This window comes from Lepidochelys kempii, chromosome 16 (genome assembly GCF_965140285.1).
Source record: "Lepidochelys kempii isolate rLepKem1 chromosome 16, rLepKem1.hap1, whole genome shotgun sequence".
NCBI lineage: Eukaryota > Metazoa > Chordata > Testudines > Cheloniidae > Lepidochelys > Lepidochelys kempii.
Window position 1 is genome coordinate 19,854,877 of NC_136395.1, and position 140,499 is coordinate 19,995,375.

The window sequence follows — 140,499 nt, forward strand, 5'->3', positions numbered from 1 at the left end:
GGGAAGGGGCAGAGAAGTGGGGGGCCCAGGGGCGGGCGGTGAGAGGCGGGGCAGGGGGGGAAGGGGCAGAGAAGTGGGGGGCCCAGGGGCGGGCGGTGAGAGGCGGGGCAGGGGGGGAAGGGGCAGAGAGGTGGGGGGGCCCAGGGGCGGGGGGCAGGAAAAGGGGGAGCGAGGAGCAGGGCCCGGGGCCCCAGCTGGAGGCCGCGTGCGGGCTGGCGGAGGGGGAGGCCCCGCTGCACCCGCCCAGGTGGGAGCCGTTTCTGGTCCCCGTCTCCCGGGGCAGCGGGACCGGGCGGCAGCGATCTCGGCCGCGGCCCCAGCCATGGAGAGCTACACGGTGAGGGCCGGCGGCTGCCCCGCCCCTGGGCGCGCTGGGGGCCGGTCTCGGGCCGGAGGGGAGGGGTCCCGTCGCCCGTGGGGCGGGGAGAGCCGGGGGGTGCCCGTCGCCCATGGGGCGGGGAGAGAGGTGGGGTGCCCGTCGCCCGTGGGGCAGGGAGAGCCGGGGGGTGCCCGTCGCCCATGGGGCGGGGAGAGAGGTGGGGTGCCCGTCGCCCATGGGGCAGGGAGAGAGGTGGGGTGCCCGTCGCCCATGGGGCAGGGAGAGCCGGGGGGTGCCCGTCGCCCATGGGGCAGGGAGAGCCGGGGGGTGCCCGTCGCCCATGGGGCAGGGAGAGCCGGGGGGTGCCCATCGCCCATGGGGCAGAGGGCGCCGGGGGGTGCCCGTCGCCCATGGGGCGGGGAGAGCTGGGGGGTGCCCGTCGCCCGTGGGGCAGGGAGAGCCGGGGGGTGCCCGTCGCCCATGGGGCGGGGAGAGAGGTGGGGTGCCCGTCGCCCATGGGGCAGGGAGAGAGGTGGGGTGCCCGTCGCCCATGGGGCAGGGAGAGCCGGGGGGTGCCCGTCGCCCATGGGGCGGGGAGAGAGGTGGGGTGCCTGTTGCCCATGGGGCGGGGAGAGAGGTGGGGTGCCCGTCGCCCATGGGGCAGGGAGAGGCGGGGGGTGCCCGTCGCCCATGGGGCAGGGAGAGGCGGGGGGTGCCCATCGCCCATGGGGCAGAGGGCGCCGGGGGGTGCCCGTCGCCCATGGGGCGGGGAGAGCTGGGGGGTGCCCGTCGCCCATGGGGCAGGGAGAGCCGGGGGGTGCCCGTTGCCCATGGGGCGGGGACAGCCGGGGGGTGCCCGTCGCCCATGGGGCAGAGGGCACTGAGGGTGCCTGTTGCCCAGGGGAGCTGGGGGTTGCACAGTGAGGCAGCTCTGAGGTGTTTTTGTGCCCAGGTTCCCCCCTGTTTATCAATGCCTGTTTCCCCCACGTAGGTGCTGGAGCAGCTGGAGCCCGGGGCTCTGGGCACAATGCTGGTGGTGGAGTTAAAAACGGTGAAAGAAGGTGCTGGGAGGAAATATGTGCTGAAGCAGGTGAGAACTTGGTTGCCATGACAGCGAGATGCAGCTCTCTAGTGCATCTCCCTAGGCCCTTCGCCTGAGAGCAACGTAGCCCAGCACACCAGCCGTCACAGACACTGGGTCTGATTTGGCTTATACTTTGAATGATGACACTGTCTTGAACTGCAGTTCAAGCACCCAGCAGATCCAAGCACCCAGCAGTAGATGTTAGGGTTGCAGTGTATCGTTACTGATGATATTTACAAATTGGGTGTAAATCTCATTCTCCTGGTGGGGTTACTTACCTGATGCTCGGTGTCATAAAGCTTGGCCACCTCTGTATTATATTCTCATCCATGTCTTTTGTTATATTGTTATCTTTGTCTTTTGTTTGTTTGGTACAGGTTGAATGCATTGATGAACAACAAGCAAATAATGCCCTGAAGGAGGTAGTGACGCAGTCTTTTTTTACTAGTCTTGTTCAGAAGGAGCAGGGTCTTCTCTTAAACAGTAAAAAATCCTTTATCAGCAATAATTTGAAACTATAAATAGCCCTACCTGATTTGGGCCTTGACTTACCCATAAACTGAACTGTCCTGTCCTCTCTCCTTGTGGGGTCCCAAAGCCTGGGCTCCAGCCTGAGCCTGAATCTACACAACTGCTTTATAGTCCAGCAGCCTAAGCCCCAGGAGCCTGAGTAGCTGACATGGGCCAGGCGTGGGTATTTTATTGTAGTGTAAATACAACAACTCAGTTCAGCCTATGAATTCTTATTAACAATCCTTAGGCTTGAACAAAGAAGAGGAGGACTTGTGGCACCGTAGAGACTAACAAATTTATTAGAGCATAAGCTTTCGTGGGCTACAACCCACTTCATCGGATGCACAGAATGGAACATATAGTAAGAAGATCTCTCTCTCTATATATACATACAGAGGAGGTGGACTTGAATGTTTGGGTTCAAGTGGCCAGCTGTTCTCAATGGATGGCCCTCACTTCAGAGCCTGTATTTGTTTACCTTTAGGGCACAGTGCAAAGCCCATCTGTTTGTTTGGTCATTAGGTGGAAGGATGGAGAGTGGTCTGTTGATAGTCCTGTTTACATTAATGACTCAATTTCTACATAGTACATGTTATTTTAATGTTGTGTTGATTTTTGTGCCCATGGATCTAGAAATTTCTTGATGGGAATGTCTTCACTGGCCTTTTCCTTCTATGGTAACCTGTGTTGTGCATACTTCCTTCAGTATTTAATAAATAAGACATAATAATAAGTCAGCAATATTGCTAATATCATAATTACTGTTCCACCAGAACACAAATATTCACAACAGAATGTGTCTAGTGTCTCTGCTGGTGTTCATTGCACCTAGCACCTGCTGTTCGCAATGAGTGGGAACGTTTAAAACCAATTGATATGTAGTTGTGGTCAGAAAGTAATTAAAATTGCCTATTCTATATCAGTCCCCTGTGTGTATTCAGAATTAGATCTGCTGACTTTACTGACCAAAGTTTGAGCCAAATTGTCTGTTGGTGTAGTTCTATTAAAGTAAAAGAAGTTATGCTAGCTGGGAATTTGGCCCTTTGTTTTTACTCCTTTTTACTCCAGTTAGCTCTGTAGTGCCATGAGCACAGCTCTGGGAGAGTGAGCTGAATTCTGTTCCAGCTCATACATCAACAACAGAATTTTTAAGCAAGTTCCAATTTTAGGATCTTTACCTTGAGACTTTACCTCGTGGCTAGGTTTAGAGAGGAGGACACTTTGTGCATTTTAGTTACACCTGCAATTCACAGTTGACTCAGCGTTACTGCAGATGATGGGTGTACGAGAAATAACTCACCTTGACTTTCAAATTCCAGGGTGAGTTTGCAAGGCTGGCTGTTAGGAAACAATCTTTTTACTTGTGAACTGATCCTTTGCGAGATGACAAATGTTGAACCCCACTATGCTATTTGTACAGAGTTATATTTAGAGTAGAGCTTCACTTAAGTACCATATTTCACTTCTCTTGGCACTCCTTCGATTGCAAATGTGAAATAGAACTGAAAAAGAACTGGACCTGGCTACTTTAACAGGGACATGGCATGCATGACAGTCAGATATCTGCCCTTTGTGTTCTGTGTTTTGAAGACATTTTCTTAATCCAGGAGAAAGAAGCATGTGGATTGTTGTAGCTCACTCCGAGTAAACCCTTTGGGTTTCATTTGCTGTCTTTCCAACAGGCAATGGATCTGCTGAAACTTCAGCATTCAAACATCTGCATTTACAAAGAATTGTTTATCACCTGGGATAATAAGGTGAGAATGAAGTGCTGTCTGTTAGAGAGGGGTGCACAAACTGGCATGTCAAAGTTTCTGTAGCTAGGTAAGGGGACACTTAAGGTTTCTGGGCCTGTGACTGAGCCACCTTCTGTGAAGGCAGCTCTGAATTACACTACCATTGGGGAGCACAATATAGCTGTGTTGCAGCCCAGGATCTGTATGCAGTGTCTTCCCCTTTGCTTCCATACCCAACAGATATACAGTTTTTAAGCTGCTACAGTTCCTTGCATGTCTGAATAAAGCACTTTAAAAACTGGCCCATAAAGAAGCCAGGAGGCCAGAGCTATTTCTTTGTGGACACGATCTTGCACTCTACTTGGGCCTAAATCCCATTGAATTCAGTAGCATTTACTGTTTGCTCATATGTTTTCAAAGGTACTTGTTCCTGTTAGAAGCAGATGTTTTATGTTTAAGTAGACAAAAGTAAATATTGACTCTTTTGTGGGAGACAAATAATCCCATCTCATACTTCCATGGTGTGCACCAAATCTCTTTGCAAGGACCAATGGCCCAGCTGCTAATTTGTATCTTTGTTGCTGCATATGTCATTATCTATAAGTGACTGAATAATGTTGACCTAATCTCTGTTGCAGATTTCATCTCTATTTCTTTGTCTGGTGATGCAGCACTCAAGCCAAGGAGACCTTTCATCTCTGATTAAGGCAAAAAGGAAGAAGCGAGAGAAAGTAGAAGATATGGTAAAAAATGACAGAAAAGGCATCTTACTGAAATGCAAAGGAATCTCACTGCCTTAACTTTTTTCACCACCTTCTGTCCTTTCCCAGCTGCTCCCCAGAGACATCAAAGTATAGTATTTATTGCTTAAAGCAGGAGACCAGGACTTAAAACTTCTGAATTCTCTTCCCAGCTCTGCCACTGAGTCATTGTACAATCACATTAATAATACTTAGCACTTATATAATTTTGTACTCCCGGGCAACTTAGCCTTTCTGTGCCTTAGTTTACACTTCTGAAAAATGGAGCTAATAATAATGCCTAATTCACAGGGGTGATGTGCAGGTTAATTGATCTGCAGAAAGTGAAAGGAGTATAGTATTCCCACTTGGACTGGAGCCTGTATCAAACTAAGCAGCCTTCGTGTTCTTAGACATGGCTTATTTCACCATGTAGTTATTCTTCATGTACTACATTTTCATGTATATTTCTGTCCATAGGTAATTCAGAAGTTCCTGGGGCAGATGGTGGATGCTTTGTTTTATATACACAAACAAAATGTTTTTCACAGGTAAATAGAAATTCCAGCCTCTTTGACTGCTCGACCTTTGCTGGTTTGCAGCTGAATTATTACTTCAGCGCAACTATTCACTTGAGAAGCAAGACATTGTACATTTTGATGGCAGGGTGGGGAGTTTCAGAGATAAGATGGAGTGTCAAAATGAGTTTACAGCAGAGAGAGATGATTAGTAGATCTACTGTATGAGTGTTAATCAGTGCTCTTCTCCTTCCTCCACCATTTTTCCCCCTCAGTGGTGTTTGACTTCAGAGACAGTAGTCTGAGTGTGAATTTATTGATTAAAGCAGGGGAGTGGAAGTTATACTTCTGGATTATATTTCTGCATCTGATTGTTGTGTGACTTTAGGCAAGTCATTTAATTCATATGTTCTCCCCGGATTTATCCATCCACAAAATGAGTATAACTTAACTCTTGAATGTTTACAAAGTGTTCACGATCCTATAGTTAATGAAGTACTGGAATATTGACTCTTCATTCACATTCATATTACAGTCTATAATCCTGCATAAAACTTGGCAAATGAGCTGTGCCTAAGAGAATGAACAAACTTAACAGGAATAAGAGAGGAAAAAAGACTAGTTCATGCTCAGTATTCAGATAAAGTTGAGGCTTCCAGTGTCAATTTTTAAATCTTTTTGCCTTATTCACAGTAAAAAAGGAAAATAAATGTATTTTATTTCATTATCATTTGTAACTTAAAAACAAAGCCCATCTTCTTTGTGTAAAAGGTCTCAGAGATAAGGAGCCTGTAGCTATACAAGATTACGCTCTGATTTAACATGTTGATAAAAACCATTTCTCTGTATTGCAGAAACCTCAAACCGTCTAACATCCTTTTAACTGATGAAGTATCCTTCATGCTTTGCGATTTTGGTGTAGAAACTCTTATGACTGATGAAATGAAATGGAAGATAAGAGTGGAAGAAGGTAGCTATTTAATTTTAATATTTTAGTATTTTTTTTAAAGAGATTCAATCTGTGTTTTTTAACAGTTTAATTCTATTACAAAATAAAGAAGGAAAACACCTTTTTTTGGCCTATTACATTTTATTTCTTCTAAGCAGCAAGCAAGATCATTGTAAAAGATCAAGAATTAAATAGATTGATTGTGATATGAAAACTTTCACACTTACTGTACATAATTGGTCTGAATCTTGCTCAGCAGTGATAAAAAATAATCGTTACCATCTGATGGCAGTTTTGTGGTACATTTAAAATGAGTTTGGAGGTTGTCTGTCCAGTTCCAAGTGGACAGATGCTCACATCAAACAAACCACTGCACAGTTGGAAAAATAGATCTTTTGATATTTTGAGAGTCATGAGATGACTCTAAGCTAAACTGGATTTGTAAGACTATTTGCAATAATATATAGGAAGTTAGATCTTGGAGAATTGTCATTAATTGTAGTGCGGTTCTTCTTAGAATCTTCTATGGAATATCACCAGTAAAAATCTGACTCACTGTAGAATCTTTCTGACTGAATTGTACTTTGATGTGAAACTGCTATCTGCAGGTCACACCCATACAAGCAAAGCAAAACATTACACAGTGTCAAAACCATTACTGATCTGACATTTATTTCAACAGATCCTGACTCTAAATCCTGCATGTCCCCTGAAGCACTCTGCTTTTCCTTTAGTGAGAAGTCTGACATCTGGTCTTTAGGATGTATTCTACTAGACATGATGACCTGCTTCTTTCTGAATGTATGTACTATTGAGAGTGCCACGAACATTTCACTGGGAATATAATGTGTCAAAAAACCCCAAGAGATCCACAAAGTGAATACATACAGATTCTACCAATATTCTGCTGTTTACAGGTGAAAGAGACAAATTCATTACTGCGGAATATTAGAAAGGACACCAGTAGTCTTGAGAGAGTTCTGACGTTAATGCAGAAAAGGAATAAAGATACTCAGCCTTTGTCTCCAATTTTACTTATGATGTTACAGATTCAGCCCAGTATGAGACCCTCAGCAAAGTGAGTTCTGGACATTTTCCCCTGCTCTGTTCTGTTTTTTGCTTTTCCCCCCCATCTGCTGTAAGAGGGAGTGTTCTTCAGTGTTTAGATTAGGGGACTGAGCCAGGGCTCCTAGGTTCTATCCCTGTCTCTGCAACTGGCTCGCTGTGCTATCTTGCTGTAAAAAAGTCACTTCACCTATCAGTGCTTTGGTTTCCCCATCTTTGAAATGAGTGTTCCAGTGTACACTGACCAGAGATTCTGTGATCAGAGAGGATAGTTGGTTTTGTTGGGGAATTATGTTATAAAACAATGTTATAAAAAGTTATAGACAATCTTTTGGATGCTGGGCTGTAGTCTGTATACAGTTTGCATTCTCAGAAAATATCCGCATTGCCTAAGGTTTTATTTTTATATGAGAATCTCAAAGCTCTTTACAAATATTAATTAATTAAGCCTCAGAGCACATCATGAGATTGGTTAGTGTTATGTCCACTTTCCAGGTAGGTAAAATGAGGCACAAGGGTTAACTGACTTGCCCACAGTCACAAAATCAGTGAAAGAGTCAAGATCAGAATTTAGTAGTCCTGACAACCAGAACCCTATTTTACTCACTAATTAACACTTCCACTTCCAACCAAACACACCAAAATCAACAGGAAAACTTTGTTGACTTTCTTTCTCTCTCCTTTTCTAGGGATCTGGTTGATATTCCACGTGTTATGGAATGTTTGGCTCTTGCTGGTTCCTCTTTATCAAAACAGGAAAAAACCTTGCCTTCAGCAATTGTAGATGTGCTCCTTGAAGGGGGAATTGGAAGTGTTTTAGGTAATCAGGAAAATAAGTTGCCTTTGAGATACTGACATTTGTTTCCTATTGAAATGCTGTGTGTGTTCCATTTAGGATGTATTATACTACAGAAATGAATGAGTGGATGGCTACCCATTGTACCTGAAATGAAATGCATCACTGTTTTGGACAAGAATCTCTGTGTCACCAGTCTTATAACTTCATAAGAGTAGTAGCTCTTATCTAATGTTCTGTCTGAATAGGGTGAGAGAGTGTTATTAAAAGAATTTTTGTCAGACTGTTCTGAAGTTCCTGGGAGCTCCCCACTCTGATTGCATTCTAGTTTACGGCAGTTAAACCTATTAAGATATTCCGTTAGAATGCATTATTGGCTAAAGAGAAAAAGCTGCTCCTTTAAAGCATTTTCTTTACTTATATATCTTTACATTTTATTATTAACATGATTTCATATTGGAGTGTTTTTAAAGAATATAAATTATATTTAAGCTACAAACTCTCAAAGAATTTTATGAGACAACAACATGATAAGGTTTGTGGTGGCTCCTAAATATATCCAGCAAGATAGATCTTATGCACATTTTCTTCTTAAAAAATCCAAACAAAATGTAACTTGTAGAGGGTTGCCATATTCAATAATAAATATTTCTAGTTTCTAAAGCTTAGCAGCTCCATAAACCTGCTAGAGCCGTAGTTTTTTCCCTCCTGAGATTTTCAGCATCACAGAGAAGACTGACTGAAGAAAATGTTACATATATATGAGATCAGATTCACAGTTGGTGGAATCAGCATAGCTCCATTGGCTTTAAAAATGGCCTCTACCAATTGACGTTATCTGGGGATCTGGCCCTTAGCTTGGGTTAAGGGTGGGGATGGAATTAGCTTTAGTTGTGAAAAATCTGCTCTGCACAAGATAAAAAGTGTGTGTAAAACCACTAAAGCCTTTTTAGTTCAGTCTACAATTCCCCCAAACAGGAAGTGCCATGTGCGTAGGTGGGGAAAAAATCTGACTATTTTTTGTTCATATATCAACACACCTACTATTTTGAGTGAGATTTGCAATTTTAAAATGTTTTACACTTTCTTTCAGTTCCTTTGTTAACTGAGTCTCAAGCTGAATTTCTTTCAATTATGTGAATTCACAGGCTAGGCACAGAATAGGAAAACAATAACATTATGAACGTATCCTGTAAATATTTGTGTAAAATGACTTAGCAGAAACTTCTGATGTCTTGTTTTATGCAGAATTTATGGAGACTTACTGGGACATAGAGCAGGCTCAAGCAAAAGCCATAAAGCGCCTTGCCAGCTTACTAGATGAAAATGGTATGGATCAGTATTTCAGCATTTTGTTTTACAATGTTCTTGCTCACTGCTTTTACTCTGAAAATAGTGGGAAAACATATTGCATAATAGTACATTAGCCTGTTGGAAAACTGGGTTCAAATTCTGCCATTGGCTACAAGTGAAAATGAGGTTGATTGCTCCCAACTTATTTTCCACTAGTGCACATGTGGAAAAAACCCACAAACTGGCACAATTAGTGATCTCACTCTGTTTGGGAAAAGCTTGGTTTGAAATAGTTGGACAGGATTGGAGTGCACTGGCAGAGCTGTTTGGAGCAGGACCAAAGATGCTGTACGTCAGGGCTGGTGTGTGTGTTGTCAGACACCTGTGGGGTCCCAGGACTGTAATAACAGGGAGTGGTGCAGGTTGGCATTTTAGTGCTTTGGCAGAGCTGTGTGTTGGAAGGTTACATAGCTTCTCCCTTCATTATGCCTAGCTCTCTGCGGTGCTATTAGACTAATGCTTTTATGAACTCTAAATTCACTCTGTTAAACAAATTCCATTAATAGTACTCTTATTTCAAACTATTATCACTTTTAATACTGGCATTGATCTTTAATATTAAAAAATAGAGATGTTTAAGATCTGGGTAGATATTAATGTATAGTGATTTAATGCTCTAAGAATGTAAGCAATAAGAGGAAAGAACATGGTGTTTTCCTGTCATCTGCCAATATCTGTGAAGCATTTAAAGTGAAAAGTGACTTTTCCCATTGAAATAATGTGACTCAGTGATAAATAACAGTTTGAATTAGGCATGAATAGAACCTTGCTAGCAGTGATATAAGCAGAATTTGTTACAATAGATAATTACATCTCTGAGCAGGGCTGTCCCTAGGCGGGTGCAGGGTCCAGGTCATAGGCGCCGAGTTTCTAATCTGCTGGAGGGGTGCTCCCCCACAGCTCCGCCCAGGCCATGCCCCCATTCCACCCCTTCCCCCAAGGCCCCGCCTCTTCCTGCTCTGCCTCTCCCCTGCCGAGTTCCTTCCCCTCCTCTGAGCGCGCTGCGCCCTTGCTCCTCTCCCTTCCCCTTGTGCGCCTCCTGATGCTGCAAAACATCTGATCCGCAGCAGGTGGTAGGTGCAAAGAGGGAGGGGGAGGCGCTGATCGGCAGGGCTCACCAGTGAGCAGCAGGCGCTGGGGGAAGGGGGAGGTTCTCATAGGGGGGCTCCTCCTTGCTCGCCTGCCGGCCTGCTTCCTGCTCGCCTCCTCACCCCGCTCGCCCGCCCGCATCACCCCCCTGCCCACCTCCTCCTGAAGAGCAGGGTCCCCCACAGTGCAGGGCCTGGGGCGGTCGCCCCGATTTGCTGTACCCAAGGGATGGCTCTGTCTCTGAGAATGCTTAGAATGGGTTCCAAGAGGACATCTAAGTTCCCTTGGACAATTTTCCCTTTTACCACCGTGTTTTGTGGGTTTGTTGCTCCCCTTTGGAATAGCTAATGCTGCTCAAAGACTTGCTAGGACTGAGAAATCTAGTGAAGTAATCTCCCCCCAGAGTCTGAAAAGCATACTATCTCAGTACTGCCACACCAGAATACTAGCCCATATCACTTAGAACAGCGGCTCTCAACCTTTCCAGACTACTGTATCCCTTTCAGGAATCTGATTTGTCTTGTGTACCCCCAAGTTTCACCTCACTTAAAAACTACTTGCTTACACAATCAGGCGTAAAAATACGAAAGTGTCACAACACACTATTACTGAAACAGTGCTTACTTTCTCATTTTTACAATATAATTATAAAATCAATTGGAATAAAAATATTTTACTTACATTTCAGTGTATAGGATATAGAGTAGTATATAATTCTCTGTATGGAATTTTAGTTTGTAGTGACTTCGCTAGTGCCTTTTATGTAGCCGATTGTAAAACTAGGCAAATATCTTGATGAACTGATGTACCCCTTGGAAGACCTCTGCGTGCCCCCAGGGGTTTGTGTATTCCTGGTTGAGAACCACAGACTTAGAATGTAGCCAGCCAAGAACTGCAATACTATTTCCTAGGAAGAAGATGGCTACAACTAACTTGAACAAAATGGAAGATTGTGGCGGCTTTTGTTTTTAATACAGAGAAGGTGCCCACGAGACTACTGGTATCAGTGTGTAATGCTCCATCTTGATATGCACAGCTTTTCTTTCAGATCAAGAACATTGTTTAACCATCTCTGCCTTACCATGTCATGCAACCTGTCCTAAAGCTAGGAACTCCATGTTGTATTGAAGGTGGGAAGCATATAAACCAGCTATGTTGTTCATAGTGTTATTAAATGTTGACTTTAACAATTCTTTTCTTCATAGCTTTTATGTATTTGCTAGAACTTCTGGATCCTGTCACTTGTGCAATGAGGACTCATATAGATTCTCTAGAGCTACAATTAGGTGGCTGCAGATTACTGCTTGACATTATTGGCCAAGGTACAGTAATGAGGTTCCATACTAAACACTGAGTAACTTGTTACATGTAGTAAACAAGATTTGAAATAGATTTGGTGACAATTAATATTCATACTAAGTTATTAAGGGGTAAATTTATAGTTACATGGGAATTTAGCCACCTTTAATGGGAGTCCAGATTCTCTAGCGTGGGTGGTTTAATTTAAGTCAGAGTGATGTAAATCAGCAAGCAAGAAACCTTGATTTAATCTTGTTTTGCATTTGTATTTTTAGTAGTTTTTCTAAAGGAAGGATGATTCTCATTAGCTAGTATCATTAAAACTTCTTTATTTGCAGCTAAATACAGCCTTTCTATTAAATTTGGTATTTCCGTTTGCTCACCAGGAGGATACCCTATATCTATACATATTTATTTAAACAGACGTTTATTCAGATTCTTGCTTTTTATTTTTTTATGATAGAAAATAATGAATGATACATTTCCCATTTACTAGATTATTTTGTTTACTCATTATATGTGTCAAGCTGCATTTGGATGGAAATTAGAATGCAGTTAAAATGAACAAAAACAGCATTTTAAATTTGTTTTTTATTAGTTAAATAAAACTACGTTAACGGTGCTGCATATGTAAGAAAAAAAGAAAGTTTCTCAAAACATGTTTTGCATTTAAAACTAACTGATATATTAAATAGAGGAAGTATTAGCTGTAGCTAGTGAATTGATGGAGTGTTTTTGATCACCACGGGCTAGATTTTGAAATCCCTGTGAATTAGGCACCTAACCTGTTCAGGCACTTTTGGAAAACCCACAAGGTGCCTATCTGTACTTCTGTGTGCCTAAAGGCCTTTGAAAATCTGGCCCTACGTCCTTCAAGTTTTTAGAATTAGTAGATCTCATCCTCTCCCACCTGTTGGAAGAGGAAATGAGATTTCTTGCTTTTTCATCTCCCAGTTGGTCTCAATTTTAAATAAACTAGTCCAAATGCAGAAAATATTCCCCTGGCACCTGCTTGGTAAACTGAAACCACCATTTGGAAAAATGTAAATACCAGCATTTGCAGCAGTGTAAAGACTGCAAATAATAGAGATTCTTAATGCAGCACATGACATTGTAACATATTTATAAAGCTTGTGTTGAGACCACAAAAGTTAAAGCCCCCCCCCAATTCTGTATCTAATTAAAAAAGCAGCACCCCTTTAACTTGTTTACATTTGAGGAGGCCTTATTGATGAAGCAAATTACTTCTTATTTATTTTAATAAATGTTGACTTTTAAAGAACGAAAGCTTTTGTAAAAAATTTTTCCCAAGTCCTGCATGCAGATTTTTACTAAAGTTTATAAACAAGTGATGTGGTTCAGTGCTATGGTTAAATTCTCAGAATATGCTTGCAAAACATGCTACTGAATGGGCAAAATGGGTAATTGCTCATGTTCGCAGTTTGCAATCTGTTAATGATCAGTTTCCAATTGTGCTTTCTGCATATGATTTAGGGGCATATTTTTGACAATATAGCCCTGGTATCTAACACAATTTCTATATAAGATGCAGTATGATTAACTCCAGGAGCAGCCCATAGGTTTAAAGTTGCCTCTGAATAAAAACAAATGTTCTGTGCAAAAATAATGTAATTAACTAGACTGTATCTCCTTTTCGTTCTTCTTTTACCTGTCCTCATTTTTGTGAAATAATTTCCCACAGGAACATGAAAATTGCAGAAAATGAGACAAAAAGAGCAGCTTGATTTCAGGAAGAGAGGGGGAAAAATAACAGTATAGTCTATGCTAAGTCAACAAGTGATGCTTGCTTCATGGTATACCTATGCTGAGAGCAGAAAGATCAGACTTTAATGAAAGCTGCTGAAGCCTCCTCATGCTGTTCCATGTTTTGCTTTTGACAGCCCTACAACAGAATGTGGAGGTGGAGATGCTAGTTGGTGAGGAAGGAATCAATTCTCTGTTAAAGACAATGAGGACATATTCTGAAAATGAAGAACTGCTCTCAATGATCTGCACTTTACTAATGATGATTTCAGCCAGTGGTGGGTCCTCTGATCCTTTCATATGGACATATTCTTGTTGTTTATCCATCTTTATCTGTTGGATTAGATACATAATGGAGAACTCCGTGACTTAGCCTAGCTATGTTGCTGTACATAGGGTATTTTTCCATCTCGAAAGCATTAGTCAGCCAGTTCTATTTGCAAGTCAGCTGGGAGCATAAGGTACATTATATTCGCACTAAGTGGTTTGAGACTGGATGTATTAAAGAGGTGGTGCGCTCAGGCTTGGTTGGTTAACAAGTGATTCTTATTACTTTACACAGATAGTAACACTGGGGAAAGCTAGGGCATGAAACCTGGGTTCCATTGCTGCCCCACCAGCACCTAAGATTAAGTTAGGGGTATTTTTAGTAAAAGTCACAGTCAGGTCACTGGCCGTGACTTTTTGGTTATTGCCTGTGACCTGTCCGAGACTTTTACTAAAAATACCCATGACTAAATCATAGCCTTAATTATGATGGTATTCGGTTGATTTTTGTGAAGGATTAGGGGAAGGATTCATCAATGCAAAATGAACATGTCCAAAAAAGATTTGAAACTGACCAAAAATATTTTACATTATTGTATGCAGTGTAGTCGTAGCAGTGTTGGTCCGAGGAAATTAGAGAGACAAGGTAGGTGAGATAATATTTATTGGACCAGCTTCTGTTGGTGAGAGAGACAAGCTTTCGAGCCACGTGGAGCTCTTCTTCAGATCAGAGAAGAGGCCTGAGAGACCCAAAGAAGAGTGATGTGTGGTTCAAAAGCTTGTCTCTCTCACCAACAGAAGTTGGTCCAATAAAAGATATTACCTCACCTCACTTGTCTCAAAAATATTTTAAGTATTTTATTTCAACTTATAAAAAATATAAAAAGGCAGCTATCTAAGATTTTTGGCACCTTTGACCTAAATTACCTAAGTTATGGTTCAAAATGAATTCTTAACTCTGGAGTTGGCTAGGTTGGTTGGATTGCTAGACTGACTTGAATGGCAGTGATTGGTGCCCTCTCAATAACTTTTTTTTTTCTTCCATGAAACTCAAAACTATAATAGGAAGAGAAGCTCAAATTGAAAAGGTTCTGGAAAGGCCAGTCACCACAAGTATAGTCTGTGTGCATGTGGTTCTCATTAAGAATCCAGTACATTTCTTTTGCTCATTTTCATATTGCCCTTTATCATATTATGTTGCTCCCTTGTTTCATGACTCCTTCTGATTTAAATTTGTTGTTAGTGGTGGCAGTGGCAATATAATTATAATATGTCCTTTTCTGTGCTTATTAGAAATGGCTGCAGAAGCCCTGAGGAAAGCTGGGGTCATCACAGATGTTCTGTCAATTATAAGCAATTTTCCTCAGAACAGACAGATCTGCCTCTCTTGCTCTGGTATTCTTTGGAGCTTGGCTGTGAATGGTAAGTAGAACACAGCAGATACTGTGCTTAGCTGGGTTCAGAGATTCTTGTAGCTTGGGGATGAATCTTTTTACTGACTTCTCCCAACTTTGGGTACAGTGGGGTGTTAGAGAAAAGAATGTGGGTGAGAGCTTTGCTTGAATAGCATTAGGAGATCCATCGTTGAATGAGCTATGGGGCAACACAGACTGAAGATCAGTGCAAACGTCTCAATATCCCTAGTGGTGATAAGGACCCAATTTATAAATGTTTCTGTGGAAGGCTGAGGTGCGTGCTGTTTATAAACATTCAGAAATGAAAAGTGGGTTATGTGGCTACGGGTTCCATCACATAATGTGGTGTGTTGTGATAAGAAGAGGAAATGGAGCATAATCAGCATATTGGATTGATTTAAGAAACAAGCCTAGCAAGTGCAGGTGAATTAGATGATAGATTGGTAGAGAGGGGGAATTGTCTTTGAAATAACCCCACAACACACCCTAGCTGCCTCAGGAAGAGATTTGTGTAAAAAACCTCCAGCCTTGCATTTCTATCCTACAGTCCTGTCAGAAACAGGATCAGGCTCACTCTTGAATAGAAACCCCCAAGGAACACCAGCAGGTGGCATTCCTTCTGAGTCAGTGCTGAATTTATGCCACAGCATTGCATTACGCTGCTGCTGGAAGATCCCCTTTTGCACTAGACCTAAATCTGAGGCCCTGACCATGGGTGGTGATTAGATTCCATGACGCTTCTTGAAAGAGCAGGGATGTGTTATTCTCATTGTCAAGGTCAAAAAAACAAAACAAATGTGCGCAATTGTATTCTGCACGTATAATTTCCCACTGCAGGTTCAACTTGATATTTTTCTCTGTGTGGTCTGTTAGGTATCATTCCTGAGTGCCATGTTCTACCCACAGATGGCTGCATTTTAGGTTTGGGTGAAGCAATTCCTGTATATAGTCTGCATGTTAGATTAAGCTTGTAAAACTTTTGCAGATGAAAACAGCTGGAATCATGCAAGTGTCAAAGTCAGATTCAGGACTCACATAATTTGTCAGACCACTCTGTTTATCAGCAAAGCGCTTTGCTAATGCACCCAGATGTGAGCCCCTCTCTGAGGTTCAAGATAACTTATTTATACAGCTAAGCCAAAGCCAATTTAACATAAGAGACAAAAGAAAGCAGAAACTGACTAATATACATACATATCTTATTTGCATACTAACGTTTACCAATCTCCTAGCTCAGTAGGAGCTCTAAGTTAATTAGTTTGAGGACCCATTGTCTCACACTCCTTAATGTTTCTCTTCCTGACAACTATATTTCAACAAACCCTTCAAGTAGCATTTCTTTAATGAATTATAATTTCAATATAATTCATTCTACTTTCACAATCCCTCCTTTTGGTCAAGCTACGCAATGACCAACAATGCCTGGGTTCCACATATCAGTCGTTCTTTATCTCTTTGTTCATCAGTGATATTTAAAATAATCAAATTAGCACTCTGGTTTGGGGCAGCTATCTGTGTAGCATGCCTGACACAATTTTGGATACAACAGGAAAGTAACTGAAAACATACAAAAATTATTAGGATTCCAAACAGGAGAGTTAGGGCTCCCTGAAACAACCAGTTTCCTATGCCAGAGAAATTGAAAAGGTTACCTAGCCACTTCCATAAAGAACTTGGCTCTTCGTGGGGAAGATATGTGATTTGTTCTAAGTGGCTAGCACGATCTATTACCTCATTGGTGTTGTCTGGTATATACACACAGCAGTCTTTTCCAGTGAGAGCACAAGTCCCTCCTTTTGCTGCCAGCACTATGTCCAATGCCTGACGGTTTTGGAGGGCCATCTGTCGGATTGCCCCTGTTTCTTTGGCCAGGGCTCTTAAACTTTCTCCAGTTTCATTTGCCATTATTTCAATTACTGCTTGTAACCTTAGGAGCCGTTTTGCATGGTGTATTACTCTCCCTAATGGTATTAAGGAACCGCCAATGGCTGCTTCCCAGGTTAAGGGGCTTATGTTATTTACATACCATTGGGCATCTGTTAAGTCCCTTCTTTTTCGCCTGAAATTGCGGAGGCGTTCTCGAGGGAAGGTTCCTAGCACTCAGAATTGTGAGAAGAGTCGGGCGGGATAACAGTTTCCTGACCAATTAGCTGGTAGTGCGGTATAAGCTCTGGTCCCACACACCCAGTGATGGCCTGTTAAGGCCAGGAAGGTTCGGTTGCACCCATTTGTCATATAGGTATTTGCAAAAGAGGAGTAGTATCCCCCAAAGGGTACAGGGTAAGTCTCCTTAGGAGGAGTAGTGTTATTTGCATGACATTGAAAGTTTGTATTATTTTCACTAAGGTTACTGTAGGGAGAACATGAGATTGATTTCTCTGTTTGATCCCAGGTTGAGAAAAAATTCATATCTCCATACCCGGCCCGCCACTTTTTAGTTTTGTTTGAATAATCCCATACACCATTGGCCACAATATGCTGAAGGCAACGGCTTTTCCCCAGATCCAGCCCTGTCCCATTACACACCCAACACCAATGACCATTTCCCTCCACCACACTTATCCATTTAGATGTGTTTATTCCCACCGCTTCCCAAGTGTCATTGCTGTTCCATATTTTGTTAAACAGACGAGGCCCTCCAGTGAGGTCTGGGGACTTGAGTGGGATAGCCAGATACCAGTTTGAGAGTGGGCTGGGATGTGGCTGCGGACTCAGCAATTAGAAATATTAAGGGTCTGAGCTATCCACACCTGCTGCTGGATAAAAGAATTTTCATCGTTGTCTCCCCTGACCGTAAGATACCAGCAGCCAAGGAACAGGCAGAGGCGCATGTTGGAGGCAAGGCTTTTCTGGTTCTGACAACCTCAACTGAGGGAACTGCAGTCACGGTTTTACGCCTGCTAGGCTCACTACTGCCTTTTTTTTGTGTGTGTTTGTCGTCTGCTTCTGGCAACCCTTACAAGAGCGTAGATTGTAAGATATTGCAGACTGTTCCTCTACATCTTCTTCTGGAGTCAAAATTGACTCTGCGTTGTCCTGAGGTGGTGATTGGTTCTCTGGGGATGGCGCCTTCTTACACTGTGAAGCATGTATCCATGCTGCGATGCCAGATAGTTTAACAGCCATCTGTGTAGTAAGCAGTACCTGATGAGGACCCTTCCACCAGGGCTCCAAGGTGTGCTTTCGATGATGGCACCGTACGTAGACCCAATCACCTGACTCAAGGTTGTGGCAAGCGTCGGAGGTGGGTTCCATGGGCCAGGCGACTCGAACCTGTGAATGGAAGTGACTTACAGCTTGCATTAGTCCCTTGCAATACTGAAGGAGTGCACTGTGAGTCAAGTTCAAATCTGGAACGGGAGTAATGGTAGTCATAGCTCGCATAGGGCGTCCCATAACAATTTCAAAGGGACTTAATTTATGCCTTTGGGATGGAGTGGATCTCATGTCCATAAGGGCTAATGGTAAGGCTACTGGCCAGCTTAGTCCTGTAGAGTCACAAATTTTAGCAAGCTTATTCTTAAGGACACCATTTCGTCTTTCAACTGCACCTGCGCCCTGTGGGTGGTAGGGACAGTGCAACATGTGTTTGATGTGCAATATACAGTCCAGGTGTTGAACAAGTTGTCCAGTAAAATGTGTACCCCGATCACTGGACAGAGTAGCAGGAATTCCCTTGGCAGGCATAATATGATTTAACAAACATTTGGCAACAGACAATGAGTCAGCCTTGCGACAAGGAACAGCTTCACTCCAACCGGAGAATAAACATACCATAACCCATATCAATTCATAGTGTTGACACTTAGGCATTTGTGCAAGAACGGTGCTTGAGGCAGGCCCCAGAACCCCTGGGCCGCTTTTACAGGTTTACCAATATTATGGCTTTGGCAAATGGTACAGGCTGCACAGTGGCGGGCTGCAAAAAAACTAAAATGGGGGGGCCACCATCCTGTCTTTGTTACAGCAGAGACCATCCCCTCCTTTCCGACATGCGAAACACCATGTAGCAGGGCGGCCAGAGATGGGTAGAGTGAAAAGGGGGCTACAAAGGCGCCAGTAGGCGAGCGCCAAAAGGAATCAGGATGTAGAGAGCAACCTTGGGCAACCCAGGATTCTCTCTCGGTTTCTGGGGCAGAGTCTTGGAGCAGGGTGAGGTCAGTGAGGGACCAGGAGGGTAAGAGGAGAGCGGAGAACAAGGGAATCAGACATTTCGACTAGGCACGCTGCAGCAGCCACAGCACGCAGGCAGGGGGGTAAGCCTTGGGCAACAGGGTCTAAAGTGGCAGAGAAATAAGCCACTGGGCGGTTCTTTTCTCCGTGCATCTGAGTGAGAACTCCAAGTGCACACCCAGATTGTTCATGGCAGAAAAGGGTAAAAGGCTTAGAATAGTCAGACAGCCCTAAGGCAGGGGCAGAAGCCAAACCCTGTTTGAGGGAAACAAAGGCAGAATTGGCCTCAGGGGGCCATGGCATGGGGTCAGGCACAGAGAATCAAGTGAGTTCCTGGAGAGGTTTTGCAAGGGAAGCATATCGGGGAATCCATTGTCTGCAAAATCCAGCCATGCCGAAAAACTTCTGGACCTGGAGTGGGGAGCGAGGTCGGGGAAAGCTAAGGATAGTTTGGACGCGGGTGGGAGAAAGTGCACGGGAATCCTAGGAGAGGAGAAAGCCAAGGTATGTGTCATAAATATAAAGGGAAGGGTAAACCCCTTTGAAATCCCTCCTGGCCAGGGGAAAGCTCCTCTCACCTGTAAAGGGTTAAGAAGCTAAAGGTAACCTCGCTGGCACCTGACCAAAATGACCAATGAGGAGACAAGATACTTTCAAAAGCTGGGAGGAGGGAGAGAAACAAAGGGTCTGTGTCTGTCTGTAGTCGTCTTGGCCGGGGACAGAACAGGAATGGAGTCTTAGAACTTTTAGTAAGTAATCTAGCTAGGTATGTGTTAGATTATGATTTCTTTAAATGGCTGAGAAAAGAATTGTGCTGAATAGAATAACTATTTCTGTCTGTGTATCTTTTTTGTAACTTAAGGTTTTGCCTAGAGGGGTTCTCTATGTTTTTGAATCTAATTACCCTGTAAGATATCTACCATCCTGATTTTACAGGGGGGATTCCTTTATTTCTATTTACTTCTATTTTTTATTAAAAGTCTTCTTGTAAAACACTGAATGCTTTTTCATTGTTCTCAGATCCAAGGGTTTGGGTCTGTGGTCACCTATGCAAATTGGTGAGGCTTTTTATCCAACATTTCCCAGGAAAGCGGGGGGTGCAAGTGTTGGGAGGATTGTTCATTGTTCTTAAGATCCAAGGGTCTGGATCTGTAGTCACCTAAGCAAATTGGTGAGGCTTTTTACCAAACCTTGTCCAGGAAGTGGGGTGCAAGGTTTTGGGAAGTATTTTGGGGGGAAGGACGCGTCCAAACAGCTCTTCCCCAGTAACCAGTATTAGTCTGGTGGTGGTAGCGGCCAGTCCAAGGTGTAATATTTTGTACCTTGGGGAAGTTTTGACCTAAGCTGGTAAAGATAAGCTTAGGAGGTTTTTCATGCAGGTCCCCACATCTGTACCCTAGAGTTCAGAGTGGGGGAGGAACCGTGACAGTATGTGACAGAAACTTGACAGAGTAGTAGTTTAGAGTGAGAAGCTTTGTGACCCTTATTTGCTAGGGCAGTAAGGAGCACTAAAGAGTCAGTTTCAGAGGCAGACAATGAAGGGGAACAGAGGAGTAGATCATCTACATATTGGACTAGTGTGGACCTGGACGGGAAAACAAGGTCAGCAAGGTCTCGAGCTAATGCTTGGGAAAAATATGACGGGCTTTCAGTATACCCCTGGGGCAGTGTGGTCCATGTGTACTGTTGCCCCTTGTAAGAAAGGGCAAACAGGAACTGGAAGTCAGGGTGAACCGGGACAGAAAAGAAAGCAGAGCACAAATCAACAACAGTAAAATGAGTTGCATCTGGTGGGATAGAAGCCAGAATCTTTGAGAGAGGCAAGTTTTGATTCTGTCCACCTATCATTTGCCTCGTCCCACCACTGCATGAAACAATCAACCTCTCCTTTTGCCAATTTAGTTTTAGGTTGGCCGAGTTTGTCTTTTAAGACGTCTACTCGGTCTTTGTCCTGAGATCCTAACAGTGGCCACTGAATTTTGGGATTCTCCTGAATTAGCCCTTTGCATTCCCATACACATCTTTCTCCCCCCGCCAAAGGTCAGCCTTTTGAAGCCATCCCCCACCTATGTCATGAGGTTTTCTGTTCATTAAAACACAACAATGCTAGCAACAAGACCAACACCACAGACAAACAACACAAAACATAGATCCATGGTATTCTGAGTTATTCTTCCGCTGGCGCCAGCTTGCTTGTAGAGTCTAAAAACAAAAGAAACAATTTCCACCCCCCTGGTGGGGCAGATTATTGCTTAATAATAATACCACTTTCTTGTACAAATTTCCTTGCTAATTGCAGGAAAAACAGAAGAATTACCTCCAGGCTGTACTTATTTTGTTCTATAGTCAGGCTAGTGAATTACCCCACTCACTGGTCATTTATGAAATTCATGAGGTGGTGTACCTCAGTTTCCCCTCTTGTGCAACAGACCATGTTTGCAATAGTTTCTCTTCTGTACCAAGCTTTAAGTTTATTCTCAGGTAATAGCTGAGACACAGCTTCAGATTTTAGCACTATATACACACAGAAAATTCTCTTTTGCCTAACATCCCTTGCACTGTGATTACTCTTTTACACAACTGTACCCCAATTACACTTCCATCTTGTACAACTAGACACAACCAGGAGCAGCCAAGTTAAGTTCCAATAAAAACCCCTTACATCCTTTAGTGATTTTGATTACATTACCCAATAGTCAAATAATTTTGATCAGATTCTCTCTCTGCCTGCTGCCTACAGCAGTCCCTTATAGACCATTTCTGTGGGGAAAGGGCCCATTTTCCCTCAGAATAGCTGTAAAGGCTTCTGGGGACAGAAGCGTAGTCGTGGTAGTAGCCACTCTACCTAACCCCCTTAGCCTAGACCATTTTTCCAGAAATTTACAGGAGTCCGGACTCTTCCTAAAATACATAAACTGAGCCGGCATTCCTTTAGGGAACAGTCCCAACTTAGACGTCTGGTTACGCATACAGGAGGACTTTACATGCCAATCACACAAGAAGGAAAGTCGGGTTCGTCAGAGCCATGCCCGGTGCAACACACAAAAGGAGCCCACAGGCTACTGCCTCAATCGCCCTTGCTTTCACACCAAGGGTTTTACCCATGGTGCGGTGCGGCTGCGATTGTGCAGATTTCACTCACTCAGACCGTGGGGACAGGAACCCTTTGGTCAGCCGATCCCCGGACGGAGACGGCGCCCAGACTCAAACACACCACAGGGAGGACGGATAGACACAGAGACAAGACAGTCCTCAGTCCGGACAAAACACAGAAATAATAACCTGACCAGATTCCTGATGTCAGATCCCGGGATCCCTACCAGAACAGAGTGGGAACCAACAGGTTCGATGGCGTAGACTTCACTGTGGTCATGCACCCTTCCGTTCTGGTGGAGGACCGCTCGGGCCAAATGCCCAGGTGCCAGCTTGCCACGGCCGTCCTAAGAACAGTCAGGAGTCACACAGCCCCAGAGAAGACGGTTGCCAACTCGGTGGAACCTCAAAATTGTCAAAGTCAGATTCAGGACTCACATAATTTGTCAGACCACTCTGTTTATCAGCAAAGAGCTTTGCTAATGCACCCAGATGTGAGCCCCTTTCTGAGGTTCAAGATAACTTATTTATACAGCTAAGCCAAAGCCAATTTAACATAAGAGACAAAAGAAAGCAGAAACTGACTAATATACATACATATCTTATTTGCATACTAACGTTTACCAATCTCCTAGCTCAGTAGGAGCTCTAAGTTAATTAGTTTGAGGACCCATTGTCTCACACTCCTTAATGTTTCTCTTCCTGACAACTATATTTCAACAAACCCTTCAAGTAGCATTTCTTTAATGAATTATAATTTCAATATAATTCATTCTACTTTTACACAAGATTATTTTACTAACATAAAGAAGAGCTGATGGAAGTAATCTAGAGCATGATCAAATAAGTAATCAATAGTGTGTTTTTATACAGAAAACATAACTTCTGTGATACCTTTGTGCAGTAAGATGATGTTTGCCTGCAGTTTAATCTGCTCACTGCGTTAATGTTTGAGTTAACAAACTCTGCTTGCTATATTGGCATTTGGCTTTTCTTCCTAATTCAGAAAGTAACATGGGACAAGCATCACTAAAAAATGCTGTCCAGATTATCACTGGAGTCCTCCAAGAACACCGTGAGAATGGAGAGGTGGTTGAGTCGGCTTGCTCTGCCCTCTGGGTTCTGACACTTCAGGGTGAGTTTTCGTACTTGCTATGCCTTATGCACAGCAGGGGTTAGTCTGACCAAATCACGCACAGCAGTTATTTAAGTAGTAATTAAAATGAATGTTGAAGAAGTGAATCCTCTATAAGTTACCTTGGTGCAATACAACCTGCTGTACTTTAGCTGGCAACATAGTTACCCTCCTAACTGAACCAGCACCCCCTAGTTCATCTCTTTCTGACAACCTCAGACGAAGTTTAATTTTGTAATAACTCTTAGCTAGGTTAAGTAAATACTGCTATCAGATACTACAGTGATGAGCACGGTTTAAGAACCTCTGTAGAATAGATTGTCACCTCTTAGTTGTCTTCTCTCACAACTAAAGAATCTCAGGTTTGTTACTCTCTTTCCAACGTAAAACCACCCAGCACAGTATTAGTGCTGTGGAGAGTATTACAAGGAAAGGTGTTTAACATGAATGTTGTCAGTGCCCTGGGAAGAACACAAGTTAAAAATAGAAGCATTATCTATGTATCACTATTCCTGTACATTAAAAGGAACATCTTTGCAGTATGAGTCCGATACTAGTGCTCCTTCGGAATCACCTTATAGATGAAAACATCCTTGCAGCATTTTCATGCTACCCTTTCTCCTTTTTCACCTCTACCATTCAATCCCCTTATTATGGCCACCATCTTTCTAGCCACTGCATTCTTTCCTCTCCAACCCCTACTAGTAAAGGATGTTGTTTTTGCAGCATTCCTACCCTCTGCTGATCTGGGGTGTAAAAGGCTGTAACCAGGAATTGAACCTGGAGCTTCACCTAGCAGATGGCTCATAACTGTCTCTGAGCCCCTGGACCAACTCACAATGCTCAGATATTCTATTAGTCTGTATTATAGTAAAATAGGCCTAACAGGGCTTACGTTTTAGTTTTGGTGCATGGTAAAGGAATCCTTGTAGAAGCTTGAGGCAGAAGCTGAAAGCACTGATGGATATTTCACTGGTTATTTTTGCAGGCTGCTTAACTGAAAACCAGTATGAACCAACAACTCTGCTTCTGTTGGATGCTCTCAGGATGAACCCAGAAAGACCAGTGCTGGTGAAGAATACGTGCTTGGCATTGGCAAGCCTCCTAAGGATATCTGGTAACAGTCCAGAAAGGTGTTTTTAACAATGGCAAGTGGGCATCAGAGGCAAACAACACTGTAAAGACCAAAGGTTCCCAGTGGGGTTGGGAGGGGCATCTGCCCTCCTGTATCAGTTCTCTCCTTTTGTCGGAGAAAAACATACAACCTGTCAGAGAAAAACATTCACACAAGAAAACTGGATTAACCCCTCCTGCCCAAGAACAGAAGCATGAATGTCAGAGGGAACTGGTGGATCAGCAGAGGGAGTGGGACCCTGTTGTAAGCTCTCTGTGTTTAAAATACTTCCTTGTGTTGAGGTTGTTCTAGTGTGTAAAACTGATACAGCTCAAGGACGGTTAATGAAAAATGAACAAAGGGTATGTGGGACATAAAGAGAAGTTTTGTCCTGCAGGAAAGTGTCAGCTGCTTACACAGTCCTACACATTATCTGAAGGTGCTTCAGAATAGTCTTCCAAGACAGGAAATCTGCCGCGGCCTAGTAGAACTTGTGTCCTTCTCTTTCAGAGTTATCTGCTTTCAGACTTATAGTAACAGATACAAAGGGCAGCGGAATAAGCCTGATCAAAGACTCCTATCACTTTCACTGTGATGATCCAGAAGTGGTGGAGAACATCTGTATGCTGATTAATGAGATGGTTCAGTATGGTAAGGTCTTGTTCTTTCGTGTCTTTGCACAGTCCTTTTTGTTCAGACAATGCATAAAATCATAACAGCAACCAAGAATAATTCTACACTGTCAATGAGCACAGTAACTGGAAATTACTGCTTGCAGTCCCCAGCAAGACTACAATACTGTACAATAAGGTATCGCTCAGCTTCTGTGGTATGAAACCTGAAATATGTTTTCAGATTCAGGTTAGGAGCTGTTATGAAACTAGTAACTGCACGTCTGCGGTTGCTTCTCCCCAGATCGTTCACCATGGAAGTGTAAATAGTAAAGCAGGAAAGGCAATACATTGCAGTTTGAATAAGAACATCTAGATCAGCATAGAGCCTTGTTTGTCTTATGAAAGACAGGAGAGAGGAAGGAAACAAAATTTCAGGTGTGGCCTGCCTCAGAAATAATGCACTGGGCTCATTTTTCTCCCACAAGAGTTAACATCTGACCCTTCCATTGAAACTGCTCTTGCCTACTAGTATTGCTTTGTGTGTGTACAGTAAGTTCCTCAGGGCAGAGACGTTCTCATGATGTGTTTAAACAGTACCCAGTGCAATGGGGCCCCAATCTTTGTCACAGCCTGTACACTCTACTGCAGTGCGAGTAATTAATACACAGAGGCAGAGCTCCAGGCCTCTCAGTTTCTGTGCTTGCATATCAATTGTATTAACATGAATGCTCATTAGCAACTTATAGATGCTGAAGGAATTTTTCAATTGTCCCTTACTTGATTTACTTTAATTTCCATCTAACCGTATCCCACTCTTCCTCGTGGCAGTAATACTTTAATCATGCACCTGAGGTTACAATAAACTCAATGTTTGTTTCAAACTTCTTTAGGTCAGTCTTGTTTCCTAACATAAGGGCCTTTCCCTCCCCTAGCTCCTTTGGCCATTGTCAGGTGAGAGCTATGGAAGGTGAAATACTATTCCAAGCGTTATTACAGTAACTAAGATAGATTCCCCTGTTCCTTTTCATCAGATGGCATAGTGCTAGAGATGATCTCCCAGAACATGAAGGAGCTGCTGACTGAAATGAGAGTCAAGTTTACATCCAGTATGGTAGGTGGCGGTCACTGTGGTAACAAAGAGCATGCTCCGTCTATTTGTACAAATGGTTTTATTTCTTGGCTATGGCTTGCACAAACATCAACCATCTGGAGTAGTTTGTGGCATCCATCTTACCCAGAGGAAGATACAGTGCAGGAACTTGTTGGGGTCGGGGCTTCGTGTGGACTCAGTGTGCAGGGTATTTCGGAGGCATGGGGACTCAGAATATTTCTAAGTGTACTAAAAAAATAAGCAGGGGGAGCATAGTTTATCAAACTTCATGCTGAAAATCCTCTTAAATCGATTAAATATAAGTTTGACATTATTCCCACTTCATCCAGCATTAGCCTGCATATATTTTTTATTACATTTTTATACCAGAAATACAGGTTAAAGTATATAGGAACAAGACAGCTATATTACAAAGCAGAGAGGAATTTATTGATCTATTAAATAACCCTAAAAACCCAAGCCACTTAATTGTGTGGGCTTGCCCTCTCAGAGAATTATATTAAATTCATTAAACAGCAAAATAATTCCCACCTTTGTTTTTCCAACACTAGAGTGACCTACACTCTTAAACCACCAAGTTATTAACCTAGAGTACTTTGCCATCAAGCATGCAGCAGTTATTTAAAAAAAAAACCCAACCAAAACAGACAGTCAGAGCCTCCAACCTTACTCTTCTGTTAGTCATGAATTTAATTTGCTCACATTTCTCTTCCTCCAGAATGTTTGCCTCATAGGCCATAGTACAAAGTAATTACTTTCCACAATGTTTCTCTTGCTATCATTACCCTTTCCATTTCAAAACAAAACAAAACATTCCATATGTGAAATACCACTGAAAAAACAATAATGATTTTATTACAAACCCTAAGAGAGATCCTTCCCTCTCCCTTTTTCTCTTCCTCTTATCAAGGCTTTTTACATGCTAGATATTGCTCCATGTACTTATATACATTGTGTAACATGACAATTATTGCTAAATATTTAGAGCAGATTCCTGATTACCTTTTAGCTTTTCTTTAGTTTTAGACAGTTTATGTAAATTTTATAGTCTTACGAGCCAATTCTGCAATCTTTGCTCACCACTGTAGTACAAAGGAATTAAGGGTGAGAGTAAAGTTTCTGAATTCGGCCACACATTTGCTAAAAGTAAGTTATTGTAGACCCAAAAATGCAAATGAGATATACCGCCTGAACTCCTATAAAAGGACATTAAATACAGAATAGATTTTTGTACCATAGTTATTAATTGTATCTTTACACTGTAAAGTAAAAACCAGGATAAACTTGTATTTAACAGTTTTCACATTTCTCCCCAGGAGATAATTACCCTTGTGGATTCAGCACTTTTGAAACTGCAGAAGTAAGGTAAAAGTGAAGCTTTGAGTCCCATTTTGTGGGTATGTGTTAACATACACTGTGTATGAAATTAGCGCTTTACTATTTGGCAAATTCAAAGCACCTTTTAGTTAAAGTAAGCATTTTATTTGTATTATCCCAGCTCTGTTTTGTTTAAAAAGAAGCAGTGGGATGCAGGGAACAAAATACCAGACTACACTCGGGCAGCACGTATGGCCCAGTTAATAAGGCATTTGCAGCGATACCAGCTATCAGCTGGTATCTGCCCCTGGGAAGTGACCCATACTTCAGGAACAACACGTTCTAATTTCTGCCTGAAGGACCATACTAGGGAAATAGTCTAAAGAGTTCCTATCCTTACTAACACTCATTTAGATCTATGAGAGTTACTAACTTTGGGAGCTTTGCTGGAAGTTGAACCAGCCCCCCGACCCCTCCACGATCAGGAGGCTACAAAGATGTCCATCAGCTGCCTTTGTCCTCGACCAAGAATGGCTCAGCCAAATGAGAGTATGAGCCTGGACCTGTCATAAACTTCCTGTCAGGGTGGTTAAGCACTGGAATAAACTGTCTAGGGAGGTCATGGAATCTCCATCATTGGAGATTTTTAAGAGCAGGTTAGACAAACACCTGTCAGGAATGGTTTAGATCAGTGCTACTCAAAGTGGTGGGGTCCGCGAGCCGTTGGCTGCCGGTCTGCGCGCACATTGGGGGAAAAAATTGCCGGTCCCCCACATAAGAGAGCTTGAGTAGCACTGGTCTAGAGAATACTTAGTACTGCCATGAGTGCAGGGGGCTGGACTAGATGACCTCTCGAGGTCCCTTCCGGTCCTATGAGTCTATAACAAAAGCTGTTCTATATATACAAGACTTGAAGTCTTCTGATTCAGGTAGAAATGCCTGATTCCTTCAGAAGTATTTTAAAAAGATTTTTCTCCCCAGAAGGAGATACTGCCTGTATTATACAGACATCATCTGCTTGAACATATTCCATTGTATTCTTTACAACAAACCGCTTTGACTACTGACTATGGAGAGTCTGACAGCAGTGTTATTTTGGGAACTTGCCTTTCTTTGTGGATTTTTAAACTACATTTAATCTCTAACATACTCTCCTAAAAGATGAATAAAAATCATACTAAGGACTACAGTCTTGGAGTTAAGTGAGCTTTATGTATTTAATGAGCTTTTGGTCCATGGATTATTCATTCGGAGCATAACAGCTTCTTCTCAGGATTAGCTCTACCTCAGCAGTTCATGAACAGACATATGATTCCTTGTAAAGAAATAGGAGTTTATTATGCATGTGTTTCACATGTCTGGGTGAATGAAACTTTTTACAAGACTCTCAGTAAAGTTTACTGCACTTTGACTGCTTTCTTTCCCTTGCAGTTCCAACATGTATATAGGTCCACTATCAGATTAGCTTAGGTGTTCTAGTCTATCTTTCACTTGCAATAGTCTCCTTTTCAACACGTACTCTTAGGTACTGCCAGTTTGTTCATAAAATCTTACGCTGCTCTGGGCAATCTGGCGTGCCACAGCTGCTCCTGTGTCAAACGGGATCATTCCCCTGTAATCGGAATAAATGCAGGAGCGGGGCAACAGGCTTCGCACACTTTGGTTCAATATTTCTAGCTGGTCACTTTCCAGTTTTTGGGACACTACTAGTCTTTTGCTGTTAAATATCCTAATATTAACAGATGTGACATCAAAGGTATTTAGAGCCCAGTATCATCTCCTTCTTGTTATAAACCTAAATACATGGAGCTAGGAAGTGAGGCTCTAATTTATCTTCTCTTGACAAAGCTGAGGGCACACAGTCTTTCAGCTGGGGCATCAACTTCTTTCATAGCACATGAAGTGTTTACAGAGCTCAGCTGGCTGAAAAATGTGGGTGCAACACTATCTACAGGAGGAGGGATGGAAAGCAGCAAAACATGCTGCCTCTAAGCAGCAGGATCCAGAGAGACAGAAGGTGTGTCAACACAAGACCAAGTGAGAAGAGATAATAACATACACTGTACTGGCAGAGAAAGGGAGCAGCATACAGAATATTTACCACACTAGTAACCTTTGCCCATGCTAGAAATGGATGTAGAGGTTGTTAAAACTCTTGCCCTCTAGAGCAGGGGACTATTTATGCAGCATCCCCTTCCAAAAATAGCCATGAGCAAGGATACGAAGCAACTTCTTTTAAAGTACCCACGGTCAGTTTTTGATTGATTTTTCTCTGACTGATTCAAGGATAATACACTTGGCAAGAGGAGAAAGCCATCATACAACTTCATAGGAATCTAGTCACCATTGGAATCTGCACAGTAAATGCTGCACGGCAGAAAATGACAGGATTGAATCGTTGACGTTTTAGAATTTATTTTTCTACAGTTTAGGTTTGGCTTTGATAGCTGCTTCCCACTGCTTTTTCACTAGTGTGTATAGTCTCATAGCTGCCTGCGCATCCTGAATCTGGAAAACAATGAAACAAGCAGCAGGTTAAAGAAAAAGCAGAAGTTGCTGTAGGATCATTGTTAATGGTAGTCACATCCTCTCACCCATTTTACTCCCCAAATAAAAGTAAACCTTTTTAATTTCACTTGCTGTTTCTCTTGATACTGAAATCATGTAAGAGAACACTTAATGTAGGTGATGGGCAATTTCCATAGGGTTAGTGTTCATGAAAATAGGTGATTAACGCTATTGGTATGAAGCAGGTAAGGACGGTACAAGCTTTCCTCAGACTGGTATTGGACATTGATATGCTGAGTAAAGATTACCAAATCTCTTGGGTACAGAGATGACAATGAGGGTATACTTCTACTAGGGTTCCAGAGCCTAAAGCCCAAGGCACTGTTGATCCACCCATAAATACATTTCCCCCACGGGTTTACATACTGAACAGTGCTCCGATGTCTGCACTTTCACATTCAGCAGTTTCTCACAAAGCAGTTTCAGAGATGGACGTCCACTCTAGAGGCAAAAACAAGAGAATCACATGTTTGTTCTGCCAACAGCTAAATTGAATATCATCTACTCCGTTGCATGAAGGACACAATTACTCAAGCTAAATCCTGCAGTAATTTAAAAAAAAAAAAAAAGTTAGGATGGAAGGTTTTAGTTTAAGAATACCCATTAAACCACAGTGTGTCTAAGTTTCTACAAATGAATTGGTGAGACAGATGCCGTTTATCAGATCACTGAAGGATCTATTCAAACCTCCACTTTTGTAAATCCCTTCAGCATTGTAAGAATGACATACACAGTGATATCACTTACAGCAGCTCATCTGACTATAGCCTCATCAACCATGGCTTTTTAAAGCTTTTAGCGATAGGGAGAAAGGAAAAAATTAGGTGTCTTGTTTTGAAATTTAAAATATGACCTGTCACTTCAAAGGTAAACCTTTGGATCTTGCTTGACAGATATTTCCAGGCAAAAACGTGACTTTTATATTACTTATGAAGCTGCTCCTATTAACAATATCACAAAATAGAAGAACCCACCATTTTCTATATATAGATCAATATTGTCCTATTTGACTGCCCAGAAAGATGATAGAAAGACCCACTTCCCTGTTTTGGGTTTCAGGAAATGGGAAAGCCACTGAATTTGCTGTGCATGGTAATCTTGATTGGCAGTAAGTTCCTTAGTACTTTAGATATTCCAAACACTGTATAATAGGCTTAGCAGAATTCAATTAAAAAAAAATTTAACAATAAAAATCAATGTTTATTTTAAGCTTTTTAAAAATTTGTATAAATTTAAATGTTCACAGTTGCAGGAAATTATGGCAGATCAGACAATTATTTAATAACCGTAGATGTTGAGATTCAAAAAAGTTAAAGCTTTATAACCATTAAAACACAAATTGTCAACATCACATGTCAAAATATACAAAGTAAATATCCTTAAATCAAACTCAAGTTCTTAAACAGCATTTTTCTTCCTTTGCTTATCTGTACATTTCAATTATTGATGGAAATATTTCTTCAGTTTGTCTGTACAGTGAAATCGAAGTTTACCGCTATTTACTGAAAAAAATCTATCCTTCCAAGTCTATGTCAAAATACATTAAACTAGCTACTCTTCATAAATGGCAGTGCGTCAGATACCCTCATTTTACATAAAGACAATTCAAGCAGAGAGGGGAAAGGGCTTGCCTAAGCTCGTACAAAGAGTCAGTGGCAGAACAAGGACTGGAGATTGAATGTGCAGTGGGGAATCATTCCTCTAGATTAGTAGTTCTCAAACTTTTGTACAGGTGACCTCTTTCACATAGCAAGCTCCTGAGTGTGAAACCTCCCTTATAAATTAAAAATTTTAATATATTTAATACCATTATAAATACTGGAGGCAAAGCAGGGTTTGGGGTGGAGGCTGACAGCTTGTGACCCCCATGTAATAACCTCGCGACCCCCTTAGGGGTCCCCTGCTGTAGATCTTGTTGCCTTGCACTAGCACTAAATGTTAGTGAATCAAGATACTATTTTCTGCAAGTTTCTTACTTTGACTTCCTTTCTGAAAGGTTTGTATCTTTGTGTGTCCCGAATTTTCTTTTTAGGATGATCAAGAAACAGGATCTGAAAGAAAAATATTTCCACTGTAAAGAATGCAGTAGCAGGATACTGTATACAGCTGAGTGCACCACTCCCATCGATTCAAAGGACAGTTCACAACATGAACAAGTAAGATTGCCGGTGTTTGGACATCCTCAGTATCCAAGAATGAGAGCCCCAACCAATTTGCATAACGTGGCTCAGATGGGAGCCATCTTCGGGAGGTGCTGCCTGTGGAGCTTGTATGCCCCAGCACAGAATACTCCAATCTGATGCAAGTGGCCGTGTGTCTCTGTATTAATGAGGCCACGGGCCTCACCGTAGAACTTCATAGACTGTGCTTTGGCCTTCCCTGAATATGCAAACAACTTGATCAACGTGCTGATTCCTAGACTAGAAGGCAATGTTAAAACTACATAAAATGTGCCATGAGAGCTTTAATGTCCCTAAAGAGCAGATAAAAACAGACAATCCTAAGGTTTCATCTGAAAGACTCAGTCATTGTATAGTTGAATAATGCTGTACTTTAACCTACTCTGGAATTACAAAGACCGAATGGACCCAGCTACAATCTGAACCTATGGTTCCAGAGAGCGGAGGTGTTTTAACCTAATGCTTCAGCTAACATTCTGGGGTGACAAGTCAGTCACTGAAGACAATGGCTTCAAAGCAGTAAATATCTAACTACATACCTTTAAGTCATTGTGGACAGCATGCCCAACTAAAATCCTTCCTCTCAAGATGTCAGCCACCTCCTTCTGAACACTTTTAAACTCTGCTCCTAAAAATTCAACACATTTTCAGTAAGAGACAAAACAAAGCACAAGTTGTGAGACAGCATTAGGAAGTGAAGTATTTTATGTGGTAGTCACTTCCTTGGGACCCAGGGTACTGGAGAATGCAGAATTCTTGTACACAGTAACCCCCAGCTTGCTCATAACTACAGACTTGAAGATGGCAGAACAGGCACACACATGAACAGAAGTAGCAATCAACTGAGAAACAGACTTCTACTTATTGGCCTAAGACCACCCTTGCATTTTTGTAGGCAATGGTTACAGAAGTTACACTCTACTGGGGCAATAATGATCACTCTGCAAGAAAGTGTCTCCACAGAATGTATTTTATTCATGATCTATTGTAGAGTTACCTTTCATTTAGATATTTTAGGGTGTGCTGAGATTGCGATTGTTTTATTTTTATTAATAGAACTAAACAGGCCCCAAAATAGCTTAGCACTAACTCAGTCAGGGATGTTTCTGTGGTGCTCAACTGGATCTCTCTCTCTTAAGGAATGTGCTAGGAAAGATCTCTTACCTTTCTTTATGTCCTTGGGCCGTATGCCGCTAACAGCTGTCCTGTAATCGGTCACTTTTTCTGTAGGCTTGACATATTTGTCATAAATACACTTTCCAAACTGGTTCACAATGGATACACGAGCCAGTATGCTGTCTTCACCCTGGGGCCCCACTCCCACCATCTCACAGTCCATGGCTACAGCTTTTGTCAGCCTAGAAGAGGATACCAGAGTTAGAAAGCCTTTGCTGTGATCATATACTTTTAACTTCTAGATGTACAAGTTAGCCACCAGTTAAAACAAATGGGGCACTTAACATCTCAGAGTAGTTTCAGTCTGTTTACAGACTCAGGAAGACATCAGTTTACGCTCTATTATGTTTGGAAGCCACAATGGTAAGAAAGAGAAAATATTTGACACTTCTATATATATATATACAGTATATAGAAATTTTACGTTAGAAATAAAACCTACCCCGCAAAAGCCTTTTCTTTAACCAGCACCTGTTCCACAGACAGCTCTGATTTGCCTTCTTCAATTCCCATATTTCTTCTAGCAACTTTTGCTGCTTCAGGTCCTATTGCTGCTTCAATATCCTCTGGATCTACACCATCAAACCAGATGTCAACCCTGCCAGGCAAAGACAAAATTACACTGTAACACTGTTAAAAAATGTACTGTCTAAAAGGCCGTTTTATCTTTGAAAGTTTGGCTAAGCCTGATGTTTATAAAAGCAAGGACTCAACTAATTAGTCTAAATCAGTGCCAACTAGTGCAACAGTCAGATGCTGTAGACCATGTAGTTTTACTCAAATATCAGAGGACTTGGGTTAGTCTGTCCCATATGGCTAGCCTGGAGAGTGTGGAATTATTTTTACTGTAATCTTATACTGTGTTCTTCAGGATACACGTTATAAGCTTAGAAGTATCTCTGTCTGAACTTCTGTCCAGCCACACACCCAATCTATTCCCCTGTCCATTCTGCCCCTTCAGGTACCAGAGATTCCTTAGTTCCCAGGTCTAAATCTGTTAGTCACCAGGTGCTCTTCCACCCGTCTTTTGCTCTCCTTCAGCATTTCAGTGGAGCTCTTTCAAGATTGCAGGTTTTCTTTTTTCATTCGTGTCCAGGGCCGAGATTTTTGTGGATTTCTTTTCCCTAAACCTTTTAATTTATAATAGCTTGGGATGTTTGTATGAAAAGGCACCTCCAAAACAGGGTTATGGTACAGAAATCTGTCCGTTCTGGTGGGAAGGGAAGAGAAACATCATATACTGTAATAGATGAGATGCAGGTTTCATTTTCAACCCATGTCTCTTATTCCCTGGGTGGCTAAAGTAGGAAGTGCTATTAAGGGAAAGCGCAAAATATCTTGCATTGCCAAATAACTGCCTCCTCTGGCCATTAAGCAATGGTCCTAACACCCTTCCAGGCAGTGGCCCCCAAACTTTCTACCTCATGCCCCCACCCTATGTCCGTGCCCCTGCCCCAGAGCTGGGGCTCTGGCTCCGGGAGGGGTGGGAATGCAGACAGGGGCAACAGGGCTGAGGCCACAGTTGAGCGCAGGGCAGGAGCAGAGCTGGGTGGCGTTCCCTCCCTGTTCCCCATGGGGGCTGGCCCGGGCTGCAGTTGTGGACCCCAATATGGTGTGTGTGCGCCCCACAGTTTGAGAAGCTCTATTCTAAGGGGAACCATGTAGAGTCCATGAAGATAGCAGCAGTAACTTACAGCCTGTACAGTAGGGAAGAGGTGAAATTTTAAGGGGAGGTGGTATAAGGAACAAAGGAGTCCTCCTTTGACAAAAAGCACAGCGTTGCATCACTGTCTAATGTTAATCAACTGCAATTAGAATAGTTACAGCCACCTACATATGTAAACATTAGGCCTGAAATACTCACTCTGCTCGTGGCTGCTCTGTGTGCTCTTCAGCTTTCCTCCTCTTATGTTTTATGTCACCTTGTTCCTTCTCAATATTGCCATTTTTTCTTTTCTTGTGTTTCTTTCTGTTTCCCTTGCCATCACTCAAATTCTTGTCAGGTGCAGTTCTCTCCGATTTTGGGGTAGCCAAAGGAACACAAACTTTGGCAGGATCACTGTCCATCTTGTTCACAGATTTGAATTTTCCCATATTCCCACCTCCATTTAGGGCTGGAATTCCTTTGACATTTCCCTTTTTGGTTGTGTGCTTCTTGGAATATGTTTGGGATACAGGAAGGGACTTATCCAAACTGGCAGCCTTTTGTTTCAGCAGCTAATGTGACCCAAAGAAACCCCACACAATTTACTGTAGCATTAAACTTTGAAGTTTCCCAACCCAACCCACCAACACATTTACTTTCTTGCTTGTGAATTTAGTACTCAATTTCTGTGCATTTCCAACCCTGGAGTTGCAAGTTCTACATATACCTACAATACAGGTACACATGTAGGCAACAGCAATGCAAGATTCCCCCATACTGAGCCCCACCATTTCAAGGGGTGAAAGAATAGTTCATTCTCCATGGTCCATTAAGTCATTGATCTCTCTGCTGAGATTAGTGAGAAATGGGCCAATAAATGCCAACAATTTTAGCGATGAGGACACCTATCTATTAAGAACTGAACAAGTTTTTCTTGTACAATGAAAACTGCAGTTTTCAGTCAATTTCACAGTGAATCTTTAAGTCTCCTTACACACTCCTTTTCCTCAATCGTACCTACAATAGTTTAATACCGAGAACCATACTATTATAATTCTCAAATCAGGCCAGAAGGAAAGAGGTTGTGAAATTTACTAGTTTCCTATGGACCAAGGGATACTTATTTCCACTTCTGGATAATTCCCTAATTTGACTACTGAACCCGCAAAGCATTTCTTGTTTCAAGAGTTCACAGCAAACTTTATTTGCATAAAACATGCTGTGACCTTAGCCAAAACACCCCCTGGACATGTCATGTCTTTATGTACAGTACCTAAGTCTGCACTTCAAAAGAAAGAGGATACACTGAACTAACACCTGTGGGGATCTCAAACACTTAATCCCCCTTGCAGATTTTCACTAGAATTTAACTGTTTATGGGTTACCCCACTGGGGCCTGGTACTAAACTCTTGGATGTCACTGACCTCTTGCAGAGTCTTCCAGTTAGAGGAGAACTCCTGAGGAACTTTTGGGGGTAGCACCCCCAGAACTTTGGTGTCCTTTTGTTTTTTCTTTCCCACCTGCTTGACTTTGTTTTTCCACAATATTTTTTTCTTGTTCTTCCTGTGCTGTTGTTTTAGATTCTCAGGGTTAGCGGTGGGGAGGCTTATTGAAGCTTTTGACTCTTTGGTCTTTATTTTAGCCATTCTGTCATCAGAAAACAATCACACTTTGAAAGCAACATCCATTTCTGTCAACAAGATGCATAAATCCTACGTTATAGGAATATATATCCATTCATTTATTTGCCACACCGGCTAATGCTTACAAAAGGTATTGGTGAGCTAAGCCTGGATGCAGACACTCTCTGGTTATCCACAGAAGAGACATAGCATGGGCTTCGCACTCAGCCTGCAGGGAAGCGTTTACAGAACTACACAGCAAGTGACAGTTTGCTTTGCATCCCCCTAGACAGCAAAACCTGGATAACCACCCTCTGGATTTCCAGTATGGTTGATGTGGGATCACTTCCCTGTGGTTTCCATACAGATAAGCCTTCTATTAAACTTCTCCCTCTCCCCCACCCCATAGCCAGGGCTTGCCAGGCCCTGAGGACCAGGCCAACCCCATCCACAGACCCCTGTCACCCCCCACCCCAAGGAGCGCCCATCCCCCGCCCGCGCAGAGCCGCCTGCCAGCGCAGGGGTGGGCGCGACCCACTCACCGCCCGCTTGCGCTGCAGCGCCGGGAGCCCGGCACACGTGCGCGGTCAGCGCCCCTCGGCTCCCAGCGCCGCCCGGAAACCGCTGCGAACGGCCGCCGGCGGGAAACACGCACCGCGCCGCCTCGGGCCCCCCGCGGGACGGGGACACGGGGCTGCAGAGCGCACTGGGGAATGGTACTGGCGGTGTGGGGGTTGGGGGCATCACCGTTGGGGTGCGCCGAGTTTGGGGACTGTTAATGGGGGTGCACTGGGGGATGCGGGGATCGCCGTTGGGGTGCGCCGGGCTTGGGGACTGTTAATGGGGGTGCACTGGGGATGCGCTGGGGTTTGGGGACTGTTAATGGGGGTGCACTGGGGGTTGGGGGCATCACCGTTGGGGTGCGCCGGGTTTGGGGACTGTTAATGGGGGTGCACTGAGGGATGCGGGGATCACTGTTGGGGAGCGCCGGGTTTGGGGACTGTTAATGGGGGTGCACTGAGGGATGCGGGGATCACTGTTGGGGTGCGCCGGGTTTGGGGACTATTAATGGGGGTGCACTGGGGGATGCGGGGATCGCCGTTGGGGTGCGCCGGGTTTGGGGACTGTTAATGGGGGTGCACTGGGGATGCGCCGGGGTTTGGGGACTGTTAATGGGGGTGCACTGAGGGATGCGGGGATCACTGTTGGGGAGCGCCGGGTTTGGGGACTGTTAATGGGGGTGCACTGGGGGATGCGGGGATCGCCGTTGGGGTGCGCCGGGTTTGGGGACTGTTAATGGGGGTTCACTGGGGGATGTGGGGATCACCGTTGGGGAGCGCCGGGTTTGGGGACTGTTAATGGGGGTGCACTGGGGATGCGCCGGGGTTTGGGGACTGTTAATGGGGGTGCACTGGGGGATGCGGGGATCACTGTTGGGGAGCGCTGGGGTTGAGGACTGTTAATGGGGGTTCACTGGGGGATGTGGGGATCACCGTTGGGGAGCGCCGGGTTTGGGGACTGTTAATGGGGGTGCACTGGGGATGCGCCGGGGTTTGGGGACTGTTAATGGGGGTGCACTGGGGGATGTGGGGATCACCGTTGGGGTGTGCCGGGTTTGGGGACTGTTAATGGGGGTGCACTGGGGGATGCGGGGATCACCGTTGGGGTGTGCCGGGTTTGGGGACTGTTAATGGGGGTGCACTGGGGGATGTGGGGATCACCATTGGGGTGCGCCGGGGTTTGGGGACTGTTAATGGGGGTGCACTGGGGGTTGGGGGGATCGCCGTTGTGGTGCGCCGGGTTTGGGGACTGTTAATGGGGGTGCACTGGGGGATGTGGGGATCACTGTTGGGGAGTGCTGGGGTTTGGGGACTGTTAATGGGGGTGTTTGAGGGGTCATCTGGTGTGTGTGTGTGTGGGGTGCACTTGAGAGGGAGCACAGCAGGGTGAATATGGGGTGCACAGAAGAGGGAAGACTAGCTGGGGGTTCAACCCAAGAGGGGTGTGGCATTAGGGATACAGCACTGGTGCCCCTGTAATATAATTGGCAGATAGCACAGACCCATTTTGTAGTGTTACTGCTCTAGAGAGTGTTTTGGGTCGGACACACTTGGGAGTCCTGGTGTTTATGTGGCAATGCAACATGCTACCATTTTGGAAAAACATTATCACGTAGCATCGAAATACCATTGGCCTGCAAAACCATATGTTAGTGTAATGATGTTTCACAAATATCTCCCACCCCAACATGACTTGGTGACTTGTAAGCAGGGTCTTGCAAGCACCCGTGAAAACAATTGTTAAGCATACAAGTAGTCAGAATCACCCTGTGAAAATTGATATTTCCTCAGAAGTGTGTGTGTGCGTTTGGGCAACCCAACAAAGACTATAGGGCATACTTACAGGATGGGGAACTCTGTCCTGGAAACAGTGACTCTGAAAAAGATTTAGGGGTTGTGGTGGATAATCACTGAACATGAGCTCTAAGTGCAACATTATGGCCAAAGATGCTAATGTGATCCTTGGATCCATAAAATGGAATCTTGAGTAGGAATAGAGAGGTTATTTTACCTCTGTATTTGGCACTGGTGCAACCATTGCTGATATTACCATATCCAGTTCCAGTGTCCACAGTTCAAGAAAGATATTGATAAATTGGAGGGGTTTCAAAGAAGAGCCATGAGAATGATTAAAGGATTAGAAAACCTGCCTTATAGTGATAGACTCCAGGAGCTCAATCTAGTTTAACAAAGAGAATGGTAAGGGTGACTTGATCACAGTGTATGAGTACCTACATGGGGAACAGATATTTAATAATGGGCTCTTCAATCTAGCAGACAAAGATAGAACACAATCTAATACCTGAAAGTTGAAACTAGACAAATTCAGACAGGCAATAAGGAATTTTTAACATAATAAGAATAATTAACCATTGGAACAATTTACCAAGGGTCATGGTGGATTCTCCATCACTGACAATTTTTAAATCAAGATTGAATGTTTTTCTAAAAGATCTGCTCTAGGTATTATTTTGCGGGAAGTCCTATGGCCTGTGTTATACAGGAGTTCAGACTAGATCACAATGGTCTCTTGTGGCCTTGGAATGTATGAATCTATATTATTTCACTCAGAGGTTCCCAAACTGTGGTCCATGGAACACTTCCTGGTGGTTGGCACAGAGCTGGCTGCTCACACAGTGCTGAATCTCCTGTCTGTTTCTAATTCCGACATTGTATTAAAGATCACTGAAAATGCAATAAACAAATTCCTAATGTTATTTTTCTGTGTAGGCAATTGCTATAGTTGCTTCAAGGCTGTTGTGTGAGTATGGATGGGAGGGGAGGTGGTCTGATTGATTGTGAACACTGGAGGAACATAATCTTTTGAATTTAGTTTCTGGAAGTGTACATGAACATAAACCTCAAGGAGGGGAAAAGCCAGTGTGAGGCCCCAGGTTTTTTTTTTTAATAATGTCTATTTCATATTTAGGATAATGAGGATGCCTGTAGCAAGCTGTATTCTCTGTGCCTTTGTGACTCTCCAAAGTGAGATACCAGCCAAAATCACCACATCTTGTGAAAACTAGTGCCAGTATTCACTGCTATTGCCCTATACTTGAACCCATGGACTAGGGCTGTAATTTTATAGCTTCATACAACAGAACGTCACCCCCCACCATCCCATCCCTGGCAGGCCATACTCGCCATGGACGGGGCTGGAGAGCAGTGCTGTGCAGAGGCACTCCAAAACTGAAGTGTCAATAAGTATAACTTATTAAAAGCATTTATGGGAATATGGGAAGGGAGTTTTGACATATTTCTTTCCTTTTCCATTGTGATCCAGTGGTGCATATGTCTATTTTTATCAGCAGCTTCTGGCAGTGTAGCCTTGAAGGATGCCCCCTCCACACCCACAGAATGCCTGGCACTGATGAGGAGGAGGACTGAGAAGGACATGTTTTTGCGAAATCCTGCAAGCCAGTGCTGCATCGGATCATGAACAAAGGGCTTGGAGAGTCAGTGTGACCGACAGCCTGGAGAAAGACAGCGAGGACAGGAAAAAGGCCCTGGAGTCCCAGTGGGTCAAGGAGCAGGAAATGCACCGGACATAATGGGTCTTTTTAGGCACCAAACCCAAATGCTGCAGATCCTGGTTGACCGACAGGTCCAAAAATCCTGGATTTCCCACTATTTGCAGTCCTTGGAGAGCTCCATGGTCACTGCTTCTTACACCCCCAATATTCCATGTGGCATCATGGGATGCAGTCGGACCCCCTAGCCCACCACGCTGGGGGACAGCAAGGAAAACCACAGCTTCACCTATACTGACCTGTGAGAACCACGACTGGTGTACGTGTAATCGCAACGGACTACATTTGTTTACTGAAATGGATATACATTTTTACCTCCTTTTTAATTTTAATTTTCACCCCATTAAGTTTTGTTAACATTTTGTACAGTATTGTACAAGGTTTTTTTGTTTTTTATACATAGTTTTTCTGGACTTTTGTTTCACTCAAAGTTCTAGTTTTGGAGAATCAAATGATCTTTATTAGTTCACAGCAAATACTGCAGAATGCATAACAGTACTTAAAGCACATAGTACTTGTAAATGTACACCAAGCACCACTGAATTCATAGCTTCAGGAAAACACGCAGCCATATTTATAAATGGGCAGCAAGCGTACACAGTTCTTAGCAGCACCCAAAGCTCCGGGCTCAACAGAATAGATACCAGTCGGCAAAGACCCACCAATGCGTAATGTAGATGACACAAGACAGATTCAAGTCCCTAAAAGCAGCCTAGAACACTACTGTAACTGCCTTAAAGTGCTCTTTCAAAGCCCCTCCCACCACATAGCGCTGTGCTGGGCTCTTGGAATAGCCCTGATGGCTGTCTGTTCAAAGTCAGCGGAGAGCTGCTCTATCTCCGCTCTCCACCTTGGCGGCAGCTTTCCCCCCTTTGCCTCACAGATACCATGCAGAACACAACAGGCTGTTGGGGTATTTTTCTCACTGAGATCCGTTCTAGTGGGTAAACACCGCAAGCGTTCCTTCAGTTTACCAAAAGCACATTCAATAGTCCTTCTGCACCTGCAGCTGGTAGCTGAATCTTTCCTTGGTGCTGTTGAGGGGGAGGTGTATGGCTTCACGAGCAAGGGTGTGGGCTGGATCCCTATTAGCATTTCAATGTTGCCAATGGTAATCTGCCCATCAGGAAAGAACATCCCTGGTTGCAGCTTTTTTAAAAGTCCGGTGTTTTTAAAGATGCGAGTGTCATGCACCTTCCCTGACCAGCCCACACTGATGATGGTAACGCATCCCCAGTGATCCACCAACACTTGCATAACCATAGAAAAGTAGTCGTTTCTGTTGATGTATTCCATGGCAAGGTGAGCTGGTGCCAAAATAAGGATATGCATGCTGTCTATTGCCCCACCGCAGTTTGGGAACCCCATTGCTTCAATACATCCACTATGTCCTGCGCATTGCTGGGAGTCCTAGTGCTGCATAGAAGGGTACAATTAATGGCCCTGCATACTTGCCTGAGAATCCCCCACTGTGGATTTTCCACTTCCAAAGTGATTTCCCACTGGTTGCAGTTCAGCATTGCAAGCTTCCAGTGAATGCTGCTCCCTTCTCCACCGTCAATGCAGCTCTCCTTCTGGTGTCCCTGTACTGGAGGGCTGGGGAGAGCTGTGCACACATGTGCAGGAATGTGGGTGGCCTTTTGCATGTGAAAGTTCTGCAGCCACTGCTTGTTGTCTCTCTGCGGCTGCTTGGTTGCACCAGCAACCCTTAAATTGTTTTTCACTATGTCCATCAGCAAACTGTCCTTGAAGATATCCTCATATCCTCAGTTACAGTAGTTACGGTGGGTCTGCAAATACAGGTGAACCGTAGGTCCTGTATTTACAACATTCGTGACAATAGTGCAGAGCTTTGCAGGCTCTATGCTTCTGTCAGAGATGGAAGAGACTGCAAAGCACCACATGGGTTTGTGGGGTTTTTAAAAAACAGCATGAAAAATTATGGGATATGGATGGTATTATTGGATGGAAAAAGTTGCATGCTGGGAACTGGACCCCATAGCGCTCAAAGAGCCTTGGGCAAGTCATTCCTATATCACAAAACGTTGCAAAAATGTCGCAAAAGTCATTTCATTGGTTGGTGATGCATGGCACCTTGGGATACCTACCTGCGGTGCACCACGCTTTGCATCGATGCAAGCAGCCAAGTATGCACGTGCTCGAGCTACACACAAATTATGGTGGCTGTATGCCAATGTAACTTGTGTAGACGTGGCTTGAACCTGTCCTCTGAGATTTAATACAGCTCACTCTTGTGTCTCAGTGGAGTTAACGTCTCATTCTCCCCCTAGAACTGGAGCGAGTGGGAGTTTTGCCTGGATAGGCACTGCCAGATTGGTCCCTCAGGAGCTGGGAAATCATCTTGTTTCTTAGCTTTGACACTTTAGACCCGTTTCTCCTCCCCCAAATAGCTTCTTTACTTATTGTTTACTTGGCTGTTAAAACTGGCCCAAAGTTTCTATTCTTGCAGTGCTCTTTGGCTGTAACAAAATTTGCAAATGTTGCGCAAAAACTTTCTCTCTAATGCTGTTCTTGTAAAAACTCCTGCAGCAACTGATTTCCCCCTCAGCTGCCCCTCTCTGCAGTGGATCAACTCTTCTATTTGTTTAAACTATGTATTCTTCACTTCCGCTCCATGTGATGCCTTGGGCTAAACATTTTAATCACCCCGGGCCAGCCTTTGCTGTTGAGTGTCAATTGCAGTTCGTTCAACATGACCGTCAATTCAATTTTCCTAGCTTTTGTGATGATCCCTCTGGCATTCTGCGGGCCAGCAGCTTTCCAAGAGGTAAGTCTGACCTCCAGAGAGAACAGATTGCAAGAATGCTTTCCCCCCCCTCTCTGTGGAAATAGGACAATGTGCATTCAAATCAAAATGGATTAAGCCCCGCTAATCAAGAAAGTACAGTCATCTCCTCTGGGTGATCATTCTGTACCATACATTTAATGCAAAAGAAAGACATCAACATTAAAATGAATAAATGAAGTTCTGCGCAGGATAGGTGGTGCTGAATAAAGTTTTATTTCCATTTGTTTTTGCTTTGAAAATGTAAAACTGCTATTTTACTTTTTGCAGAAATTTCTTGAGGCATTGGATCCAGAAGACGTTTTTTCTTATTTTGGCACCAATGCAGTCCTTGATGGTATGTAAGCCTTCTTCCTTCTGAATTTTGTAATGTGTCATGTTTGTAAATTTGTTTCTGATACAGTATATTTGATATCAGTAAGCACGCACTATTACTGACATTAGCCCTGATCTGACCTGCAAACACTTATGCTTGTGAGTGACTTTACTCAAACAAGTAGTTTGGTTCAAGTGTGTAAGTGTTTGCAGAATTGGGTATGTGATTTGGAAATCAGATGCAGTAATTCTTTTAGCACTTTTCTGTTTCACTTCTCCTTCTGCATATTGCTATTGTTTTAGTGCACAATTCATAGAATGAAAGGTTCTAAATAACCCTGGAACAGATCCAGATCAGCTGGGTATAAGACTATAGATTATAATGATGATTTTATGTAAGTGTTTTTTTAAAAACATTTCAAGAAAATATAATAATACTTTTAGATTGATAATTCAGGATTAAGATACTGTTTAGATTTAGGCAATATTCTCAGGGCAGGGACGCTGTACTTACATGTTTGTATAGTGCCTAGCAATAATAATTTTCACTTCTATAATGCTTTACATCTGATGAACTCAAAATACCTTACCTTTTTGTCAGGTAAATTGTTATCCTCATATACAAGTGGGGAAATGGGGGCACAGAGAGGTTACAAGTCTTGACCAAGTTCACACAGCAAGTCAGTTTCAGTGCTAATAGGAGAACCTGGATCTCCTGATCACCGGTTCTGTGCTTTAGCTGCAAGGCTATCCTCAGTTTCGGGATTGATAAAAACACAGTGGACCAGAGTTATTGACATAATTAAAGGGAAAAGGCTCTTTGGAGAGTATTGTTTTTCATGGAAGCAGATAGTTATATTTATTTTCCCACGCATCATTATTATTACAGTTAATTATGTGTATAATCCTAGTAATTTGTGGTATTTCTTCCAGTACCGGAATTTGTTATTGCTCAGCCAGCTTGTCCCTGTGAAGAGGACCAAGTTGAACCAAAATCTTGTAAAGGTCAACGCTGCTCCCTTAGGGCCTGGGGAGAACTCTACACCTTTGAATTCCTGGAGGAGCACATCTTTCTTTCCTCTTCCTTCGTGAGCGATCGAAAGCTGAACTCCTCCGTTAGTTTACTAAAGCAATTCCCAGGCACCTGCTTTGCCAGTGGACAACTACTGCACCCTCCAGGGGCTGAATGTAGAGTCACTTACTGCGAAGGGCAGCTGGTGAGTATGCAGCATAGACTTTGAAATCAAAACATTGGCTGCATTTACAACCACTAATGACCAACGATGTTTTGCCATATGCACTTGGCCAGGTGTCTCAGAGTGAAGACCCAGGTGCCTAGAAAGCAAAGTGTCAGATCAGAAATAAGGGGTTAGAGCGAAATTCATTCCTGTGCAGAGGACCAGTGCGAGGACTATGCACTACATAAAAGTTCAACTTTGACCCAGAAAGCGGTGTGAAGAATGCGTGGGGTGGAAGTGGCATTTATGCGGCGCATTGGCCTGGTGCTGGCCCCTCTGCCTAGGGATGAATTTCACCCTGAGCTTGGAATGGAAGAAAAATTCCTGCCCTGTCGAAAACATAAGGGGATTTACTTTTTATTTATTGATGACTAATTGGTGGTGCTGGGTCCAAAGCCCAAAAGTTTGTGTCCAAACTTCCTTCAAGGTCTAAGGGGATTCAGATCTGATGTTCAGGTTCAGATCAGTTTCGAAGAAGTGAGGTTGAGCTGAGAAGTTCAAATCCAAATTTCCCCCAGAGTCTGAACGGTTTCTGATCCAATGCTGTGGCTTGGGACCATCTCTCCTATCTAGACAGCACTGTGAAGGCATTTCAGAGAGTCCATAAAAGTCAGAGTCATTGCTCTGAAGAGTCTGCAGTTCAGTACAGTATATGGGGGGTCACAATTCTGCCATGAGAAAATGTGGAAACAGGCAAAGAAATAAATAAGCCGCTCCCCCCTCTCCCCCACTCAAAGGGAGGAAGGTCTCGAAACACTCAATTTTGGTCACCCCAATGCTGCCTCACTGAGCCTCCAGTAGCTTTATTTTTCAGAGCTTTTGGTAACCTGGCAGTTTGGTGTTCATCCAAATCCTTCTGATAACAGGAGATCCCGATGATGTGTGAGGTACTCCATGGCAATGATAATAATTAGCATTGATTTAGTATCCTTTCCTATGAGGATCTGAAAGTGCTTTATAACATTAATGAAGCACTGCCCTGAGGCAGGTAATAGTAACCCCATTTTATAGACGAGAAAGCTGACAGGATAACGATTCACCCAGTATTACACAGCAAGTTGGTGGTGAAGTCAGGAACAGAATATAAGGAGCCTAACACCTAGTCCCTCATTCTAACCACTAGACTATACTCCCTCCTAGATCCTAGTAGTATCCTACAGATCACAAATGAACAGGAAGCCTTTGGTTTTGCATCCTCATGCCCCAAACATATTCAGTCTTGCCTGGGTGCAGCACCCATTTGGGAAATCTTGGCGGTAAATCTTGGCAGGAGAGGTGGTCTGTGACTTTCTCTTGGTGGTGAATGCCTCTGGAATAACGTAGGGGTGGGATTTTGCTTTCTTTAGCAAGGGGCCGTCATCGTGAACAAAGAAAAGATTCACATCAGACCTGTGAGAAGCAAACACCTGAATGTGCTGGAAGACCCCAGCCTCCCCACACCCCACATCATCTTCAGAGCTGCAGGGAGAGGGACAAGGACGAAAGGAGGTATTGGATGTCTCGGGGCCGAGAGAGGAACTACTGGCCCAATTCTGCCCCCTCTTTTTACCTGCAGTCAGTGGGGCTGCATGAGTGACAGTGAGGGCAGGACTTGTTGCCGTCACAATGTGTAAATGAGGCTCTCATTGGGGCCTATGTAGTCCAGGAGCACTGTCTGTGGCTTGGAGAAGAGGCCGAGCTGCATCCTATCACTCTCCTGTCTGCTTTCACCCTTGCTAAAACAACATATAGCCTCAGTAGGGACTCAGGATTTATCTTGGGCGGATAGGCATGGCCTTGTCACTCACCAGTTACTGCCAAACACAAGAGCAAAAAGATATGAACTTCAGCTGAGGATGGGTCAGGACTCAGGGTATGTAGGTGGGATATTTTGTCCATGATCAATTACCAAGGGCGGCAGCAGCAGCTAATAGAAATCAGTGCAGACGGGAATTAGCTCAGTGTCGGGAGGAAGCAATCTTGCGATGTATTGCTCATAAGTGTTCAAAAGGCTGGGATGGACCCACAGGGCTTCCAGGCCTCCTTCCATCCTAACCTCCCTTGTATTCCCTCGTGGTGTTGTAGAACGAAAGTCTCCTCCTCGTCTCTGGAAAAGGGCAGAGGGGAGCATCATGCACCTGGAGCTGCTGGTGGTAGTGGGCCCTGATGTTTATCAGTTCCACACAGAGGACACCGAGAGGTACATCCTTACCAACCTGAACATCGTGAGTGGCTTTCTGTTTGATTTCAGTGCCACGTTTACTGAGCCTATGGTGGCTTGTGTTGGAAGGGACCTCTGGTGGGGGCGTCTGGCTAAGCCCATAGCCAAATGTTCTGGAAATGCCTCCACAGAAGTGAGTGGGAGCACCCCTCCCTCGGGTATGTACAGAATACTGGACTGGGGTGCAAAGCACACTTCAGTGTGCAGCCACCTCCTTTGCATGGGCCATTGTACCCTCATCCAGGAAGCTGCAGGCATAAGGGAGGGCATTCACGAACGCTGGGAGTGCAGCTTTAAAGCCCCATTTGGAAAATGTGTCCCTTAATTTCCTTAGTAACTGGTTGGGTGCTGGCTCCAGCATTAGGAGTTTATCCTTCAGTGCCCATTGATTTCCGCGGCCGTATTTGAGTTGATCTATCATTTCACTGTGTGGGTTTTAACATTCTATTATTAATTTCCTCAGCGCTACCCACCTTGCTCCAGTCAGGAATGTATCACTGTGTTTTCATGTGGATAGCAGGGGCTGGGACACTTTGAAGGGTCTTGACATTAATTTTCACACTCTGTGAAATCCCTTGTTCTCGCTCTGCTGGAGGCTTTTAATCCTATTAGTTAAATCTAGTGCACACTGGTGGACAGACTTGTGGCTTACACTGAGTTTAGTTCTCAGATGAATCCTGGTTCTGTTTGTAATGGGCAAATTTCATGCAACTGCCTGTTTCTTTCCCTGGTGACTTGCAGATTTTATAATTGTCCATTATAATTACCCGATGTGTCACCTTGGAAGTACATCTGGCTGGTTTGGTGGAAGATCTTATGTGTAGGGAAGCCTTAGTGTCAATGCAGGGCACAGACAGGAGTCACACCGGCATCTTCATTATGAAACTCCATCTGGATCCTGTTTTTCCTTTTACAGGGTGCAGAGCTGCTGAGAGATGCCTCACTGGGAGCTCAGCTCAGGGTTCACCTGATGAGAATGATGGTCCTGACAGAACCAGAGGTAGAAAATGGAGATTTGTTCACAATCCTTGGAAGGGTCCGTCACAGGTGAGGCTGAGCCCAGCTCCCCTCAGAGGGCTAGCCAGCCTGTGACAGGGCCACTAAAGGGGAAGCATATGAAGATGTGCCTTCTCTTTAGGTGGGTATAAACATCACCACGAACATCAGCTCCTCGCTGGTCAGTGTCTGTGAGTGGAGCAAGAAGGTCAATCCCCAGAATGATTCAGATCCCCAGCATGCCGACCTTGTCCTGTATGTGACCAGGTAACAGAACGCCCCTGAGGGGGATTAGACTGAGGGGAGATTAGAGACGTCAGGTCAGGCCGGCAGGGTCAGGCAAACTGCAGCACCTGCTGGACGCGCTCAGATGGGGTAGTAGTAAAATGTGCACCCTTTGGAGAGGGGCCTTACAATTCTTCCGTGAGTGGCTTGCTGTGGTGTAGGAAGCCCTCATGCCACTTTGCTCCCCTGGTCTGGAGGGGGGAGGTATTCTGCATGTCTGCACACACCAGCTCCCAGAGCACAGACTGGGCTGAGCGCTCAACAATTCCACTTCCTCAGCTTCAGTGTTAACTGGAATATCCCTCGGGAAGTGGCCAGCCTGGCTGTGGCGAACTCGGCACAATTCCAGCGGCGGCCTGCGTCCCCAAGCAATGTTTGCATGATCACGGGAGGCTCATGTGAGGGCAGAAAAGTCTGGAAGAGGCAGAAACCCAGTGGTTGTTATAGAGAAATTCCCCAGCTTCCGAGATTTCCTCTGACTCACGCATTCCTACAGGCCGCTTGACTCCCAGGCTCACATTATTCTCAACTGACTGTAACTAATGACACCCGCCAAGCTCCCGTTGAATGTAATGGCCTTGTTTAGTTGCTCATCTCTGCACAGAGGGGATTCTGGTATCTCTCTCTCCTGCAGACAGGGTTATATCTGATCAACATGTGCTGGGTAGGGTGGTTCTAGGTACTCAGTGTAAACCTTCATTGAGCATCTCATCCCTGGGGAGATTCATGAATCAAAGTGAAAGGGGGTGGTAAATACCTGGTCAGGTTGAGCTGGGAGAGGCTAAAGACGTTTTTAGTTGACAATGTTCACTGCTAGGGTTTTTAATCCTAATGGATCTGCTCTCATGTTTTCTCCCTGCCTGTCTCACCCTTCCCTAGGTTTGACCTGGAGTTACCCGATGGAAACAAGCAACTGCGCGGAGTCACCCAGCTGGGGGGAGCCTGCTCCTCCTCCTGGAGCTGCGTTATCACCGAGGACACTGGCTTCGACTTGGGAGTCACCATAGCCCACGAGATCGGGCACAGGTCAGAGGGCAAGACCCAAAGAGTTGCCAAGTGTCAGCCCATTCACTCAGAGAAAATTGGCCATTGTTTGCAAGCTGAGTTCAGGGAGTGAGCGAGTCACCTCGGGCGGTGCTGGGATTCCCTTAGGTTCAGGACCATCCTTAGGATTTATGGGGCCCTACGCAGTATTATTAAACTGGTGCCCCTATGCCCCACTCGGGGTACAGCCACCACCCCCACCTGTGAACCCCCAGAAGACACACCCCCCCCCATTGCTGACACACACCGAGCTTCGTACACAGCAGACGCTGCGGCAGCCCGGGCTGTGAGGCATCGAGGCAGCCAAGGATACTGAGCCGCCCGGCCCGCCTCACAGCGGCAGAGAGTCCCAGTTCCCCACAGAGACCCCCGTACCGTCTCCCTCACGCAGAATGCGCCGCACTGGCAAATTCGGCTCTGTGAATACGGCCCCTGCCTAAGGAGACTGCAGTGCACGCTGGGTGTGCGGGAGCCGACCCGCTCTTACCTGCTGTCCTGGTGGTGCCCCAAATTTTCAGGTGCCCCACACAGCCGCATATGCTGCGTATGCCTATGGTCAGCCCTGTTCAGGTTGCTTGAAACGCAACTCCGGAGAGACGGAATGGGAACGAGGGGCCCAATCCTGCAAGGTTCTGCGCTCCCTTAACTCCCATCATCTTCAGTGGGAGCTGCGGGCACTCATCATCTCAGGAGGTACTCTGCACAGAGCCGACCCTCTTCTGCACGGACGTCCTCCGGGCACGGCTCAGTGTGCCACCAGCTGGATTCCAGCCCCTCAGAGGGCTCAGGTCACTCTTGTAATCGGTGTGGCGGCGTCTTGGCCCAGAGAATGGTGGTGACTCCCGGTAGCATGGCAGGGCGGGTGACGAGAACAGTGTGCAGTGAGTTACCTATGGGCAGGGGGGGGAATAACAAAGGGAAGACTGGCGACGTAGAAAACCACAACAAAACAGAGGCCGAGATTTATAATCCCTGGTCCAAATTCTCGGCTGCTGTAAATTTGTGCAGCTCTGGTGACATCAGTGGGGCTGCGCTCGTTTAGAATTTGGCCTGTTGTTTTTCTTGAGCCGTGTCATTCACACCCAAAGGTTTCCATCAGCCTCAGGTATAATGGAGCCGCTTCATCCCCCTTTCCCCAATCCTTTGTCCCTCTGACCTTCTTAACCTGTGTAAACTCTGCAGCCCAGAGACTGTCTTTTCCTAGGTGTGTGGACAGTGCCAAGTGCAAGGGGGTCCTGATCCTGACTGGGGCCTTGAGGCACTAACGTAATGTCAATAAGACCCAGTAAGCACTAGTGCGCGTCAGGAGAAAGCACGCTGTGCTGTGGGGAAAGGGAGGGCCGAGGGAGATGGAATTAGAACAAAATGCAGTGGAAACTTCAATATTAATTAACACTTTGCACTTCCCTCCCATTGCATCTCTCCACATTGGTCTGAGGGTCTGAGAGCACTTTATAAACAATGAATTATGCCTCACAACACTGCCACATAGCAGGGAAATACTATTGACCCCCTTTTACTAATGGAGAAACTAAGGCACAGAGCAGGGAAGTGACTTAGCCAAGATCACTCATACACTCCCGGAATAGAATGCAGGAGTGGTGACTCCCAGCCCGGGGTTGGAACTGTGTTCTGCTCCTGCAATTTAACACCAGGAGATCAGCTGGATAATATCGGTAACGCCCCCACCCCCTTTTATCTCTTGCGGCAGTTTTGGAATCCATCACGACGGTGAAGGAAACCGGTGCAGTGGGAGTGGCAACATCATGGGTTCCGAGGGCAGCCACAACAGCGTGGACCTGGTCTGGTCGGAGTGCAGCAGAGAGCAGTTCCTTGCCTTTCTCAGGTAGGAGGAACCAGCTGCTCTCCATGCTCATCTGCACGTCTGCGTTGGGGAGAGGAGAAAGGCAAGGAACAAGGTGGGGGACTCTTGGAGAGCGAGGTGCTGTTACTCCTCGGGGGTTTGTTGATTTTAGGAATGAACAAGTGGTGAAGAGAGCAGACTTCTCTAAGCCTAGGACAATGCTCACGTTTCCTGGGACACCAATAATGAACTCCCAAGGCCTGTGTTAGCATGTGTGCGTGTCCTTGCTGGCTGTGTGCTGGAAAGCGATGTCTCTTGTGGCTTTCCCAGGACAGGCCAAGCAAGCTGCTTGAACGACCTGCCGGACCTGGAGGGCAGCATCCCCGGGTGGAAGCCTGGCTTGTATTACGGCGCAGACGAGCAGTGTAAAATAGCCTTTGGGAGCGCAGCCACGGCGTGCACCTTTGCCAGGAATGACATTGTAGGTAGAACACTTTCTACCCGCTTGTGCTTCTGGCTGGTAACGGCCACCCCTGAAGTACTGCAGCTGGGACGGGCATGGTGGCGCAGCAGGGCGGTGGGCTGGCATGGAGCGGGGGACAGTATTCATCTGCTGGGGGGCTCTTGGCAGAGAGCAGGCTTATAAAGAATTTGGATCACTTGCCCCTTTTTCAGCCCCTCCTCTCTCTCCTCCACTCAAGTCTCCTCTTCATTATTATTTAACATTTGCATTGCAATAGTGTCCACGGATCCTGGCCTGGTCAGGGCCATGCTGCGCTAGGTACCGTACAAACACAAAGGGAGAGAGACTCCATGTGGTGAGGAGTTCTCCATTGTCCCTCTCTTGTTCTACTCCATCTCTTTGCTCTCCAGATCCCCTTTGTCCCCTCCCTTGTACAAGACTGCGTGGCTCTAACACACGGACAGTATTGTTAATGCATCTCATTAACAAGAAAACACTAATCCGGCTGCAAACCTCAGCTGCCGTCACCGACCCTCATCCTGTGCCATAACGATTGGTAGTGCCAGTCACTGGAAGCGCCTATAATGCCTGCCACCTGCAGCATGGGCCTCACCTCATTCCACTCAAAATGGAGATGCTCAGGAAATTGCCTAAGCCCTTGGGATTTGGAGGGAGAGAGCAGGTGCTGGCTTCCTGCTAGCAGGAAGCAGGTGGGTGGGTATGGGTAAGGCATGCTTGTCTTCCTGCTGTTCCCCGGTATCTGGTGAGTGCAGAGCACACACAGAGCCATGGCACGGCCTAGGGAAGCCATCTAGCCGTGGTCTGCAGTGTTCCGGCTGGGAGGCGTGAGGGTCCTATGTTGGTGGGACAGGGGTGGGAGCTCAGGCTGAGTAACTGGCACAGCAGCCTCGGGCACGCACTGAACAGCCTGGTTTCCCTGCCCTCCCAGGACATGTGCAGAGTTCTTTCTTGCCACACCCATCGGGCCGACCAGACCAGCTGTACTCGCCTTCTTGTTCCCCTTCTGGATGGGACCGAGTGTGGGATCAACAAGGTAAAGAGTCTCCGGGCGCGGTGAAGATTGGAGGGGGGAGTGGGTGGCTACCAGACACATGGGGTGGCAGGGCGGTGCAGTGAGTGATTGTAGAGCGCATTGGATGGTTGGATGGCGGAGTGGCTGGCTACAGGGCATAGCGGATGGCTGGTACAGTGGGACGAATGAGCTTTCCCATGTAGAGAGCTAAGTTGGAAGAGTGATGGAGAATCCACCACCACTCTTGGTAAATTGCTCCAAGGGTTAATTAACCTCACTGGTAAAAATGAGCACCTTATTTCCTGTCTGAATTTGTCTGGTGTCCTCTTCCAGCTATTGGACTGGGTTATCTCTTTGTCTGCTGGACTGAAGAGCCCGTTATCAAATATGCTGTTGGCACAGGGTATTTTCACTGTTTGTCCCGCATGGGAGGTAGAGTTGGAGGAGAAGATGCCTCGCTCAGCTCCTCCCCTCGCGATTTGGGGTCCAATTTCCTTCACCTCCCCTCCCAGGCAGGGGAGTGACTGAGGCACAAGATACTGTCCCCTTCCAGTTGCATTTCTCCCAGCTGAAGGGGCAGAGCGCCTCCCCCCACCTCCCTGCAGTCTTAGTTGCAGCATGGCTGTTGCTGATCTCTGGTGTTCTGGGTTCCAGTGGTGCTCCAAGGGACGCTGTAGCTCTCTGGAAGAGCTGAACCCCGGGGCAGCGGTGCATGGGCAGTGGTCCAGCTGGAGCCCCCTCACCGCTTGCTCCCGCAGCTGCGGAGGAGGAGTTATAACGAGAAGACGACTCTGTAACAACCCCAGGTAAAGACCTTCTTCTTTCCCGGCAGCACCATTGGACGTGCTCGTGGGGCCCTCTGGCTGTTTGCAGGCCCAAAGTATCCGTGCTTCCACTCGTTTACCATGGATGAAAGCTTGTTGATGTTCGAGTTCATTTAAACATGGGCTGGCGTCCTGCGCTGAACCCAGCTTAGGATGTGCTGCGTGTTTTGCCAGTGTAACAAGTTCCTTGTCTCTCTACTGACCATGTGTATCATTCTCAGATCTCGTTGCCTTTTCACTGCCCAGGTGTGTCGTTGTCCGGATGAGTCTTTTCAGTGCCTTGATCCCTGTGTCACTCCATTCTTCCTCTTAGCATATGCACAATGTGCCTCAGGTGTCACGTGACCAGGATTCGTCACTGAACTTGGTCTGCTGGTTGGGTCATTAGCTCCCCCGGCTTGGGCCAGACACTGACAGGGAGCGCGACGTGAACGCTGATCCATGCCCCCCATCGTTCCATTGATTGGCTGCATCATCGACCCGTGTATTTGTCGTTTCGTTAGCCGGCTCGGTGTGGCTGTCCATGAGCCAGATCTTGGTGCTGCTGCTAGGCACTGCCAGATCCTGTGTATTTGGACGATCAGGATCCTCGGTCTCCTTACTGTGGGGCAGCTCTTCCAGCCTCTCACCTGGCTGCCTGTGGACTCACATGTCTGTTGTTTTCAGGCCTGCTTTCGGGGGTCAGGAGTGCAGGGGAGCAGACCTCCAGGCTGAGATGTGCAATACGCAGGTAGGCTGCCTTCTCTCGCTCTGCAGGCATCACACACATGGCCAAACAATGCACTGTCAGTTATATGCCATTTTTAACCCTTTAAGAACTCTACCATTCAGGGCCACAGCTTTCAGAGTCAAAACAATTGATTTCCCTGGGAAGGAAACCAAGTATTGGGTATGCAGTCTCCATCTGTGTGACAAGACAGGTATTTGTTCCACTGTCACTGAGGCCAATTACCGACTAATAACTGACCAGCCCCAGCAAGGTGTAATAAAGCATCTTATCTGGGACCCCTAGAGAGCCGCCAGGCACTCCAAGGGAGGGGTAATTCCCAGCTCAGGTAGATGGACAGCCGCTAGCTTTGGTTGAGCTAGCATGCAAATAGCCATGATGGTGTGGGCAATGGAATGCGCTAGCCGCTTGAGTACTGACCTAGGGTCTTGGACGAGATTGCACTTGGGCAGCCAGCTGTCCCATTGCCTGTCTCCCCATGGCAACACTGCAGCTATTAGCGTGACAGCTCAATCAAATGTAGTGTGAGTCTGTCTACCCGAGTTGAAGATTACCCCTCTAGCTGCAACGTACATGCCCTGAGTCCTTTCAGTGCAGGACTGCGCTCAACAAGGGCCATGCTTGTATTGCTCACATTTCCCCCAGCATTTATTTTGGATAAGTAGGAAAGATAACATCATCTGCAAACCGTCTGTCTCCCATTCCTAACCCATCTCCTCCTCCCCAAATTCTCCTGCAACTTCACTTTAATGGGATAGTCTTCTTCATTTGCTGTTATTCTATTTGTCAGCTGCTGCTTTTCACCCCAGAGGTGGTTGCACTTAGGTAGTGGGTGAAGTGGTTCCTGGGATTCTGCTCTTATTGTATTCCATTTCACTTTCTTTGCATAATAATCTTCCTCTTCCATAGGCCTGTTTGAGCTCCCAGTTGGAGTTTATGGCTGAACAGTGCGCAGCGACAAATGTAAAGCCGCTGTATCTCATTCCAGAAGTCCCATCTTTTTATAAGTGGACGTCGGCTACTGGTTATGCCAAAGGTAAAGGGGGGAGGGAGAGAGAGAGAGACAGCAGTTCCTTTGGGAAAGAGACCCCGTAGTGTGACCTTGAGTCCTGACCTTAATGGCAAATCAAATGGCAGCTTTACTGGTGGTTACAGCCTTTCCTGACAATTCCTTTTACCTTCTTCCCATAATGTACTTGACTCTCTTGTGCCTTTTTGCTTGAGTAACTCTGCCTTTCTCCCCATGTCTGTCTCCCCCAGGGGATACCCTGTGCAAACACATGTGCAAGGCAGAGGAGAAGAATTTCATGGTGAGCCGCGGGGTCAGTTTCACAGATGGAACCAGGTGTGAGCAGAGCAACCGCAGAGCCAAAGGGGCTTTCGATCTGTGCGTGATGGGCAGCTGCAGGGTAAGGATTTTCCTCTCTGCAAGTGGATGGTGTATCCAGGCCAAACTTCAGACATGGGATCTAAATGGTCTCAAAGGAGCCACCTCCTTGAGGGTAGGAACAAGCAAACTGTGACCCAAACTTTTGAGGCTGGCTCTTCTATAAGAACAGGATTTGTTAGGACTGTTTAGACTTTTGGACTAACTAACTGGGCATCCCGCTTGTGCATCCAATACCAACCCTCCCCAGCTAGTCCATCCTGCCGATTATACAGTACGGTACATGTGTGTGTAATTCCTTCCTGAACAGTGCAGCAATCAGTTTATACCTTGAAGCATGAGAGTGAAACAACCTTGTCATCAATTGAGCTTGCATAGCTGTATATGTTGTTAGGGTAAGTGGGCAGACCTGGACAGACCTAACTCTCCTCCAGGAGAGATTTGCTCAGAGTCAGACAGTGGGTCAGTGGCAAAATGAGGACTAGAATTTAAGAATCCTGACTCTAAATGCCATGCTGTAACCACCATCCGTGCTTGCTTCCTCTGCCCATGAGTGTCCATGCCCACGTGGGTTCCTCTGCCCATGAGTGTTCGTGCCCACGTGGGTTACAAAGAGAAAAGGTAGCTTAAAGAGTGTAACACAGGAAATGCCACTTTGATCACTTCAGGTTCTTCCTAGAATAAGCCGGTCTTGTGGCTCTGCTGTTTGCTCAGGTGTTCGGCTGTGACGGCAGGATGGACTCTGGGATGGTGATGGACTCCTGCATGGTGTGCGGGGGAGACAACGCCACGTGCACCAGAGTGAGCGGCTCTTACACTGAAGGAAAAGCCAAAGGTCTGCAAGCCTCAGCCCTGCTCTCCACATCAGGGTCTATCTCGGATGCCAGATGCCCCCAAAACAGATGCAGAGCTCTGTACTGTCCCTATGCAGCTTCTTGGGTGTGGTTTTGCTTGTTTCGGTTTTGTGTGGAATCTGCTGGTGGAGACCGTCAGAGATGGAAACGGATGAGATTAATGCTCAGTGCAGCCCGAGAGCTAGTTGCAGCCTGGATTCCCTGCCAAGCCATTCGCAATGTGGCTTCCCTGTTTGCCACGGGCAGGGATCCTGAACTCTGGCCTGGGGGGAAGAGCTCAGCCTAGCTGAGTTCTGTAAAACAGGGGGGCTGCGAGCTTTGTCAAATTCTGCCTGAGCAGTAAAATGTTGATCTGCCCGAGCTTGCCCCTGCCGTCACTCTCACGTAGATTTCTCTGGAGGGTATTTTAAAAAATTGAAAGTGAGCGGAGGGCTTTGGTAGCTAGAGCGGAGGATGCTGAGGCCATGTTCCCAGGTCTGCCACTGATTCAGTTAAGTTCTCTTGGCCATATTCGTCCCGGGGTGACTCTGAAGTCAGTGGAGTGACACTGGGGGGAATTTAGTTCTCTGGGCCTCCGCCTGTCCTTCCATAGCATGGCGATATAATACCTACCGTGTAGGGGAGTTTAGAGGGTTAATTACTGTCTGTAAAGTCTTTTGAGATCCTCGGAAGGTGTACTGTGAGGGCAAGGACTGTAATAACAAATCCCCCACTCCTTAGAGAAGGTGCTAAAGTGAAAGTGACCACATCTTCTCTGTGTTCGTTCCCCAGAGTATGTTACGTTTCTAGCCCTGCCTCACAAGGCCACCCTTGTCTACGTTACCAATCGCAAACCTCTCTTCACACATTTGGGTGAGTATAATGGAAAGGCTCCTGGGCTGGTTTGGTTTCTGTGCCCCCAAACACCCAGGCAGTCTCGAGAAAAGGCAGACTGGGGGGGAAGCGTCCTGGCAGTGGGGTACTCTCTGTAGAGAAGGAGGGGAAGCTCTATTGCTTGGGATGTTTAAAATAGACTGGACAAGTCACTAGTGGATACATAGAAGGAAGCCATTGTCTCTAGCTGATTCTGTGAACACATAGTACCCCTCTGCCCTGACTACCATTGTTGCTTCTCTAGCTGTGAAGGTCCAAGGTCGGTATGTGGTGGCTGGGAAGGAAAGAATCTCCTTGAACATCACCTATCCATCAGTAATAGAGGACAGCCAGATCAAATACAGGGTGTTACTTACTGAGGACAACCTGCCAAGCCTGGAGGAAGTCCATGTCGATGGACCAACCCAAGAGGACATTGAGATTCAGGTAGCTTGGTAGGGCTGGAAAGGGGATAGCCAGAACTGGCTTGGGGCTGCGTGGCTCAGGGCTAAGACCTGCAAGGCAGAGTCTGGTGGTGATTGAGGCTCTACTGATTCCCCCCATGGCAGCAGAAATTGAGCTCCGTGCTGGTGATGGTCTCCTTATCCTTGGAAACGGTTGAGCACATGTTCCCTGTGGGTTTTCTGTAGACTTATGTGAAGGTTGGATGCGGGGGGAAAAAGGAGAAAACAGCGGAATCCTGACAGCAAATCTCTCTTGTGATACAAGAGATCGGTTCCCTTCCCAGAAACAAACCTGGTGGAAGTACAAGGCTGTTTCTCCAATTAAGCAGTTCCCATCGTTCATTACCGAAGTTGGTGCTCTAGTGGCAGATACACACATGCTAAGGCAAAGCCATCCAGGCGAGGGATGTCCCTATCAGGACGTGAATTCAGCTCTGGGTTTTGGTTCTTATGGCAGACTTAATCTGAGTGTGAATGATTGGAAGTGATAAACAGACCCAGTGTTAACTTGAACTGTTTACAAAGAGCATTGGCGTTAGTCTCTAGTCAGTGCCCAGCGGATGGGTGTTTTTTAAAAGAACTTTTATTGGGGAATACTAATCAACCCTCCGGCATGCTGATTGGCTGACAGAAATTCCACGGACACTGGTACAACCAGGTGTTTGTTAGAGGTGGGTATGACCCCAGCTAGTGGAGTGTTTGGGATCCACATCCAGATCTCGCACCGTGGTTCCATCTTTGCTATCCATGTGCTCAGACCCATTCCTCTGACTTGATCTGCATATGCAACACCATACTGACCTGGGCTAAGCTCTAGATTTATAACTCTTCTCCTTCCCCAGGTTTATAGGAAGTATGAGAAGGAATATGGAGATGTCACCAACCCAGACATCACCTTCAGGTACTTTATACCAAAGGAGAAACAGACACATGTGTGGATTCCTCAGTTCAGGACCTGCTCGGTGAGCTGTGGGGAAGGTGAGGCAGATGTGAGAACCAATGGTTAATTGGGGGAAGCTGCTCAGGCTTGTAGGTTGACTGGCTGCTATCCACCTAAGTCCTCAAACCTTCTGGACTCACTTTGCTTATTGAAAGAAATACGGCTTGGTATCAGTCTCATAAATTTTATTAAAACTTACTAAACAAACTGAAATTTTAAAAAGTGACCAAATCTAAGCTGTTATTACTAATATTAAATTAAGCTAAGAATAAAGCAGTACAGCTATCAAATCATGATCAACATCAACAAGCTAGACGCAACAATGAATTGGAATTAAATCCTCAGGTTAATACTCAACATAACCAATCCTTATACACTCCAAAGAGGATTCTCAGAAGGGGGATGTGCATTTGGTTATAAACCCTAGCTAAAGAATTTGGTCAAAGTCAATCAAGTCTATGATTTAGAGCTAGTTAAGTGCAAATACTGAAACCGAATTATTACCTAATGACTGATCTAGAGCTGGATGAATTTTTTTGCCCAAAACGTATTTTCTTTCTGTTTTGGAACTGGGCTAACAGTTGAACAGCTGATCTTTTAGAACCTTCATCTTGCTTGAGAAAAAGTTACTTTAAAATCTTTCAAGATGAAACCCATGTAAGAAATACAGTTTTTTAAAGTTTATATAAGGGCTGTATTCCCATATTTGTTCTTTCTGTGACACATCTGGGGATTCACTTCTGTCTTGTTGGACAGAGGGAGCTCATAGTTTCTTCCTGTAAGAGCAAAGACCAGCCCGTAAGACAGCCTAGAATTTCCTTTCCCTTTTTCAGCTGAGAACCTCTGCAATGGCAGTTCTAATATTTTACTGAACTTTCGTTCCCAGGGGTGCTACTGGTCAATCACTCCTGCTTTGATCAGACCAGGAATGAAATAACAGATGATCAGCAGTGCTCGGAGACTCCACAGCCCCCTTCAAGGCAGGAGCCCTGTGCAATGGCGCCATGCCCAGGCAGGTGAGTATTCCTGAATGGCCTTTTCCACCACTAAGCTAAAGTCTCTTATCACTAGAGATGGGCATAGCTGGCTCTTGTCCTTTCACAGTTGGGTGGCAGGGGACTTCGGCCCCTGCAGTGCCACATGTGGGGGTGGAACGATGGAGCGGCTGGTTCGCTGTATGAAGAGAGAAGGGGGCTTGATCCTGACTCTTCCTGATTCCAAATGCATGGATGCTCCCAAACCTGCCTCCACCGAGGCATGTAGCACTGAGCCGTGTCCCATAAGGTAATTCAGAGGCTCCCTAAATATGTGGGGGGGGGAATAAATAATTGACTCTTTCTCCCCTTGTTTTGTGTGACAGTCCCGTAGTCAGGGGGGTTATTGCATGTTCTTCATTCTTGAGGGCACCTTGTTCGTGCCCGGGCTATGTAACCATTTCTGTTACTGTGCCCTTCACGGTGACTTCTGCTGGGGCCACAATTCTTCAAGCTGGGAGTGTGCGGACTCAGCCATGAGGAGATCTTTGTCTCTCCTTTCCAATCACGGAGACCAAGTGTTCTCCCCAGAGGCCCAGCTCTTAATCGGGAGAAGGTCTAAGTATTGTCTAGGCTGGAGTAGGGGACTGGGAGCCAGAACGCCTGGGTTCTTTATCAGCTCAGCCATGACTTGCTGTTTGACCTCTTGAACATATCACGTCACCCGTCTGTGACTCATATGTGGAATGGGAGTAGTAATCCCTACCTACTGAAGGTGGTGTGAGGGTCAGCTGATTAAGGTTTATAAAGTGCTTTGAGATCCTTGGGTGGTGCTGTTATTTCCCATGTAGATGGAAGGAATCTGAGCTGGGCAAATGCTCTGCCATCTGTGGGGCTGGAGTCACCCAGCAGAACGTGACCTGTGTACAGATTCTTGATGGACTGGAGTCCACAGTAGACGACAGCCTGTGCTTGGCGGAAGAGAAACCTCTAGCTTTTGTGCCATGTGTGGTTAATATCTGTCCTCTAGGCTGGAACACAGTGAGTACACTGGCTTGGCTAATGGGGAACCTCACACACTGGCCCGTGGGGGATCCCAGGCTGGAGGTTGAGAGGGTGTTATGCACATAGGACAGCTTATTAGTCCAGAGTCCCTTGTAGTCACTGCAGGAAGCCTTGCTCACCTTAGATAATGCTGCCAGGTTCATCAGAGTTTGGTGGGGGTGATTTAATTCTGGCAGGGGCCAGCTAAACCACCTTGGGCATCATCCCACCCACTTTCCTTCCCATGCAGCTATATTGCTCCAAGCAAAGCATAGGCCGAAATGCTTTAGCATTTATCACAGAGAGCCATCGCCTCATGAAATCACCTCCCATAAAGAAACCTGCAGTGCTGTCTGTCAGAGGGACCCTGGCATTCGCAAACAGACTGCAGGATGAAACTGGAAAATGGAGGGGGAATTGACTGGCTCTGGGGATTGTTAATGGGGTGTAGAGACTGTCCCCTGCAGGCCACTGGTTCTAAGCCAGCCCAGATCAGGTGTGACTGAAAGTCATGACTATCTAAGGTAGGCCAATGGTCTGGAGACAATGTGTCCATGTCAGAGAACCACCCCCACAGTGCCCAAGAGGTGCCCATCCAGGCAATCTCAGCCAAGGGGCCAGAAGTCAGAAGGGGCTCTCTCCACAGGGCTCAGCCTTATTGGTGGGGCCCTGTGAGGGAAACTTCCCTTGAGTGTGCTGTGCTGCTACAACTGTGTGGGGTAAACGCAGGGTTCGGCCTCCAGGGCTTTCGGGGGCCTTTTGTCAGCACTAAAGTCTACAGGCCAGTGTCCCACTAAAACAGGTAAAAGGAAATTCTCAAATCTGTCCCCTTTCAGTCAAAGACATAGGTGCCAATGCTCTGACTCCACCCCTGCCCCGTCCCCATTCCAATCCCTTCCCCAAAGTCCCCGCCCCCTCCCTGCCCCATTGGACTCCTTCACCAAAGCCCCGCCCCGGCCCTGTCTCCTCCCTTGAGTGTGCTGCGTTTCCACTCCTCCCCCTCCCTCCCATAGCTTGTTAAGCCACAAAACAGCTGTTTTGCGGCAGCAAGCGCTGGGAGGAGAAGAGGAGACGCGGCGCGCTCAGGGGAGAAGGCAGAGGCAGAGGGGAGGTGAGCTGGGGCGGGGAGCTTGGTTGCTGGTGGGTGCAATTTTCCAGCCCTGGAGCATCCACAGAGTCGGCACCTATGGTCACAGAGGGAGATTCTTGTGGGGGCTCAGATGCACAGCTTGCATCACTGAAGGGGAGTCCTGGGGGTATACCAGTTTGGAATCTGTCAGAGAGCCCTGTGACACGACTGAAAAGACTCCCTTGGTTCCAGTGGGCTTGGCTCAGGCCCTGGGCGAGCAGCAGCTGCCAATCACTTGTTGTTTTTTGCTGCTGTGTTGGAAGCAGGACAATTCGCCCTCACGGGAAGAGCTGGTGCCATTTGGGAGTCTCCAGAAGGAAAATCGCTTGGTGCATGTCTGGAGCCCTCTCCTTGGCGAATGCACCGTGACCTGTGGTGGAGGTGAGATGCTTGTGACGCTGCACGGAAACGTTCTTTGTTCTGGGGATGAACTCGGCAGCCTCGTGCATTCGTGCAATTAATCTTTCACCGCTGAGGAGCGGGGTGCATGTGTAGTTGTGGTCACAAGTACACAGAGTCTGGAAGAGTTAGGGGGCTTGGAACAAGGATGCAGAGCCTTCCTCTGTAACGTTCCTGGTTTGAATCCAGAGTAGGCTGGTACTAATACAAGGTTCCAGGAGCTTGGGCGGAGCTTGCTTGATCGATAAACAGCACTGAGCTCCAGCATAAGGCTGCTGCTCTCATAAATGATCTTGTTTCAACAGCTGCGTCCATGCCATGCTATCAGACTGTCTCCCCTTCCCTTCTAGGTGTGGCCCAGCTTCGCTATGTGTGTGTGGCTTTCAAGACCAAAGAAGAAACCCAAGAGAAACATTGTAATCAAGTGCCAAAGCCAGCGAGCAGGCTGGAAAGCTGCAATCCCATGCTGTGCCCGCCAAGGTACGAGACAGGTCTCTTTTCACTGTCAGCCTCCAGTGACGGGGTGGTGTGATGGGATCAGTTGTTTCCCGCAGGGGAAATGTTGTGTGGGTCCTGGTACAGATGTTCTCTCCATTCTTGTCCCCCCCAGTTGGGAGGTGAAGGAGCTGGCTGCATGCCCAGTGAGCTGTGGAGGAGGGAGAATACCACTCTCTCTTCGCTGTGTAAGACAAGAAGGAAATACAACCCGTCCTCTTCCTCATTCCAAATGTGGTAGGATGCCCAGGCCAGCCAGCACCAAGGAGTGTGGCACTGATCTGTGCCCAGCAAGGTAACTGCTTGTCGCTTTAGGGCCTGGGTATAACTGAGTGAAGCCCTTGAATGCTTATGTGCCATGGGAAATCTTAGCCCAATACCCCTGATACCTCACTACCTCAGAGTGGGGTAGGAGCCCCGTTTTAACAAATCTGGGTTGCAAACGTGGACACCACAATTACCACCTAAATTGTGCTTAGACGTTCCAGTACCCCAGGTGTCTACCATGTGAACTAAAGGACAATCAGCTGTACTTCTTAAATAGGGCTGATAGTCTCTGCAGGCAAATCTCTCAAATAAGCCCGGTAAGAAAAGCTTTGGATCTTGTGCTTTGGAGGTTGGACCCAAACTCCACCTTAGTTCACTGATGGCCGGGGAATGGCTTGCTGAGGGTTGGAGTCACTCATTGATGGCTGTGTTGTTCCCAGGTGGCATTACAAAATGGACTCGTGCAGCGTAAGCTGCGGAGGAGGTGTGGTGCGCAGGGTCCTGTACTGTGCGAGGGAGACAGGGGACAAGGTGGAAGAGATTGTATCAGACGCACAGTGTCATGGTTTGCCTCGCCCAGAGGAGCAGGAGCTGTGTAATCTGGAGCCGTGCCCACCAAGGTCATTATAATCACATTCACCAAGACCGCATGTGCCTGCGGAGAGTGTGTGTCTTTAAAAGTTCCATGGACTCAAACCCAGGTGGTTGGGGAACCAGGTTACAGAGGGGACCTCTGGATTGTCACTCTCCAGAAGCTGGAGACAAAGTGCTTTGTGTTCTAGAGGAAGGGTGAAGGGTGCTCACTGCCCAGTCACTTCTGACCTTGTAACTTCAGGATGGAGATGCATGGCAAGGTGGTAGCGGAAGCATGCTCAGGACAGGCTGGCTAGGAGGGTGTGTGGCTTCGTTTTTGATGTTTCCGGAGGCTGTTTACTGGGCTGAAATAACACAAGAGTTGGTCTGTTCAGGATATGTCAGTTCCAGGGGGGTGGAAATATCACGAGAAGACCAGATCTTGACTCATTTCAGCCCGTACATGTCTCCCCGAGGGCGGGGAGGGGGGCGCGGGGGAAAGGGCTTGTGATGCATGTACTGTGAACCCCCATGCAAACATTGAGCTCATGGGGTTTCAGCAAAACCCAAAGATGCTGCTCTACAGCTTTCAGAGGACCCACTTCTACACCAGCCTCAGATACTCTAACCTCGCCACAGGGACTGACTCTGTTCCAGATATGGATTGGAGCCACAGTAAGTTGGGATGATCCCATGCTGCAGTGTGCGTGTTGCTCAGGAAGGGAGTCTACAGATGGCTGGGGAAGTGGGAAGATGAGGAAGTCTCAGTATGTGCTTTTTAGCAGGGGCTGGTGAGAGGAGAGGTATCAGTCCTCACTGAATTTTCTCCTTCCCCTCGGATCAGATGGAAAGTAGCAGCAACTGGTTCGTGTTCCTCCTCTTGTGGGCTTGGCATAGCCACGCAATTGATCACCTGTGTCCAGCTCCGCCAAGGCCTAGAGACCGAGCTGGAAGAGAGTTTGTGTCCGGAGGCAGAGAAACCCCTCTCCAGCATCCCCTGTATCGTCAGAATGTGCTCCTATGAGTGGGGTTTCAGTGAATGGACAGAGGTACCTGCTACCCTTCTAACACAGCGCTAGGTGCAGAAGCTGTGTAGCCCACTGGCTTCATAGCAAATCCCAGGACTATAGGAGAAATAACTCCTCTCTTGCACACTGCATGGTGTTAGCATCCATCAAAATGCCAACCTGTTCCTAGGGATGTCATTCATCTTTCCTTCCGCTCTCCGTCCCTGAGCAGGGTATCTGTGCAGCCCCCAAGTTGCTAGACTTCTGCTCTTTGGCTGCTGTTTAAAAATTGCCTTTGCATGTTTTGGGGTGATGTGCTCCATGCAAGTCTTTTCTGAACTTTGCTCAAACCTTCCCCTGTCAGATCAGACACCCACATAATCACTATTGTGCATGCATATTGGTACATCTGTGGGTCTCAGGGTTCTTCGGTAAGGTGGCTCAGCTCTATAATCTCCATTTCACAGCTGGGGAAACTCAAGGGCATAGAGGTTAAATGCGTTGGCCAATATCAGTGGAACGGCTGAGACTATAACCCAGGTCTTCCTACTCCCTGACCTGCACTTTAGCCATTGAACCTCCTTCCCCCTGCATAGAACCCTGACTGTGGATTTATAAAGGCCTCTGGGTTTCTTCCACTGCAGTGCTCGGCGTCGTGTGGGAACGGCATTCAGATGCGGCAGGATTTCTGCCTCAATCCGAAAACCCATGAGCATGTGAACCCCGTCTTCTGCATGCGCTCCCCCAAGCCCATCACGGTGCGTGGCTGCTCTGCCGGCCCCTGTCCTGAGCAGCCTGTGGTGGATGGATCCTCGGTATCAGAACACCAGATACCAACTTCAGCTACGAACCCGATAACGACAGCAGCCACCACTTATTCTGAGAGGCCAGAATACAAAGCCCTGGATCGTCCTCCAACCAGGGTGCTGGCTCCTTCACCCAAACGCCCCGAGGAGCTTTCAGCGGGGGAGGAGGACACTGCTGAAGAGTACAGTTAGGTGGTGATTACATAGGGTGATGTCCTTCGCCAATACTCCGGCCAGGAGTCTGAGAGTCCTCCCGCACTTATGACAGGTTTCAGAGTAACAGCCGTGTTAGTCTGTATTCGCAAAAAGAAAAGAGTACTTGTGGCACCTTAGAGACTAACCAATTTATTTGAGCATAAGCTTTCGTGAGCTACAGCTCACTTCATCGGATGCATACTTTGGAAAGTGTAGAAGATCTTATTATATACACACAAAGCATGAAAAAATGTGGGTGGGAGGAGGTATTTTTTCATGCTTTGTGTGTATATAATAAGATCTTCTACACTTTCCACAGGATGCATCCGATGAAGTGAGCTGTAGCTCACGAAAACTTATGCTCAAATAAATTGGTTAGTCTCTAAGGTGCCACAAGTACTCCTTTTCTCCCGCACTTAGGCAGTACTCCGGCAGGGAGCATGGAAGCACTCCAGTAGGAAATTTGTCTGGGTCAAGACTTCGGATTCCAGGCTCATGATCATTTAAAATCAAATGAAATTCATTGCAGAGCCTAATTCCGGCCCACAGCAAGTTCAGATCCAGGGCAGCTCCCTTCCAGCTCAGGAGGGTGAAAGCCCCAAGCGGGTACAGCACATTGGTATGGCTAGGCAAGCTCCGCTCAGAGTTCCCCTGCTCTGCTTTGCTGTGAAGAGCATCTCGCTTGGAGCTGTGTGGAACATTCATAGCACAGGCCAGAAGCCCCCAGCACGCACGATTCAGGTTTGCTGCAGACTCAGAAGTTGGAGCGGATTCACTGAAAATCTTGCTGTGGGTCACGCCTTCCAGGTGTGTCATGGGCTACCCATCAGAAGAGAAAAGGAGGACTTGTGGCACCTTAGAGACTAACCAATTTATTAGAGCATAAGCTTTCGTGAGCTACAGCTCACTTCTTCAGATGCATATCGTGGAAACTGCAGCAGGCTTTACAATTCTCTTCCCAGGGCCTCCTGCATTCTTTGGATTGCAAGCACCTCAGGCCAACAACTGTCTTACTGTGTGTCTTGTACAGAGGTCAAGCACGCTGTTGACACATGTTCAGGAGCAGTGATCACAGTCTGTGCTCCAAGGAGCTTGCAGACAGGACGGCGCACATGCCGCGATGTAGAGGGAGTGGTTTCAGTGGGCGTACGTTCCTTCTGCTGCCCTTATTTATCCACGATGTCTGTGCTTTTCGTTTTATTGTGCAGGTGTCTGTGGGAGGCTCTTCCTCAACTCCACCGGGGTCATCAACATGACTGGCCTGCAAGTCAGTGACTGCACGGTTTCCATTGGACGCCCCTTGGGGGAAGTGGTAACAGTCCAGGTGCTGGAGAGCTCCCTAAACTGCAGTGCAGGTATGTTCCAGAGCCTGCAGAGCTCATCCATGGCAGGGGACTTTCAGAAACCTGCGCCTGCCTCCTCCTTGTTACTTCTGTGTAAACTTTTGCTGGTAGTCCACAATTCTAATCTTGCTCCTTAAAATATCCTTGTGGTTTCATTTAGATACCCGATTATTCTTCGCTTCTTTTCTTGAACTGTTATGTAGCACTGTTGTGTGCTGTTAAACAGCTGCTGTGTTCCATGCCAGAGGTGCTGCATTTTATTGATGGGTGACGTGGTCGGAAAGCGATTTCTTAGATCTGTGAAGTAGATGCCTATCTGTTGTATCCGACTGTGATGTCACGACAGAGTGTGTGTTCTCATGTAGTTGTATAGTTTAATAATCCATGAGGTGCAAGCTTGCAAACAGATGTCACATGGGAATATGCAGGCTCCTGCTGAGGCCTTGGCGTGACTCTTGGCCCTTTTCCAGTCAGTTTTTTGCATCTGTCTTCCTCAAAGGGTTTACATCTTTGATTGACAGTTGCTGTCCATTAAGGTCTGTCCTTGGCTGTGTCTTCAGAGTTATCACTAGTTATGCCCCAGAAGGTCAGACTCTGATTAAGGGAGTCTTTGAAGTGTTTTCATTGACCATCCCTCCTGCACTTTCTGAATTTCAGCTCACCATAGAAAACTTTTTTTCGGGAGTCTATCATTGCCCACTCTGACAGCATGACCTCTCTTTCTAAGCTTTGTTTTGGCGATCATTGCCTCAACGCTAGTTGGTTTTCCTTTTTTCATGGATGTTAACCTTTGAGACTTTCCTTGTAAAAATACTTTGTGGTAAAAGGGTCCTTTATCACTATTTAATTTTATTACAGGGGATATAGTGCTGTTTTCTGGACGGAGGATGTGGTGGACAGGCTGTAAGAAGCTGACGGTGTCATCCGTAAACTCCAGGACCAACACATTGATGGTGAGGCAGCGCCTCCTGCTGCCAGGGAATGGTGTAGTTCTTCAGTACAACAGCAAAGCAGCGGCAAAAAAATATCACCAAGGTACTTTGCTGAACTCTTCACTGGGGCTTTTGGGCAGGGGCAGGGAAAGCAAGGCCCACTGAGTTTCACTGTGCAGTTCATGGCTGCCCATGGAGACCCAAGGGCCCAGAGATGTTGCTCCTTCACCAGGGGCCCATAAGGCCTCTCAGTCGTCTCCATTGGCTGTCCTTCCATATTGAAGATGGGTCCCTGCAAGATGCTTGCACATGCTTTGAGATCCCCGTCTGGAGTGCACTGGGGAAATTTGCTGGACACATGCTTTATTTTGTATGGACGTACCCAACACAGTTTGCTTTCTCTCCTACCCCACTTCCCCATCCCAGACTGTGATGTGCAGCTGTTTGGACCCTGGGGTGAAATAGTGAATCCCGGACAGTTGCCAGACCCAAAACAACGAGTGGCATGTCGGACCTTTATCAACGTGGCTCCACGGTATCGCATAGCCATCCATGCCCTCTACATGGACCTGGGGACTGAAAACAATCAAACACACTCCAATTACATCTCGGTGAGACATCAGCCTGGGGCGGGGCACCTGTAGGGCACGCTTTTCCCCTCATAGGCCCTGAGAAGTTTGCTTCTACATTCGAGGTTCAAAGCACCCTGGAAATCATATAGGGCCAGATTCTGATCTCAGTTACACCAGTGTAGATCTGGAGTGACCCCACTGAAGTCACTGGGACTCTGCCCCCAACTTTTGTGACTTCCCATTCTGTGAGTACCAGGTCCCCTGAACTATTGATGCGCTTCCCTGATGGGTCCTGGCATAGCAACAACAGTGCTCTTGTTTGAAAGAGGCAGACTGCTATGCGATTGTGATTCATTCCTTTCTTTGTTCAGATACGCGATGTGAGTGCCATGAAGACAACAGTGTTTCATGGGAAACAGATGTTCTTCTGGGAATCGACGGGTAGCCGGGCTGAAATTGAATTTCATGAAGGCTTTACAGAAGATCGTGTCAGTTTCCGAGCAGTGTACTGGGTCAGAGAGCCCAGATAAATGGAAACAAGGGGCACCGCAACCAGGGAGGCAGTGGATCAATTAGAGTCAGGACACCCAGCTCTGCCACTGATTCACTGTTTGACTTTGGGCAAGTCATTTAACCTCTCTGCCGCAGTTTCCCCATCTGTTTAATTGGAATAACAATACCTGTCTCCTTCACAGGGCTGATCAGTTAATATTTGTAAAGCACGTGGAGATGCTCAAGTGAAAGGCATTATATAGATGTCAAATATTATAATTCTCTTAAAAGCTTTTTCCTGTCTCTCCCAACTAGCACTGAGACTACTTAGCTGCCTGAAACGAATGACTTGGAGACTGAAGCCCAAGTCATGACTGTGATTTAATGTCATCTTGTTAGAAGGGTCTCGTCTGCCACAGGGCCTCAGCATCCACTGATGAAGATGTAGATTAGAGTAGTTAGTAAAAGTCAGCAGCTTAACCCTTTAGCATTTTCCCTTTTGGCCAATGATACGAATGTGTGTCGCAGGCGGAGAAGCCATTCGGAATTGATGGACCTGTTACTCCTTTACACTCTGGCAGTGTACAAGGACCCTAACGTTTACAGCCACTTTACTGTCCGAATGGTGGAAAGGGGCCTTATGCATAAATGAGAACAGGGCACTACATGTCCTCTAGCAATAATAGTATTTCCCAATAATTAGGTAGAGAACTTGTCCTGCTAATGATGAATTTGGTGCACAATATACTCTGGCCAAGAGTTCCACAGGGTAACTGTGCGTTGTGTGAAGAAATTCTTCCTTTTGTTTTAAACCTGCTGCCTGTTAATTACCTTTGGTGACCCCTGGTTTTTGTGTTATGAGAAGTAGTAAACAACACTTCCTTATTTACTTTCTCCACACCAGTCATGATTTTATAGACCTCTGTCATATCCCCCATATAATTGTCTCTTTTCCAAACTGAAAAGTCCCAGTCTTATTAACCTCTCCTCATATGGAAGCTGTTCCATACCCCTGATCATTTTTGTTGCTCTTTTCTATATCTTTTTCAAAATCATGAGTCAGGCCTCAAAAATCAAGATGTTGGCTCAAAAATCATGAGCTTTTAAAAAAACCCAAAATGGATGTTGGGTTCTTTTTCATTGCTTTCTGGTTTCTGAACCTTTAGGTGGCAGTTGGTTCATATTTTCAAGCTTTTCTCTGCAGCCATGAGAGCCAGAAACTTTTGTAAAAAAACAGAGCTGAGATTCTAATGCACTCCCTTGATTCCAGGAGCAGGGGCCTTAAGAAAAACTCCAAATATTGTGAGATGCCTGATAGAATCGTGAGAGTTGTCAACGCCACATTTAAAAGGTGCTTTCCTCCTGTCTCAAATGTGAATGGGAAGATTTCCAGGAAGACAAGAGATTTGGAAAGCCTTGTTGAAACACACAGCAAAATCCCTTTTCACCAGAGGGGGAAACACTTTAAGAACTGCCCCATAAACTTAAATCCTAACTGAGGGACTCTCTTTCCAAATGACTGAGATTTGGCAGCTCTGGAAATCACTGAACACTAACTGCCAGAGAGAAGAGAGGTGGGGTGAAGGGTGGAGTGGGAGTTTCCCTGAATCCCTGCCAACCCAATCCCTTCTAATCAGCCTTAGCTCAGTACGTTTTTTGTTTGCATATACAGACCTCCGTCATGTCTCCTACCTATTCACTTGGTCTGACAGACCTGGATCCTGCCCTCGCACACTGGCCACCTTGGCAGCATGTCCTAGTAGTTAGCGCAGGGCACTAGGAGTCAGGATTCCTGGTCCTGCTTCTGGCTTTACCACTGACATATTCTATGTAACCTTAGGCAAGTCCGTTCACCTCTCTGATGAAGCAAAAGTGCAGAGACATGCACAAGAATGAAACACGCGAGTGGAGAAGACCGAGTTCGCCAGAGTTGTTGAACCCACATGGAAGTAGGAGCTCATGCCCGTGGGAGAGGTGTGCGGTTGGGGGGTCTGAACACAGGACGTCAAGGAACGCCTGTGTTCCCATAGTGGCTATTAGAAACGAGCCCTCTGTGGTTCAGGGCGAGCTGAAAGACGCTTTTTAAACGCAAGGTAGCAGCCCGTCTGCACCCAGGCGCACACAGGCAGCCTCACAGGCATGCTTTGGCACGTGCACTCGCCGAGGTGCCTACACGTACACACACCAGTGTGCACACACGCACCCCTATGGCCACCCCTGCTCACTGTGCCTCGCTGGGGCCAGGCAGGGCCCTGCCCACTGTAGCTGTGTCATGAGAGGGTGACATCAGCGTCCTCCCTCTCGGAAGGGAGGGGACCCATCATGCAGCACGCAGGGAGCTGGGGAAACTGCTGCTGCTGGGGACAGAGGCTCTCCATTGTCAGCAAGAACAGAGCAGCTGTCAGGGGCCAGGCCGGCTCCATGGGGCGGTGGTGAGGGGCCCCGCCGCAGGACGGGTGTCAGGAGCTGTCACTGACTCTTCTGGGTGTTTGTGTGTGGGGGGGGGGAGGAAGGGGGGTCCCCTTCTGCTGTGGCTCAGGTGCAAAGGGGGGGCTGCCCCTAGCCCCTGAGGAGGGGCCACACAATGAGCTCCCAGGAGGATCAGTTCCAACAAGCAACCCCTGCCCCGGCTGCCTCCTCGGCGGACGATGACATGACCTGGTGGTACAAGTGGCTGTGCAGGATCGCCGGTGTCATCGGGGGCGTGTGTAAGTAGCCCTAAGGTCCTGCTTGCCGGTGCCCCTGGAATAACCTCCAGGGATGGGCCGTCCTGGGTCAGCTGTGCTGGCCTGTGCCCGCCTGCCAGTGACTGGCGATGAAGGTCCGAGCAGCAATTATCTGTCTGTCTGTCTGATCACAGCCAGGCAAAGATCCAGAAGCACATTGTCTAGGTGTGGGAATCAGAGTGATTTTAACCGGAGCCTACGTTGTGCACGCTTTCATTGTTTAACCCGCCTGGGCCTCACTGTGAAGCACTTTGGGATCCTGGTGGAGGAACGTCATTCTCCGTATAAATTATTACGCTTGTGCCAAATTGTGACGTTTCCCCTTCAGGTGGAATGCCCTGGGAGGCAATGGAAACAGGGTGTGAGGCCCCGATCCTGCAATGTGTAGCAGGCAGATGGATGGCACTTGGACTTGAATGGGGATCTGCATGGGCAAAGCAATCCGCGTGCAGTTTGCAGACTCAGGGGTTGGTTCATTGTTGTTATTGACCATTCGTTGCTTATATATATCCACTTTTTCTTTTCCTTGCTGATCTGCTGGTTTCACAGTGGTTTTGTGTACCTGTGTTTGCTTCTGTTATTACTAACCCCTGAATAGAGACCCCAAAAGGATAATATTGGGCCTTTTTTTTTTTTTTTTTAATAAGGGATTTTATCTTTGAAACAAACAGAAGGGAGATGGAACAAAGCAGGAGAACTGTGCTGGCTTGTTAAATACTTGCCCCTGAAATTAACAATCTCCCATGGAAAGAGTCAAGGCATCATTGGGTCATACTGGGTTGTGCTGCTCCATGGTTTGACAAGATGAATAGATCTTAAAGCCAGAAGGGACGGTTACGATCACCGTGTCTGGCCTCCTGCCTAGCGCAGGCCGGAGAATTCCACCGGCTGCCTGTTCCTGCATCAAGCCCATCACTTCTGGGGAAGTGAGAGCGTGTCTCTGAGAAAGCACCCACTTTTGATTTGTTCAGTGTGTGCTGGAACATTTCATCCATTCCCTTTCTCTGTCTCCGCCTCCTCGGTTGGCTCTTGTTCTGGTGTCGGCACGGGTGGCAAGGTTTGCTTCAGTTCCTTTTGTTCGCCTGTGTAGAACGTGTTTGTTAACCTGAGGGTGTGCCGGGCTGGGGCTTCAGAACATGCTGCACAGCTGAGGCACGTTGGCACCTGCATTCCTGGTGTGGTGAAAGGATGTAACAGAGTTGCTCCTACTGGGTGAAATTCACCTGAGTGCACAGCGCTTCTTGCAAGGCCCTCCGTATCTTGCATACAGTCAGGAAATGTGCTGAAGAGTCTCCCCAGGGCTGGGAGGAGGAATCTACCTCACAGGTTGTGAGTGCTGCGAGAGCTACCTGGAGACTTCCACTCCAGCCTCTGTAGTTTCAGTGCAGCATACAGTCCTTGGCGAGCTGGGGTTTTTAGCAAGGGATGGTTGGGGGCCACAGAAATGCTCTGGGCTGAGGGTGCAGAGCTGAAGGGGACAGCTGGTATGTGCCACGGACAGCATTGCCAACTTCAAGCTTTAAAAAATCACCAGTGTGCTTTAAAAGTCATGAAATTGGGGAAAAAAAGACATTTGGGTTCTTCTGGCTTCTGAGCATTTAGGGCACACTCGGGTCACATTTCCAGCTTTTCTCTGCAACCAGGAGCACTCGAAATGTACTTGGTTTAAAAACATGAAAGCTGAGAGTCTCACCTATTCACATGATTCCAGGTGCTGGGGCTGTCCAACAAACGTCAGATTTGGCAAGAGTTGTGGTCAGCCTCTTGTGATCAGTAACAGTATTGCAAACAAACCAGGAAGGCTGGAAAATCCATGTATACACCTGGTAGTTTCTTCTCCTTGTGATTTTGCCAAGCAGGGAAAAAATATGCCGAGCGACTCTTGGGCAAGTAGGGTTAATGATAGGTAACCGAAGGGACAATTCTCTGAATCCCAAAGTTCTCTGAATCCCAATGCCAAAGTTAATGGCAGGTAACAGAAGGGACAATTCTCTGAATCTCCCATACTAACAACAATGTCTTTTCAAAGAGCTTCATATCAGGGAAGCAAAATAACAGAAGGCAGTTTTCCAGAGTGCAGGGAGACAACACAATTTGCTACAAGATTCTAGCCTTTGTGGGTCACTAAGAAATGGAACCAATTTATTCGTATTTTAGTTGATTGTATCCAGGCTGCTAAAAGGAGAGTTTGTTCATACAATGCCAGATTCATTCAAATGCAAAAGGGGTTTGTATTGTAATGGTTTCAAATGCTAGCATAAGGAGATTCAGCCCCAGCGAAGCTGTGACTGCTGATACCTGAACTTGGCCCAAAATGTATTAAAGACAGAACTGTCTGTTGGTAGGAGCAGGTGACTGGGGCTCAGGAAAGATGTGGACAAATTGGAGAGAGTCCAGAGAAAAGCAACAAAAATGATGAAAGGTCTAGAAAACATGACCTATGAGAGAAGATTGGAAATATGGGGTTTGTTTAGTTTGGAGAAGAGAAGACTGAGAGGGGACGTAATGATAGTTTTCAAGCCCATAAAAGGTTGTTACAAGGAAGAGGGAGAAAATTGTTCTCCGTAACCTCTGAGGATAGGACAAGAAGCAATGGGCTTAAATTGCAGCAAGGGTAGTTTAGGTTGGACATTAGGAAAAGGTTCCTAACTGTCAGGATGGTTAGGCACTGGAATAATTGCCTAAGGAGGTTGTGGAATCTCCATCATTGGAGATTTTTAAGAGCAGGTTGGACAAACACCTGTCAGGGATGGTCTAGATAATACTTAGTTCTGCCATGAGTGCAGGGAACTGGACTAGATGACCTTTCGAGGACCCTTCCAGTCCTATGATTCTATGAATTATAGAGGAGTGAATTCTTCTGCTAAGAGTTCATTTTAGCTCCACGTTCTCTGGATGCTCCTTTGCCATTCAGCAAATTAGTTAATTGACTAAGCACCAGACCTGTCCGTCTTCCACACCACAAATCCCAGCAGACGTTTTCATAATTGAAAAGCTCTCCGTGGCCTAGAACTGGAAAAGAAATCTCAGCTGACAGCTCTTTGTTCCCCCTTGGCATCAACAAGAGTGAAAGAACAGTTTGGTCATGGGTGCTGGTACACTGAGGGCTAAAACAACCTCTTGCTTAGCTGAGAGTTGTACAGAGGCATTCTGCAGTCAGGTTTGTTTTGGGGGTGGGTCCTCATAACAAAGAACTCCCAAACCATAATTGTTTTTAAATGTATTCCAAGAATTTATTAGCCCTGATATCTAGTCCAAATTTGTGCTCGGATTATAGCATTCTGCCCTCTAAATTCTCTCTGTGCTTTCAGCTGAATGTGGGAGCTTTCTAAATTTCCTGTCCTACACTGTTGTGTAGTGTTGCTGTGAGTGGTGAATATCAGCTGCTGTGTTCCACTCCAGAGGAAGCTGTGTTTCTGTGGTGGGTGAAGTGATCCCTGTATATAACTGGTCTATCGGTTTGAAAGTGCTTTCGGATGACAGATGCTATGTGGCTGTTAAGTGGTTCCTACTTATGATAATCATGCACTTTCTTGTGGGCAGCGTGAGTGCCTGAAGCTCTGGGTTTAACTGCCCACCTCCCCTGCTCACAATCTGGTGCTTTTATCTGCTAAGATGTATCAAGGACAAGCAGTAGAGCTGTCTATGCCCTGTCCTTGTGCCAGCAGCTGGTTCCACTAGCCCTGCCTGGAGCTCTGGTTGCAGTGGGAGCGCACACATGTCTCATCAGCAGATAGTTTAGGAAGATTAGAATAAGTCATCTCCTGAACCCTGAGGGCTGTTTCCATTTCCTCTGAGTGCATGTATCCTTAGGGGATAGGGCACTGGACTGAGCCTCAGAAGACCCTGGTGCTGGACCGGGCTCTGCCACTGGTTTGTTGAGTGACCTTGGGGAAGTCACGCCACTGCTTTGTGCCTCAGTTTCCCCATCTGTGAAATGAGGATAATGATACCTCCATTGTAAAGCAGCACTAGATAAGAGTTGTTATTATTTCTCCTTTGACTTTTCTTCTCCCCGGCTGACCTCTCACACTGAGTCTTCATTATCTTTGGAATGTGTTAGTCTCCTTGAAATACCCCTAACAGACCCTTTTAGAAAATCGTACTGCTTAGTGTTTCCCAAAGGGTGGGCTCCAACGGCAGAGCACAGGAAGTCCTGAGTTCTCAGTGTGATACTGACTCACTGGGTGAATTTGGGCAAGTCAATTTGCCATCCTGTGCCTCAGTTTCCCCATATGTGGAAGGTGCTAATTATAGTGGGTTGTGAGGGTTCATTAATGATTGCTTTAAAAACTCCCCCACATTGCTCTCTGTTTTCTAAGATGAGGTACAACCACACGAGACACACCACAGGCAGGGCAATGACCCCTGTGGACTCTCACCTATGGAAATCCTTAACGCTGAGTAGGTCACAGCTTTCAAATACAGAGAGACGCCAAAAGAAAAGGAGGACTTGTGGCACCTCAGAGACTAACCAATTTATCTGAGCGTAAGCTTTCGTGAGCCACAGCTCACTTCATCGGATGCATAAAGTGGAAAATACAGTGAGGAGATTTATATACACACAGACCATGAAAAAATGTGTGTTTATCATATACATTGTAAGGAGATTGATCACTTAAGATGAGCTATTACCAGCAGGAGAGTGGGGTGGGGGGAGAGAAAACCTTTTGAAGTGATAATCAAGGTGGGCCGTTTCCAGCACATTAGGAGTTAACAAGAACGTCTGAGGAACAGTTGGTGGGGGGTGGGGGGGAGGGAGGAATAAACAAGGGGAAATAGTTTTACTTTGTATAATGACTCAACCACTCCCAGTCTCTATTCAAGCCTAAGTTAATTGTATCCAATTTGCAAATTAATTCCAATTCAGCAGTCTCTCCTTGGACTCTGTTTTTGAAGTTTGTTGTTGAAGAATAGTCACTTTTAGGTCAGAAATCGAGTGACCAGAGAGATTGAAGTGTTCTCCGACTGGTTTTTGAATGTTATAATTCTTGACATCTGATTTGTGTCCATTTATTCTTTTACGTAGATACTGTCCAGTTTGACCAGTGTACATGGCAGAGGGGCATTGCTGGCACATGATGGCATATATCACATTGGTTAAATGTGCAGGTGAACGAGCCCCTGATAGTGTGGCTGATGTGATTAGGCCCTGTGATGGTGTCCCCTGAATAGATATGTGGGCACAGTTGGCACCGGGCTTTGTTGCAAGGATAGGTTCCTGGGTTAGTGGTTCTGTTGTGTGGTGTGTGGTTGCTGTGAGAGACACCAGTCATTTGCATTGCATGGGCTACAAAAACCAGCACCCTCTATACTAACCTTTAGAGACCCTATTTTAGCTGGAGTTTTGTTTAGTGTCATTATTTCTTATTGAGCCAGCCGCTGATTCTGTCCTACACTCAGGCCATGCAGCCCCTCCTCCACACCTGGGCTCTGGTTACCCTGGGCATAAAGGTAGCCTCTTATTGTTAATTGAGGAGACTGACTGTATCAAATGCAGGTGACATTTTGCAAGTTTAATGAGCTGCTAGGTAAATGCATGCACTGCGGGCTCACAAACTGCCTGCTGGCTCCTCTTCTTGCATTACATACTCAAGGCCTCGTGGGTTATTTTGAGGCTTGTTTTGTCAAACAACTGCTTCCATATCTTCAGAAAGAGGGCCAGGTTCTGCTCTGGGTTCCACTCATGTCTGTCCAGAGTATCTCTGGATAAGTCCCTATGACTCCAGAGGAATCACTCTGAATTTACAGCGCTGTAGATGAGAGAGGAATTTGGCCCATTTGTTAGTTCTTGTTTCTGCCTTCAGTTTGTTGCAGACTGCAGCTATTTTTTCATTTCAAAGTAGCTTGTTGTTTACCTCGGGGCCAGTTACACATGACTCGAGATTCTTCAGCAAATAAAAACAGAGGCTCCCTTAAAATGACTTAATTTAAAAGCAAACACACTGGGGTTCTGTGTAACCCTGAACGTCCATAGAAACACAAGCCTGAAGGACGAGTGTCCTAAGCCAAAGGCACCCCGTGTTCTTGTCTTAGCCAAATTGGGAGCCGAGCCTATCTCCTACATCCCAATCATTCTGGCCATTATCTCTCCCCTTCAGTGTGGATTGGTATACGTAGTTGTTATTCATATCATAGTAGAGGCTACAGGTGGCAATTGAAATCAGGGCCCTATTGTGCTAGATGTTGTACATACAAGTAATGGGAGATAATCCCTGACCTAGGGAGTTTAATACAGACTGAAGAGGGAAAGCACAGGTGCAGAGACTTGCCCAAGGTCACGCAGCAGGTCAGTGACCGAACCAGGATTCGAACCCAGATCTCCTACCTGCTAGGTTAGTGTTCTGTCCACTAGATCACACTGCCACCTCTGTGTGCTTCATGGTTTATTTTTCACATGAATTAAAATCAATCTCTTTGCTTTTAAGCTTGTGCACTTGCCGGCCTTTGGAACTGCGTGACCATCAACCCCCTGAACATAGCGGCTGGGGTGTGGATGATGTAAGTACGCTTGTTCTTCCCTCTTTGCCCCAGCGCTGCTGGTCTCCACTTTTGAATCACCATTTAGCAGTGGCAGGCGGTAGAGCTGCGTTTTGTGGGCAAATAACTCTGCACTTGCATTTTGTAATGGCTGCCTACCGCTGCAAGAGATCACTGTCTGTCTCATGGGACGTGAGGGTCTCGCCCTCACTGATGTGTGAGGCAGCTGGGGTTAGCCTAGTGTACTGATCTTCCCCGGTCTTGCCGTCTGCCACTATCCGGAGACTCTTTTCCAGAATAAAACGGGCATCCTGCATGCAAATAAGCGGGGTCCCTTCCTGAAGCGCCATCGGTTGCAGATGTCGTACAGGCTTCTATGTCTGCCGCCACAAAGCTTGTGCGCAAACCCTGGTGATCACCAGCAAGGCTTCGGGCCAGATACGGCTTGAAGTAGCTGCCCTGGTGACCTAAACTGCCCAAGTGACACGTGGGGAGTAGGCAGTAAAGCAGTGTAACCTGCCACTCATGGAGGGGATGTGCAGCAGGAGATTAACAGGAGAGTGTAAGGTCAAGTGTGTGCGGATTGGGCCTTTTCACCCAGTTTGGACCAACCTGTAACTTACGCCCCCATTTACATGGCTGCTGAGCTAGGCTTTCAGGGCATGAGTCTCGGTTGTGCTAGAGTTTCATGCTCCATGCAACTGAGGGGTGGCGCTGTCTCTAACTTACCCTGCCTAGCTTGTTCGCCAGGGTCATCCCCCTTCCTCAGGATTGCTGGAGCGCACTACACTGGCTCCATGCCACCCGGGGGGTCCCTGTCTGAAAGGGGGAGTCCCACGTGGCCACTGGAGCAGAGGAGGAGGCAGAATCTGGCCCCAGGTAATAAAATCTCTCTGACTGTTAAGAATCGGAGCTGTTCGGCTCATTGACAGATGTGTGAATGGGACCCCGACCGGGAGACTCGAGTTCCCTCTCCGGAGCATGCTGATGGCTTAACCCTCTTTTGCTTTGTTTTGAAGGTTAAATGCCTTTATCCTGTTCCTGTGCGAAGCTCCATTCTGTTGCCAGTTTATCGAATTTGCAAACGCGGTGTCTGCGCGGGCGGATAAACTGCGGCCCTGGCAAAAAGCTGCCTTCTACTGTGGGTAAGGACTGATGGCTGGCTCCAGCTGTGGGCCGGAGAGGGGGCAGGCAAAAACGAGGCTGGCAGAGGGGTTGGACGGGTGGTTTAGTGGGCTTTGGCCCTGATTGGTGGGTTTGGTGGCCTGTGATATACGGACGAGAGGATCTGGTGGTCCCTTTCGGCCTTGAACGCTAGGGATACGTCTACACTGCCCCTGGAAGCAGCCTCCCGGCCCAGGCAGACAGACTTGCGCTAGCTTCTCTCGAACTACCATGCTAAGAAGAGCAGTGTAGAGGTTGCAGCCCTGCCAGCGGCTCAGGCTAGCCACCTGAGTTTGGACCCAGGGGGTCACACAGGCTTGGACTTGGGTGGCTAGCCAGAGCCATTGTCCCTATTGTGCTGGGTGTTGGACAGAACCAGGAAAAAGAAAAGGAGGACTTGTGGCACCTTAGAGACTAACCAATTTATTTGAGCATAAGCTTTCGTGAGCTACAGCTCACTTCATCGGATGTGAACCAGGAAATAGACCATCCCTGCCCTGGAGGATTTGAAATTACACCAGTCTCAGGGAGGTCATAATCAGGTCCTTGAGCTTTTCAGTCTGTGAACCTCAGGCACATTAAGGGCAAAGCCCTGAGGAAGGGGCTCCGCATAGCCGCGCCAGCCCAGGGAAGGGACTGTGCTCACAATTTCGGCCCTGCTTTCCCCTTGCTTTCAGAGGGAAATAGTCTGAGTAGCAGCTGATCACTGCCCACCCTGTGCCAGCCCAGCTGCACTGGCTGGCCTGTGGGTGGAGGAGCCACGGTTCAGCCCAACCCTGTGAGGAGGGTGCTGTGCTGGATTCAGCAGGAATCAAGGCAGAATCTGGCCCTTAGCGGAGAGGTCAGTCCAGGCGTCACAGAGAGCACGTGCATTGCTTCCAGGGAATGGAAGAGTGCAGCCACTCCCAGCTGGTAGAAACTGGGGCCTGCATTGGGTAGGGGTCTACTGAAATCGTGGAGAAATCACAGTTTTCATGGGTTGGCCATGGCATAAATAGCAAATTTCACGGATATGGTACTCAAAAAAAGTGTGATTTCTTCGCAGCGTTTCTCAAACTAGGGGCCCGGACCCAAAACGGGGGTCACAAGCCTGTTGGGCGTTGCGGTATTGCCACCCTCACTTTTCCACTGCTCCTGGTGGGTGGCATTGACTTCAGAGCTGGGCACCGGGCAGCAGCCGCCACTTGCTGCTCTGCCTTCCCAGCTGAGCGGCTGGAGACCAGATTTCACGGGGGGAGACCAGATTTCACGGTCCATGACATGATTTTCATGGCTGTGAATTTAGTAGACCCCTGATTATGGGACCGAGTTTGAATCTTCGCGTGAGCCATAGGCTTAAAGCGTGAATAAGAGAATAAAATTGAAAGAAGACTTGTCTGGGTTAAAGGTGTAGTGACCCTGGAAATATCAGCTCTATCTTATGTAAGGCTTAGGAACTAGAGAAAGCATGATTCATTGGACATCATGTACAGGGTTCAGAGGAACAGCCGTGTTAGTCTGTATTCGCAAAAAGAAAAGGAGTACTTGTGGCACCTTAGAGACTAACCAATTTATTTGAGCATGAGCTTTCGTGAGCTACAGCTCACTTCATCAGAAGTGTACAGGGTGTAGCCCTTAGCCTGCCTTTTCTGTCTTTGGTGAAGGTCCAGTAACCGGCAGTACTTAACTTGTTTGCTGTAGTGTAGAAGAAGTTAGGCTTTCAGAAGTTTGTTTGTCAGAGCTTTTTCCTTAGCCCTTTGGAGTTACACCATGACAGGCAGGAGCCTCCTGGGCCTGGATCTGATGTGAGTATTTTGGGCGGTACTCGTAGCTGTGTTGCTGTTGGGATATAGAAGACAAGTGTGCACTGACGTTGTGGGTGAAGTTAACACTAAGCGGCCTTTGAACTAATAAAAAAATATGTGTGTGTGCTAACTGAGTCATGGGAACTCTGAGTAAACTTCCAAGGGAAGTAATTTCCAACAGGGGCATACAGGGGAGCCCCATGGGGATTGTTTCGTGGCTGACGTTGTTTCTCTCCCCCAGGATGGCCGTGTTTCCAGTCATTCTCAGTCTGACGCTGACCACGTTACTGGGAAATGCTATTGCTTTTGCAACAGGAGTGCTGTATGGCTTGTCGGCGCTTGGCAAAAAGTAAGGAAGAAAGTGCTTTGTTTCACATGCAGTACAGCGGTGAGGCTGGCCCTGCGACCCTGGCTCTCTGCAGCAGAGCCATTTGGTCTTCAGCGGGGCTGGTGGGAGGCTGGGCAGTCAGTGTGGTGAGACTGGGGCCTGCGTGGGTGGTATTTAAATATACCTACAGCAGTCGAGGTTCGTGCAAACAGTTTGTGTGGCAGGATTTGGGGGCTAAGAGTGTTTCATGGAGAGCATATCTTTAGAAAGTGAACATCTTTCTGAGCACACTAGGAGAGCCAGGGTCAGAGCATCCTTGTAATGGGGTGCATTCACTGCTGGGGTGCCTCTTTGGGGCTGGGGATTAGTTCTCGCTGCATCTGGTGCCATTTTCCATAGGTTTCTCGCACTGTTGCCTCTCTCTCTCTCTCTCTCTCTCTCTCTCTCTCTGCGACTTGGAGTGCTCCCTCTTCGTGACTCAGCCCTCTGGTCGGATCATGATTTAGTCCTCCCCTTCCAGGGGGTCAAAGTCCCACTGGACAGGCTGTCTGTGTGCCATGTCAGGCAGTCTTCCAGTCCAAGCCCAGGCCCAGTGGCTCGTAGGGGAACTGCCTGCTACTTTTGAGTTCCAGCCCAGGGACTCTGTTTTTTGCAACCATGGTCTGATCAAACTCAGACGGTTCCTGTTTCCCTGAGCTCCTTCCTCCCTCACTTCTCTGTCTCTGGGCCCACCTCTGGGTTTGCCAGCTTGAGCTTCCTACACTCCCTGTGGCTCCTTGCCAGTCTCTGTAGTCCAGTGTGGGATTCCAGGGCTTACTTTCCCCCCACGACGCCTCCTTGTCCCTAGACAACTCCCATTCTCTGTAGGGAGTGACTGCACAGCTGCTCCCTGCAGCCTCCTCTTGCGCTCAACTTCCTGGCTTTGTAAAAGCCTAGCCGGGCTTCATCTTCAGCTAGGCTTTATCCAGCCCTGGCACTCCTCCTGGTGCAGCTTACAATGTTAATTGGCCCTTTTTAACCTTCTCAGGCCTTGTGTGGGGTGGACACCCCTGTCACAGCCCTAAATTCACAGGTGGGAGCTTTCAATATACCAATAAAGAATTTTCCCAGCATGTAAAGGGACCTTTTCAGGTTTGGAATCTTGTGGGTGTGTTTAAAAATCTCCTTGCCTCACCATGCTTTATATTATTAAAGCAGAATTTTGCCCCTCTGATTTTCTTTTATGCTGTTCGTTTGCTTTCTGCAACCCAAAGGAAATTCCCATTAGCTTCACTTTAACATTTCTGGTTAGTTTCATTTTCTAGTGCTAAGCCGGCATTTGGGCTGCAAACGCTGCTGCAGAACGTTTACAACCCCATGTGAAAACACGTTTTCACTGGCATTAAATGAAAATCACAGCTGAGAGCAGTTCTCAGTGACCCAGGCTCTATAAATCTTTGCCTTTTGTTGTTTACAAAACTTCAGTTGTGGAGTTAAATTGCCCTGGCTGAGATGACGGCAAATCCCAGCCCAAAAGCCAGATCTATTCAGATGGGGTTAGATTCTGCAACTGATCAGGTCAATAGTAAAACCCCACCCACTGATTCCAGTGGGAGCAGACCCAAACGCCTAAGGAGCCAGTAACGGGCTGTTCCTTTCATTCCCAGTCCTCCTCACCTGCCTGTCGTACCTTGTTGACTGTTGAGTTTTTCACTGTAGTTATTATTTACTCTTTGGACTCCGGTAGCACCAAGAGGTCCCACTCTGGATCAGGGCTGCCTTGTGCTAGGCACTGCACACACACAGAGGACAGTCTTGCCTCCAAATAGCTTATCTTCTAATGCTGTCCCTTCTCTCTGCAGAGGGGATGCCATTTCCTATGCAAGAATCCAGCAACAGCAGAAGCAAGCGGATGAGGAGAAGCTAACGGGGACTCTGGAGGGGCAGGTGCTGTAGAATTCCCTCCTGGGTAAACCTCCTGTGGAGCCACTTCCTGCTGACACTGAGACTTTAAAAACACCGTGGAAATCCCTTCTGACATGAATCTGATCACTCTTCTATCAATTCCTTGGTGAACATTCCAAACACTGCAGCAACTAGAATTCCAAGGGGCAGGAGGTGGCACCTTGCCTTCCAAAATAATCTGGAAAGAGCCTCAGATGGAGGCGTCTCAGTCTGTGAATATTGCACATTGCAACTGGAAGACGCAGGTTTCACTGGGAAGAAGCCTCCTGTGTGATTAGCTGCCCTGCCCAGCCCAGGTTATACCCAGCACCAAAGATCTGAAAATCCCTTTTTGCCACCAGGTGCGTGTGACTTAAATCTCAGCTGACTCTTCAAGTGCTGCTCGACAAAGCCGATAGCATGTACCCATTCCTCAGCAAGGTGCCTGGTTCACCATGGGGGATCGTGATGTACAGTGGGGTTTTTGCTGGAGAACATGTAGCGGGCCACGATTTCACTTGGGGGCTAGTCTGGGAATTGCCTGAGAAGAGATGGAAGATGTACCAATCACGGAAGCTCAGGAGCCCTGCAATATGGATACCTGGCTTCTGAAAGATGAATTAGGAACACTGGGCAAGCTCTTACCCTCCCAACTGAGATGCTTTCCCCCCTTTCCAGAGTGCACTATGGGGCCAGTTCCTGGTCCCACTGAAGTGATTGGGAGGTTGCCCATTGGCTCCGACAGGGTTAAAGTCTGGCTTTTTGTGCATTACAAGTCTTTAGTGGTGCTCTGTGGTACAGATTTTTAAGGGTGTACTATGCTAATCTAGGGTTTAACGATATACAACAATGCAGATGCCTGAATGGATTGTGTTAGGAACTAATTGATCCTTGGTGTTGCTTTATTTTAGGATTTTAGATTAGGGGCAGTTAGGTCAGGAATTACTGCTGTTTAGCAAAACACCTTTGAGAGCACAAAAGTAACTTAAGACAATAACAGACCTGCCGGAGACCTGATCGAAAGCCCACAGAAGTTAATGGAGACACTCTCGCAATCTTGAATGGATTTTGGATCAGGTCTTAATGCGTGTAAAGCACAACCTCCACATCCCTCTGAGTATAGCTGCAGGCAGCAGCTGCATTGTACAGAGGTCTTGAACCAGATCAGCTCCTCAGTTTGTCTCCGTAGGGATTTTTTTTTCTCCTGTTACCACTCACCCTTTCACTGGAGGAAAAGGGGAGTAAGAATTTCTTTCCCTCATCAGAAATGAGGGTAACATTCCTTGAGCTGAGCAGGATTTTGCTAGTCCTGCCCATTTAAACTGTGACTTACGTTAACTGGTATGAAGGAAGGTCCCTTGCTCAGGTGCCCAGATTCTGATTTGGAATCTTAAACCTCCTTAGGTGCTCTTGCTCCTACTGCCTCTCCACGCAGAGTCGGTACCTATGGATGTGGGACATATTCTTTTTTTCTGTCCCGCAACAATATTAGCATTTAGGCTCATGCCAAAAAGCAGGTGGCTTTCAGCCACCCATATTGTTGCTGTGTGGGCAGGTGGCATGCTTTTCCCTGCAACGTTGAGACGCCTCAGATCTGGGAAGCGTTCGACGCTGCATCCTCCTGGTAAAGTTTGCTTAGGATTCTCAAAGATGAACCAACTCACTTTATACCGTGGAATTTGTGGCCTGCTCTCCTAATGTTCTAACACACACGCACACACACATACACCCCTGTCCTATCATCATGTGTCACTGGGGGGGTACCCTGGCAGGCTGTAGTGTTTTTGCACAGTGAGGTGCATTCATTGCATGCAGCAGCATGGACACTGACAGCCCACTCCAGCTCGTATTGTTCTCCCCTAGTTAACTTTTCTATCCTAAGTTGCTGCTACTTTAAAGAGGCAGTGCTTGTAAATGGACCCTCTGACTAGTCCAGCTAGACACTACATACTGTTTGCAGCTGTTGCCTCCAACAGCATGCTTTGTGACCGTTTGATTTCCTTTTAAACTGGGAAAGTAAAGGCCTCATCCTGTCCTGGAGCCACTAGACAAAGCGCAGAGAAAAAGAACATTACTTCTAACCTGGTGCCTTGGAACTCTAGCCCGGATTCTGCGCTCTGAGTAATCCAGATTAGTTCCACTGAGCTCAGCGGATGACTCTGGAGTTACACTGGTTTAGCTGAGAGCAAAATGTGGCTCTTAGCTCGCAGAAGAAAAAGGCAACATAATAGCTTTGGGGTTTTAATAAGCTATAACTGTACACGGCACTTGAGAAGTCTTTACACATCCTACAGATGTAACCAAATGAATTCAATTGTTTGTCACTTCCTGTTTTACCCTTTTGCTGTGCACTGTTAAACTGCTGCCGGGTGCTACCCCAGAGGTGGCTACATTTTAGAGCAGGGCTTGAGGATTCTCGGTGGTGCAGTTTTGGGATCTTCCTGACAGGAAAAAAAAGAAAAGGCTCTTTAGTAATTAACATACATCATACCCACTTTCTACTTGGGCACACAGGCTCTGATCCTGCTCCCATTCAGCTCAGTGGTGAAACTCCCATTGACATCTGTGGTGCAGGATCAAATCCACATTCACCACTTTTGTACTGGGTGGACTACACAATGCACTTCTTCCATACAACAGGCTACATAAACGGTGCCCTAATCGCATTCTCCGTTTGATTCTCTTCTGGAGGGTATGGATCATTCTCAAAGTCCAGTTCCCTCTATTCTCAACCCTGACCCCTACACTCTGTTCTGATCATAGGTTTACATTGAATTTATTGTTTTGTTTTACTCTGTTGCTTTTTGTTCTGGTTGGGAACAGGAAGAATAATTTATTTTGGGGTATTTAAGTACTTCTGCTGGGACTGTTCTCATGGGACATAGAAGGAAACACTATTTCACAGAGGACAGTGTTTCGCCATAGTTCAAGGGCCTGTTTTGTTTAATTTCAGGTCTCTCTCTGGGCAAAGAGCGGAGCCCTAGCTACTGTAAGAAAATGCTCTGAACTACTATTTCAGCCTTTAGAGTGAGGGGCTGTTTATTACACACTCAGGAAAGGGATTCACCGACCAGATGACCTGTCGCCTTCCAGCTGCAGTCAGCGTGTGACATGATCTTTTTAAGTTGTGTTCACAGGATGGCTGAACAATCCAGTTCAGATACCGTTGTGGCTAGCACAGACCCTATAGTCACTGAGGTCAATGGCAAAACTTCCACTGACCTCAGTGGGATCAGGGTTGGGCCCTGGCTTGTGGGAAAATCAGACTGCCGGTTTTATTTTGCTGGAAGGCATGAGTGTGTGTATTGTAGGGTGAGCTGACGGTGCCTCCTAAGGTTATCGGGGCCAAAGCCTCAGCGGGTGCAAATTGGTGTCACTCCATTAAAGTCAAAGGAGCTTTGCAGATTTACACCAGCCGAGAATCTAGCACAGGGTTTATTGCACAGTCAGACAGACAGACTCGCAGACACGCATGCGTCCCTGCAGCTCAGTCTTCAGCAGCTATTTTCTTGTCCCCTCTCCCTAGGCTCTTAGTGCCTCCATCACTTTACATCACGCTCTGTGACTTGTCAACCCAGATGCCACTGAGTTTAATAAAGGGTCCGATCCCATGTTTGAGCCACCAGCTCTGTGTTCGAGGTGCGTTACCGTACATGGACCTTCCTGCACATGGAGCATTGACTTTCCGGGGTGTTTGTGTTACTAGGTAGCACGGCACCCTGGATAACTTGTACCACTAATGTCAGTGGGCCCTTCATGGCATGGATACCATACAGTGATTCTGTGTTTAAAGGATACCTCAGAATAAAACTGTGATGGAGCCTGTCATGTGACAGCAGCCCTGTCCTTTGAGCAGTCTGGACAGTGTCCCTATGCAAAATCTTTACTAGATTTAAAAAAAAAAAGTGTAATGTCCCACTGAGTAAATGGGACACTTGCACCGTTGATTTCAATGGGGTTTGGTGAAGTTAGAGTCGCATTCAGTAGAAGGATATCGCAGAGTAAAGCACATAGTTGCTGGCATAAATTAGTGGTGATTGCTTTGTTCTGTGAGTAGTAGCCTTAATAAAAGGAAATTAAAAGCAACGCAGATGCGATAGAATAACACTGAGTCTAATCTACACCCACAGAAGTAAGCCAGTGAAGGGACAAGGTCCTTCATTCACCATGCTGTGCCTAGACTCCTGTCAGTACGGGGTTTTCAGAAGGCCCCTGTTACAAAAACGTCCGAGCGCCTTTTGACCTTTACAGTATTTACTAAGATTGGCCAGCTTGCATGGTCTGATCTTGCTTCCATTGGTGTCAAAGGCAAAACTACCCCAGACCTCGGTAGGAAGTCTCATGAGATCATCCTGTGCTCTGAGCCCCAGTGTCTGGGGTCAGGCCCCAATTCAGCAAAGCACTTAGGCATGTGCTTAGGTCCCACTGACTTCAATGAGCCTTAAGAACAGGCTCCGAGTTAAGCACATGAATTGGAGCCATAAGGAGGTTTCTGTAAGGATGGAGTACAAGTCTTTGGCCAGAGTTTTCAAGTGTCCACTAAATTTGGGTGTCTCGAGACACCTAGGACCTGATTTCCAGAGCTGCTGAGCACCCACAGATCTCACTGACTTCAAGACCAGCCTGGGGCACCCAAAATTAGTGGATCCTTTTGGAAACTCGGGCTTTAAAGCCCAAGCCCCTCTTCGTGCTGCAGATGACCCTGTGATGGTTGTTATCATGGTTGTAGACTTCAGCAGGCTGACAACCCTCCTTCCTGCTGAATTCTGTGTTAGACGTGCCACATAAAGGGCTTTTAGGAGCAGCAGCAGTAAACACAGTTGTAGTTAGCCTGGCTCTGATCCTAGCATGGATAAGCAATTACTTTTGGGGGTGTAGATAAAACCCTGAAGATAACATTATGAATACAGTAGTGAGTAGATCCATTCCCAGTGCTGGGTGGTTATTAATAGTACTTGCTGAGCACTGTCAGCGGGTTGGGAGTTGTACAAGCATAGATGAAGTTCCAGTACCTGGCCCAGGGAGTACACAGTCTCAGTCCAACCCTGACGCTAACCCTTCAGACACTGGTGATGCGTAGGCTGAAGGCCCACACTTCAAGGGGTCTTTACAGACAAGGAACCTCTGTGTTCTGTGTGCGCTAGGTCATGCTGGAAAGGCCTCTCGGGAGAGAACTGACCAGAGGGCAGGAGGTTGTATAATGTGCAAATTACAGAGAGATGGGAATTCATTGGCTACAAAGAGCTTGGCATTGCAAACGAACGATACATAGGTACTGGGTGCAAATGTGCACACCACCACCAGACACAGTGCTGTCTGGGCAATTCTCGTTCCCAAAGTGCATTTGCACGGCGTAAGCAAAGTTACTAATCTCTCATCTATTTTATTCATAAAAGGTGACAGCACTGTATTTGCAAGCTCCATTTTCATCTGGGACAATTTTACACTGGGCATTAAAGGGAAGAATTGAAGCTTCATTTATACTGTGTATCCAGGCCTTGCTGCTCTAGAAGGTGGCGAGTGCTGGTTTTGTAAGACTAATTACTTGATTCTTTGTGTATGCAGTGAATAAAAGACCATTCTACCTCCGGAAAGAGCCACTGTGATTTCTGAGACTTTGAACTTAATAGAAGAACGTGGACCAACGTGGGTATAAAGGAAAAGAAGCTACACTCAAAGAATAAAGTTCTCATCATAGAGAACAACCCACCATCCTTCCCAGTTTTATACTCAGGCAGAACTCCCTTAGGCCAAATTCTGAGGTTCTTGCTCTGGCCTCACTCACTCTTGACTCAGGCAAAATGCCCACTGGCTTCCATGAGCATTTCAGAGACTTCAGGATTTGGTCCGTATGCATTTGAGATGGAAGAAGTCTTGGGCAGGACTTCCAAAGGTGCTGAGCATCCGTGACTCAAGTGAGAGCTGCAGGGAACCCTTAGTGCTGGGTCACACTTAATCAAACCCTAGCCAGTGCATGGTAGATACGGGCCTGAGCTGCAAAGTTTGGGTCTGGATCTGAAATTTCCTGAAGTTCAGAGGAGTTTGGATCTGGAATTCTGGTTTTGACCCATCTCTACCTTCTACTCATCTGTCCCATGCAGTGTGAAATGTCTCATCTGGTGGGAGTTCCACCGCTGACCGTGGGGTGGGGACTGTTCTCCAGTCTAATACAGGAGGTCTCAGTATTAGGAAACCTTTCCTGATATCCAGCCCAAATGTACTATGCCTTAATTTCCTCCCTCTGCTCCCAGTTCCAGTGCATTGAGGTGTACTAGTAATGGAAGGGAGCAGGCAAGTCAGTGAGTCAGCTGCGGATACAGTGTTCATGTGGCTGGATGAATGGTTGGACAGTCAGTCCAAACCTGGGTCTTTGCTGTTCTGGAAACTCCAACTTCCTTTGGTATGGGCTGCCGTTCAAAACCTTTACAAGCTACTGGCATGGTTGTGTTTAACCCAGGGATAGTGTGGGTATTGGCTGGTGCTATAGTGAGACCATCAGCCTGCAAGAGACTGGGGTAGCCCTGTGGTGATGTTGCTGAGGATGGTGGTGGCAAGGTGTTGCTAACCATGTGTAGCTGAAATCTCAAAGATGGGAGGGCCAATACATCTCCAAGAGAGGCGTTCCCCTGCCTCCTTCAGTGGCTGAACATGGGAAGAAAACCAGCTCTCATGCCCACTTTGTTAGAACAATCCCTGGCAGGAGAAGGACCTGTCTGTAGCTACAGCAAAAGTATTGTCTGCACCTAATGTGTCTTCCTGCAGTAGGGCAGCTGCACTAGCTCTTAGTTTTTGTTTCTATTCCCTTTCTTTGTTCTGTTCTAAGGGTCCTTTCTGTGTGGACTGCATTTGGTCTCACTCCTGTTTATTAGGCATCTGGTGTAATGTGCATTTTTAGCAATAAAATGTGGCAGCTTTTTATATGAAAAACTCTCTCTCTTGCTGCCTTTTTTGAAATCACTGTGCTTGTAAGACTCCAAGTGACGCTGCACAAAAGAACGGGCATTTCCCTGGTGTGTGTCTGGGAGCTGTGCTTTGGGAGGGGTCATCAGGACAGCATGGTCTCCCGCAGTGCAGGGTGCTGCCCTGGAGTGTTAGAGCCTTTCCTTACAAATCAACGTGATGTCTCATGGCCCACGATCATTGGCGTCAAAACCACTTTATTGTTACAATTCATGAGGGGCCTTTGCCAGCCCACCTTGGGCAGTGGCCAACAATGTAAGCTCTTGTTTCAAATCCTGCTTCCCCTGGGCTGCTTTGCTCTTACAGGCTGTGTTAAGAAACTGCTGGTTTTCTCTGGTCCACAGACTCTTGTTTGTTTGTCTTTAAGGAGCTCTCTTTACATCCAGTACTGTGTTGGAGCTGGTATTGTTATGTAGGTTAAAATTAGCAGCACAGATAGAAATTCCAGGTCGTTAACATTCTGTCCAGAGACCAAAGGTCCCTTAGACTAGTGTTGAGTGACTCATGAAAAGGAAGTGAAATTTCAGTGTGTGATTCTCAAAGACATTGGTTCCATCCAAAATTAGACAGTCACCAACAAGTCACCAACAAGCCTGCATGCCTGATGTATGCACACCTTATTGGCACAGAGAAAATGCCAGCACAAAAATTTTCTTGTCCCCTTGCATGTCAGATTTTGTTTTGAAAGCTCAGCTGAAGGGTGGTGCTCCTAAAGGATCCTCATATGTGGTTCCTCATAAAGGATCTCCGCCCAGTCCTGAAGTAGGATTCGATTTGCTCCAGGGATCGGCCTTTGGTCTCTGGGACACAGCAACCTGTGAAGATGAGGTTCCCTGCGCAGATGACCGCAAAGAACAGGAACGGGACTTCAAGGCCGAAGTCTTGCTGGAAAATAGGACAAATGCCCGCGTGACTCGGGAGCCGAGAGCCATTGAAAGAGTGGGTTAGCAAAATACTGGGGAAAATGAAGGGAAGCAGTAAGTCGACACCTTCCCTCTGTGTCCTCAGACATCATACATGGAGAGGAACATAATGCACAGTGAACCTGTGGAACTCATTGCTAGGGGATGTTGTGTAGGGCGAAAGTACAACTGGGTTCAAAAAAGAATGAGAGAAGTTCACGGAGGATAGGTCCATCAGTGGCTATTAGCCAAAATGGTCTGGGAAGCACCTCATGCTCCGGGTGTTCCTAAACCTCTCCCTGCCACAAGCTGGGACTAGACAGCAGGGGATAGATCACTCAGAATTCCCCTGTTCTGTTCACTCCCTCTGAAGCATCTGGCACCAGCCACTGTCAGAAGACAGGATACTAGGCAAGATGGACTATTGGTCTGACCCAGTATGGCTGTTCTTATAGACCTAAGGATAGTCTTGGGGTTAAGGCACGGGCGTGGGGATGTTGGGGCAGGAGATATGAGGCTGGTTCACAGCTCGTCCACTAAATTGGTGTGTGGGCCTGCACAGGTCACCTAATCTCTCTGCATCCAAGTTTCCCCCTCTAATGTGGAGACAGTGAGGCTTGTTTCATTAATATGCTTAGTGTGCCTTGGATGGAAGGGGCTAATGGGAGGCAGTGTGGTCCAGTGGATAAATCACCAGGCAGGGAGTCAAAACAGCTGGGTTGTATTCCCAGCTCTGAAGTGTGACCCTGAGCTTCCACTTGCTGCTTCTCCATCTGTAAAATGGAGACAGTGACACTGACTTTCCTTTGCAAGACATTTGGAGACCTCCTGGTGGAAAGTCATATGTGGGCCAACTAAGTGTTCATGTGTCTGCATGAAGTTCTGGAGGAAGCTCGTAATGCCAACCCCAGGTATGATATTTTGGGGCCTGAATCAAGAGATTTAAAAAAATAACAATGATTTTCAGGTTCTTTCTATTGCCTTCTGGTGTCTGGGCCTCAAAGTCGCACTCGGGTCATGGTTTCAAGCTTTTGCACTGCAATCATGAGGGCTAGAAATATACTTTAAAAAACAAAAGAAAGCTGAGAGTCTCAGGTCATCACCTGACTCCAGGAGCTGGGGCTTTAAGCAAAACACCAAATATCGCAAGATTTGCGATAAAATGGTGTGAGCGGGCAGAGCTACCAATGCCTGGATAAAATAGGTCTCATCTTTGTGCTACAGCTCTCCTGACTGTGCTGCCTTCCAAGAGCGGTGTCCCTTGTCCGCGTCACTGACAGGATTGGCTGTCTCTGCCATATTGCTCCCATGGGGTGGCAGCCTTGGAGGGCCTAGCACCAGTTAGAAAAATGATAATAAATAAATAAATAAAGAGCCAACCCCCGAAGGCCTCCCTCAGGTCAACCTCCGCGTGCCGCCATGAGCTGTACCCACCACGACCAGCAGGAAGAATCTAGTCAGCGCAAAGGCCGTGAGCCAGCTCACGAGGACACAGAGGCCTGACGCCACCCCACGGGCCTTCAGAGGGAGGATCTCTGACATCAGCAACCAGGTGATGGGACCCCAGCCCATGGCATAACCTGGTGGGAGAAAAGGGAGAGATCAGGGGAAAAGCAGAGGACCATAGTGGGTAGGGAGTGGAAAAGTTCCCTGCCAATCCCTGACCCATGACTGCTCCTATTTCCGTTTCAACCAGCACTCTACCAAGACTAGCTGGTCTTCAAAGAGAGGGATCCATCTCCACATCCAGCCCTTGCTGATTACAGCCCCCTAAGTGGTGGTGATATTCATGTGACAAATACATTCACTGTGCCTCTGATCCCCTTCTCTGCCTATGCCGTTGGTTCCAACACCCCAGACCTCTGAGGGTCTCCACATAAACACTGTTTTTCCCGAGAAACATTTCATTCCTGCCCCAGTCCCTGCCCCAGCGTGGAACCTCCCCAGCTCATATCACACCGGCCCAGGATGGTTAGCCCCGGACGGGGGACACCTCTGCAGCTGGAATATGGATTGTAGCTTCTGTTCATACCCATTATAAAGAGCATGGTAGCCACCAGAGGGATGAGGGTGATGTAGCTGGAGGGCTCTGCAGTGAGGCTTTCTGGATTCACTAGGGTCCCATTAATGACGGCCATGGTAGAGTTGTGAGAAGGCAGCGACGTGTAGTGGATGTAGAGCCCCAGGATCAGGTTTGAGGCAAACATGATCCCAGCTGTTAACAGAGAGCGAGAATAAAGAAACAAAAAGGTGAAATGAAGAGGTGAGGCCCAGTTTTCTCCCCGTGGAGCTCCAGCGAGTTCCATGGAGTTATGCCTCCTGGTTTACACAGGCCTGAGATCGGGAGTCAGACCCATTGGTGAGCTGTGTTGTCCCCCTCTGCTCCAAAGGAAACGAGCCACTGGAGCACCCCACGGTTGTACCATCGCATGAATTAGCATTCGCCCAGCACCCCGGGAGATAAAACTCTCTGGAATTTGGGGCTAGACATACCTGATACGAAAAGAAGAATTTTCCTCCCAGCTTTGTCCATAGAGACGGCGGCGATGAGCACAGACGCCAAGCGAACTCCCCCTACTATAGCTGCATCATACTCCGGCTTCTACAGTAAAAACAAACAAATAATCAAATAGTAGGAAAGCGAGAAGCAAGATCTGAGGCAGTACAGGTTCCTGCTTGCATCACCTTCAGTCGTAGCCATGGAACTTAGCTACTGTTACTTCTGTGAAAGCCACAGAAGAATGGTCCCTTTAGTTAGATCTAATAAACCAGGCTGCCAACTGCCTGGGGTAAAGTACGACTGGTATGTGTGTCTGTGTCCCACTGTCGCCCACCAATGGCTGGCACATCAGATCTGCTGGAGTATGGGGCTGTCACCCATATCCTCCTAGGAATTTTGCCATTAGCTCCAATGCTAGAAGCCTGGGACTTTGAAGCTGAAGGTCCCAAGTTCTGTCCCCCATGTTCTGTGAGTGAATTTCCACTGGCAATCGTGGAGTCCACCGTTTATGGCCATGGCTTTGGGACAGCAGGGGGCCAGACATGGCCAGAAACAACTCCCCCTTGGAAGCCTGGGGTCTCCCTCTCTCCCTGACTGCAGTGCACAGAGAGGAGGCTCCGCTTGGTGTATGTTTGCTCTACAGGGATAATAGGTTTTTTGCCTTTAACTCAAGAAAGGTTTGCTCTTCCCCAACCCAGTACATGCGGGGAGCAAAGAGGAGAGAGGTGGAAGGCCTGGCAGGAGGAGTGAAGAGGGCCTCCGCGATGGGCAGGGTGGTGTGAGTCAGAGAGCCGCGTCCTGTCCAACCCAGCATTGGACAGAGCAGCAAAGGGGAATCTCTCTTCAGCCCTGCCCATGAGTTGGGTTTGATGCAGGCACCCGGCAATTGCCACGGACATTTTCCTGGGCAGAATGCACCTGACTGGAACTGAGACATCAGCACTAATGCCATTAAAATGTTCTGTAGCAGACTGAGGTGGCTGAACGGGGAAGCCGTCCTGCCCCCAAGGTAGGGCACAGCTTTGGGGAGCATTGGCCAATACCCCAGTACAAATACTTTGTGTTGACTAGAACCCACATGCCCCTCACCGCCTGGTCCATCCTGTGCCATTGGGGATGACCTGTGGAGCCTCTCCAGGCTCAGAATGACTGGAGGGTAGGGACAGAAGATGACACATGCTGGGCCTACAGTTTGCAAAGTGACTAGTGATTCTGAGCATCTCAATTTATTGGTGCCCTACCTGAGACTCCTTAGAGGGGCCTGGTTTTCCGGGGGCGGGTGCCTTCTGTACAACCAGCCCCCTTTAAGCTGTCTCAGGTTGAGCCTCCAGAATCACTAGTCACTTGAATATCTAGGCCATGGAGCAAAGAGCCATAGGATGGATCAGAGCAGCTCTGAAGAGCGGGGCTATCGGGTTCAGTCTCCTGCAGTGGGGCCACTGCCCGACGCTTTAGCTGAAAGTCAAAACGCTGTCTGGATTCTCATATGATTGACCGGAGGTGGAAGGTCAGGTCCCTTGTGGGACTTACCAGTATCACAGCTGTGCTCTGAAATATTGACTGCAAATACACCAGGATGGGGGTGACGCCTGAGAGCTGCTGCAGGAACCTCATTAGCACCGCGATCAGGATTGGCTTGTAAATGAATGGGTCCTTGATCTCCGCGCAGGAAATCCGTCTGCTCTAGACACACAGACAGAGCGCGGAAAGGTAAACACGCGTTTGCACTCATGGGGCCAGATCTGGCATGTAAAGAACAGAGCAGGTGAATGGTGAGAAATCCCGGGTCGTTTTCATCCCTCGGTCTCCAAGCTCTGCTCGGTGGGGAAGTCTAGACACACAGACAGAGAAGTCTAGACACACAGACAGAGAGCGGAAAGGTAAACATGCGTTTTGCACTCATGGGGCCAGATCTGGCACGTAAAGAACAGAGCAGGTGAATGGTGAGAAATCCTGGGTTGTTTTCATCCCTCGGTCTCCAAGCTCTGCTCAGTGGTGGGGAAGTCTCATTATGCTGTTAGAGAGGGGAAGGTGATGTGCCCAAGGTCACACAGCAAGTGTGTGGCAGGGCTGGAAACAGAACCCAATTGTCCTGAGGCCCCATACTTTGGGCCACTCTGCTTCTCCCAGTCAGGCACACAGGGTAATGCTTACAGTCCATGGGAGCTGGAGGGGGGGAAAGGAGGCTGTGTTTCTAATGTTTTTTTGTATGAATTCCCAGCATGCCCCAGTGCAGTGGCCCCATCCCACCGCACCTGTTGCCTCACGCTTTCTTTGATTTGCTCAAATTCCCGGCGGAAATCCGTGTTCTGTCCCCGGAGCCAGCGCAGCACCCCGACCGCCTCGTCGTTCTTCCCCTTCGAGATGAGGAAACGGGGCGAGTTGGGCATGAAGCAGAGCAGGATGATCATAGTGAGAACCGGCACCTCCCCAGCCACGGCCAGCCAGCGCCAGGAGAGCTTCAGGCCTGCAGGAAGCAGCGGCAGGATGTTAAAGGCAGGGCTGCCCAGAAAATGATCTCCCCACCCCTTCCCTCCCCCCAAAAGTTTTGATTCAAATAAAAAAATGGGTTTCATTAAAAAAATCATTTTTTGTGTGTTTTCGTCAAAAAAACTAAACGTTTTCAGCTATTGAAATTTTTTTTGTTTTTCAACAAAAGCATCAAAATTTGGGACACAATGGCCATTTTTCATGAAAAATCCTGTTTGGAAAAGCCATTTTCCATTAGAAAAAGTGTTTCAATGGAAAAGTTTCAACCCACTCTAGCTAGACGGCAGCTGGCTAGACCTTCCTTTCTCTGCAGGACCCCATCCCAGCCCTCCCAACAGACCAGGGGCCCATTGAATGTGGTGTCCTGCCTCCAGCAGCTGGCAGCACTCAATAGAAATGGAGAAGAGTTCCTCCATGGCCAGCTGTTCTGGGCTGCACACAGTGGTGGAAATAACCTTTCTTCATTCTTGATGACGCTGGGACTGAGGTGCCCAGTCATTGTAGTACCAACTTAATTGCCGCAAATCTACCCACACTGGGCATGTGGTCATTATCTGTACCCATCTGACCGCTGCGGTTTTCCCAGGTCTCTTCTGTAGAGTGAAGAGTCAAGACTCAACAGTCTCCTGCCAAGATACTACTGCAATGCACGCTCATCCCTTGTGGTGACCTTAGCTGGGTGGTCATCCTAGCTCCTCCTGGAGTTTCCACTAGGTTCTGCCTCTTTTCATTCACATATTCATGATTTGCCCAGTGACCCCTCAAAATACGAAAGGAAAACAGTCTCTGTGGTGTGTACTTGCCCAGTGCATACAGGATGAGGGAGCCAAGGACAGCCATGATCTGAGGGCAGGCGCCCAAAGCTCCTCTGACCCCAGGGTGAGAGATCTCGGAAATATAGACCTAGAAGAGAGTAACACTGTGGTTACAGGGCAGGAAGGGGTGTGTGTCACTTCCCAAACTCTGCAGCGTGCCTGCTAGGGGCGTCCTGGGAAAAGCCAGTGGGAAACCAGGAGCACTGTTCTAAATGAAAAAAGAAAAGGAGGACTTGTGGCACCTTAGAGACTAACAAATTTGTTAGTCTCTAAGGTGCCACAAGTCCTCCTTTTCTTTTTGCGGATACAGACTAACATGGCTGCTACTCTGAAACCTGTTCTAAATGAGTCGTCTCTGTTGTCAGGGCAAGAAACGGAGCAAGGCCACAGCCTGGTTATTTTCAGTCTTGCCCAATTTCTGTCTTCCCTATTTTGAGCCACCCTGGGCTGATATTACTGTCAATGCATCCTGCATGTAGGAGGAAGTAACTGTGGTGAGGACGGCAGCACAGGGCAAAGACCAGCTCTTCACTTCTTCCTGTGGGCGTGGGTATCTAGTGGTGCAGAAAGGTGCCGACTGACAGCTTTTAGGGCCTTAGTTCTCTCCTTAGCCAGAGCACAGAAACTGCCCCCCTCCCTGCCTCCCTGCGCCTCCCCCAGAGCTGGAGGAACCAACTGGGCAAGTCATAGAATCATAGAATATCAGGGTTGGAAGGGACCTCAGGAGGTCATCTAGTCCAACCCCCTGCTCAAAGCAGGACCAATCCCCAATTAAATCATCCCAGCCAGGGCTTTGTCAAGCCTGACCTTAAAAACTTCTAAGGAAGGAGATTCTACCACCTCCCTAGGTAACGCATTCCAGTGTTTCACCACCCTCCTAGTGGAAACGTTTTTCCTAATATCCAACCAAAACCTCCCCCACTGCAACTTGAGACCATTACTCCTTGTCCTGTCCTCTTCTACCACTGAGAATAGTCTAGATCCAACCTCTTTGGAACCACCCCTCAGGTAGTTGAAAGCAGCTATCAAATCCCCCCTCATTCTTCTCTTCTGCAGACTAAACAATCCCAGTTCCCTCAGCCTCTCCTCATAAGTTATGTGTTCCAGATCCCTAATCATTTTTGTTGCCCTTCGCTGGACTCTCTCCAATTTATCCACATCCTTCTTGTAGTGTGGGGCCCAAAACTGGACACAGTACTCCAGATGAGGCCTCACCAATGTCGAATAGAGGGGATCGATCACGTCCCTCGATCTGCTCACTATGCCCCTACTTATACATCCCAAAATGCCATTGGCCTTCTTGGCAACAAGGGCACACTGCTGACTCATATCCAGCTTCTCATCCGCTGTCACCCCTAGGTCCTTTTCCGCAGAACTGCTGCCTAGCCATTCGGCCCCTAGTCTGTAGCTGTGCGTTGGGTTCTTCCGTCCTAAGTGCAGGACCCTGCACTTATCCTTATTGAACCTCATCAGATTTCTTTTGGCCCAATCCTCCAATTTGTCTAGGTCCCTCTGTATCCTAGCTCAGTGGTCAGGCCCATTCAACGCTTGACTTCTCTGCAGCGATTGCCAGGAGGGGCATCCCTGGGAGAAGCACCCAACTCATTGCACACAGGCTGCCCAATCGCCACTGAGTAACAGGGCACTGCGGGTTCGGTGCCCGGCAAGGGAAGTCACCTGTGTCCCAATACCAGCCCCGAGCTGGCACCTGACCCTGCTGTGACGTTCAAGGCCGTCAATTACTATAGCAGCAGTAGGGCCTGGTTATTGCACCCCAAGTCCCAAGGCCTGGCTGGGGTAACCTCGACAGCGGATTAAATGTGGAGCCCCGTCTCCAGCCCGTGGACGAACTTGCTACCTCGGCTAATGCCCCAGGGAGGGAGGAGCGGAGGGGGAGAGGCAATGAGCCGTTGCCCTGTTAACTCATTGACGCTTCGTTACCGGTATGGATGCCGCCGTCACGCCGCCTGCGTAGCCCGTCAGCAGCCGCCCCAGCAGCAGCATCCAGACTCCCTGGGCACTGCCCATGAAGGCGTATCCGACAGCAGAAGGGACGGCTGAGAACATGATGCTCAGCTTCCGACCCAGGCGGTCATTCAGGAGCATGGCGCTGAGGCCTCCGGCGGCAGCTCCCAGCGTGAACACGGACTGCAAAAGGAGGGTGCGTGGGAGGTACATGGCGGCTCTGTGCCCTCCCACGGCAAGTCGGCGGGGGGGACGGCCTGGCCCGAGTGACCGGAATGGCAAAACTCCCGTGGATTCCCAGCAGCCTGGCTCTGACTCACTGTCAGATTTGCAAACCTCTCTCTGGTGGAGCTGCTGTCTCCTACCAACCCTCGTTCGGGCCTTCCTGTGTATCCTGGCCAGAGCCCTGGAAGTTTCCTCCCACCTTGACCGCCATTCCATTCCTTCCCCCGTCAGAGCCCCGCCATCACCAGCCACCTGGTGGCACCCTGGAGCGACATACGCACATTTTGCCCTTTCACAGTCACCTGGGAAAAGCGCCTGGTGACTGTGGGGCGGTCTCACTTTTTGGGGGGGCCCAACTTGAGATCCCTAAAAAGGGAGCCTGATTTCCAGAGAGTGCTGAGCACCCACCCTCTGAAAAACAGGCCCTTCAAGGAGTCTCGGGTTGGGACCGACTAGTCCCGTGTGGAAATGCAGGGCTCTTTAACCCAGCATCTCCCAGCACGGGATCGGCATAAATCGCCTCTCGCAGCTTGGCTGCCATGTGTGTGCTGTTCCCCTCAGCGGGGTGACTCGCCACTTCTTACCCCAAACCAGGATTCCTCCACCCGGGTGATTTTCAAGGCGGGGATGTTGGATGTTTCCAAGGCAGGGATCACAGGGGACGTGTAAACCAGCGCGTACCCAAAATTGAAGTTCCCCAGGACGGCAGCGAAAGCTGCTAGAAAGAGCCGCTTGTTTTGAAGGGTTCTGTGGGAGAAAGACAGGACAAGAGATGGAGCAGGGAAGAGAGGACAGGGTGTTTGGGGGCGGGGGTGGTTGTGGGTGTATTAAGCTAACATTGCTCTCGACAGAATAAAGAATGAGATCAAACCCTATTTATCCCAAAGGATTTTCCTCATTAGGCTCCCAGGCACTTCTATTGCCCCACCCCCAACCCCTGCTTTAACTTTGGGCCCCTCTTTTCCAGCCCTCCTTGATTTTGTTGGTTACAGATTCTGGAGCATGTGGGTGGAATGGGCTTGTCAACGGCCTTTTTGCTGTGTGGAGCCCTGAGCGGCGCCTGGGGATGGGGGCGCGTTATACACAACATTATTATTAATGCATAACTGTAGTCCCTTCTACATAATGGACCCATGTGTAAGCGTCCCCCCTTTAAGCTGTCCCGTTGTGAGTGGGAGACCGGGACCTTGTGGGTTATAAGGGTGGGGAGGGGGGCAGCTGGAGACTTCAGGCAGGTTGGGCTGTGAAATATGAGCCCTTCCAAAGTCAGTGAGGTCTTTAAACCTGATTTTCAGGTTCCAGGAACCCTAAGGTACCCGAGGCTGAAGAATGCAGAAGTGGTGGTGGGGCTGCCTCCATGTGGTGCACTGCAGTTCCTCCGCTCCCTTTAGCCCTTGGCAGCTGGGGAGAGGGCTGTCTGGGGGCAGTTTACCTTTTGAAAGCTGGTAAATCCTTGTTTAGTATTAGTTCCAGTGCCCAGGCGCACCCTGGGTAGGGGCCGTGCAGTCACAGAACACAAAGCTGTCACTCTCCCAGAGCGGGACCCAAACCAGCGTCCCACCCCAGGCCAAAGCACACATCTGCCCAGCTTAGGGTGCGTCGACCCAGCAAACCCTCCCCGTGGGCTGGTGCTGGGGAGCTACAACTCGCAGTGTAATCATTCAGGCTCGGAGAGCCTCCCCCCCGCGGGGGGTTTCAGAGCCAGGGCGCGAGCCCAGCAAGCCGGAGTCAGTGGACCCAGGTGCTGAGCCTTGCTGCTGTGGGTCTGTTGGTACTGTGTAGACGTGCCCAGAGATGCTTATCTGGCCCCCATTACTGTCGTGTGTGAGCGCCTCACAGTCCTTAGTGTCGGCATCTTCACAGCCCCCCTCACCCGCCCCGGGAAGCAGGGCAGGGCTTTCATCCCTGTTGTGCTGACAGGCAGCTGAGGCAGAGAGAGGCGAAGTGACCTGCCCAAAGTCACACAGGATGTCTGTGGCATAGCAGGGACTTGAACCCAGGTCCTAGGCTACATCCCTAACCACTGGACAATCCTTCCTCTCCCTATAGCCCTACCCCCTCTACACACACACAAGCCCACGCACCCCCAGTGTGCTCAGCATTGAGCCCCACCAGCCCGGCAAAGCCAGCAGTCCTGGTGTCTGGCTCATCTGAGCAAGAGCCAGCCGCGCAGAGCTCTGGGCGCTGACTGCTAGGCTCTGACCTCCCTGTGGGCACAGGGCCTGTCGCAGTGGGGCCAGACATAGGGGTGTCCCGGCCATTCAGGGCCATCTAGCTGTGCATGTTGGTAGCCCAGGACAGCGTGTGAGCGCCTTGCAGTTCATCTCGCCCCCCCGCAGCATTCCCAGCATAGCCTTGTCGATACCAGGGGAGCGGTGCCAGTTTGAACCAGCTGCACCTGTTACACTCAGTCATTGCTTCTGGTCTTAAACTAAACAGCGAGCTGTGTGTGGCAGGGCCTGGTTCTCAGTGTGTGCGTACAGCGCCTGGCACAGCAGGGCTCCGGGTGCCACCTGAATACCGATGACTCAATAATGGTCCTGGACAGTGAGGAATAGATGAGGCCTTTCTTCCAACCCCACTGAAATGGGCACAGGCGGGGAGAGGAGCAGCCCCAGTACAGGTGTGTCACTCCTACATGCTCCTCTCGGAGAGCAATGGCCACAGCCGGGCTCCCATCAGTCAGACCCCTGCCCCCAGGCAAAGAGCGCAGCCGGGCGAGCCCAGCTCCTACCTGATGTATTCCCGGTCCAGCTGGTGGGCATCCCTCTGAGGGAAGGTCTGATACGCTGAGCTGGGCGCTCCCAGGAGCGGTTTCTGGATGCTGGCGTCCATGGGGGCGACTGTCCTCGTCTCTCCAGTGGATGGGCAGCACGGGCTGCAGGAGCCACTGTCCCCAGGGGGTGTGATGCCTCTGCAGCTTTCTGGGCTGCTGCTAGCTTGGGATTGTCTCAAAGGGACAAGCAGGAACAAAGTCGAATGAAAGCGAAAGAGAGCGAGAGATGCGAGGAGGCAGCTCAAAGCCTTGCTTAACCGGTGCAATCTGTGCCTGTGGGTGAGCGGCTGAGCGCCCCAGAAGAGGAAGCTGGCTGGGGCCAGGAAATGTGAAAAAGTGACAGGGAAATAATCATCCCCCTCGCCCCACCCCCACTGCCACCCCATCCCACCCTGTCCTCCACCCTTTCCTCCTTCAGTCACCCACTCTTCCTCCTCGCTCACTCCTGAGCTCACATGCCTCATCATCTGGCCCTGTCTCTTCCCCGCACCCTTCTTGTGTGAGAGACAGAGAGAAGGGGAGGGCAACTCCCCTGGGCGGCACGTGGCCAGGGACAGCTGGCATGCCCCATGTGGCATAGCAAGGGGAGGGTGGCATGTTCCATACTGATGTGGCAAAGGGAGCCTGGCATGCCCCCTACTTGGGGAAAGCATCTCCACCAGGGCACTTGGTGCCTCTGTCAGGGTGTGGCTGGTGCAGCCACATGGCTCGGGGGGAGCTCTGGTCACAAGCACAAACTGAAAGACTGAGATCGATGACCGATACAGCGAAACAGGACCGATGAGCCGGGCGGGACCTGTTCCTACAGCCGAGGGGGTAACGCTGTGCGGGCCCCTTGGCCCTGGTGGCTGGTGTCAGGGCTGAGAGGAGAGCGGGTAGCTACGTGTGTGCTTAGTGTGATCAGGATCTCACTGGAGCCCTTCACTCCACAGAAAAGCCCTTTCCCATCCCACTGCTTCATTACCCTGTGTCCTGGCCAGGCAGGGAGCACGGGGCTGAGACTCGCTAGCACTGAGGATCTCTAACATCTCCCTGCCCGGGCCCTCTGCTCGCACGCATTGGAGCACAGCAATCCTGCACCATCAGGGGCATGCAGGATCGAGGGCAAACCTCGTCCCCCAGGAACCAGTCCCTCCAGCCTTCTGGAAGACTCATTCCTGCAAACGGCAGTTAGGCAGGTAGCCAGGCACGACTGGAGGATCAGTAGCAAAGGGCCCAAACCACAACTTGCAACCAGCCATCCCAGACCTTGGGGAAGTTTGGCTCCGGAGCCAGACACTGCAGCTGGTTTCTAGGTCTATGGTGGGTCTAACAGCACCCCAGCTCCAGCCTCCCCAGGTTTTGGGGATTGGGGTTACGGGTCTGTGATGGTGGGATGAACTTGCAGAAACGTGCCAGAGTGGCTCTTCTGGTGGGGAACCAGATCTGAAATCATGGAGGGAGGATCTGGCTTACACCAGGGCCAATGATAAGCTTTGGCATTGAGGGACTCAGCCTGTGACAAGAGGCTATCTGGGCAGGGGCAACCCAGGGGAGCAGAGTTGGGCTTGGCAGATTTCCATGTTTACTTTTTAATAATTTGAACAGCTAAAATCTGTGGTTCCTTGTAACTGTATTTTTAATATTTATCTATTTAAATATTCACAGTTGTGGGCAATTATGGGGGAGCATCAGGCAGTTGAGGGGGGGTGTCATACAATAATTATTGAATGACAGTAGAGGTAGAGATTCAAAAGTGAAAGCTTAAGAGCTGGTAAATCACCAGTAGTCACCATCACATATCCGAACAGACACAGTAAAGGTCCTTAAATCAAACGCCAGGTTCTCAAGCAGATCTGTCTCATTTTGGTTAGCTGCAAATGTCGAGAGTTCTCCATGGAAATATTTCTTTCTGGTGGTTCATGTGTGTAGGGTGAAATCAACATTTCCCGAATCCTCCCAAGCCCAAGGATAGTACAGTGAGGCCTGGGATGGAGGGCCCCCTTTGGACTCCTCTCAATGCCATTCCCACAGCAGTCGGAGGAGTCACTGTGGGGGTGGCTCTCTGCCCCAGGAGACTGTCTGAGCTGGTTTCTCTTGTGCACACACACAGCCCTGACTGCATCAGGTTTGTGTAAGCAGATTTTATTTGGAGTCAGAGTCATGCTGGGACATTACCTTTGACTCAGGCATCAGATTTCCCTGAAGGAAGAGAGCTCCGAGCGCGAGGGGCGTTTGGAACCCGAGGCCATAGTTCAGCTCATCTGAAAATTGCCCAAGCCAGGGCATGACCCTGTCCGCGTGGACCCTCAGCAGCACTTGCCCAGCTAGGAGGAAGAGTCTGGCAAAGCCACATTCTCAGCAGTTCTGACCACATGGCTTTGAAACCCCACTGGGGACTCTCTGCTCTGATGTAACGTTCTCAGGCTGGGTTCTGCTCTGCATTGCCCTGGATTGACACTGAAAGCAGAAGCTGGTCCTTGACAGACACGGATGGGTAGGTGCCAATTAACTCCTCTCTGCGATCAGGACCACTGGTCGTTTATCCGGCTCTGCTATAAAGCTGAAGGGCCTTTTCCTCGGGTCGGTTAACCATATGCAAAGGCAATAAACTCCTAGAGAGAGGCAAGCAGCAGCCAGATTTACCACGTGAAATTAAAAAACCTGCTTTGACGGTGAATACTCTTTTGCGTCTGATGCATCTGAACTCGCCACAACTTGGGAAACCTTCTGCCTGAACTCTGGACCACCCCAGGGAGAAAAGGCAGCGTTTCAAAGGGTGTAGCTACATTGCCATCTGGTGGCGACAGGTGGGAACTGCACTTGGTTCTCAGTACCATCTGCCAGGCTGGCACTGTGTTAGAATTGGATCCATCCAGGGGCGAAAGTCAGTTAGAGGACTTACCGGTATGCCGGGGTCCTGAGCAGCGGGCATGGCCTCAACCGGAAGAGGCAGGGCCTTAAATCCCCGGGCCCTTTAAATCTTGATTCAAAGGGCCAGGGCTCCAGCTGCGGTAGTGGGGGCTGGGAGCCCGGGGCCCTTTAAATCACGCCCGAGCTACCAGCTGCAGAGGCGGCTGGGAGCCCTGGTGCTTGGGGGCGATTTAAAGGGCCCAGGGCTGCAGCGGAGCCCCGGGCCCTTTAAATCACTGAGGAGCCCTGGGGGCTCCCGGCTGCCACCGCTACCCCAGGGCTCTGGGCTCTGGCAGAGCTTTAAAGGGCCTGGGGCTCCACTGTGGTAGCAGCTGCCGGAGCCCTGTGCCCTTTAAATCTCCGCCTGAGCCCTGCTACCGCCCTGGCCCTTTAAATGATGGGTGGAGCCAGGGGTGGCTGGAGCTCCAGGGCTCTTTAAATCCCGCCAGAGCACCCCGCACCCCTACCCCAGGGCTCGGGCAGCAGGGCTCAGGCAGGGATTTAAAGGGCTTGGGGCTCCAGCCGCCGCTACCACCCCGGCCCTTTAAATCCCCTCCGGAGTCCCGCTGCTGCTACCCCAGGGCTCGGGCAGCAGGGCTCAGGCTGGGATTTAAAGGGCCCGGGGGGGGGGGGGTGTTAGCAGTGGCTGGAGCTCGGGGGCCCTTTAAATCCCCACTGCAGCTCCGCCGCCGCTACGCCAGGGCTTTAAATTGCCCTCTCTGAAAGCCAGTCCTGGTACAGCGCACCGGCTCTTACCGGTACGCCGTACCAGGGCATACCGGCTTACTTTCACCTCTGGATCTATCCCAGGAGAAGGGAACTGGCACTGGCCAAAGGGAATGTGTTGAAGCAAAGCCCAAGTGTAGCAGTGGGGTTAGCAGCTATCAGCAGCGATTTGAACTTTTAGGTCGCCAAGAGGAGGCGAAAGCAAAGCCCCTGTTTCAAACATCCCAGTGGCCCGTGAGCTACACAGGGGAACATTGGGCCCTGGAACTTCATGGGAATCTGGCTGTGAATTCTGAAGTTAGGTCCATTTTAAATGATGATGCCTGGTTTGTGCCATTCAGGTATTGGCCTGAGCAGATGTCATGCTGGCTGCAAAACAAAGGTCTGTGAGGGTCTGTACCTGCAGAGACAGAAGCAGAATCCCCGCCAGATTGTGAAAAGCAGAGGGAAGCTGGGCTGTTCATGTGGGGGAAAATATTTCCATTTAAGCAGGCAAAATCACTGCTCTTCATCCTTGGGAGATCAGGGGTTTCCTCAGCCCACTGGCCCATTAGCACTCAGTGAGCCCTAGTCCTGCTGTGCTCCTAATGCCCTCCCAGCAAAGCCCTGGCAACAAAACCTCCAAATCTTTATGCCGGGCCACAGAGTCATCCATTCCCAGGGCGCTGTACAAGTGCTGTGCTGCGGTGGGTAGGTTGCTATAGCTGATGGGGTTGAGTTGGGAGTGGTGTGATGACTATGTAACCCACACACCTCCTGGGTGTGGTGCTCTGTCCCCTCGAGTGGCACTGAGACTACTTAGAGATTAATGAGTCTGCTACAGCTTTAGCTAAGAGCCATGTGGCTTATAGCTCATGCAGTATGTAACCCACACACCTCCTGGGTGTGGTGCTCTGTCCCATGGAGTGGCACTGAGACTACTTAGAGATTAATGAGTCTGCTACAGCTTTAGCTAAGAGCCATGTGGCTTATAGCTCATGCAGTAGCGACTCATGCATTTAGCTTCAGAGGTCCCAGATTCAATCCTGCTCACCAACAACTGGGTCGGTGTTGCAACTAAACCCATGGGCCAGACCAGGGGTTCTCAAACTGAGGGTCAGGACCCCTCAGGGGATCACAAGGTTATTACACGGCGGGTTGTGAGCTGTCAGCCTCCACCCCAAACCCCGCATTGCCTCCAGAATTTATAATGGTGCTAAATATATGAAAAAGTGTTTTTAATTCATAAGGTGGGTCGCACTCAGAGGCTTGCTGTGTGAAAGGGGTCACCAGTACAAATGTTTGAGAACCACTGGGCTAGACACTAGCAGAGTGGAGCTGTATTCTCAACTTTGTCACTGATCGTCTTGCGGGGAATCACTTCACCTCTCTGTCCCCTCCCATCTCTTGTCTATTTAGCCTCTACACACTTTGGGACAGGGACTGTCTCTTGCTGTGTGTCTGCCTGGCACGATGGGGCCTTGATCTCAACTGGCGTCTCTAAACCCTCTTGTACTACAGACTATAATCTCCTTGGTGAGTTGGATTCCCTAGCCAGGGGCTCCTTCTGTGGTCGTACGTTCCTAGATCAGATTGTATTTGCTGCATGAGTGTGGGAAAGCTATACTTTATCTCTTCACTTCGACCTTTGAATGGTGGAACCGACTCCCACTTGGGGCGAGCTGGCTGTGTGCCGTCTGTGGCTGCCACCGGCCAAGGTGTACAGTGATAGTGTAACTGGTTAGTATCACACCCACTTCATTCTGCGTGTCTAGGCCAGCCACATATTTGTTCTTGTTTATTTCTGTGCTAAGCTGGGGCAAGGCAGGCGGCAGCCTCTTCGCACGAGTGCTGCCTTGCTTGGGTGGGTTAGGGACCCAGGAAATGATCCCTGGCAGTTGATTTTTATAGGTTTTGGAAAACTGTGAATGTAGCGGAAATGAAGTGCTTGTAAATTTGCCCAGTTCTACAGTGCATCCTGCCTCCTCAAACGCCCTTCACAGGGTCAGTCGGAGAAGTTGTTCTCCCCAGCCTCTTTCTGAAAACTGTTGTCTTGACTCTCTGTCATGGACCTCCTGTTGCGTTCTGCCCCAGAGGTGGCTGCATTTCATGCCTGATGTGAGTGATCTGTACTGCAACATCCCTCCATGTTCCTGTTCCAGGACTATGGAACAATCAAGGGGAAGAGTCACCTCCTGAGAAGCCATCCCATGCTGTGTGCTGAGCCTGCTCCCTGCTGGTGTAGCCCACTCTCCGGTGTGTGTTACAGACAGGGGCTGGCAAGCTGGGCTGTCGCCTTGGGTGTCAATTTCCAGGGGGTGATGTCCTATTGTGCCATTTGGTTTTTTTTTTGTTTTTTCTCCTCTCTGATTGGGCACATGTTTTTGATCTGCCAATTAGCTGGCTTCTGCACCTCCCACCCCATGGCTGATTGGCCAGCTGAGTGATATTTTCTTTGTTGATTGCTCTGCCGCTAAAGGGCAAGGACCCAAAAACATTTTCCACCTGGCAAAATGGCCAGGGCCACTCCTGATTACATGTCCCCTGCTGCGTCTGAGCCACAGTGAATACCGAGTGTCCTGCAGCTGCTAGCTTGGGGACTGTGTCCTTCAGTTGGTGCTGTAGCAGCTCATGCTTTAGCTCTGGAGGTCCTGGGTAGGCTTCCCAGTGCTGACCAAGATGGCGATTATTACACTGAGACGGGACGGTGTGTGGCTACCCCCGATGCAGGGCAGAGAGCATCAATCAAACTCCTAGTCTTGAACCTCACTTTTGACACTGTGCCTTGATTTAAAACACTCCCAATAACGTGGGAAATCATATGATCCTTTATATACCAACATGCAGCCTGCACCGTGCTTTGAGCTATCGATAGAGGGGGCTGCCAGCTATTATATCACTTATTACAGGCTTCTCTAACCAAATGGACACTGTCTGCCGTACGCAGACCCTCTCAGAACATCGTTGGAGAGCCCATTGCTGAAAGCACCAGCTTCCTGCTTGGGATCAGAGACCAGCTCTGTGCTGTGCTGTGACATACCATCTCCTACAAAGATCTTGGGGATGTGGCAGGAATCCAAAACCTTGATGTGACGGGTCAAATGTTTGTACCCGGAGGCCCAGGGCGTGCATGCAGAATATCCGAACTGTGTGCTGGGATCTGGCACCCGCGCATGCCCATGGAAACCATCACCCATTTTGCACGCCCCTTTAAGCACACAAATGCAGGAGGTGCAGGACTGTGCTTTAAAAAATGTAGCTCTGTATGTCTCAGTGAGAACCCGCTGAGTACTTTGTATGTTGTTACCCAGGGTGTATATATGGTGCCAGGGGTCCTGTTGGCACAGATGAGGCTGAGGACACATACTGACTATCTGTTATAGGCGAGGCCAATAAATTACACGCTTATATCAACACTGCAGAAATACTTCACTGAAGGGTTGGAACAGGGGACTGAGTTATATTCCCAGCTGTGCCATGGGTGACCTCGGGCAAATTGCCTCTCTGCTCCATGCCTCAGTTTCCCTATCTGTAAAATGTGGCTAATGAAATTGCTTTGTCCACCTGCTTGGGTTGGGAGGTGTCATTTATTACTGCATGTAAAGCACTTTGTCAGCCTCGGATGAAAGGCAAATATTCATATATTTTTCCCGTTGAAAGAGGCTCTTAAATATTCTGGGGATAGAATGTCCATAGCCCGGGGGTTCTCTATGCAAATCCATGGGTCGATATCAGAAAGGACCCTTGGTGGCAAGAAAACATTTTGGCAGGAAGATATCTTTGATTGGCACTCCTTGAACCCACCAGCCCCCCAGAGAGGGGTTGCCCTCCAAACAATAAAGAGAGGCATGAGATGGGTGTTAGGACCAAGAGGAGACCTTGCCTCCAGGAGGAAAAGGGTTTCAGGTGGCAACACACCTAAGGAAAACTTCACCTGGCTGAGCTTAACTGAGAGGTTGAGGAAGTCTGTCAGATGAGTTGCTGTGTGGGCTGTTGCCCTGGGAGTCAGCCTGCGGTGGAGGAGAATGAGGTAAATATCTATATCTCTTATTTCTCTGCTGGACCCTCTGGTCCTGGATTGAATGTGTTTCCCTCACTGTCTCCAATGAATAGCTGAAGTTTTCCTCTTGGTTGCCCCTGGCTCCACCTCTCCCCAACGTCTCTTTAAAACCAGGGCATTAGGTTTAGTACCTGCTCTAAATGCTGGGGAATGTGAGTTCTGTCTCATTGGTACGTGCCTGTACACTGTGCCGGGGCTATGCATGATGCTTCACAGAGAGATTAAGGAAGCACAGCCTGATTCTCTCATTCAGCAGTAACTCCTCTGAAATCAAAGGTGTAAAACTGGTGTAAGGAAGAGGGGTTTGGCTCAGCAGGCCCGCCAAGGCGTTTGCAGTGTAGGCTGGGTCTGAGAGGAGGTTTGTTTGCCTTATTTATGGGCTTATTGCTATGGTACCTGAGCACCATACAACCACTAGTGTATTTATCCTCCTGGCACCTCTGCTAGCTGAGTATTAGCCCCTGTTTTACAGGTGGGGGAAACTGACGCACAGATAGGCTAAGTGATTTGCCCAAGGTCATGCAGGCAATCAGTGTCAGAGCTGGGAATTTATCCATGTCTAGTGATTTAACTGCAAGGATTATTAGAAAACTAGGTTAATGTCCTCATACAAGGCTGTATTGTGTCAATTCTTTCTTTATTTCCCCACTCCTTCTAAAATAACTGAAATTTTTATAAAATAAGTGTGGGTCCCAGCTGGAGAGTGGATATGATGGAGGAGGGAGGTTCCATGGATTTACAGGCTCAGGTAAGCCATTCCCATGGGCTATCTTGCCTGTTATCAAAAGATGGGTCTGAGCTGTGCATTGTGGTTCTGGATCTGAATGTAGCTGGAAGTGCCTTACTGTAACGGAGCTGGCTGTCTAGTATTTCCATTGGGAACCAAGAATTCACTTTAAACCCTGGCTCCTGGCCCCTGTATCTCTGGGTGGATGCTCCACTCAGCAAGGACTGTGTCTAACTCTCCCCCTTTCCCCGAACTGAGTCATTGCAAACGTGCCTGGCTCCTGCAAAGTTGCAGGCAGAGCTGGTCTGACAACTTTTCCGCCAGCATCCAAGGAGGCTGTTGTTGCAGTTTACCCAGAAGCTGACTGACTGGGGGCTGTGTGGCAGAGTTCACAGTGCACACATTCCCTGAGACACACAAACCCTCGTGAAATGGCTTCTGGCTCCAAATTAGGCCCATTTGTTAGTGAAAATGGCACCATTTTTACTCCCAGTCTAGCTTCTGCAATTCTGAATTTTGGCTTGGTTGGGTGAAGAATAATTCTGGCATCAACACTTGCCCCAGCTCACTTTTGTTTTGTAAACGATGTTGCAGTGTGACACTGTTCCCCGCCCAGGAAATACCCTGGGCTGCACAAATTGGTCCTGCTCTGAGCAGGGGGTTGGACGAGATGACCTCCTGAGGTCCCTTCCAACCCTGATCTTCTATGAAATGTCCCCCAGGGACACTGTGATGGTTTCCTGGGCACAGCAAGAAAAAGGAGAAGTTTCCACGTGCTCCTCAGGGTAAATGAACTTCCTGCCAGGCTGCGACTTTACATAGGCCTCAAATAATCTTTAAAAGCATGTACTGGAGGTTGCAGGGTGCCTGTGTCACAGGAATGGGGCCCGAGGGGCTAGTGTGTTCTTGAGCGGGACTGTGTCAGTGGGCAATGCAGGTGATTCCTTAACAAGGCACGCTGACTCTGTGTAGCCTCCCCTCAGAGATGGGGGATGTTCTTCTGGGCCTGTGGTTGCAGGTCCTGTTTGACTTACGCTGGAAATGAGGGGCTAGCTGCAAACCTGTCTTCACTGAGGAGAGATTAATTTTGCCCTTGAACTTGTTGTGCTAAAGGGAAATTCACTGTCAGGTCCCCAGACTTAGGGACAAATCTTGAAGGAACCCAGTTCTTGGAAGCATCTTGTTCCACTTCCCTGTACAAACAGGGCCTGGTTCCTTCAGATGACTCTACCCCTTCCTCCCACCATGTGATTTTTTTCTTTCCCCCCTGTTGACCTTGTGTAAGCCCTTTCAGGAGGGAGATGAGTAAAAACATCCCACCTGCTCTGTGCATGTGCTACTGGTGGCTGCCCGGTGGTCGAGGCATGGTCCTCAGGCAGTACCCGTGCTCGCTGGCCCTCTCTCTGTTACTGGTTCTAATCTCAGTGTGTTGCCTGGTGGTGGCGGGTGCGGCTGGGGGAGGATGTATGTACTGATTTGATTCCAGCCCTGCATGCTTCAGCTGGGTACCAATGTCCCTCTGGATTCTGAATCTCCCCCACTTCCTGGTTGGGCCTCGGCCATGCAGAAATTCAGTGGAAGGGGAAATGTCTTAGCTGGACAGCCTAGCTCCACCCGGCTCTATGATGCCAAGTTAATGCCACCTTCCCTGGTATCTGAGTAAAATGCAGGAGTGAAAGAGAGCCTCTTGGGGTCCCTAGTGCAACAAAACACTGGGAATGTATGGTAACAGTGGGCAGATTGCCTTTGGCCTCTGGTGATGGAATAAACGGCCTAACGAGTCTTTCTCCATCTCCACTACCTATGATTCCCCCTCTGGGCCTGATTCCATGCCCATTGATTTAATCTGGCCATCAGTGAGCAAATTTCCCAATCCCTGTAAGCCTTGGCAATGGGCCTTGAAAGATCTCACAAACCAGGAAAGACTCAGAAGCCCTCAAGACTTGTAGTCCCCTCTCTGACCCTCGTGCTGTGTTGTCCCCAGAGCCACTGTTCCCTTTGTCTGTGCCATTTGGGGTGAGAGTTGTCTCAGTTTACAGCAACAGGAAAAAGGTCTGGGTATTTGGGAGCCAGCTCCTTATGAATTTCCCCCTTGCTGGCCATGGGGGCCTACTTTCTCTGTCAGCCTTTTCTGTGGTAGATGGAGGTGTGAGGGTTTGTATTTTGGAGCCACAGGCAGTAATACATACTCTAAGATGTTCCTATGGGGGTGATACACCTCTCTTGCCTTTCCACACCTTGGTTCTGCTGCACTGATGGCCAATGTAGCCCTGTCCTCCTCACCGTTGCTGTGTGCTGAGGACCATCTTGTCACCACACCACCACGAGGTCTCCATAAGCCCATCTTCTACCAGTGCTTCTAGCTACGCACTTATATAACTCCCACCGGCATAGTAAGTGAACACCACACAAACTGAGCACCACACATGGTGCAATCACTTGCCATCCTCCCTCCTGTCTCTTGCAGGCTGGGGCCCTCCATGACGGGTGTAGTACCTTGATGCACTTGGATTCAGGTTGTGTCCTGAGTGGAAGGAAAAAAAGGGGTGTGTGGTCTGTGTCCCAGAACCCCAATGCAATTTGGCATGTTCTGTTCTGGAAATGTTCTGGCCTACCATAGCATCAGGCTGAGAATCCCCAGCAGAAGGGAGGGTGATCACCAAATATCACCCGGGAATGTTGGAAGCAACAGTACAGCTGGCTGAAATTCTCCGTCTGAGAAGTTCTTCCCACCAAAAACTGGGTTTCATTTAAACCAATTCCCCTCCCCACCCCCAGAAAACGGCAGTGCTGTTAAACTTTGTTTTCATGGGAAACTTTGAAACAAAACTTCTTCCTGACGCGTCATCCCCCTACGCACTCTGTTCTCCTGACTCTTATGCAGACCTCCTGTCTCTCCCAGTCTCCTTGAAGGCTCTGCTTTTAACAGCTTGCAAGTGCTTTGTTTCAGAGTTCCCACCTAAAACCCCCTAGTTTCAAGCTGGTCTCCCCAACCCCCAAAAGGAACTATCCTCTCCATTGTCTGAGTACTGGCCATTGGGGCTGTGTATAGCTATGGATTCTGGGTACCTGCAAAAACTAAGACTGATTTAACTCTTTAGTAACTCATTAGCCAGCAACACTATAACTGCCAAACACACACATGTTATATAAAATTCATTAAATCAATACAGGTAACTTCCATGTTCATTGCACAACACGATCTCTGAGATGCCCAGACAGCCTGGATTTAACGACAGCTGTTGAGCAATCTCTGAATGCTGCTGACACAAGCCGCCTGCTAACACTGGGAATATAAGTTCCAGCCTGCTGGTGTTTTGGGGGCAGAGTTACAAAACGAGTGCACACACATCTTCTGTTCAGGCTCCATGGGAAGGAGGCTGGATGTAGAGTTGGATTTTTGACACCCCGTAAGCTCTGTGAGTTTGGATTCAGGGTTGGGTTTGGGGCCCATCTCTAGTTTCTGCTCTAATCTTGTTTCCTCTTCTTGCATTTTTACTGTTGCATGACCTCATGGTCTCCTTGGTGGGGTAGCACATGCAGGAAAAGTCCCTGGAATAACAACATGGACATGAAAACAGTAAACAGAACATGTACTTAGAGAAGTGTAATCAGGAAAGTAACTCAAATATTTTTCCTGATGTACTGTTTTTTCTCTAAATGGATAACCAATCCTAAATTCTCAGTTATTGAGGGACAATCTTCACTCATTGATATATTTTGCTTTCCACCACCAACTCTCTGCATAACTTCTTTTGTGAATAATGTACCCAAATGCATGGATGCTAAATATCTAAACTGTATTCTTAAATTCATTCACCTAAATTTGGGTTATTGCTGATTATGCACTCTATGTATTTTATGACTTTAAAAACAAACTTTGTGGATAATCTAAGCGCTATACCCAGATGTACAGACACCCTTTTCTCAATTTATGTGTTATATAATTTTTTTTCACATTAGCTTTAATAAAATTTTTAAATCTGTAAGAAGGCATGGAGGCAGCTCCTCCTCCTGCTGACTTCAAAACAACTTTGCCTTCCCCACTGGCTGGAAACACCCTCAGTTCCTAGGTAGCTGGGTCCTTCCCCTGCTCTGGAAGAAGCCACACCTCTTAGAGGGTGTCTGGATTGGTAACACATCCAGACCAGCCAGCACACAACTCTGTCACAATATTGTACTGTCTTTACACCAAGCTTCGTATCTGGCAGCTGGGGACCAGGAACAAGAAAAGTTCAGCAAGGTTGCTCAATGACTGGGCATAAACCATCCACACTGGACACTTGGCAGTGACATGTTTGGGTCACTGTGCCATCCTTCTGCTGCAGCCAGGCCTCTCAATGTGACTGATTCTTCAGTCTCTTCACAAATGATAATCAGCAGCCGTGGGAAAGTCAGGAATGCAAGTGGATCAGAGAAGCTCAGTGTGGAATCTGCAGCTGTGTTGGGACCGGCCCCAAGGATGTCTGTGCTCCAAGGTGAAAGTAAGTGGCTTTGCCTTTAGACCTAGCTTGCAAACAGCTGTCCATCCCAGAGAGACGTTTAGCCTGATGTTGATAACATAAACAAATTTGGTTTAAGTCATAGCTCATATTGGAGAAAACCTGTTATTAGTTCATGTTACTTAGGTAGCTAACTAATATAACCAATGTGTCATTGTTTCTTCTACCGCTGTTATTTATATCAAGCCGAAAATGGGCCAAGTCTCTGCCCTGAGGAGTTTTCAGTTGCCATATCAGCCACCAGTTTCTACAGGGTTTCTTAACAATCTTGCCTGTCCCTCATTCAAGATCAAGCATGGCTGATGTATTTTCAGTGTAGGTGGTAAACCTGGGTGCGGAGGGAGAGTGCACGTGTGTGTGTGTGTGTGTGTGTGAATGAATGCACACACAGGCTGTTGATTTCCTTCTCCTCCATGAGTAACCTTGTCTCTGGAACTCGCCTCCAAAGTCACTAGATTCTTGCTACTGCCTCTTCGCCCTGTCCCTTCCTTTCCCACCCAGGACTCCCCCCAGTCATGGACGTGTTTAGCTGCCAATAACTTCAGTGTAGAGTATTTGAATGGATTAGGGTTATTCCCCTTGATTTAGGTATGCACTCACGAACCACGGCACACCTCAAATTCGAAAAGCTTTGCAAGCATGAAGGAATCATCCTGGGAGATAGGGAATAACTTGGATCTTGGAATAGATCAAATCCCCTGATTCCCTGTCCTGTCACCAGGCACGCTGGGCTCAGATCTCTGCTCCATTACATAGGTCTTATCCTCGTCTAGCTCCAGTGACTTCAACATAAAGCCAGCTAATGGAGGACAGAGTGGGCCCACTGCCTCTTGCATCCCTCAAGCTCCCATCTGGCTGACGGTATTCTTATTTTTGTTTTGCTTCCAGCTGTAGAAGACCAAGACCTGCCACCTGAGAAGGAGCCATCTGAGAAAAGCTGTTGTCACTGTCTGAACATGCCAGTATCCCTGTGTGAGCCCAGGAACCAAGTGGAGATGGAATCCAGAGAAAGGCAAATTCCCTCTGCATCCCCCGAGCCTGTTTCTCTGAGGCCAGAAGACTCTGACTTCTTGCTGTCTGTCAGACTTGCAGGCATCTTGTGTCTTGTTTTTATCCTTGTCTCTCTCTTCCTGATTTACGGCAATACTGGCCGAGTGCCATTTAACCACTGCAGGGCCCTCCGCTCCAGTGGAGTTTGTTCACTGGACTATAAACTCAGCCCATTTCGTCTTCTCTTCCCAAACCAGCCAGAAACGACATGGCGTGCCCTCCAGCGCAGTGTGAGTGGCCTGCGTTGGGCTGACCATCCTGAGGGGTTCGGGGTCTCTTTGGTGGCTGTTGGGCTGGGGGATGTGAGGAATACACTCTTTTGTCTCTCAAAATGGACCCTTTCCTTGCTGGCCACAGGACAAGGTCTGCCTCCTTCAGTGAGAGTCCAAATACTAGACTCCAAGAGTACTCAGTTGCCTTGGGGAGGGTACCCAGAGACCAGGACATACCTCTCCATTATTTATGAGAGGGAGAAGTTTGCACCTTATGGCATGACTGTGGTCATACAGCGCTCATTCGATGGAAGCCCCTTTGCCACCGAGACCACCTTTGCCCTCCTGACGAACAGCACGGACCAGGCTGGAGAAAATTCCCTGCACAATTTGACGTTCAGCCTGGCGTCCGACATTTTAAGCAGCATCTCTCGCACGGGAAGGGTACCGGACAAGTTGTGGGCCACAGCGAGGAGCCTACCTGTGCTCGTCATGAGGCCTGAACCGTATCTGGAAGGTGGTTTTATTTGCTGAAGCTAGGTGACCTACTGGGCATGCCTTCAGGAGCTACCGTCGTTGGGCCTGGCTGCCCAAGATATGACACTTTTTTAAAAGGGGCCCTTGTTTAGCTCTCTGAACATGCTTGGTGCTACCATGTGATGATACTACCGTGGGCCTGCCTGTGAAAGGTACAGCATGTCACAGGTTAAAATGGCCTAACAGGCTGTGTGAAGCTTGGCAGAGCAGTGGATACAACTGTTACCTCTTCCTCTCTTGGAATTCAAACTGGACAACCAGTGGTCTTCAGCATTCTTGGTCCCACTCTCCAGAAGCCCCGTTCTCCAGACTTGGCGCAGCTGGTGCTCAGGACTTTGCTCAGGACTCTGCTAGCAAGGTGTCACTTTTATACCAGCTTTCCAGAGGACCACAATGAGGCAGGGAAGTGTCTGTGGGAGTCAGACCTTTGACTGCTCAGTCTGACAAGACTCCGCTCTGCTACCTTTGAAACGCACCAGGAGAACAAGTGATGCTGATGAACAATGTGGGCCGACTCTGTAGCTGCTGTAAATCTGTCACACGCCATTGAAGTCCACAGATCTACTTCCATTAACGTCAGTTGAGGGGCTGGCCCTGTGACTGTACAGAACTCCTGGGGTTTTTCCACCTCTGGAAGGAGGCGGGACAGAAATCTACAGGATGTGTCTTGCTTGGTGGATAATGCTGCTTTGTGGGGGGAGAAGGGCTGTGATGGGGGACACACAATAAAATTCTTTTTTAAACAATGCCTCCGCTCCTCATCTTGGGGAGCTTTTCTTCTTCCCTTGGACGCTATACAGTTTCAGGGCGATAGGTCTCGCTAAGCATGAGAATGTCTGTCTGATGGCTCAATGGTAAGTGTGTGTGGACTGGAACCAGTGGATGCTGATGACTGGTGAAAGTGGGTGGAGGGGCGGGATTCAGGGCTCCTGGGTTCTGTACCTTTGTTTCCCATCTGCAAAATGGGGGCTCATAATACTTCCTTATCTCCCAGGGTTGTACTGATGCCGTATGATTGGGAAAAAGGGGCCATAGGAGGCTAACAAAACTCTTCCAAACCTTAAGGGTTTGGTTTGAGGTTTGGGCCAGTTATTACTTCATCCAGCCCTGGTCACGCACACCCTGCCTCTTTCCACAGGGAGTTTTCAGGCTGCCGCACTGCCAAAGTTATGGGTGCAGCTTTCTTTGCAAAGGTGATAAGTCGGAACAATCAATCTGTTATGTTATCCTTGTCGTCCAGCTCTCTGCAGCAGTTCTGCAAACTCTTAAGCAATTAATGCTAGGGTCTAGTAGCTGCCAATGAGCCGTTTGCTTTGTCCAATCTTGCCGGCGTTTGGTAATGATTGATTGTGTTCTCTAAGCACCTTTAAATTTCTCCTGCTACAAAAGGAAAGCATGGCTCCTGGCTAGACAGGGCTGGCTCTGGTCCATCTTGGGTGATTAATCTTTGATCTGTCGTGCTTCATTGGAAACGAATTGGGACCGTAAACTATTAAACTAGAAGAGCAGTAAGTAATCCAACAGCTGCAAGGCTGCCATTAAGGTTAGGTATGGCTTAGTTCTACAGGCATCTGAAATTAGATTTATGATAGGAGCGCCTTCGCAGGATTCCATTTTTAGCTCACGCCTCGAGCCGTGGAGTTCATGCAGTGTGAATGTTGGGGCTGTGATGGGGATGGATAATGGCTAGAATTAGTCTCAATTGATCAAAACCACAGAGTCCCCAAACTGCTGTCCTGTGCATGGGTTGTGGGAGCAGATGTGAGCGTGTGTGTATAAGGGAGGGGGAGAATCTAGAAAGGGAACGTGAATGACAGAGTTCTGATCATTCTTTCAGCTGAGTCGTTCTGGCATCGGTTACCCTGAATGAGATAATTTGCTGATAGCATGAGAACTCTCCCTGGTGCCATGTGCTAACTTGCATTAGAGGTACCCATACAATGGAGCAAATTCATCCCTGGTGTAATTCCATTGATTTGCAACAGCATCAGGTGACGAGGTAATTAAATGAGAAAAGCACCATTTGCAATACCATAAATAGATAGTTTTTAGTCCTATTGTTCTAAGTGTTCAGGAGATGGGCAGCCTGGATGCAGATGGACTATTGAAAAGGATGTGATCGTTAAGCCTGGAAAGGGTGGTGTGTTTTGAGGGCAACTGAGTGGTGGAATAACCAATCAAGCTATAGGGTGGCTCTGAAGAAGCAGAATGTGCCACTATGTCCTGTGATCATTTCTAATTGGCCAATGCATTGCACAATCATGCTGATCCACAGAGAGGAGAACCTGCTACTGCTATCAAATAGTGGCATTGGTCCTTTTGTGCAAACTGTAGAGATTTGTGTTCTGCAACTGTTGGTCCTGAGGTCTATCCCAAAAGGTGACCCATGGCAAGGGGCTGTATTAATTCTGTGACCATGTAGGGCTCTTCTCCTTTCAACTGGCTGTGACTGCTTAGACCTAAACCACAGCAGTAGGAAGAGAATTAAACCTCTCCTCTTCCAAAAGCCCAGATTTCACAGGATTGCTGTGAGCAGGATAGGCCTGTGAATGTTTCAGCCATTCTGATTCTGCTCCGCAGAGGGCAGTGATCCAACACACCCTAGGTAATTCATGACATGAACTATTTAACATATCTGCTTTGTCACAGCGCAATATGGAGTGGAAGCTGGGATAGAGTATCGCTTGAAAAAGGCCCCCAAAAATACAAAATAGGAAAGGAGTGCTGTACTGCTGGGTATTTGAACCATCTTGTTACAGTAGCGCTGTTAAAAACCTTGAGTAATAGTTGGACTCCAAAGCCAGGGATCTGACAGCTGGTTCACACTGGAAATGGTTGTGTGCAGAGCTTGCTGGAAAACCAGTAAAATTTTTGCTGGATTCTTTTGTAAAATTTCAAAAATATCAACATTTTGTCTTATCAACAAACGTTTGATGTAGAGCTGGCTGAAAATTTTCAACTAAACTATTCCTTGGAAGTTTTGGTTGGCTTTTTTGGTTGAAAATTGAGTTCTTAATTTGGAAAATAATTTCATCAAATTTTTGACCAGCGCCAGCTATAAATGCTGTTTCCCCACCCCCGCGCCTCTCTGTCTGCCCATTGGACTGAAGCCATTCCAAGCATTCCCATGCATCACTTCTCCCAATGCTCTGACCTGTGGGTATAGCAGGAAATATTTGTCCTGTTTACATCCAGGTGAGGAGTCTCGAAAAAAACTGGGTCCAGATCCACAATGACATTTAGGTACCTGAGTCTGGGGGTAGGTGCCTTCTCCCAGTTTTAGATGCCACTGAGATCCATAAAATCCATGCTTGGGTGCTGCCAAAACCTGTAGGCATCTAAACTCACTCACCCCCTAAACGTCTGTGGTAAAAGTTCCCTAGGCACTTAAGTTTCTGCCTCTGGGCCTGTGCACTGCTTCCTCACTCTTGGCATTCAGGTGCCTGTGTCCCAGTGTGATCCACAAACCAGGGGAAGATAAACGCTTGTTGGCCTAACTGACATGCTGGGCCTGATCTGGCAGGCGAGCTCAGAGGCTGCCTACTAGATCAGGTCCCGTTCAGACTCTGGCTGGAGGAGGAAGAGGAGGTGGTGGGACCCAGCTTTATGGCTTTTTAGCCCATTGGATGGAGACCTCACCTGAGAGGCTCCCTTGGCCTCTCCTGTGGAAGCTGTTCTGCTGTGGATAAATAACTACAGCCATTGGCGCAGGGGGACTGGACCCTGGGATTCCTTCTTCCAATCACTGGGCTATGGAGTCCTTCTCGCTCTCGGGCCCAGTGAGCGTTTTGCTATTTCGTGCAACCAGAGGCTGAGGAGCCCTCCCCCATTAGAATATCCCAAAGCTCGGCCATGAGAGCATGCTCCTGAGAGGTGAAAGACCTCTGCTCGGACCCTTTCTCCCCCTCCGGCAGAGGCAGGAATTGAACCTCTGTCTCCTCTATCCCAGCCGAGTGCTCTAACACTGAGCCACGAGTTATAAGGTGAGGTAGGTGAGTAGCAGCAGCTGCTCCTTTGGCCCTTTTGTGTGGCGTGAGGCAGGCTCGATAGCAGAGACAGGCGCCTATCTGCAGCCTGGACTTAGGTGCCTGTCTCCATGAAAGGGGGAGGGTTTAATGCATACCCCTCTTGTTGAGATCTCCCAGGGGCTAGCTCCCTGCCAAGCACCTCTCTGTCTTAGGCACCTGCCTCTCCCCGTGCCTGGTACGGGGGAGCCTACATGTCTGTCTCAGGCTTTGTGGATCTCAATGTTGTGTTCCAGTGGCTTCTCAAGGTGTTGTGATGCCACACAATGCAATGCCCAAGTCCCTTTGTGGCTCTGGGCCTGGCTGTCATGAATGGTGGGACATGTAGGAGAGCTGGGAGGAGATGGACCTGGCTAGCCATTTGACCTGAGTACTAAAGGATTAATACTCCAGCCCTGTCTCATGACGGGCCTTGGTATCCTTTCTCTAGTTACACCTACAGCAGCCTAGCCATGGTGTCAGGCAGTTTGGCACCTTACAAACCCACTCCGTGCGCTTTGTTGCCCCAAAAATATTAGAGCTGGAGCCCAAACCAACCCTCTCGATCTGAACATCCCTGAAACTTGGGGTGCTTGAAATTCAGAGCCAAGTGCTGTGGTTACAGCATCTCTCTGTGCTAGGTGGGAATTGAATTCAGGTCTGGAAGAAATTCCCGATGCCTGTAATGACCTAAACCACACAAGTATTTGGTGTGAATGGAGCTGGTGCTTGCAGGCCAGTGAGTTATGTAGACATGTCCCTTTCCCTCTCAGATGATCCTTACTAATGGCCTAAAGGGGGCAACGGCGAAGTTTTCATGTTCTGCTGGGTGTAATGGGCAGCCGGGAACACGAGGGGGCAGGCCAAGGACGGCTAGAAAACCCCTGTTGGCTGGGAAAATAAATTCTCTACAGCGTGGCTTGTTGGAAGTGGCAGCGCCTTGCTGAGCCGCCGAACGAAGAACGTGTGTGTTAATTGCACCTGGTGTGTTCAGGGAGAGAGAAATAAATCTTTTATTAGAATACAGGCAGTTGAGAAATATACAGCAAGAAAAATGAAAGCGGACTTTTGTGTTAGGTAGGAAAACTATTTGCATGGGCTTTCTGTTAGCGATCACCCCCTCTCCCCAGAACAGAAAGGATCAAACCCACAAGTGTTACCAAAAGGCAGCAACCAAATGCATGGCCGCTTAAAGGATAATACAATTTCACAGAGAGCTTTTGGCTCAGGCAGGCCGGAGAGAAGCATCAGTTAGCTCCACAGGATCATTCTCTTCTGGCAGCTGTGCAGGAGATCACGAACATACGCAAAAAAGTAAACTGCATCAAAGCCACTTGGCAACTGCATGACCAAATTCATAAATTTAATTTCTATTCCTCTTGTAAGGGAAGGGAGAAATCGGTCAATCCGCAAGGCTATCTGTCTCTCTCTCTCATCTGGCCACATCCTTTCATAAATCTTCTCCTGGAAGTCTGAATTGGTGATTACCAGGTCAAGATGTAATAATACTTAGTGCCTGTACAGAGCGTTACACAAATAAAGTGCTTCAGGAACAGTATCTGCCTCATTTTCATCACACCCCTGGGGTGGTTTTTAGCCCTACTTTATAGGGTGGAGGAAACAGAGTCAAGACCTGAGAGTTTTCTCAGATTCTGCTATAGAACCAGTGGGGATTCTAGTGCCAGGCCAATGGTGGCCTTTTAAGCACCATGTCATCTAGACCTGCTCTGAGTGGGGCTAAACAATCGGTAGGTTGGGGTAGAGTTGGTCTCCTCACTCCCAGTCCAGCGACCTCCCCTGGTAGTACTAGGGGGCTGAGATCTATGCGAGCACTTCCACTGAGAAAGCCCTGCGTGTAAACACCGCCAGGGTTAAATAACTTCCCAATATTGCCTAGCAAGTCACTGACAGCTGGGATTGGATCCCAGGTCTCCTTATCCCATGTTCAATCCACTAGATCAAACTGCCTCTCCAGGGCTGCGCTTGCACTAGAGAAATAAATCTGGTGAAATGCAGCTGCTCCAAGTGCAACTAGTTTGCTGCGTCCACGCTAGCCGGCTGACTTCTGTTTGGCACCTTTACAATTTTGCCTCACGTTCTCATTAATGCTGTTGTGAACCATTGGAGATGCAGAGCAGCAGCGCTTGGTTTGTAATGAAAGAGGTGCTGGGGCTCAAGCAATTAGGTGCTTGGACTCATGCAATTTTTTTTTTTTTTACTTTCATAACTGATGCGCCAAGCCTAGAGGTACTGGGGCGATGAACTGCCAAGCCTAGAGGTGCCTGGGCAGCCTTGCAAAGCCCCAGCACAAATTAAGCATTGCAGAGCAGTCTGGATATCTCTTCCATGACCCTCAGAAGCAGTGGATTCTGGGAGACCATTAAAGGCCACCGGTGCAGGACGGGATGACTTTCTGGACTGTTCTAATGCGGCCCATGCTGTCGACGCTGAAACAGCCCAGACTAACCCAGTGTTTAATCATGCTGAAAGCAATCCGATCCAAACGTTACATGGCATTTAGAGCACTTCTCTGTGTGGCTGTGATGTGTTTTACAGATGTGCTGGGAGGACATGCAGGGCTCTTAGGGAAATTGACCCCAGTTAGACCAACAGCAGGATTTGAATCTGGGACCTTCAACACTAAAATCATGAGCTTCTAACTCCCCTAGGCTCCTTCTGAAACTCCCACCCTTATTGGTTTAGCCGGCTGCTATAGATGACTCATTAACCTCTTATCTGGAGCAGCCACGAGAGGGGGACAAAGACCCAGACTGAGCCAGCCTGGCTTACATTAGCATGGCAAACTTCTCTGGAGTGGGTGAAGTTCAAGCAAGAGTTCCAGGTGTAACTGGATTGGACCCTGGTAGAGTAGCTGCATTCCATTTGCTACATGCCCTGGTCTTTTGGGGAATTGGTGGCCCTGCATAAAGCTGTTTGGCTCCACTTTCTCCAAACTGGGCACCAACCCAGCTTCTTCATAATCAGTCCAATGCGTAATCAGTGCAATCTTTTTGGGATTGTTTTGCAAAAAGATCTCTTCCGCCTTCTGGCCTCCCACCCCTCCCGACCCTGTTTTAAAGAAGCAACACTTTGGGGCAGCCATCTGTTTACTTTCTGGACTCAAGACTTGCTAAAATGAACTTCGATGAACGAAGCAACACAGAGTAAAAGAACAGAGACTGGCAGGCTGCATGGTGAGTGGAAAATTTTTTTTTTGGGACTTTCTGGAGTTTGAAGCCCTGATGATGGATGTGTGTGCAATAGATGGTAATAGCTTTGTGAGTATCAAAACATAGAGCAAAAGAATAACACTCTGTCTAATAGACTGAGGAACGTATGCAGGGCAAAACCCATTCTGCTCACAAATAGATGGAAAGCAGCAGTGGTGAATGATGAATTGGCACGGGGCTCAGGTGGAGAGTTAGGTTTGTTTAATGTATTGGGAAAAAATGGTGTAACTAGGCGTAAAAAGAATAAACCTCCATTCTGAATAAGCAAGCCCCATATCTGCAATCAAAGTACTGTAATGCCTGAAAAAGATTTTTGGGCTAGAAAGTGTTTGCCCTGCTCTGCGAGAAGGTTTATCTTTGTAGCAGGTGATGTGAGTGGAGTTTAAAAATCACATCATTCTGACTACTATCTTGCTTTCTTTCTCCAGGTCAGTTCTGCTGACAATATTTAGAGTAACTAACACTAGAGAGTTACAAAATGGGAATTTTTTCCCCTCTGGAATTTTTTTTTTTTGGCCATAGTGAGGGGGCATCCTTCTATAAAAAACTGGTTTGGTCAAAGAAGTATAATTCCCACAGCAAATTTGGAAACATGAAATTTTTTGTTTCGTTTTGACTTCAAATGTTTCATTTTGGTGTTTTAAACTGAAAAATGTTGATTTCTTGAATTTTTGAAGTTCCCCAGCTCCAGTTCATTTTTGTCCTCATGATCCCCTGGAAAAAAGGGGAGAAGATTTTTTTTTTAAAGTATGGATGAAAACTCACTTTCACAGCTTTTACTGTTTAATTAAAAATAGGTTCCCCCCCACTTCCTGTTTTCCAGATTTTCCTAGTTGGGGAGCCGTTGCAAGGTATCAAGTGTGAATTTCCACACTTCTGAAATGAAAAATTCTGATTTTTTTTCTCCCCAAATTTGATCAAAAATAAGCCCTCCCCCCCAGTTTTCAATTTAGATGAAATCCTATTTTCCCATGAAAATCTTCTTGATGGAAAATTTTCAGCCAACTCTAGTTATCAATAGAGATTAAAGGTGAGATTTTCAAAGTTGTTTAAGTGCTTGGGGAAAATCTCAGGCTGAATACTTTGAACCTGTAGCATATGAAGCTATGTACCTATCACAGCTTTGTTTTTTCTCTGCATTGCTCCTCTAGATTTCTACGTAACCTGCCTGCCTGTCATTTTATTGGGCAGAGTTGGTGCAGAACGCGACATAAGAGACATGCACACTGCTCTCTCGTGGAGGCTTAATTTGTGTTTGTTTCCTTCACATCCTACAGACAAAATATGTGGTTCCATTGTGCATGGAGCTCTGTACAGCAATCCTATGTGAAAGCTGCCTCGGGAAGTCCTGTGGGATGGCAGAAACTGGATTCTATTGGATACACCCAATTTATTTTAACAGATGTTACCTGCTCAGGGTTCCAGAATGACTGGGAGAAAATCCTTTCCCAACTCCTTCGGAAGTGATGATCACCTTAAATCGCTGGCTGTGTCGACGCTAGGAGTTCGTTAAAATCTCCCACTGTTACTACCGCTATTTCAGCTGCCCCAGTGCTCGCCCAGGTGGGCACCCCAGGCTGGACAGGGCTTCTAACTACAGTGTCATCTAGCCTGGTTCAGAGTAGGTCCGTGTGACATGGGGCTGGCAGCCATTGGGACTGTGTCCAGGCTTGCACTTCTGCTGGGGCAGCGGAACCAGGGACAGCAAGAGTGGGGAGTACCAGCGACTAACACTCTTGTGCAGATGTGGCTTGTGTGTGGGGACCAGAATTGCCCTGGCTAGCCCATCCCATGGATGCCGCACAATCCTAGCGGGAGAGTGACCTGTACTCTGAACCACATTCGGGGTATCTCCACTGAAGTCAGCTCTGTGTATTTAATCCAATGCTATTGGCAGCCAAGGAGGTGTCCAAATTTTCCTTCTTGACGGGTCATATTAAAGTTTCAAGTGGGTAGAGTTTGCACCATCTCATTCTCCGTATTACAGACTAATACTGCCTCTCCCCCTGACCTTGGGCTCTGCCAGAAGACATGCAATTGCGGTTACGGATTATTATTTGCCTCACAGGAACATGTAAGATTGGAGCTGCACTGCATTAAGCACTGTAAGAGATCATCCTTGCCCAAAACAGCTTACAATTGAAATAGACAAGATTGATGAAGGAAGGGAGGGAAAACAGAGAAAGGAAATGACTTGCCCAAGGTCCTTGGCAGACCTAGGAATAGAACCCAGGTCTCCACTGTTCTAGTCGAAGGTCCAATCCACTGGGTTCCAGTAAAGTGACTTCAATACAGTCATGCTACATATGCAGTTGGTAGGTATGGCACATCAATGGTACACTCTTGGTGCTTGCCTTCGGCCACATTGCTTCTGCTCCGCGTGAAGGAGAGAATCTAGTCAGCTGAAAAGTAGAACGATCCTGCTGATTTCCTGTGAGCTGTGGACACCTCTCAGAGGGAAATGGACCCATAATTGAGCTGGTAGGGAGACCTGAATGAATGGCCAATCAGACTAATCCTTCAGATGAATTCCTTAGAGAAGAGTTTCTCCGCCTTGAATCATAGGTGCTGGAACCATGGGTGCTGGGCAAGCTGCCACACCCCTTGGTTTGAAGTAGTAATAACAACCCAAATACAGGGTTTCCGTCTTCAGCACTCCCACTGTAAAAATTGTTCCAGCACCACTGCCTTGAATGCCCCCACTTCCCTCCATGCTTCCCTTAAGACAGGCTTGTAATTGGTGCAAAAGGACTGCATTGAGGGCTTGAAGCATCAGGAGCCAGGAGCCAGAGACTCAAAATCCTGGCAGGGTTGTATTCATCCTTTAGCCTTGCAAGGTAGGTAGCTCCCCAGCTGGTGTAAATTAGCATAACTCGACTGAAGTCGATGCAGCTATGTTCTGGCCTTTGAACCCCACACAGTTTCCTAGTCTTTTGAGAACTTTAGAACCCAGGTTCCATGGGACCATTAAAGATGCCATTCTTTTCTATCCAGGTTCTTGTACTGCACCCATCACCTTGGTATCTGAGCATCTTCTGACAAAAAGTAAACAATGGCATTGGTCTCTCATGTGGTTCCTTCTCCATTCCTTTCCCAAGGGGTGGGTGGGGGGAGTCTCTCTCTTTCTCTCTCTCTCTCTCTCTCTCTTTGTTTTATACGGACTTTTCCGAGGGAAGGTCAGGTCAGAGGCATGAACCTGTCGTTTGGAAGGGACCTGAGAAAGCTGTGCCCCCTTCACCAGTGAGCTTCATCTTTGCAACGAATAATATTGTGTCAAAGGAGCAGAGCAAAAGATCGCACTCTTGCCTCTCCTGGAGTGAGAGGTGATCTCTTTGGCAGAGGCCTGGCATTGGTCATTGTTGGAAGATAGGATACGGGACTAGATGGACCTTTGGGCTGACCCAGTATAGCTGTTCTTGAGAGACGGTGGGGCTATACCAACAAAAGCAGTGACCAGGAGGACTGAACAGGACACTGTTCTGTGCGGAGTCATTGTAGCGAGCAGATGTTGGGCTGGGTTTGGGTCTGCGTTTGATCCCCAAGATGTACGGAATGGGTCTGTCTGTGAATGTTTCCCCACACCTTGGATCACCCAATGTAAGCGTCGCCCACACTAATGTGCTGTGACTTTTTCTACCCGGGCAGGCTGCCTGCTTTTAACAAGGCCTCAATCGGGTCCTCTGTGGGGGCTGAACCCAGGACCACTGGATCCTAAAAGCACGAGCCTCTCCTACTTAAAGCAAATCCTTTTATTTAAAGAGAAGTGGAGACTTTCTTCCCCTCCCCCTTCTAACATAGCTCGAAGCCATTCAGTGAGCGCAAACTTGGAGCGCGGCACGGTCAGTGTCTGCAAAATGCTCCTCCTGTCCGACCCCAGCCACCAGTCCCTGATAGGACAAGAATGTTAGCTTGTTTTCCCATCTGATTCATCCAAAACTAGGGGGACCATGCCTGGATCCTGGGCCACGTACCAGCTAATTTATAGTGTCTAACACGTATCGCTTTGGACAGGAGTCTGATGGCTCTGGTCCAAGAAGAGCACATGGATAATATTTCCTCCAGAGCGAAGAGTGAGCTGGCTGAGCGGCTGCAGCTCCTTCAGACATAGCCCAGCCTGCGGGCTGTGGAGAGTCAAACCCCTAAGCATAGCAGTTTCTTATTTGCGCGTGATTTTAGGTCTTGGGAGCCCCAAGTTCAATTCCTTGCTCTACCTCAGACATCCTCTGTGACCCTGGGCCCGTCACTTAATCTCTTTGTCCCTCATAGTCCCCCAGTGTAAAATGGGGATAAGAGCACTGCCCTCCCTCATAGGGTTGTTGGGAGGTGATTGGGTATTACAGTAATGGAGGGCCATATAAGCACCTGGGGTAGTGAAGCTTTCAGAGACAGAATCCAGGGAATTTCAGTTGTGATGGAACCAAACAGGAACACGGAACTTTGTCCCCTTGCTCTTCAGCAAGCTCTGGGCCTGTTCTGATTTGTAACTGGATCTGCACCCTGCAGTCTTGGCCCATCTCTGCTTTCTGTGTGTTGGGTTATAACGGGGGATGGGGGTGGGTTATTTTCTCCCACTGTAAATGTTGCTTCCTTCCATTTCCCTGCCAAAAGGATAATGGGACGTCTACCAGCATGGGAGCAGTGAGGTGTATAATAACTCCCAATGAGGGAAGTTAATGTTGCGGACCGACGGTCCCAATCCAGCAATCCCTTCCTACTCTGGAGTTTTCAAGCATGTGCTAAGACCCACGGGCTTCAGTGGGTATGTCTACCCTGAACACATAGCCTGGGCTCTGACTCGGGTTTGAGCCCAAGCCCCACTTCCATCCACATGCAAATCAGACTTGACTTGGATCAGCAAGCACTCAGGACCCTGGTAGGGGGGTGGGTCAGAGCCCGAGTCCCACTGTGATTCTGGTCCAAGCCCTGTCACTTTAGTGTGGACCCGAGTCAGAAGGGCTGCGTAGTACAATATGGAGTGGGTTAGCATGGCTGTGAGACACAGGTTTACAGTGCAGCGTGGACGTTCAAATGCAGGCTTGGAAACACCGAGTCCACAAGCCTGGGTCCCACAGACCCGGCCTTAGTGTGCAGTGCTGACAAAACGCAATGGGACTTAAGGACCAGCTTAAAGTTAAGCACATTCTTAAGCGCTTTGCTGAATTGGGGTGGACTTAGTCATGCTGAAATGTTCTGCTGGAGCCTTGCTGCTGTGGGACCTTGGCTAAGGTGACTTGTCCCAGCTGCGCTGCGGGCATGAGGAAGGATTGTTAATGAGGCCCTAGGGAGAGAAAGTGGCCTCGTGAATAGGGCAATGACCTTGAAGTCAGGAGACCTGGCTCCTATTCCTGCCTGTGTGACTGTGGGGAAGTGGCTTCCCCTTTCATCCTTTGTTTGTCTTGTTTGGCTTTGTCCACACTAGCACTTTTGTCGGCAAAACTTACGTTGGTCAGGGGTGTGAAAAACACGCCCCGCAACTGACCTAAGTTTCACCCACAGACGCGCCAGTAAGGACAGTGCTATGTGGACGGGAGATACTCTCCTGCCGGCGCAGCTACCGACGCTCATTGGGGGTGATTTAATTGTGCCGGTGGGAGAGCTCTCAACGGGTAGTGATCAATGGCTCCATGTCTAGTTGGCAGCCGGTATCAAGTGGAGTGCCCCAGGGGTCAGTCCTGGGGCCGGTTTTGTTCAATATCTTCAAAAATGATCTGGAGGATGGTGTGGATTGCACTCTCAGCAAATTTGCAGATGATACTAACTGGGAGGAGTGGTAGATACGCTGGAGGGCAGGGATAGGATACAGAGGGACCTAGACAAATTGGAGGATTGGGCCAAAAGAAATCTGATGAGGTTCAATAAGGATAAGTGCAGGGTCCTGCACTTAGGATGGAAGAACCCAATGCACAGCTACAGACTAGGGACCGAATGGCTAGGCAGCAATTCTGCGGAAAAGGACCTAGGGGTGACAGTGGACGAGAAGCTGGATATGAGCCAGCAGTGTGCCCTTGTTGCCAAGAAGGCCAATGGCATTTTGGGATGTATAAGTAGGGGCATAGTGAGCAGATCGAGGGACGTGATCGTCCCCCTCTATTCGACATTGGTGAGGCCTCATCTGGAGTACTGTGTCCAGTTTTGGGCCCCACACTACAAGAAGAATGTGGATAAATTGGAGAGAGTCCAGCAAAGGGCAACAAAAATGATTAGGGGTCTGGAACACATGAGTTATGAGGAGAAGCTGAGGGAACTGGGATTGTTTAGTCTGCAGAAGAGAAGAATGAGGGGGGATTTGATAGCTGCTTTCAACTACCTGAGAGGTAGTGCCAGAGAGGATGGTTCTAGACTATTCTCAGTGGTAGAAGAGGACAGGACAAGGAGTAATGGTCTCAAGTTGCAGTGGGGGAGGTTTAGGTTGGATATTAGGAAAGCCTTTTTCACTAGGAGGGTGGTGAAACACTGGAATGCGTTGCCTAGGGAGGTGGTGGAATCTCCTTCCTTAGAAGTTTTTAAGGTCAGGCTTGACAAAGCCCTGGCTGGGATGATTTAATTGGGTATGGGTCCTGCTTTTGAGCAGGGGGTTGGACTAGATGACCTCCTGAGGTCTCTTCCAACCCTGATATTCTATGATTCTTACAGCGGTGCAGCTGCAGTGGTACGGTCCATAGTGTAGACCTAGCTTTAGACTGTAAACTCTTCAGGGTATGGACTCTGTCTTACTATGTGTTTGTCCAGCACCTGGCACCAGGTGGTGTAAATCCTGATCAAATCCTGTAAGTGCTACTGCAATATAAATTACCAATAGGCAGTGGGTTAGTGCCCCGTTGGAAACCTGGGTTCATCTCCTACAGGGGGCTCGCCCATTGGCAGGAACAGCACCTGCCTTCTTGGGTAAGTACCCGGTCTCTCTGCTGAACATTCTCCACCCGGCAAACGAATGCTACAGGACTCGGCAGAGTTCCTCTCTCATCCAGAAAGAAAATACAAGGATCCAGCGTGGAGTGCTGGGGAAGTGATTAAACTCCCGTGGTGCCAGTCAACAGCAGTGCGGAATCTATTTCTCTTCCACCTTTTTGCTGCTGGAAACTGATGCCTTTAACCAGCTGCGAGGCCAACCCAGGCCACTGCTGTCAAGAGCAAAAGAATGCGTGGCCCAATCAAAGGCTTTAGTTAAGTCAATAAACGCTCCGAGCTGCAGAGCTCTTCACTCTGCCTTGATTAGCATTGTGTGGACAGGGCGCTGGGGTATGGAATGAGAGCCAGACTGGGGAGGTGGGATGGGGGAAGGAAGGAGCAGCGATGTGTTTGAATTAACAATACCATCCACCTGTTTAGGCTCCAGACCATTACCGAGAGGTGACCATGGAGCTGTAGACATGGAGGAGGATGCATGCAGTTGTTCAATTGCTCCTGCTTGGAATGGCTGGGTGGTTGTTCACTAGAGGTGGGATCCAATTAAACCCCAGCCTGCAGCACAGGGAAAATTCAGATCCAGATCTTTGTGGCATGGGCCCAGGTCTAAGAGCCAGTTTACACACACAGATTGCTCCAGTTTAACTACAGTTGGTTTTAAAGCCAGTTCTGGAATTAAGCTATTGGTGTAAACTGGATGTGTCAACACAGGGGTTTGCACCAGTGTAATGAAATCTATTTAAGAACCAATTTTAGTTCAACCAATGCAAGGTTTGTGTGTAGACAGGGCCTAAGGTTTCAAATGGCAGAACCTAGCCAGCTGGCAGAAGCCTACTTTAAACCTGTGTGTTTAAGAAAGGCAGCTAAATGGGGGTGGGACGTGACTCAGCATCCCTTGAATTCTAATTGGCTCTCCGATCGACTCGTGATTTCTAGGCAAGTCCCCTAACCCAGTGGTTCTCAACCTTTCCAGACTACTGTACCCCTTTCAGGAGTCTGATTTGTCTTGTGTATCCCCAAGTTTCACCTCATTTTAAAAACTACCTGCTTACAAAATCGGACATAAAAATTAAAAAGTGTCACAGCACACTGTTACTGACAAATTGATGACTTTTGCATTTTAACATAAACTTATAAAATCAATCAATTGGAATATAAATATTGTACTTATATTTCAGTGTATAATGTATAGAGCAGTAATAACAAGTCATTGTATGAAATTTTAGTTTGTACTGACTTCACTAGTGCTTTTTATGAAGCCTGTTGTAAAACTAGGCCAATCTCTGGATGAGTTGATGTACCCCGTGGAAGACCTCTGTGTACCTGCAGGGGTATGCATACCCCTGGCTGAGAACCACTGCCCTAACCTACAGCTCTTTACAATGCTCAGGATCTGGTTTCCAATCTCTAAAGCAGAACTGATAATAATTCACAGGGTAAAGTCAGGATTAATTAGCTATTGGACCAAACTAATCACTCATTTGCAACTGTGTGGCTCTGCTGAAGTCAATGGAGTGCAACGGAGTCTATGGAGTGCCTGCTGAATGCAGGCAGGGGATGTGAGCCAAGGTTTGCAGAGCACTTTGAAAATGTTTTTAAATGCTCTGTATAGTACAACTTGCATTAGATAGACCTTCATTATCCCAAACTGGAGCAGGCTTCTCAAATGCCTCTTCATTACACTGCATGTTCCCTTAAGGCTTGTCACAGGGGGACATCCAGGAAAATTAATCCGGATTATCTCAAGGTGTGAATTTGAAGTGGCGTAGTTAAACCGTAGAGGCTGCTGCTCAGAATTAAAGTGGTCTTAGTTCAGTTTAGCCTAATTCACTTTGCAATTCTAAATGAGGGTGTTCACACAGGGGTTTAATGTAGTTTAATTAATTCACTTCAAATTCACACCTTCAATTAATTGGAATTAACTTTCCTGGAGATCACTGTGTAGACAAGCTGCAGTACATAACCTCTCAGCTTTCTGGAGCTCTTTGACTATTTCCAGCTAGGGAACATACAGAAATGCTCCCTTTCTGATGGGCGAGTAGAATAGAGGAGCCCGGAAGATCTGGATTCAAAGCCTGTTTCTGAGTTTGTTCCTTGTCCCCAGTTCTCTTCCTTCCTGCCAGAAAACCACCCGCTAACTGGCCAGGACTGGCATTTCTCTTTAGGATACGCCCTGGCTGGTCTGTGGAATGCAGGACTGGCCTAGTAGAGGGGCTGCAGGTCAGGACTGGGGTGCATTAGCTGTGCTGCGTGGAGGTGCAGAGCTGGAACAGCAGACAGTGCTGGAGGTCTGGACAGTGGCAGGGCTGTGTGTCTGCCTGGCTTTGGCCAGGCCTGTCAGCCCCTCACGTTCACAGGCACTAAATTCACTCCCACAGCGTGTTTATCTATTTTTTTTTCTTCCTTCATAAAAACAACCCAACCCAACTGTCTCCTCCTCGCCATCTCCCCTTGCCAGTGTGAGGAAGTGAGGAGACAGGCTCCCCCATAAACAATGACCATGTGTCTGACTTCAAGGGCTGATGTCATGCCCCAGCCATTCTGTTTGGCTTGCTTTAATTGGGTTCCCTTCTGTCCTGTCCTGTGCTAATTAGCAAGGATAATGGATCAGCTTGGAACAGTGGTGGCTTTCCTCTCTGAGCGGCTTTCAGATTGTTACTCCTTCTGCGTGCATACCAGCTAGGGAATAAAACGTAGTAATTGAATAGACTTTGATTCAATTGCTTGTGCACTTCACGCTTCCCCTAATCAGCAGCAGAGCTGCTTGTCCTACTTTCTGGTTTGCGCTTATCTCTTGAAGCAACCTAATACTATTAGCTTTTAATACTAAAAGCTATTACCAGCAGGACAGTGGGGTGGGAGGAGGTATTGTTTCATGATTTCTGTGTGTATATAAAGTCTGCTGCAGTTTCCACGGTAAACATCTGATGAAGTGAGCTGTAGCTCACGAAAGCTCATGCTCAAATAAATTGGTTAGTCTCTAAGGTGCCACAAGTACTCCTTTTCTTTTTGCGAATACAGACTAACACGGCTGTTCCTCTGAAACCTAATACTTGTTAGGCTTCCCTCCCGGGGTGTGTGATTGTCCTTCGCCTTTACCCACAAGCAGGTGAGACAAGAGGGAGACCGGGAAGTTGGAAAAGTCACACTAGAAGTACCGTGAATGTAGCTTCTTATGTGCAATTTACCTACAGAACTTTCCACATCCCTTCACCCACAGAACTGACCATGAAAAGACTGTAACGGGCCCGATCCCAAACCCAGGACAGCCAATGGGAGTTTTTCCATTGACTTCACTGGGCTTTGGATCAGGCCCTAAAAGAAGAGCTATGGAGGATGGGTTTTTTTAAGAAGTGGTTGTCCTTATGTGATGGTGATAGGTTCTGTGTGGACTGTGTAGAAATAATGCTGAGCTGCATCATAATGCTGTTTATGCGGACACAAATCAACAGGAAGGGGTGTTTTGGGATGGAATCTGGGATGAATTCCCCATGCACCCTCCCCCACACACCTACTCCCAGCCCTCCTCCGTCATAATCAATAGACACAGCAGAGGTGGTTGAAAATGGGAGAGCAGGGGGAAGAGAATTCATGTTTTCACGCTGAAAAGTCCTCCCTAGAGCTTTTTTTCTTAAGGGGTATTTTTGGCCTGGAAAATGAAAATTTTCACATAAAAATGATGGGATGGTCAAAAAATGTTTTTCGACAACAACAAAAAAGAAGAACTGTCAAGTTAAAAAAATATTTTTGGTGGTTGGGAAAAAAAAAATCATTTTATTTTAACTTTCGCTCCTCCCTCCCCCTTTTTCCTAGGTGGAGAAAACAAAAGTAACCAATGAAGAGGGGTTATTTTCTCTTTTCCCCACCAAAGTGATTTCCTCCCCCCCCCCCCCCGCAAATGTTGAACCTTTTTGAAAAACTTTTCATCAAAGTATATGTCCCTGCGACCTGCTCCAGGCTTTGTTTGGTGGGGTTGGAAAGGCTGGCAGCATCAGCGGGGCTCATACTTGATGGTGGTTATAATTTTCTCTTTTTACATTGTCCACGTTTACTGATGGTGCCGTGAGAAAGCAGGGCCGATTCTCAAACAAAGAACTTTGCAAACTCCTGGGCAGTGTGTTGCTGGGATGGGGGCCTGCACAAGGTGGGAAGGGCTTTCAGTACATGATGGCAGAGCTGGAAAGGAGGGGGTGTTTATCTGAAGAGGCAGTGTGGCCTAGTGGATAGTCCCTTGGGCTGGAAAGCAGGAGTCTTGTGTTCTAGTCTCAGCTATGAGTTGGTTTGTGACCTAGCATAAGTCAGGGCTCCTCTCTCTGCTTTATTTGAATAAAAGGACTACTGGAACCGATCTTCCTTGAGGAAGTTTTGAGATCCTTGCTGGATGTACCTGTCTGAAGTGCCAAGTATCACTTTGTTACAGCCCTGCCCTCTTCCCCAGGAGCCAATTTCAACACTGCAAGCATTGCATCTTGATCATGGCGATACTGCGCACCACTTCTCTTTTAACACTATCCAGCAGCGCATTTGATGTGTAATCCAACCAGAGCCAAAGTGGTCGATGCAGGGTGAGGGGCACTATCAGTGGGTGAGGGGAGAAGAGGCAGCATGCAGAGCCCTGACTGATCAGATAGCTAATGGCACCTGGTAATGCTGATGGATGACATGGGGGAGCCAGAGCAGTCACCTGGGATGCAGTGAGCATACGGCCATCCATCGCTCGGTGTGCTACATACTGTATTTGTCTCATGCACGGTCTCTCTCTCTCTCTTTTTTTTTAATCTTTCCTTAAAGCAAGGGAAGCTCTGGGCATCTTAGTGTATGCAAACACCCTCTGTGGGGTAAAGCCTGTCTTTCCCCCCACATTCTATCCCTGGGCGAAACCCTCCCAATTGGGACAGACAGCATGGTGTAGTAGCTAGAACACTGGGCTGGGAGACAGGAGAAGCAGACTCCGCTGTGTGACTTTGGGCAAGATGTAGCACTGCTCTGTGCCTCAGTTTCCCCATGTGTCACGTCGGGGTGAGGCTGTCTCACTGTGCAGGAATATTGTGAAACTGACCCCAGTAACGTTCGCACGCTGCTGTGTGATCCTCAGATCTCCGACAGAAGCACAGAGTACTGGAGCCAGCTCCCCTGCGTCCGGGCAGCACTGCACTGGGCGCTTTCCTGTAAAAGGGGGCACCCGCTGACTACGCTTTGCATCCAAAAAAGCTTAAAAGCATGAAAAAAAAAAATCCAGGGTAGGGAGCTGCAAAGGCCCCAAGAGTAGCTGCTTTTCCATATTGCACGAGCAGCACATGTTGTTTTGATTATCTGCTCCTCCTGGCCAGCCGGCCTCTGTCTGGAGATTGGGAGCTGAACACTGGAGCCAGTGGAAAACTAGCGAGCAATTTGGGAAAACCTTGGATGGTCCCTGAAACCATTCGGGCCTGCTCCAGCCCAGCCATGTGCACTCACGGCAGGGAGGGGACTGGGTCACTTATGGTCACTGTCTTTCACAATATGTTCTGTATAGTAGGGGGAGAAACTGGGATGGCAGTAAAGCAGAAAGCATAGCCAGTGCCTGGGAGAGGGGTCCTGGCCCTAGTTCTGCGGAATGAGAAGTATTTCTCACTGGAGTATCTGCAGCAATGTAGCAGGCAAAAAAGAGTCCAGGGTGTCCTCTTCCTGTTTTCTCCCCTCCATTCCCATATGGTGCACTGCTCCCTCATGTGTGTGTTTCCTGCGGCAGCAAGCCCCAAAGTGACATATTCCAGTGTCTTAGGCTTCTGTGTAGGGGGAGGTAGCAGTTCATGTGTGCATGGGAGGTCAGGGACTTGTCTTTGGACTGGAGAAGAAGTGAAAAGCAAGTTCAGAGGAAGAATAATAATAGCAAATTAGAAAAGCAATAATGGATTTTTACCAGGAAACTTTAATTCAACCATGCGAGCATGCTGGAGGAACACGTTCCAGTGCTGAGCCGTTTATAGAAATTCCACCCCGGCAGGCTACAGAGTGACAACGCACACTGCCAATGAAAAACAAGAGATGCATGAGAGCATCAGAACAACTCTCGTTGGCCAGTCTTGGGGATGGGACTCATTGAACTAGTAACTTCTGGGAACTGAGAAATGCTCTTACATGAGCTGTTTGTGCGCGTGCGGGGATGGCGGGCTGAGACAGGATGAATGAACTGGAAATGTAGAGGGGCGGTGGCCTTGTGAAGAGCTGAGAAGAGTTAGCCTGGTGTTGGTGGAAGGAGAGGAATGTACCAGGGTACAAAAGTCAGATTTAGGTAGATGGGCCAACATGGTCAACTTGTCCTCCTCAGTCACATTTCAGGACAGGAGGATATGTCAAGGCAGCTCCCAGTTGCCTCTGGGAGTGTCTACAAGTTCTTGCGGATCTTACCTCCCAGCCTATCCCGACCTGAGGATCCTAGCAGGACAAGAAACAGGGCTTGATTCACCTTGGCTCTGCACCTTGGGTGGAAATTCACAGCAGTGTAAAGTGGGGCTGAAATGCTACCAAATCGGCACGGCACCATTTTGCACAGGTGGAAGTGAAAGCAGGAGGTGTAAGGTGCTGGACAATCGGGGCTATGGATTCTAATCTAGCTGCAGCGCGCTCAGCACACTGGTAGCACCAGGGTCTGTCTTGCCCCGAGAGTTGTTACCCTTGTGGAATGTGGTTCCTGAGACTGAAAGAGTTGGCAACTCTCCTCCTTTGGGTCACACAGTCACCATTTTCTGGCCGAAGGGGCTTGTTATGATAATCTGGTCTGACCTCCCGCATAACACGGGCCTGAGAATTTCATCCAGGGCTTCCAAACATCAAGCTCATAACTTGTGGTTGAGCTGGAGTCTATCTCTTAGAAAGGCATCCGGTCTTGATTTAAAGACACCAAGTAAGGGAGAATCCACCGTCTCCCTTGGTCAGTTGTTCCAATGGTTAATTACCCTCACCATATTTCTAGTCCGAATTTGTCTAGCTTCAGCTTATGGCCAGTGGATCTCACTTTCTTTGTCTGCTAGACTGAAGAGCGCTCTGATCTCAGAAATCATCTCCCTATGCAGGTACTTCTAGACCGTGATCAGGTTCTATCTTAGCCTTCTCTTTCTGTTTAGCCAGATTGAGCTCTTGTAGTGCTCACTGCAAGGCAGGCTCCTGCTTTCAGTTACAACTGCTCTTGCTGGCAGACGGGCAGGCATCTGGACATTTCAAGAAGAGTCTGCAGGAGAGACTACAAGGAGTGATAGGGGGAAGTGGCCTGTGTGGTACATGGAATTCCTCTTCTCCCCACTCATTTCTCCTTTCCTCTGATTTTTTTTTCTTCCTTCTCTCCTTCCTGTGCAGAGCTGTGATGAGCCTGACCCGGAACTCCTCGTCCCAGCATGGCGACACACCACATCACAGTACTGTTGTGAAGATGCTCTGTCGCTGTTGCGTTAGGGTGCAACGTGCAGGGCGATGTTGATCCATTGTCTGAGATTATACCTGCTAGCACCCTGTACCCTGCCCAGGGTCAACACTGCTAACATTCCATGTCACGTCTCCCTGCCGGTTAGGGTGTGTCTACACCAGCGGTTCTCAACCTGTGGCCCAATCAGCACACAGCTGCGGCCCACGTGACATCCTCAGGGCCCTACGGGTAGTATTGGATGTGGCCCACAATGGTAAACAGGTTGAGAACCACTGGTCTACACTGCATTCAAAGGATTGGTTTGATCTTGCTAGCTTGAATAACAGTAGTAGCGAAGCTGCGGCAGCAGGGGCTAGCAGCTTGAGTGCATACCCAGGCTTCCAGGCAGGCTTGTGCTGCTTTGGCTTCACTGATATTGTTATATGAGCTAGCTAGACCAAAGCTAGCTTGGGTATTTCTACGTGTGCTGCAGATGCACCTTTGATTGCGGTGTAGACATAACCTTAGCCATTAGTCTTTTACCATTCACTCACAATGACATGCAACATTTTAGTGACTGTCATTGCCTATTAAGACCTAGAGCAGGGATGTCATCATTAAGTTTCAGAGTTAACGGGTCGCCAAGAGTAGCAGAGCAGGGGAGCTGTTCCCTCTCTGAGCCATTGTTTCAGTCTGTCTGCAGACTCAGGAAGATGGCGCTTGCATCCATTTAAACTCAGCTCATATTTGAAAAGTTATCTTTGCAACCACAGAGGCTAAGAATTTACTTAAAAATAAAATGAAAGCTTAGATTCTGCAGAATCCTAATATGCCACAGAGGCCACGTAAAGGCATCAAATGGGGGTTTGAGCCCTCAAGCTGCTCTAGAGGTATAAAGATTAATTTAAACAATACTTTTGTATTTTTCTAAAGCGAGCTCAATTCAACTACACAAACAGCTCTGAATAGACCTTAAGCAACAGTCTATTATGACTCCATAATCTATGTTTTCATTCCTTGCCACCTGCCTTTGAACATATGCAGCTTGTCAGCTGGTTTAGTGATTTTGAAATGAAGCTGTTTTTCTTTTTGCGGGGAGTGCTGGGTTTCGTTTTTCCTTAGGACAAAAATCTTCCCCCAAATTCCTGAGAACTCTGCTGTCTCGTTCTCCCTTTACTATGTGTATTTTTTCCAATTAATATGATTTAAACACATACACATACACACAAAACATATCATTTCCTTGATTTAATATCAGCCACTTATGGCTCTCAGGCTGTTAACTTCATCACCATTTCTTCCAAGAAAGACCTTAGTAAAATAAACTAACATCCCAGCATACCAGAGCGAAACTCAGACAATAGAACAGACCATTATAACTCTTCCATGACATTAAAAATGTGACCAATAACGTATTCAACCAAAGATGTCCATTACTCCAAGCCCTTAGCAACGTTACCTTATCCCTGTGTGTGGAAAAAGCTAAAGCCCCTGTCACACATGTCCTCTAAAATATCTAACCACTTGTTGTACATCTGCTGATGGATACCAACTGGAAAGGAGATTAGCACTCAGACTCTTGCGCTGGGCTGTCTGCCCTTCCTAATGAGGAACAGATTGAAACGCTTGTCTGTTTTAAAGTGTGATGCTGTACCTCGAGCACCGAACAGAGCAAATAGCAAAACCCAGAAGGTTGGGCAGGCGCGGAATGGATTGTTTGGATGCCAGGGCACATGCCAGTGTTATTAAACAATAGCTGACAGCCAGGCAGTGTTGCTGTCTGGCTTCCAGGACTAACAGGCAGGTGGGCATCTGCATGTGGCTTGTGTGGTACTGGGGCTATCAGGCTTCTTGAGTTTGGGCTTTGACCCTACAGGTTCTTAGAGGGTGTCCAGTAGGAAGTGCAAGCAAGGTGTAGCCCTCCACTTTTCTCGGAGGATAAAGAAAGGGCAGGGCATGAGCAGAGAATGGGTGTGTCTGTGGAGACATGGGTTTTGGCACCATGCTCACGAGGCACTTTGCTGCACACTCCTCCTCTGAACCCCCACT

At 47.6% G+C, this 140,499-nt stretch overlaps 5 protein-coding genes across 11 annotated transcripts; 3 read left to right on the top strand and 2 right to left on the bottom strand.

Moving 5' to 3' along the window:
• Window positions 1–237: 237 nt before the first annotated feature.
• Window positions 238–41,081, top strand: STKLD1 (serine/threonine kinase like domain containing 1). 4 transcript variants are annotated; one of them, XM_078849038.1, is made up of 20 exons: window positions 238–337; window positions 1,311–1,409; window positions 1,781–1,825; window positions 3,599–3,673; window positions 4,291–4,395; window positions 4,873–4,943; window positions 5,765–5,880; window positions 6,542–6,660; window positions 6,777–6,937; window positions 7,614–7,744; window positions 8,969–9,049; window positions 11,368–11,484; window positions 13,363–13,503; window positions 14,786–14,914; window positions 23,180–23,308; window positions 24,297–24,425; window positions 24,933–25,073; window positions 26,068–26,147; window positions 27,464–27,512; window positions 40,528–41,081. In XM_078849038.1, the coding sequence occupies exons 1-19, from the start codon at window positions 323–325 to the stop codon at window positions 27,509–27,511; spliced, it is 1,932 nt and encodes a 643-aa protein (XP_078705164.1). In that variant the 5' UTR covers window positions 238–322; the 3' UTR covers window position 27,512; window positions 40,528–41,081. The 4 variants fall into 4 exon arrangements, with proteins under 4 accessions (XP_078705164.1, XP_078705163.1, XP_073170130.1 ...); XM_078849037.1 differs by lacking the exon at window positions 40,528–41,081 and adding an exon at window positions 32,065–34,471 and having other exon boundaries at window positions 27,464–27,544; XM_073314029.2 differs by lacking the exon at window positions 40,528–41,081 and adding an exon at window positions 32,065–34,471.
• REXO4 (RNA exonuclease 4) lies at window positions 28,781–37,289 on the bottom strand. Of its 3 annotated transcripts, none has more exons than XM_073314031.2 (9): window positions 37,199–37,289; window positions 36,459–36,681; window positions 35,253–35,605; window positions 33,831–33,986; window positions 33,377–33,570; window positions 32,752–32,840; window positions 32,009–32,083; window positions 30,399–30,473; window positions 28,781–29,972 (listed from the first exon to the last, which is right to left on the bottom strand). In XM_073314031.2, the coding sequence occupies exons 2-9, from the start codon at window positions 36,678–36,680 to the stop codon at window positions 29,886–29,888; spliced, it is 1,251 nt and encodes a 416-aa protein (XP_073170132.1). In that variant the 5' UTR covers window position 36,681; window positions 37,199–37,289; the 3' UTR covers window positions 28,781–29,885. The 3 variants fall into 3 exon arrangements, with proteins under 3 accessions (XP_073170132.1, XP_073170131.1, XP_073170133.1); XM_073314030.2 differs by having other exon boundaries at window positions 36,459–36,724; XM_073314032.2 differs by lacking the exon at window positions 36,459–36,681.
• On the top strand, window positions 36,795–70,213 carry ADAMTS13 (ADAM metallopeptidase with thrombospondin type 1 motif 13). The gene is made up of 32 exons (XM_073314814.2): window positions 36,795–36,807; window positions 37,217–37,372; window positions 44,801–45,084; window positions 46,452–46,593; window positions 47,170–47,309; window positions 48,222–48,305; window positions 48,444–48,568; window positions 49,466–49,612; window positions 51,342–51,476; window positions 51,765–51,915; window positions 52,847–52,951; window positions 53,585–53,736; window positions 54,421–54,484; window positions 55,391–55,517; window positions 55,742–55,890; window positions 56,583–56,703; window positions 57,494–57,574; window positions 57,840–58,021; window positions 58,881–59,016; window positions 59,865–59,994; window positions 60,083–60,262; window positions 60,804–60,993; window positions 62,392–62,506; window positions 62,875–63,004; window positions 63,135–63,314; window positions 63,727–63,906; window positions 64,704–64,908; window positions 65,511–65,859; window positions 67,076–67,222; window positions 68,069–68,245; window positions 68,569–68,753; window positions 69,086–70,213. The coding sequence occupies exons 1-32, from the start codon at window positions 36,795–36,797 to the stop codon at window positions 69,242–69,244; spliced, it is 4,821 nt and encodes a 1,606-aa protein (XP_073170915.2). The 3' UTR covers window positions 69,245–70,213.
• A 1,501-nt stretch (window positions 70,214–71,714) lies between these two features.
• On the top strand, window positions 71,715–90,516 carry CACFD1 (calcium channel flower domain containing 1). Of its 2 annotated transcripts, XR_012155239.2 has the most exons (6): window positions 71,715–71,914; window positions 78,361–78,433; window positions 79,432–79,557; window positions 81,602–81,709; window positions 83,530–83,973; window positions 89,177–90,516. XR_012155239.2 is itself a non-coding variant. In XM_073314207.2 (5 exons), exons 1-5 carry the CDS (start codon window positions 71,791–71,793, stop codon window positions 83,621–83,623), a joined length of 525 nt encoding a protein of 174 aa, XP_073170308.2. In that variant the 5' UTR covers window positions 71,715–71,790; the 3' UTR covers window positions 83,624–90,516. The 2 variants fall into 2 exon arrangements, 1 of the variants encoding a protein (XP_073170308.2); XM_073314207.2 differs by having other exon boundaries at window positions 83,530–90,516.
• A 245-nt stretch (window positions 90,517–90,761) lies between these two features.
• On the bottom strand, window positions 90,762–102,512 carry SLC2A6 (solute carrier family 2 member 6). The gene is made up of 10 exons (XM_078849030.1): window positions 102,203–102,512; window positions 100,053–100,215; window positions 99,220–99,426; window positions 97,267–97,366; window positions 96,229–96,440; window positions 95,504–95,656; window positions 93,967–94,075; window positions 93,506–93,688; window positions 92,908–93,053; window positions 90,762–91,456 (listed from the first exon to the last, which is right to left on the bottom strand). The coding sequence occupies exons 1-10, from the start codon at window positions 102,301–102,303 to the stop codon at window positions 91,292–91,294; spliced, it is 1,539 nt and encodes a 512-aa protein (XP_078705156.1). The 5' UTR covers window positions 102,304–102,512; the 3' UTR covers window positions 90,762–91,291.
• Between the last annotated feature and the right edge of the window lie 37,987 nt (window positions 102,513–140,499).

Bases quoted from the DNA above. Each gene is read 5' to 3' on its own strand.
- SLC2A6 (XM_078849030.1), bottom strand. From the start codon at position 102,303: ATGGACGCCAGCATCCAGAAACCGCTCCTGGGAGCGCCCAGCTCAGCG. The intron at 93,689-93,966 runs GTATGTCTAGCC...CTCTGTTAACAG, and splicing joins AATTCTTCTTTTCGTATCAG to CTGGGATCATGTTTGCCTCA. The intron at 91,457-92,907 runs GTGGGTACAGCT...CCTATTTTCCAG, and splicing joins GATTCTTCCTGCTGGTCGTG to CAAGACTTCGGCCTTGAAGT.
- CACFD1 (XM_073314207.2), top strand. From the start codon at position 71,791: ATGAGCTCCCAGGAGGATCAGTTCCAACAAGCAACCCCTGCCCCGGCT. The intron at 71,915-78,360 runs GTAAGTAGCCCT...TTTGCTTTTAAG, and splicing joins CGGTGTCATCGGGGGCGTGT to CTTGTGCACTTGCCGGCCTT. The intron at 81,710-83,529 runs GTAAGGAAGAAA...TTCTCTCTGCAG, and splicing joins TTGTCGGCGCTTGGCAAAAA to AGGGGATGCCATTTCCTATG.
- STKLD1 (XM_078849038.1), top strand. The intron at 14,915-23,179 runs GTAAGTAGAACA...TTCCTAATTCAG, and splicing joins TTGGAGCTTGGCTGTGAATG to AAAGTAACATGGGACAAGCA. The intron at 26,148-27,463 runs GTAGGTGGCGGT...ATTTCTCCCCAG, and splicing joins TCAAGTTTACATCCAGTATG to GAGATAATTACCCTTGTGGA.
- REXO4 (XM_073314031.2), bottom strand. From the start codon at position 36,680: ATGGCTAAAATAAAGACCAAAGAGTCAAAAGCTTCAATAAGCCTCCCC. The intron at 35,606-36,458 runs GTCAGTGACATC...GGGTCACATTAG, and splicing joins ACTGGAAGACTCTGCAAGAG to CTGCTGAAACAAAAGGCTGC. The intron at 33,987-35,252 runs GTGAGTATTTCA...TTTGCCTGGCAG, and splicing joins ACAGAGCAGCCACGAGCAGA to GGTTGACATCTGGTTTGATG.
- ADAMTS13 (XM_073314814.2), top strand. The intron at 58,022-58,880 runs GTAGCTTGGTAG...CTCCTTCCCCAG, and splicing joins AAGAGGACATTGAGATTCAG to GTTTATAGGAAGTATGAGAA. The intron at 68,754-69,085 runs GTGAGACATCAG...TTCTTTGTTCAG, and splicing joins CACACTCCAATTACATCTCG to ATACGCGATGTGAGTGCCAT.